Source organism: Vipera berus (assembly GCF_964194415.1).
Source record: "Vipera berus genome assembly, chromosome: 7".
Lineage (NCBI taxonomy): Eukaryota > Metazoa > Chordata > Lepidosauria > Squamata > Viperidae > Vipera > Vipera berus.
In genome coordinates, this window is record NC_138209.1 from 40,937,903 (window position 1) to 41,039,629 (window position 101,727).

Below are 101,727 nucleotides of genomic sequence, written 5' to 3' on the forward strand. Positions count from 1 at the left end.
CATTCCTTGTTCAAACCTAGGTGCTTTACCTTTTTCTCGTTTGCATGCTATTTTTACAAGATGCGATTACTGGAACGCAACCCAAGGGCAAAAATGCTTCACCACAGGCAATGCGCATGCTCTCCTCCTTCCGGTCTCTTTCTTTCGTTATTTTGGGCATGCTCGCAGCCCGACTGGCAGATTAGATCAGAGCACAGCTTGCGTGGCGGCGGCAATGCGCGCTTCGAGGCCAGCTGTGGCCTCAGCGCGCGCTCCCGCGAGCACTGTTACACGTGGCAGTTCTCTGAGCGCTCCCGGGTAGGGAGAGCCTGGAGGCAGCCGGCTCGTCGCGCGGCTTTCTGACAAGCGCCTGCAGGACCGGCTTAGAGCAGGGCGAGGTAGCGAATTGAAAGCTGGAGACGGCCAGGTAAGGGGAACGACCTTCGGCGAATGTTGGGGGGCAAGAGAAATGAGAAGCTGTGGGGACGTGTAGTCTTTGAACGCAGTCTGTATTTATTAGGTAGAGCCGGCAGAGATGATAGCATCCCTTTGAACCAAGGAGCATCAAGGGCTGGAAAAACTTGAATTTGCATAGAAGAGGAGAAAGAGAAGATTTTTTTATCTCAGCGCAAGAGATATAGAGATTCTTCTTCGTTATCAAATTGGGGAACTTTCTCCTGGGGAACTTTGCAAACGCAGTACCTGATCCACATCTGGCCAATCTGTCTAGCTTTAGGAGGACTGGCTGGATTTGCTTTAAGGGTGTCCAGTGATTTAGTATGCAACCTGCTTAGTTATCTTGAAGCTGTACTGATTCTAAATATGGTTAATTATTTTAGAAAGTTAGACTCAAACAATTAAAAAGCCCATCCAAGGCTCATTCCCCCAGCTTGGGTGCAACTAGCCCTAATTTTATTGCAAGACTGAAGGATTTGTAACATCTTCAAAAACTGTGAAAAATGGGCTAATTGCATGCCATGCAAGGTTTTTATACTTAAAACGTTGAAATAGTAATTTTGAAAGGGGTTTCTGTAAATACTATATAATAAAGATATTTGCATTGCTTTCTGAATTGTGATTAAACTTCACAACACACACAAGCTACTTGAATCCACATTGTGTTGGGGGGGAGTGAACCTGCCATATTGTATAATAAGAAGAATGGGGAAATAGTCTTTTGTTGTTGTTGTTTTTGATATATGTGTTGCAGTGGTGGCATGTATCTCTTATCCTTAACTTGCAATCCAGTTGTCACCCATTAACTATGATGGGTTGAGTAGATTTTGAGTAAGCTCTTATGTCTGACATTGAAAACAAATCATAGAGATGCTTCATCATACATTAAAGAATATATGGAATGATCGCAACATATTATCTCAGCTATAGGAATATGGGAACTTGACATTGCAATACTACTTTAACTGCTACCATTATAGCAGCATTTACTTTTTCTGTTGATTTAATTTAGTGATTTTTTAAATTTTATATCTTCTTTGGTTTTTAATAGTTTAGTACATAAAATGTGTATGTTTACTATTAGTTATAATTCTTTTCATCATTAATGTGGGAACCTTAAACATATAGTCTGATACTCCCAATCAAATCTTGGTTGGCGCTATGGACCATGCTCCAGGTTCACAGTCTCCAATTTCATACCAATATTTCCTGACTGCAGTAATTATTATTTGCGGGGTGTTTGGATTGGGCAAACTGTCACAAATCATAGATCACTTCCAAACTAGACTTGGGGACTATGACTTCAACTGGATTTTTCTTTTAAGTTAGATCCTAACAGAAAGGATCTGAAACAGAAAGTAGATTGAAGTCATTTAAAGCACAGTTATGTTTGTATTTGGTTTGTATTTGGTTTGTGTAGGATGTTCTGACGTGGCACATTTTTTTCCTGTCTCAACTGTGCAGGAAGTTATTTTATTAGCTCAGAATATTAACTGTAACTGCCTCGAATGGAATTCTTTATAATGACAATCAGCACAGCTTTAATATCAAGCAGTTAAATGCACCTGTTGAGATGACTAGAGCTCTTAACTGCCACGTTTCTATCCACGAAAGAAAAAGGAAGTATGTGAGGGGAATCACCAGCAGCAAACTGATCCTTACATGGCATGTATTTAATTAACTAGTGCCACCTCATCAAAAATAGTTTTTTTCATTTTATGTGCATGGCACTTGAAAAAAACACAATTTTATGTCTTCAAAATATGAAAAGAAATAGCAGGAAAACTGATTAATGATATAGATCAGATGTACATGTTGGCATTCATAAGTTAGAATACTGCTGATTGGCTATTATCTCAGTGTCTACAGTTCTAGTAAGCAATAAGTTGTAAGTAAGTAGTCATGGATACCTTTCTTTCTCTATAAATGTCATTGTAATCAACAAAGCTTATGCTTTGTGTTTGTGTGTGTGTATAAACCATGTTTGTTCTTATGATGTACAAAATATACAGTACAATTTGTTTGATTTTTGTATACCTTTAATGCATTTATGCATATTTCTGCATAAAATCATTTCCAGAAATTTGATAACTTTTTAGTACATCCAATTATTGCAAACCACAAATGTACCAATGTACACAGATGTACCAATTTGCTAGACATGCTGATGTAGTGGTCTGTCAGAGAAGAGAGTGTGAGCCTTTCCTTAGTAATTTTGCACATATCGATTAATAGTAAGGAAATAAAGATTTGTAATTATTATAACTGAACCTGATTACAGGTCTACTATAGTTTTTTCTCACACTTTGTCATAATTATTTTCTAGGGTTTTTTCCCCCTCCTGTTTCAATTTGGCAGTGAAAAGCTGAGAAGTGACTGGGAGGGACTTGCTCATGGTCACTCACACCTGGTCACCTCCTAATTGTCCCACTGCAACACACTCTATGTAGGGCTGTCCTTAGAGAGTGTAGGAAAGGTTCAGTTGGTCCAGAATGCAGTGGTATGGCTGCACCTCATTATGCCCTGTAACCAGGGCTTTTTTTCTCATAGAATGCTCAGAACGGAGTTCCGGCACCTTTTTTGGATGGAACCTTGTAGGATAGGCAAGGTGGGTTGTATGACATGTATGAGTTCCGGCACCTTTTTCTTTTACAAAAAAAGCACTGCCTGTAACACTTACTTTGTGAGATGAACTGGCTTCCATTAGACTCCTGGATCTGATTCAAGGTGCCACTTATCACCTTTAAAGCCTTACATGGCACAGGGCCAGGGGTTTTTTTGAAGGACAGATGTTCTTTCAAGAACATCTGCCTGCCCCACATGCTCCCACAGAGAGACATGCTCCAGGCTTCTTTTAAATCTTGTTATCTTCTGGAACCTAGGAAGCGTGCCTTTTCTGCAGTTGCCTCTGTTCTCTGGAATTAAACATAACATTCTGTATGATAGGCCCCAATTTTGTTGACTTTAGAAAAACCATTGAGACTTAGCTTTTCCTGTGGAGTCCTCTTGATTTATTTTGGTGCTTGGTGGTAGTTTATGTTTTGTATTTTATATTTTTATATTACATAGCTTTTAATGTTACTAGTAGATATGTGTACTGGTTTTGTTTGTTTTTTGTTGTTGTATGACACCCAAAGTAACATTGTTTGATTTGGATAGTGTTATAAATCTAATAAACAGAAAAAAACCATATTGCACATAAATTTGGGAACTTTTATGAATTGGAAACAACCCTCTTTCAAAGAGCACGTTTCTAAATTTGAGTCCAATTATTCTTTTCATCTGTAATTGCCACTTTAAATAACATACTCATCAATTATAAAAATGTTAACCCAATCAAATCATACATGTTTCTTCTAATGAATAAGTAATGGGATGCAAGCAAATAGCATTTTCTTGAAAGTAGTGGGCCATAGAACTGCAGAAGTTGACATTTTGGTTCTACAATAGGAAAAATACACCTGTGAAACGTATCCATGTCAGAGACTATTTATTTAAAAGATTTATATGCCCCCCCTTCTTAAGCCAGTCTGGGTTACTTACAACGTAGGGCAGGGGTGTCAAACTCAATTTCATTGAGGGCCGCATCAGCATTGCAGTTGCCCTCAAGGGGCCGGGTGGGCATGGCCAGGGTGGGTGTGGCCTACTGGGTGGGCGTGGTTAGAGTGCGTATGGCCTACTGGGGGTGGGCGTGGCCAGCTCTACATCACTCGCATCAAGGGTGCCTATGGGGGCCTGGGCAGGAGTGGGACAGATATGAGGGTCTCTGGCAGGAGGAGGGTCTGTGGGCCAGGGCCAAGGCAGTGGCGGCCGTTCCTTCACTGTTTCCAGGATGGCTTCGTGGGCCGCATGAAACCACTTCGCGGGCCGGATCCGGCCCCCGGGCCTTGTGTTTGACATGTCTGACGTAGGGCCTTCGCTTATATATGAGTTGAAGTAATGCTACCTTTGACTTGGCACAAAACTCATAACATTTGTTTTCTCCTTTGCCAATTCTTACAGTTCTATTTTTTGTTTTATTCCAAGGCTTGGCTGGACATTATTTTGCATCATTCATTGCTCAGGCAAAATGATTGCTTTGTTCTTCTGGCTTTGATGCTATCCTTTTCCAGTATATCAGCAGGCAGCAGGGAAAACACCTACCAGTGAGACCTCTGCAGCAGGATCTGAGAAATTCTCATTTTTGGTTTTGTCTTCTCTGGGCTGCTTTATCTGCCCTTTCATCTAACTGTATTTGGGCATTTTCCAAATTAAAAGAATATGAAATGCAGAAATATGGAAATATGCTCTGTACCAATAACCTGATAGAGAACCTTATAGAGAACAGAGGCAGACCCCTTCACAGTTAGTGAGCTAGCTAGTTCTTGTAGAGCAGGAGCTGCTAAGCAATTTGGGGTCCCCCCCAAGGACATTGGGAAGACTTATTTAGGGGCTGCCCAACTCTAGGCATTCATATTTTAAAAGCAGGAAACATTAAAATTAGGGATGAAATCGATAAATACCAGGAAAGGGCCAAATAAGCATTCACTTTAAATAAGATTGGGATGCTTTGCTTTCTTGTTGCTGCATATCAGCCATGAGAACTTTAAGGTGTCTGAACTCCCAAGCCAGCATTCTGGGAATTGGTTGGAAGCCTGTAGAGATGTTGTGGTCAAAAACAGCAGCTGTAAAAAGAACTTGATTGGAAGGACAGAAGCTGGAAGAGAATGAATAAGGTGGAGGCTGACTTATAACCAGAGAGTGAAGAGGGCAAGCCTACACCTCCCAGTACTCCCCAAAATACTGCCAATTACTCCCACACCAGGTCACCTGACTGCTTCCAAAGTAATGGCGAGCAATGTAATATGTTTTATTCATCTTGTAGTTGTCTTGTGATTATATTGGAATAAGGTGGAAAATGCTATTAGAGTGGAACAGCTAATAATGTTTAATCTCTTTCTCATTCATGGAGTGGGAATGAGATAATATTAAGTGAACAGAGTAAAAAAAATGATGTCATAGCATGATAGTACTGTGATAAGGGCAAGTAGTGACTGGGTCAATGTCTTTGGGAAGCTTCTTTGGTGTTTAAATACTTATTTGTTGCCACATACTGCTGTATTGTGGCAGGTGAGGGCCACCTTGGGGAATTCTTGCCTTCTTGGAAAACAGATGCATTTCAGTTACTGTTGGTGGAGAGAAAGAGGGAGAAAATTTAATTCCTATTCCTTCACTGTTTACCCTCCCTCATAAGAAAATGTATATCTCCAGGCACCAAAAAGATGTCTGCTCCTGCACTTTATCCAGAAAAAGTAGATTTTGAAGAGAACTTCCATGAAATTCTGGGGGGAAAATCGTACTTTATAAAAGGAATTCAATATGATCCAGTTTGCGTGCCAAAACCATAAATGTATGTCTGTATCCTTGATATAGAAGAACTATCATGTTCTTTGTCCAGATCAAAATCATCATTCTTAAGAGAATTATCAGACTATGGACCACTTCCTTCAGTCTGATGTTAAAAAGCTGATTCTGTTTCTTGCTATTGTAATATAATAATAATAATAATACGGTAATAATAATAATAATAATAATAATAATAATAATAATAATAATAATAATAATAATAATAAACAATAACAACAATAATAATAATAATAATAATAATAATAAATCAGTTCACATTTTTATTGTTGAAAATTATAATTTTCCTATTTATAAAATAAATTAAATTAAAAATAAATAAAATAAATAAAATTATTTATTTCCTATTTATTTTTATAAGGAAAGGAAAAATACTGCTGAAATGAATCACCAAGGATATGTTGCAGCACCTCCATATTCCCAGGCCCAGCCAGGAATGGGAGGATTTTCTTCTGGCTTTGGACAAACAGTTTCTTCTCCTCTGCATGGACACTATAATGATCCAAATCCAGCACCTTTTGCATCTCAGTCAGGTATAGTTACTTCATGTTTATTTATGGTCTGCTGTATTCTGGTTCTTTCTAAAAATAATGGGTTGTATTTTCCAGATTCTCAGCCAGGACAGTGTTTGAGGGGAATGCTGGATGTAATGAGTTGGTAAAACTAACTAAAATTAGAACAAATAAAGATTTATCATGATTTGTGGACTCAGATTGTATGTGATTCAGCATTTAAACCCTGGGAAAGTACCAGTACTTATGGACTTCTTTCACTGAGGTCTTTGTCGCTTTTTAGTATGGTTATAAAATTAACTTTTAAAATGCTTATTGCTTTCTCTTCTTTCCTGATACTGATATAAATGGAAGACACTGAATAATTTGGAATTTATTTGTAATTTAGTTTATTAATGTATTTCTTTGACATAGATTATTTACGCTTTGATTTTTATGATGTACTCCTTTAAATGTAATGGTTTTCCATTGTTATCAATATGTCTACTTTTGCTTTAGGTATATTGAAAACAAATGTGCCTTTTGGAGTTCCTCCTGTCATGGGATCTCAACCTCAGAGCCTCCACTCACCTAAGCAGAGTAATTTCCAGAATGGACCTAGCACTGCAGCAGCTCAACAGCCACACAGGTGATTTAAAACAAAGAATAAAGCATTAGGATTATTCACAAAGCTGCTTTTTCAAGAGGCGCTGGATTTCTTGTTCATCTCTGAAGACATTTCACTTTTCATCCAAGAAACTTCTTCAATTCTAAGAAAACAAGAAAGTTCAGTTGCCTCTTGAAAAGGCACCTTTGGGACAACCATTACCTGGATGACCTTTGGGACAACTATTACCTGGATGATCTCCATAGACATTAGGAATATTCTTTATGCTTTTGAGGATTGTGCAGACCCTTGGGTGAAATTCTTTGCTCATGTGACTTGAAGCAGGTTCAGAAGCTCCAGGATAGTTCTTTGGTAGGGTTTTGGCTTATGCCAGCTGTCTCTCCAGAAATATCTTTCGTGCAAACACATATATACTCAGAAAATTTGGGGGCAGGTGGGTGGCAGAGTAGGGCACACTAAGCCTTCAAATGGCTTGTGGTTTTGTGTCTTTGCACTGTAGACCCTTTTAAAAATATGGAATTGTATGATATATTCATTTCTGAAAGCATTTTGTTAATATTTGTCAGGAACTTGTTTTGTAAATCCAGTAGGCCATGTTCAGTCCATGAATATGATGTAAACAGCATCTGCCTTCCTTTGGCAGTACAATCTTGCACAATTTTACATACTCCTTGGTCTGGCAGAAGCTGTATTTCTCTCATATGTTGTATAAGCAGCATAGAAATATAACACTGGAAGGAATCAACCTATGCTCAGTGCAGAATTCCAACTTAAAGCAGCACCCCAAAAGGTAATCCATCCCAGGTTCGACATATAGAGGAATCTTTCTTCTCCCTGAACAATTGGTTCTACTATAAATCTGCTCTAATTGTTATAAAGTTTTTCCCTAATATTCATCTGGAATCTGCTTAAGACCATTATTCCAAATTCAGGAACAACAGAGTATAGGTTTTTGGCTTATATTGTATGATATGGCTTCCTCTATTAGAAGACTACTGTCATATTTGTTCTAGTACTTCACTTCTCAAGGCTAAATATTTTCAATATTTTCTTATTGGATTTATTGTCTAACTTTTTATTATCTTATTGCTGTTTTAAGAGTTTACACCAGTTTATATCAGTCTTAAAGTATGCTGACCCAAATGGAACAGAATACCTCAAGTAATATCTGACCAATGAGAACACAATGGAACCAATACTTTCTGTCATTTGGAAACATATTGGGTATCATTAAAATTGTATATGCTACAACTTTGATTTTACAAACTTTAATGCAATGAAATTTATTTTTTTATTTTTATTCCATTTATATCCCGCCCTTCTCCGAAGACTCAGGGCGGCTTACAAGCTTAGCAGTAGCCTTCATTCTATGTATATAACAGTCATACTGTATTAGAATTTATGTTGTATGTGTAATATTATTATGTATCTGACATAATATGTATGGTGAACTCACTATACATACAACATTTATGCCAATTGATAATGACAATGTAATGCAAATAATGTAATTGGCATTACTATAATGACTTACCCGTTGATTTACTGGGCTTTGGGGAAAAATCAGAGACTCTCCTCCCCAATTAGTTTACTAAAATGAGATTTTTATTATATTGCATAGTCTTTTTGAAAAATAAATCATTTTTGTACTAAGTTCTAAAATATAGGTAAAGAACTGCCTCTATAAATTAGATTAACCAAAAGGAAAAGCCTAATTCTTTTACTATTGTATCAAGCAGTTATTTTAATTAGAACCCAAGGCCTAATTTAATCCATATGTTTTGAGCAGCCATAATGCAAAACATATTCTGTGGACAAAGAATCACCTTTCACCTTTATGTCCAACTTAAAAGATCAAAGCTGAAGGTCTGTGAGCCATGGGATGAGATTTAACCTTTTCCATTCCTTTTTGATTCTGGTCACTAAATGAGCAGTGTATGCAGGAATTAATAATGTCATATTTTGTAGAAGTTAAGTTACTTATACAGGACTTTGAGAAATCATTTTTGAATAAGGGCAAATTATTCAAATTGAGCTGTCTACCAATTGAGATCATTCTTCTTTGATCCTATTAAGTTTTACTTTGTTTAAGTCAGTTTTAAAGGGAAAAATAAGCTTAGTATATATATTGTATTTCATTATTGATCATTTCATCTATTTTTGTTTCAAGATTTTAAGAGAAAGGGAGAGAAAATTCTCTTTGTTAAAAGAACTTAATAAAACATGTCTGCTAATATGGATAAAAAGAGAGAAGGAAAGATTTTTAGATTTCAGTCATACTTTTTAGGAAGTAAAATCCATGCTGAGCTCAGTATTTTTCATGATTACTCAAATAGTGGACTTCAGCATGATGCAAAGTTACAGTGTGATTGTTTGGTCTTAGCTTAGCAAATTCTATAAATCCTGTCATTGTGGTTTCTAAAACCATAGCTTAGGGCTTAGTCCAATCTCAAACCAGCCAAATTGTGCCTGATTTGTGTGAAATAGTTCTCATTTTGCACAGTCTACTGTCTTCTGTATACACAGGGCTATATGTATTGCCAGTATAAATTAGAAAAAAAATTGCAGAGGAAAATGATGATCAAAAGTGGAGCAGAAAGAATAAGGGAAAAAAAACCTTAAATACAGAATTATTCATAATGTTTATAGCACGTGGTTGTGTTACAGAGGAAATACTTTTTGAAAACTGAGATCATTTGCATTAGATTGGATTTAATCTAAGTTGTTTGCAAAGCACTCATTCCATGTTGAGATTTTGCAATGTGAAAAGAGGTCAATTTCCAAGTATTCTCTTCTCCGCTGTTTAGGTTGGAAATAAATTTTGGTAAGACTGCTTCTACCTATTCAGTCTCCTAATAAAAATACTTCTAATCATCTCAGTTCTTATGTATTGTATTTGTAAAGCATAATGTCACAATGGAAGCTTTTTTGTAGAAGAGAAATTTCAACAATGATTCTAACAATTGACAGTGCCTGTGTAATGATAAACTGCATTTTCTTATCCTGAGAATGAGCCTTCGTGAACTTAGGACTTACACCCTACTGCTGCTGAGCAGTCATGAAGAAAAGATTGGAAACTTTGACATTTGATTAGCTGCAGCTTAGTATTATTTTAAAAAACTGGTTAATGCCAATTAGTGCTTTATTGAAACAAGCCTGCTATAGCTTAAGTTTTTTTCCAGTAAGCCACAGTGAAAGCTAACCATAGTTTATATGGGTTTAGTCATCATAATGATAAACTGTTATTAGTAGAAGTGGAAGAAAACCTCTTATTTTGAAGGTTCCTAAAAAATATAAATAAAGGACAAATAATATGTCTGAGGGTGGCTCACCTAGAACTGTTCCCCTATAAATAATAATTAATCATGAAGCTGATGTACAGCATGTGATGAGTAAACCTGCCACAGACAAAGCCTCTTAGTTTCCTAGACATTTTATGTTTGGCATTTTCTCTGCAGAGTCTTCAGGAATGACTCATGTGCATCTTGGCTTATGTGATTTATGAGCAAAATAATATGCTGTATGGTGATTTCTTGAGTTTCTGTAATGTTATTTTTTTTGTTTTCAGATTGCCAGGTCCTCCAGCTTCTTATCCTTCCTACCATCACTCTTTACAGTCTGGTCCAAATAGGCCCTCTCTTCCTGCAGTACAGCTGACAAATCAGCTTAGCAACATGCAGATAAGTAGTTACGGTATGTATTGCATAATCCACGAAATGTTTTTTTTGATTCAATATAAAAACAAAAAGGAGGAAAAATAAAGGCAGCATTAAAAAGAAGAAAGTCAAAATAAAATAAAACTTTAAAAAGAAAATTATACATTACATATATTCATTCATATTTATACATATATAAAAGTTCTATATTAGCATTTCAGTGCATGATAACCATATTTCATTATGAGCATCTATAATCTATCTATCCCCCTAAGTGATTCCTTTATAAATTGCTAAAACACCAACTGTGCAAATCACTGGATAGTTACTGAGAGATTAGAATTTTAACTATGCGTTTATTTTAATTTGAACTGGATTTAAATAATGCTTAACATAGAAACACTAACTTAAATTCCATGGAATTCCATAGAGACTCAATGGTTAGATTCAGATTGAATTATAGTTAATAGGAAATATAGCTAATTCAGTCTGGATCTAACCATTGGACCCAATTGTTGCAAGCGGAGTTTTGCTTATATTAAGGCCTTTCAATTAGAGATTCCTGCACCATCACAAAAAGTAATAGAGCCAGGGGATGGGATGGAAGTATAATAGCGTGTGGAATTTGTGATCAGGAGCCTGGAAACGCGCATTTTACATTGCACAGATTTTACATGAACTGGATATATATAGTACATGCCATCTAAAGGTGGTATAAAAATTCTTAGTGAGACAAACCATATAGTATGGTTAAGTCAGTATAGTTTTTCTGGGATTATAACTTTTCCTGTGTTAGGAACACTTAAAAGAATAAGGATGATCTATTGTACTAGTCATTTAAACATATTTTTGGTGAAGGCAAACATTTGAAAGCTTATTGTATGCTTCCAAATAATATCAATTCTCAGTACTAATGGGATGTGTTAATATAAATAAATGAATAAACACCTGGATTGTGGCTTTTAAAGTTACCTTCATAATCTTACATTGATACAAGATTCTTAATGCAAATTTTACCCATTGTAAATCTATTTTAAGCAGTTTTGTTAAAATCATGGTTATTTATTAATTGGATAGAATGATGTACATTTCTACAAACTCGATAAAGTTAATAATACTAGAAAAATATCTCCTCTCTGTTTTGTTTCATGTGTAAAGATGCAAACAATGATTGGTTTATACAAACCCTGCCTTAATAAATCTGACCTTATAGAAGAGAATGCAAGAATGGCAATCATGTGCGCAATAATGACTGCCATATTTGCTCACATATATTGTACACAATTTGATGTGTGAAAATCAGCTTATCCTAGAGTTCCTGTATATTAAGATATGGTTTCTGGAATATTATACATGCCATGGGACACATATGGGTTCAGCAAAGGATCCTCATAGTTTATGCTCTGTTTTCTATAGTTAGTAAAAGTATTGATTGAAAATCTTTGTAGCTGCCTTCTTTCATCTGTATCATAGTATTTAAATATTCCAAAGTATGCTTCTTTTTACCATGAAATGGAATGAAATATTTACTTCTAGGAATGTGATCTAAGTAATTTATGTAAATTTATGTAAATTTTATTTATTAAATTTCTATAATAAATTTAGGTAAATGTCTTTATAGCTCTGCTTGTAGGGTAATTTTGGTTTAAAATCTAACAATTAATGGATTGGATTGAGTCTTAATCATGTCTGGAACAGATTAACTATTGAAAATAAAATAGTCACAATTGAATAGCTTGCTTCTCTGGATCTGTTTTGATGAATCTAGACTAAGGATGAAAAAAACCCCAGAATAAAGCAGTGGGAAACCACTTCTTTATTTTTGTCAACAGTACTATATAAATATGTCCATGAAATCACCAGGATTTTAGTTTGACTGGAGGTGCACTGTCCCTCTGTGCGTATTTTAAATATAATTAAACATGGATGTAATTCATTACAATTTTAAAGTAATACATAATGGTTAACAAAAATATCCATGTAAATGTCTACAGTGCTAAATTACTCAGATTGACTGCATGACAATTTTGAATTTTAGATGTGTTCTTCATAATTGTATTCTTGCATAGGTCCCAGTAATGCTCAGAATCCACCTTCTTCTGGACCTTTGGGCCTACCTTCACCTTTACAAGGTCCACCACTTCAGCCACATCAAGTGGCTTTGCCAACAAGTCCTACTGTTTCTCCACCAAATAACTTGAATAGTCACTGCTCTCCATCTTTACCTCCTTCAATGGCCAGGCAGGAGGGGTTTCCTGGTCCAAATCCATTGAACACCAACTTGCCACAGCAATTTGCAGGTGAACCCCCTGGGTATCCCTCTCAGTATGGTAAGTGTGGATGCCTTTAGTACATTCTATTTCATTTATTTATTAGTCAACTTCTACACCGTCCATCTCACCTAAGTGACATAAGATTAGCAGGCTACAATTTCTGATAGAGAAGGGAGTAGCATCTAGTGAGAAATGAGAGAAGCATCTAATACTGTAATTTAGAATAGACAAGGTTTAAATGTGGGTTTTTTTCTGTCCACAGATTTTTTTTTGCTGTACATGGCATAATGAACAGAAATTGCCTTTGTGTGACCTGTAGAGCTAACTCTAGACCTAACACATTGACTAGACTGCACTATAGATCAAACTTTCATTGTTACAAAACATCCTTATTGCTGTTTTACTTAAGATGTGTTCCTCTTAACTTGGCCTCCTTGAAACATTGGGATCCATTATGAGTTCTGAATCCAGAGACAAAATGCTTGAGTGGTGCAAAATAGGACATGATTTTTTCCACCCTTTTATAAGCCTAGCAGAAGAGAAATAAAAATAGATATATGTATCCAAGGTCTAACTCAGGGCTTTTCAACCTTTTCACCCATTGTACCACTTTTAGGATATGGCAACATCTGAGTACCACCAGTCACCTAGCAAGGTGTCAAAAACTTGATGACCCCCCCCCAAAAGGAAAAAAGTGATGAAGTACAGGTAGTCCTCAACCTAAAACAGTTTGCTTAGTGACTGTTTGCAGTTACAGTGGCACTGAAAAAGTGCCCTCCAAGCCACAGCCGAGCAAGACACCTGCCTTCCTGCCCGGATGCACTCTTCCTCCTGTCCGAGGTTTTCATTGTTGTGAGCATTTCTGCTGAGGATCAGCAGCGGGGGTGGGGTTGGGGGGTGTTTGGCTTTTATCCCCCCCATCTGCTGGGTGGCTGCAGGAGGTTTGGGTCACTTCACATGACCTGGGATCCACTGTGACCATCATAAATATGAATCAGTTGCGAAGCATCTGAATGTAAATCACAAGACCCTGGATATCCTGCAACATTCCAGTTGATCAGTGCCTCTTCTGGGCTCAGCAGAAGCACTGGGATCAGCGCCAAGTTCCAGCTGGAGCCTGGTGCTGATCCTGGCACTTCCACTGAGCCCTGACAGCCCTGAAGAAGCGCTGAACTTGGCACTTCCACTGAGCCCTGAGAGCCTTGTGCGGTGCTGCCACTGGTTCAGCTCATTCCCCTCCCCCGCTACCACTTTTCTAGGATGGCCGCGTACCACCTGCCAGGTGCCAATGTACCACAGGTGGTACCCGTACCACTGGTTGAAAAGCCCTGGCCTAACTGGATCATCAAAGAATGTGTAGAACTTTTTAAATTGGGTCTGTGAGATGGATATGTTATCTGTAAATAATGTATGCTGTCTTGAGTGCCACCATTTACACGCGTTATCAGTTACTGTGTTTGATTTTTTAAGTCTACATGACCCACCTAGAGTTGCTTTTGCAAGATGAACCCCATATAAATTGGTTAAAATAATAATTTTAATAATATTACAGTAGAAATAATTGTTAAGGAGATAGCAATTGGCCAGTTACCAGAACACTGCTGATCATACACTAAGAAAATGACCTTTGTTTGCTGGATTATCTAAAATCAGATGTCCATAGGATGAATAGCTTAGTCAGCAGGACTATCCTATGTTTTCATGTTTGGATAACATTTACTCCTCAGTGTTTTTAAAGAAAAGAATAGAAATATTGGAAAGCATTTACATCTGTTAAACCATTCTCTCCTTTGTTTTTCTCCATTTTCCATGAAATATTCCCAAGAGATATTTATTTATAGACATCTTCCTTTATCCTTCCCTATCATATAAGACAGAAAATAGCTATGTCTTTTTTGAAGTATAGATTTTAAACAGGGATTAGTTTTTTAAATTCTTTTTTAAAAAAAAACCTTTAATAAAAATCAAAACAGATAGAAAACACAGGTTATAAAACAAAGTTGTAAACATTGGTGAGATTATTACATTCCCCCCCCTTTTTTGCAGGAAATTATGGTCCTCCAGTGGCAGGGGCACAGCTGTCTTATCCAGGTGGTCTTCCCTCCGGTCCAGCACAATTAGCTGGACCATCTCAGCAAAGAAAACTTGATCCAGATTCCATTCCAAGCCCAGTGAGTAAGAATTTCCTCCTTTTGGTTCCCTGGATGTGGCATGCAAGCTGTATCATGTCCGAAACCTTCTGAGCCTGAAATTTTCATAAGTGCTTAGAGCAGGGGTGTCAAACTGCTGGCCCACAGGCCGGATGCATCATAGCAAAACCGCGGTCACCCCATTGCCGGCAACTGCAAAAAAAAGTCATGATATGTCGCAACACGTCATGTGACATTACGAGTTTGACACCCCCGGCTTAGAGTAAAAACAAAGTAGCTAAAAACAAAATTCCATATTATTTTGAATATTCTGCTCAACCAGCTCTTGTTTCCTTGTTTTTTTTTATCCTAGGACCACAGGTGTAATTTGAGTGCTGATACTTATCAACTGACCAACTATAGTTTAAAAAGCACAGGGGGGTAATTTAATAAATAAATAATAATTCAAACAGGCAGACTACAAAAACATTGCTAAATATTTCTGGAAATTGGTTGGTATAATTCCCATTTACTTTCAGGACCTAAGAATGAAAAACAAAGAGGCTGTTGGCATGCTCCCACTCACTTAAAATGTTCAGATGGAATGTTTGAATTAAGCTAGGCTCAGAGTACCGTAATTTTCTTTGTTTATTTCATTCTAAACTTGGAAATGTAATTATTATCCTTTTTTAAAAAAAAGAAAGTTTCAACTTACCTCTTTCAATTTGTGTTAAACATTTTTTTGTGTCATTTAACTGCTCCTTTCATTTTGTTATTGTAATTTCGTGATTAGATGCAGAAAATCTGTAACATTGTCCATACTTTGTAGGGCTGAGGAGAACAACAAAAATTACTCTTGAATATATGCTTGAATGTTACTATCATGGGTGGAGGACGGGAGGGAGTTCAAATCAATTACTGTATTATTATAATACTTAAAGACATTTCTGAAGTATAAGGTTCTTCATTTTTTGAAATGCCATTGTAAGATTTCTTCCAAGCAGCATCAAAACCTATTGCTTTCTTGATCTATAAAACGTGTCTTGATTTTTGAACTGTGGTAACATGTCTGTAAACATTAATTTTAAAACAAATTAAAGTCTGTCTCCAATTCTTACATTGTTTATTTATTTTATCTTTTAGATTCAAGTAATTGAAAATGATAAAGTTTCCAGAGGAAGTCAGACCTATGCTACCAATATCAGAGGTCAAGTCCCTCCTCTGGTTACAACAGATTGTCTGATCCAAGATCAAGGTAAATAGACAAAATCAGTGAACTTGAACTACAATTTGTATTGATTTGAATGTTCATATTTAATTTACGTATCTAATATTTGTTAAATTGATCTAGAAGTCAAAATGACAGGAATACATTGTATTAAAGTTTTTTTATCGGTGAACTCATGTAATTCTGCCACCCTGAAGTTAATGTAGCTTCTTCTGGAAATAACTTGTGTAGTTGCATAGTAACTTGGTTAAAACTAAGCCTTAGTGGGAAAGAAATTCATTTTTTACATTCTGTTAGGGATTTAATATTTTTGCAACTGATTCCAAATTTCTTGGTACAAAATGTAATTTTTTCTTGATTGCTTCTGTTGTGGAAAGGAGATCTTGGGCAATTCTTCATCTCTATGAGTGTTCAAATCTTCTCTGTGGGACTGAAACATTTCCATAGCTTATTGGGAGAAATTGTACCAAGCTTGGAAAGGAGGGGAAACCACACTGAAAGAATATATGAATTTTTACTTATGTAATTCTGAGTTTCACCCTGTTAGGATTCTTTTTTTTTGCAGAGAAGCACTAGAGATTTGAATGAAAAGAGATGATCCTAAGTGGATTTATCATTAGGTTGAATTTTGAATTCTTTGTGAAGGAATATTCTCTGATTTTAAAGTCAAAATGTATCTATTTTTATCATTTAACACTATCACTATTTGGAATTATTCAGGTAATTGCAGTCCTCGTTATATTCGATGTACCTCTTATTGCTTTCCTTCAACTTCAGACCTAGCAAAACAGGCTCAAATTCCATTAGCTGCTATCATCAAGCCTTTTGCCAATATTCCAGTAAATGAAGTAAGTGAGAAAATACATTTGGTTACAAATTACAATTTTTGGTGATTTTACACGTAGGGAATATGCATCTGTTTATAACTAAGCATTGTTACAGTAATGACTCAATAAAATCAGTTGTCAAGTCCAGTGATTGTTCAATTATCATGGAGCATTCGCAGGAGATTGTGAAAATCTCATGAATTCTCCCATTACCACTGTGAAGTTAGTTCAATCCTATTCAGGATTTCATCCTACTGATTGTGTGAATAGAATCCTTTAATGTAAAGCTTTACATCTATAACTTTTATTTTATAATTTTTATGTATATTTCAAGAACTGATAAAACTGAGAGCTATCTTTTTGATTAAATCACTAAAGCAAAGGAATGAACATGCACAATAGTTACATTTTTTATGCATAGCTCTTGGTTCTTTTGTATAATCTGATCAATTTAGCATGTACAGTTTAAAGATCTGTTTTACCAACCATTAATATTTTATTTAACTGATTAATATTCAACATGAATCTTACATATGTGACATACTACAATACATTTATCATTTGTAGTAAAACTTATATTTTTAAAATGGTATGGGAATTCTATATCTTTACTCCAAGATACAGAATTTTTAAGTTTTGTAAATTCCATTTTTAATATATTGGAGAATGCATAAGTATTTAGGTAATTACAGATGTTCACAAAGATTTTGATGAGATTTTGTTTTATTTGTTCAGTCTGAATGGATACTCATCTTACCTAAGTGATTCTGGGTGGCTCACAGCTACTAAAAACAACAATCAAAGCAAGTTAAAGATGTAAAAATCATCAATATCTGCATTGTACAAAAATGATCATGACCAGTGGCAAAATCCATCATTGTATCTCACAATATTGTAAAAACTGTAAAATGCTAGATCCCCAGGCACAGCTACAGAGCCATGTGTTCCTAAAGGCAGGGAGGGTTGGGGCCAATCTAAGGCCAGGGCCTGATATGTTACGTGAGCACTAGGGAAGAAAAGGCTCGCTTCTCACTGTTTCATAGACAGGATTCATAACACGCTTCTCCTGGCAATCTTGATGGAATGGGTAGCTATAAATGGAGAAAGTGATCGTTCAAAAAAATCAGTTTCACATCATTTAGAGCCATATATTATCAGCATCTTGAACTGAACCAGGAAGCGTACTGACAGACAATGCAGCATGAGAACAAAGGTGTAATATGCACCGATTAAAGAGTACACGTAATGCCAACACTGCCACATTTTATGCTAGTTACAGCTTTTGGATGTTCACTAAGGTCAACACCATGTAGGGTGCATTACATTAATTCAAGAGTTGACCAGGATATGAGTGACTATGAGCAGGGCCTCCTAATCCAGGAATGGGCACAACTAGCACACAACACATACTTGTGCAGAGGTTCTCCCAGCCACAGCAGTAATATGCTGTCTGAGCAAGAGTTGTGAGTCCAGGAAAACCCTGATTGCATATGCTATTCCATGAATTTCCATGGAGACAGTTAGGATTTTTTGGCAGAAATCCTTTACATTCACATTTCTTGTGAGTTTAGGTATATACATACATAATCCACAATTGGTCTTCTCTAAACAATCATTTCACTGTTATGTGAAATTTATTCCAAAAGTTTATATATTTTGGGATTATTATGGAAGTAGTTGTCACAATTTACAAAAGATAAATTCATTAAAAACTCATTAGCATTGAGTAACAGTTAAAACATCCTCACATTCAAAAGAAATTGAGAAGGAATATTTTACTGAAATATTAAGATTTTTTTGTGTATACAAAAATCAGTGAATACCATGCTCTTTCTCTTACAAACTAATGATAAATATTTGAACATAGGTTGGAGTAGGCAAGCTAAACAGAAATAATTTTTAGCACAAGATGTTATGGCAACCATCAGAGTTGCCACACATAAAGATAGATAACTGTGTAGTTTGGAGAAATGTTGGTAAATATTTTGACCCTAGGAAATGTCATCTATGATATTGCTTGTTTCCATCCAAGGATATAAAAGTCTAAGGACCCCGATGTTTTTATAAGCGTATGAAGAAAAAAAAATCAGGAACAGATTAGTTCTGGATATTTTGGATAAGATTTTGTTCCAGATGTTACTTATGCAGATGACTTCAGTCTTTAGGGGGCTATGCAGAAGATAATAAATTTAATCAATAGTCAGATTCAAGAGAAGAGAGCCTTAATTGGACAACTCCGCCCATAGTAAGGTCATCCAAAGGAACCTATTGAGAAAATACAGATGGAAAACCCAAGTAGGAAAAGGTTTGGTACCAAGCCTCAAGATAATAATAATAAGTAAGTAAGTAAGTTGGAAGGGACCTTGGAGGTCATCTAGTCCAACCCCCTGCTCAGGCAGGAAACCCTATACCATTTCAGGCAAATGGCTGTCCAGTCTCCTCTTACAAACTTCCAGTGTTGGAGCATTCACCACTTCTGGAGGCAGGTTGTTCCACTGGTTAGTTGTTCTAACTGTCAGGAAGTTTCTCCTTAGTTCTAGGTTGCTTCTCTATTTGCTGTGAAAAGGACTCTTACTTCCAAGAGTTCAGGTATCTTGGGATCCCATAAATGGATGTGGAATGACTCCAGAACCAACCACAGTGGAGCTTATTTTAGAAATTAACTTTCTCAAAAACTGTAGTTAAGCAAAGATATTTTTGGGCTTGGAGTAGCACAAGGTTTATTCCATAAACTGACAGAGGTCTTGTTTTCTTTAAAATAAATTTCTTTTTAAAGAAGAATTTTTCAGGAGGATCAAACACCAACTGAAACCTTGGTGCTGACATTTAGTAATGCCAGTGATATACTGTTGTGACTGCTGATGGCAGCAAGTATAAAAAAGGCAGAGTTTTTCTTCGAGATCATGAAGGAATGTTGACACCAATAGTTCACAGTTTCAGTAGTCAGAGATCCAGATATATAATATGCCCAAACTCTTAGAGAGTATGTCTAAGGAGAATCTCAGTCATCCAAGTCATAGTTGTCCCAAATATGCTTTTTCATGAGGCAACTGGACTTTCTTGTTTTTCTTTGAAGACGTTTCGCTTCTCATCCAAGAAGCTTCTTCAGCTCCAACCAGATGGTGGGGAATGGAAGGATTTATACTCCTTGCAGACAGCTGATCATTTGCATTCTTCTAGGAAGTTGTTGAGGCCATCTGGAGGTGGTCAGGGTCACCTGAATGGTGCAAATGAGCGTGGAGCCTTAGAACTGTTGAAAGGACTGTGTTATAGACTGGAGATAGATGTCATATCCCCCCCTTCTGTTGAGAGAAGACTGTTCAGTTTTGACCTAGATGGCCTTTTTGACCCCTCTTTCAAACCAGTGGTCCTCTCTGTCCAAAATGTGGACTGTCTGTGCTGTCTTCGAAAGAGTGGCCTTTGTCTTTTAAATGCAGATGGACTGCTGAATCCGATGTCTTAGAGTATATTGCAGCATGTGAACAATTCTCAAAGTATCTTAATGGACTGGAATAGTAGCCACAATATACAGACCACACTTTCCAGGTAACATTGCAGAAGTTTGGACTATGCAGTAATAAAATGTAGAGCTGTATAATGATTAAAAACAACCTTCTCAGTTAATACCATCCAGGCAAAACATTCAACCTTAGAACAGTAGCTTTCAGACTGGCTTCTGGTGGTCCTCAGAGTCCACCAAATGTTAGAATGGGAGTCTCCCTACATTGATTGCTCAGTGCCTGCTCAGTATCTTAGCTGCTTTTCTTCCTATTCATCACCAATCAGCTGGCTAAATCAGGGCTTATTTATTTATCCAGTACCAACCACAATTGTTAAATAAATGTGTTTTTTCTAAGAAACATTAAAAAGGCCTTTTTAATTAAGTGAAATGATATGGAAGGCATGCACAAATAATTGTCATTTAATATAGTAATATTATTTGCTAGAAGGAAAAAAGAATTTCAATGCTTTTAAAGATCAACATGTAGGGTGGAGATCTTAGTTTAATTGGAGAGTCCCACATTTGTTAAAGTTTTATTTAGTAGTTTATGATTGTGGAAAGTTTGAAAAACACTGCTTTAGAAGTGGAAAGGTACTAAGCATAAAAATATTGTAGGTTTTACCATGTTTCTAATAGATTTCTTCAGTGTATACACACATTTTTGCTTCTTATCCAGGACTATAAACAATGTTCAACTTTATACACATTAGTTGGCTGTCACATGCATACATCTTGCCTACCACACTCAATCTATTACTGTTTCTTTGAAGAGAGGAGATTTATGGTATCACAGGGACTAACTCTCTATACTAACAGAGTTGCTATTCCAGCTGAAATGCAACAAGAAGTACTAAAAAATCATTTAGGCAGCTCCAAATGTACAGAATGGGCAAAAATACCACTTTTTGGCCATAGATGAGTCAAAATCTTGAACAGATTATAATAGGTTTTGTTTTTCCCCACAAAAATAACTTTCTCATCAGAAGAAAAATGTGATAATTACAACAATGCCAGCTAGAACCTGGAAGATAATTAGAGTGGATGTTTTTGATATAGAAGGTTATAATTATTTAGTTGTCATGGGCTGTATTTTTCATGTATCTATAGACTGCAAGTATGAGTAGATTTAAAAAACCAGAACTCTAGGCAATCAACAAAAATTAAAACAATGGAATTATAAAAATAAATATTTAAATGATAAGTGGATGAGATCATTCTGAAGGATAGAAGACATTTGTGCCTAATCCACAAGAACTTCTAGAGAAGGGTTGTGAGATAAGCTAACCATCAGACAAAAATTCCAAGATTCAGTGATACCTCTACCCCCTAGAACAGTTATTGTTCTCAATGAATTCTAGAACAGAATGATCTGAAATTCTACACATTGTAGAAACTAGTTTCTGTATATTATTTATTAGGTCAGAAGGCTGCTCAAATACTGTTAGGGATACTGGCTGGGAATCTGTACTGCAGCATTATAGAAACCATTAATATTTATTTATTTATTTTGGTTACATGCAATTTGTGTCTTAAACAAAGGAAAGTAAGAGCTGAGAAATAAAGGCTTCTACTAGGAAAAGCAGACTTAGGATTGGATGCAATTTATATATGTCACTGTAAATCAACTAGATGTTGCTTAACTAGAAACCATAGGGTATAAAGAATAGGGAGTGACTGAAAAAATAAATAAAGCTATCCATTGTAGAATGTATTGTAGAGTCCTGGTAGCCAGTGAACACACCTTTTCTGTATTGGTTGACTGCACTATTCAAGTTTACCCTCTGATGCAATAAACCTCACGTGGGACAATGGCTTTAGGATACATGCATACCCTGGGATAAATAAGTGAGCACTCTATTCTCCAAAACAGAAGGTTTCAAAGCAGTTATCATAATTCTTTGTTACTAGAACCCACTTAAAAAGGAATTGTCAACAGGATAACGGCTGATTAGATTAAACATATTATACCAGGGGTCTTCAAACTTGGCCCTTTTATGACTTGTGGACTTCAACTCCCAGAATTCAGCATGCCTGGCTGAGGAATTCTTGGAGTTGAAGTCCACATGTCATAAAAGGGCCAAGTTTGAAGAGCCCTGTATTATAGCAACAGAGCCGTGGAATAGTAATCAAAACCTTTAGTACTTAGCAGCTGCACTGATTCTCAGTTGTGACATGTTCAAGGCAAAATGCAAATTACTAGTTTTATTGGACATACAAAGCAAACATAAGACAGTAAAGAACACATTAAGAGATACAAGTGATCTAACAATCATCATTATAAAGTCATGCATTCAGGTATACAGAGAGTCTCCCCTGAATTGGGTAGAAATAATATGTAGAATTCTAGGGAGAAATTGAAGTTTGTAACTTTATATTTCATTCTTTTATCCATGTCAATTTCTTCTCTATTTTGACAATTCAAGTTGTTTTTCTTTTCTGTGATTTGTGAGGAATATTCATAAGTCCCTTTCCCCTTTCTGCTCCCCATTTCTCTTTCTTTTCCCCCTTTTTCTTTCCCCTTTCCTTTTCCCCTTTTGTCTTCCCTTCCCTTCCCTTCCCTTTCCGCATTATAATTGTTTGACAGAATATATTTTTAGCAAACTATTGCTTTAGCAACAGATCATGGAAACAAAAAGCAACAGCTAACGTGGCTGTCCAAGCACTTTGCACATTGGTTTTTGGAATGTATTAATAATGGCCAGGGTTGAATAAACTAGATGATCTTTGTTTAACATTTAATACTGCTTGTTATTATTATCTTGGATAGATGCTATCTTTTTATAGATATAGAAGTCTCCCTGTCTTCTCCCTCTCTTTTTCATCTTTGCAGTGCCTAGAAGAAATTAGGTTATTTCTATAGTAAATTAAGGGACGCGGTGGCTCAGTGAGTTAGGACGCTGAGCTTGCCGATCAGAAGGTCGGCAGTTTGGCGGGTCGAATCCCGAGTGCCGCGTAGCAGAGTGAGCGCCTGTTACTCGTCCCAGCTTCTGCCAACCTAGCAGTTCGAAAGCACGTAAAAATGCAAGTAGAAAAATAGGGACCACTACGGTGGGAAGGTAACAGTTCCGTGCGCCTTTGGCGTCTAGTCATGCCGGCCACATGACCACGGAGACGTCCTCGGACAAGCGCTGGCTCTTCGGCTTTGAAACGGAGATGAGCACCGGCCCCTAGAGTTGGAAACGACTAGCACGCATGTGCGGGGGAAACTTTACCTTTACCTATAGTAAATTAATTTTGTAATTCTCAAATAGTTCCTAAAAATTACTAATATCGATTGTAGAAAATTTAAGCAGATGTTTGGTTTTTAAAAACTTCTTTAAAAATATGGCTATAGTAAGAATACAGTTGTAGTTGGAGGTGTGCAGCCACTTTGTAACTTTAACTTTTTTGAATGTGAACTGGCAGGGAACTGACAAGCTTCCCACTAAAAAATGAAAGGTTAAATACATGGAATAGAAATACATAGTTTTAAATGGGTTATGTTTGGTTCTAAATATGTTAGACAATGGGAGGTTTTTTTGATTGGCAAGATTTGGTTGGCAAGAATTAAGATTAATGAGAATTATAATAGTTAATTGAGAAGCATTTTGAGATAGTTTCTGTGTCAGGGCTTTTCAACCTTTTCACCCATTGTACCACATTTAGGATATGGCAGCATCCGAGTACCACCAGTTGCCTAGCCAGATGTCAAAAACTTGACCAAAAAAAAAGGAAAAAAGTGATGAAGTACAGGTAGTCCTCGACTTACAACAGTTCACTTAGTGACTGTTCGAAGTTACAGTTGCACTGAAAAAAGTGCCCCCCAAGCCACAGCCGAGCGAGACACCTGCCTTCCTGCCCAGTGGTGCTCTTCCTCCTGTCCGAGGTTTTCATTGTTGTGAGCATTTCTGTTGAGGATTGGCAGTGAGGGTGGGGTGGGGGGGTGTTTGGTTTTTATTCGCCCCATCTGCTAGGCGGTTGCAGCAGGTTTTGGGCACTTCACATGACCCTGGGACATTGTGACCGTCATAAATATGAATCAGTTGCCAAGCATCTGAATGTAAATCACAAGACCCTGGAGATGCTGCAACATTCCAGCTGATTGGCGGTTCTTCAGGGCTCAACAGAAGTGCCAGGATCAGCGCTGAGCTCCAGCAGGAGCCTGGCGCTGATCCTGGTTCTTCCGCTGAGCCCTGACAGCCCTGCAACTCCAGCCATCTCTCGCTCAGGCTTGTGTGATGCTGCCACTGGTTCAGCTCATTCCCCTCCCCCGCTACCACTTTTCTAGGATGGTCGCGTACCACCTGCCAGGTGCCAATGTACCACAGGTGGTACCCGTACCACTGGTTGAAAAGCCCTGTTCTATGTAACTGGGAGAAGTTGACAGATCACTGTTATTATGAGTTAGTTGATACAGTGAGGGATACCAGGCAAAACATAGGCTCAATATTATGCTGTCAATTCCTACTTCCACTTGGTGGATCCAACCTTGTATCCTGTATCCTTTTTGTCAAGTTGCTGGTGACCTTAGCCTTAGATTTTTGATCAACAATGCAGACTTCTGGTGGAGGTATGACAAACTGAAATTGGCTCTTCAAAAGCGGAGCCAATGGCCTCAGCCAAGACCATGGAACTGGTAAGCAGACTGGTTCCTGGGAACAACTCTGGAAAGGGAGAGAATAGGAATTCACACACACATGTGCTCGGATGGTGCTAGCCATGAGGAGATGCAAGACGATAGTTTTCCTCAAGTTTGAGCACTGGAAAAAATGAAATTAGCCATCTTGCAACTCTGGCAAGCACTTTTAAAGGACACTAACTGTCCAACAGACACTTAATTTGGATAGTCTGTAACAGGCATTTCATGGATCCAGATAGTTTGCTGTGGGGAATTTCCAAGTGACTTGGCAAGAAATTCTATTGATTGCCTCGTAGCAACTGTCAAGAGGCGAGAACTTGGCTTATCTCTGTGGAAATGGAGCAGCATTCTGTTCTCTAGTTGCCAAAATTCAGTAATCATAATCGTTATGAATTTAAAAACATGGCACAGTGTAAACTTTGACTTTAAGGGACATAATGCAATTTTTAAATAGCGTTCATTGAGTTTGAGTTAAATTGAAGCCTTTGATTTTCAAAAAAATCATGACAGCGCTGTTGTTTAATAAAAGAAGAGCTTTTAAGCGCATTCCAAGTCATGCTAGATTGCCTAAATCTTTTTTTGAAATGAAGGACGACCTGGAATTGAGAGATATTTGGCGTGAGAGGCATTTGCAGGAGAAGGATTATACTTTTTATTCTGATAGACACCAATCTTTTTCGAGGATTGATTTTATTTTGTTGACTAATGATTTTTTTTTGAGAACTAAAAAGGTGAAGATTTGTGCAAGAACTATTTCCGACCACAGTCCAGTTTGGTTGGAGATTGATAAGGAGAAAAGAGACAGGCGCTCATGGCGTGTAAATGAGAATTTGTTTAGAAATCAGAGAAATGTGGAAGAATGCAAACAGCGGATGAAGGATTTTTTTGAGATTAATATGAATAAGGGTACCTCTATGGATATGGTTTGGGATGCTAGCAAGGCATATATGAGAGGGGTGTTGATATATATGAATAATAGACATAGACGTGCAGTGGAAACTAGAAGGAAAGAACTGGAGAATGAAATAAAGGAAAAAGAAAAGGCTTTGATTCTGAATCCAGAGGATGTGAAGGTTAAGGAGGCTATTAGACTGCTAAGAGGACAATTTGATAAATTAATGGCAGATCAAGTGGCAACCAATCTGCGGTTTGCTAAGCATAATACTTTTTGCAACGCTAATAAGCCAGGCAGATGGTTAGCTTATAGATTGAGGAAAAAACAAAGGGCCTCTAATATAGATAAGATTGAGTATAAAGGAAGGGTTGTGTTTCAACAGAATCTTATTAAGGATGCTTTTGTGGATTTTTATTCGAAATTATATACTAAAGAGGAAATTAATGTAAAAGATATTGATATATATTTGGAGAATGCTAGCATCCCAGTTCTTACGCAAGTACAAAAAGAGGGGATTAATCAACTGATTACAGAAGAAGAAATTCTTACAGCAATTAAGGAATTGAAGTTGGATAAAGCGCCAGGTACGGATGGCTTGACTGCAGCCTATTATAAAAATTTACAATTTGAGATGATAAAGCCGTTAAAGGAACTGTTTCAGACAATTCAGAGGGAGGGAAAGGTGCCACCGTCTTGGAGAACAGCTTTTATCTCTTTGATTCCGAAGGAAGACCAGGATGCTACTCAAGTTAAAAATTACAGACCGATATCGCTTTTGAACACAGATTATAAGATATTTGCTAAGGTTTTGGCTAATAGACTGATGAGGGTTCTGCAACAGGTGATTCATGGGGATCAAACGGGGTTTATTAGTGGTAGGCAAATGAAAAATAATGTGAGACATATAGTTGATGTTTTAGAGTTTTTGGAAAGGCACAACCAGATCTCTGCAGCGCTAATTTTTTTAGATGCTGAAAAGGCCTTTGATCAATTGAATTGGCAATTTTTGTTGAAAGTTTTAGATAAAATGGATTTTGGGGAAAACTTCTTACAGCCGATTAGGGCATTATATCAAAAACAAACTGCCCGAATCATAGTTAACAATAGCCTGACAGCAGCATGTAACATTGAGAAGGGCACAAGGCAGGGGTGTCCGTTATCGCCCTTGTTATTTGTGTTAACATTAGAGATATTATTGGTTAAGATTCGGAGTTCGGGAAAAATTAAGGGGATACAAGTTGGGGATCAGGATTATAGATTGAGAGCATTTGCAGATGATCTGGTTGTTACAGTGACCCAGCCAGAGCACTCTGTTGTGGACCTGATGGAGATAATAACACAATATGGGAAGGTTTCTGGATTTAAGGTAAATACACAGAAAACTAAAATTTTGGCTAAAAATATGACAGTTTCACAGAAGGCTCTCTTAGAAGGATTAACTGGATTTGAGATTGTTAAGAGGGTTAAATATTTGGGGGTGATTTTGTCGCCCTCTAATACAAAGCTATATAAAAATAATTATGAAAAACTATGGGGGAAAATTCAAAAAGAATTGGAGAGTTGGCAAAAATTGCAATTGTCTTTGTTGGGACGGATTGCAGCAGTGAAAATGAATGTCCTGCCCAAATTTTTATTTTTGTTTCAAATGATACCGATTCTTAAGAAAGATTCTAATTTGGAGGAATGGCAGCGTGGTATCAATAAATTTGTGTGGGCAGGGAAAAAACCACGAGTTAAACTTAAGATTATGCAGGATACTCGTGAGAGAGGTGGTCTTAAACTGCCTAATTTTAAATTATACTATGAAGCTGCTGCATTAGTAGGAATAAGTGATTGGATTAATTTGACGCAAGGGAGGTTATTAAATCTTGAGGGCCATGATTTGTGGTTTGGCTGGCATGCATATTTGTTGTATGATAAGAAGGTAGACAATGTGTTTAGGGTGCATATTTTAAGACAGGCATTGCTGAGAGTTTGGAAGAAGTATAGGCATAAGTTGAGTTGCAAGATACCATTGTGGGCAATTCCAAAACACGCAATAGAAAATATTCATGCTGGCTTCAAACATGATGTGACTACGTACAAGGAGATTTTAACTTTGGAAAGAAATGTTTGGTGTTTGAAATCATATAGCCTCTTGCGAGAAGAGAAGGTTGTTCAAAATTGGTTTCAATATATTCAGCTACGGGCCAGGTGGAAAGAAGACCAGAAAAATGGTTTTACAATGACTGATGAAAATTTGATAAAGCAAGTTAGAAATCAGGGATCAGCACATATCAAACGGATATATCTTGCATTGATAGAGATTGATTCAGAGACAGAGCTTGTTAAGGATTGTATGATAAAATGGGCCCAAAACATCCAAGAAGTTATCACAATGGACATGTGGGAAAAGATTTGGGTGAGGAACGTAAAATTTACTCAAGCTCAAAATCTAAGAGAGAACTTTTATAAAATGTTTTATAGATGGCATTTAGATCCTAAAAAGCTTGCAAGTATGTATCCGAATTACCAGCCTAAATGTTGGAGGTGTGGTGATGAAGATGCAACATATTTTCACATATGGTGGACATGTAAGAAGGTTAAGGCTTTTTGGATAAAAGTCTGGTGGAATATGCAGAAGATTTTTAAACAGAGGATAAAGTTTTGTCCGCAGCTTTTTTTGTTGGGAATAATTGCAGACGCTACAGTTGTGGACACTAAGTTGATGTTGAACCTAATTACGGCAGCAAGACTTTTGATAGGCCAATATTGGAAGAAAGAGGAATTGCCGACCATAGAAGAGTGGACTTTAAAGGTTTCCGACCTGGCAGAGATGGCGAAGATTTCGGCCTATTTGAAAGATCATTCGCAAGAACGCTATATTATGGAATGGAGAAAATGGATTGAGTTTATCCAGAACAAGTATAGGGTTAAGAAGTTTTATGTAGCATTCGAATAAGTCTTCTTTCGTTTTTTTTTTCTTTTTTCTTTTAGTTTTTTATATATAGTTAATATTGTTAAGGTGTGTCTTATCCTATATAAGCTAGAGAGTAATGGATTTTAGATTTTATAGTGGGTAGTATATGGATGCTTATGATTGCCTTTTTATAGATATATACCTTGTATTTAGCTCTGGGAAGTCGGGGGGGGGGAGGGGGGGATGGAGGGAGGGGAGGAGGGAGGGAGGTTGGGGGGAGGTAGGGGGGGAGTAGGGAGGGGGAAGGTGGGTTTTTTAAAGGAAAATTGTATTTTAAAACTTTTTCAATAAAAATAAAAAAATAAAAGAAGAACTCTCTTAATTATTTTATATACTGTATATACATTACAATTTTAATTTAACTCTCACTACTTCAATAGTTTGGCTTAAAAAGCCATTTTAATGAATTGTTATAAAACTTAAATTGATTCTGTGGAAATGATACCTTTTTTAAAACCAGCAATTTTTAAGAAAATTGATTCCCTCCCCCATGTTATGGTAGGATTGAGCATTTCGCAAGGCTCACACAGTCCCTAGCATGCCTTGATTAAGTGTCCTCCATTAAGTGTCCTCTTGCCATGGAAATTTATAATGTGTATGAACTAACCATTTGTCTGAAATGATATAAGGTGTCCTGCTTGAGCAGGGTGTTGGACTAGAAAACCTCCAAGGTCCCTTCCAACGCTGTTATTCTGTTACATTACTAAATTGGCATTATTAATAAAAATAATTGTATTTACATTTCCAGTGAGGGCAAAATATATTGCATCTGCTCTCTTTTGCTGGGCAGAAAATGCAGGTTCGTAACCTGTCACTGTCAGGTTCCCAATTGGAGCTTGGCAGTAAATCACAGATTTTCCATCACTTCAGATTTAACTTGTCAGCTTCATGTGGATAAATCTTAATCAACTTCCATAAATCATATTGTTGACCTCTTTTTAATAATAAGGAACAAAGGAGAATATGATTGTAGACTTTTAAAGCTTTGTAGTCTCAAAGTGGCATTAGAATGATTTTGAGAATGGATCAATGAAGCATGTAAAACTTTCTCCTTGGAAATTAGCCAATATGGTGCATTCAACAGAAACCAAATACTTATTTTCCAGGGCTCACAAGAGCAGTTTATAAAAGAAGAAATGCTCAGATACATCAGATACTAGCTCTATGTATAGTCTTCTAAATGTCAGTAATCCAAATGTCAGTTCAGTGCTAAGTGAAAGCTATGAAAGGCAGATTAGCATGAAAAAAGCACTTTATAGTCAATGATTTTCATGACCTTCTAAACCGCTGTTCTGATATTGTGGCAATTTACCATATGTTTTGCAGATTAGCAATTTACCATATGTTTTGCAGATTAGTTGGTTATTTGTTTCTTTCCAGTTCCTTTGTTCTAATTGCTTCTGCTCCCTCACATTTTGGTGATCCATTGTCTAGTAGAGACTTTAGATTACCATGATGGGTTCTGATTTCATATTTGTGTTTATATCATTGGTTAATCCTGACTACTGACCTTCCCTTGATAAACAGCACCACCCTACTTCCATATAACAATCAACACTTCAAAGCTAAGGAAAGTCATTGGTATTCTAATCTGAGCACACCCGGCTTAGTTACCACAGTTATTAGAATGGGTGGGACTCTGAATATGTCATGCTTTAGCTGCAGGAGGCTGGAACTAGAACTAGTATTGAAATTAATGAATCCCTATAAGAAGTCATGGGAAGTGAAGGATAATTGTTGAAAATGAACTTTATTATTTATTTATTACATTTCTATGTTGCCTATCTTCTCTACAAGGTGATACCTGAACTTGTATAAATGTGCTGTAGGCAATTTGTAGAATTCTTTGGCCATCTTTCATGATTTGCAGAGAGGAGATCTAGAAAAGACTAAAATGGGCAATGTAGTCTTTTAGAATTTCAGAGGTCAGATAATCCATGCAAGGCTGGGCTTTTATTTTTAAGTATAGATTAAGGTTAATTGTGGTTGTGTTTTAGTTTTATCTGTTTCATGCCACAAATTTTGGTAACTAAATTGCCAGTGCCAAAATAATTCTTGGTCATAGAATATACTGTGCATTAGCACAGTGATAGAGACCAGCCTTGTAATGTAAGAGTATTGCTATTTACTACAACCAAGTAAGTTCTTTGCTTTGTCACAAGATAAAGCAGCCATTAATTAATTACCGGTAAGTCTATTATTTGGCTCTGTTATATAGAACCTGCTGAATTCAGAATTTGAATTTGGAATTTTACTCCAAAAATCTTAAAAAATAATGCCTTGTTCATCTATCATTTATCTATCTGTCTATTATCTATCTAATTTTTATGCTGTGCATCCCCTTGCTGACTTTGGGTGGATTACATATTTAGGCAGACTACTATGATTGGCCCACTGCTGAAAGTGATTGTCAATACATTCATATTCAGAGGTGTATTTTGTTCCTCTAGCATTAATTTGTAGCAATTAATAGCAGATATTACCATCAAAGTAGTGTTAACTGGTAATGGAATGTATAAAGGTTTAATCTGAGTTAATAGCTAATGTCTTGATTGATTTGACTTTGATGTGTGGCTTTAGGATAACCTGTTTTTTTTACCTGCCTGATTTTATGATATGTCAGTAAATATCATGCTCCTTGACAACTGCAAATACATTGACTGCCCTGGTTTGTACCTTGTTACCTGTTGAATGATACAAATGCAGAGAGCGAACATATACTATTCATAGGAAGACATTTATTTAACAGTATATAACATTATCACTGGTCTTAATGCACACACATACACGCACATATAGATACATACTGTGCATGTCGTATATATTGTATATAATATGCATATATATTATATTGTGCTACATATAGTACCTGATTCCTGATACAATTTTCACAAATCTCATTTGATTTGCTTAATACATATCACACTAATAGGATATTTATTCTGTTTATTCAACAACTGCAAAGCCACAGTAGAGAATATATCTTAAATTCCAATAATCTGCTAACATAACTATCAAAAGAATGATATTTGATAAATAATGCATCTAAAATCAGCTCAGTTCCTGCTCTGCCAAGAGTCAAACACTACTTTTTCACCCCAGAGTTAACAAAATATTTGCTTCCACTAGATCATTCTAATTAATGTGTCAACGTTTTAAATGATACACTAAATAACTTCATGAAACACCAACATCACCCACACTTTCTCTCTAACAACGGTCTAGAGAAATCACAACATGGCCAATAGAAAATATGGGATAACAACATTATATATCAGCATTTAATTGCTAGTTGCTTTGTTAGTATTTTTGGTCAACATTAGGAACAATTTTGAATTAATTGATATTCATTCTGAATGTGTTTTTCATTTATTAACCTCAGCTCATTATTTTATTATAAGACAAAGGAATAACATTTGTTTGGTCTTTCTCAGTCTCACTGGATTTATATTTTAGCATTTACTGCATTTGTTCTGGTACTGCAGTCAGCACAAATCTGTTGCTTATTATGAGTATTGTATGATATCTCTTTGGGGCAGACTGACCTCTACAGATAGCATGGAGCACAAAGAAGATTTTGCTCAGCTGACTCATTGTCTTTTCTAATTGTAGGCAATTATAGATGAAATAATACTCGAATGAACTTTTCAGTTTTATTTTTGATAAATGGAATAAAATATTGCATATAATCTAATGTTAGATCAGGTAAATAAAAAACAAGATCTGTGTTGTTTTTACTTTGAAATGAATAAATAAGCATGTTTAGAAAATGAATGGCCATAAATATAAATAAGTGATATTGCTGGAAAAATGATAGTAAACAGTGCTAATTTAAAATTATAGAGGAATTAGAATTTTTTTTAGAAAGGAATGACATTCAGGCTATAAGAATTTTCTCTAACAACCATGGTAACATTTTTGAAGAATGTGAATTTGATATGAATAGGAGAATACCAGAGAAAGCAGTGTGCAACAACATGCATTTCCTTTGAAATTTATTCTTCTTGGGATAAAAAGATGATTTTGGTAGTTTTTGGCATTTTAAGTAATTTGTATATACAAACCAAATAAAATAGTTGATGAAGTAATTCTGATCATGGTAATGTAAGAGGTCCTCCCCCAAAGTATTAGTTTTAATTATATTTCAGTTGTAATATTTATTTGCAATAACTGTATTTAAATTCAGTACTGTTTACAGTTAAAAAGGCAAGACCATTCTTAAAAATATTCAATGTAAGACATTTCCATCTCTTATAAAAATCATTAGAAAAATCTGTTTTGTTTTGATTTTATTCAACTTTTATTCAACTCTCTAATGGCACATTAGATACAAGCAAGCAAATTAATATACCGTATCTGCAGCCTGTTCAACCAATGACTTTTATGAGCATTTCTTTTGAACTTGCTGATTTGAAGAAATAATTCTTGGAAGATAAATTGCTCACAAGTTATTTTTCTTAACATAGCCATGTTTTAATGCAAAATAATTTCATTGAAAGAAAAGGTAGATTAAATAATATAATGTTCATAAATTAAAGCAAATAAATAATTGTGTTAATGACACCGCCATTTAATATGCTATGACCAAACTACTGGCTTATTGGACACAATTCAGCTCAAACAGTTCAGTTTCATGTATTTTTATTCAAAATAATTGTTGCTGAATTTAGAAGACTTTACTCAATTTTATAATTATTAACATTATATCTCCTGCTTTAAGAAAATAGTTGCTGCTGCATCAGTTATCTATTGTGGTCACCTCCGTTGGTGCTCTTATCCTTACACTAGGTAGGATAAGAGAGACACATCCCCTCATACAGAAATGTGTTGCATGTCTAAATTGAGGGGGAAAAAAGAATTTTAATAATCCACCTCTTGACTGATTAGCATAAAGATGGTTAGCAGAATATTCAGCCTCCCCTCCTTTTCTATAGGAGATAAATCAATCACATGGATGATGAGATTTAAAAATATTTTTAAAAGAAGAGAAAGTGTAAAAAACATGTTATAATTCAAATTATTTAAATGCAAAGTTTCAGTGTAGAAGAAGATAATTATACGGTTGTCTAGTTTATGATAATGCAAGAAATGCAAGACTGCCTTGCCTTGACACTCTTTGTGGTATAAGATGGAAAAAAGGAGAAAAATTATCAGACTTTCTAGATTATATTGTTATATATTTTTATTCATTTCTTTAGAAACAAAAGACTTCCTGAAGCAAATGTTCTTCGATTATTTTTCCAGCTTCTTGGACTTCCCAAAAGTTAATCAGGGGTTCAAGGGACATAGGAAAACCTTGTTCTTTTCTAGGTTTTCCCTTATCTTCTGCCTGCAAAAGGCCACATTTTTTTTATCTCTAATAAGAGTTCAGGCTTGACTCTGTATGTGAGCAAGAATCTTTTCTTGTTCACAGGGAAGTGACTTGTGGGCCTGAAAGTGTAATCTCCATATTGCATGCTAACTACATTCAATATACTGGTATTCAGTGAAAATGTTGATTTGTCAAATATCAAAGAATTGGGTTTCACGTGGTGTGATCCTTTGCATAATGACTTTATTGTACAAATGATACAAATCCTTGTGATACCTTTTTCTTCAGTTAGAATTACCTAGAATCATAGGGCTGGAAGGGACCTTGGAGGTCTTCTAGTCCAACACCTTAATCAAAGCAGGAGATCTTATTTCATCCTGGACAAATGGCTGTCCAATCTGTGATGGAGTACTAATAACTCCAGGTGGCAAGCTCTTCCATTGATTAATTGTTCTTACTGTCAGAAAAATTCTCCTTAGTTCCAGATTAGATCTCCCCTTAATGAAGTTCTACCCATTGCTTCTTGCCCTACCCTCAGATGCTTTGGAGAATAACTTGACCCCTCTTCTCTGTAACTACCCCTCAAGTATTGGTAGACAGTTATCCTGTCACCCCTATTCCATCTCTTCGTTAAGCTAGACATACCTAATTCTCTTAACCATTCCTCATATGATTTAGCCTCCAGATCTTTTATTATCCTTGTTACTCTTCTCTGCACCAAAAAAGATGTTGAGACTCAAGAAAGAGTACAGAGAAGAGCAACAAAGATGATTAGAAGAGCAACAAAGATTATCGCGCATGCCCAAGATGGCGGACGTGCTCGGCTGAGCTCCGCGAGCTCCAGCTGCTAGGCGTCCCTTGGGAGCCCCTTACAAGCCCTGAGGCCTTCTGAGATGGGGATTGGGGGTTTGTGGTAAGTGGCAGAGAGGCAACGAGGAGGCTGACGAAGCCGGCAGTGACCTGTTTGGACTCCTGTTCTTTGAGCTACCCGGCTGCTGGCCCTGCTGTCCTCCGGCTGTTTTCTCTCGCTGTTCACCTTTTCCGGACTGTCCGTGGCTGCTCGTGTCCGGCGTCGGCGTTTCCTGCTGTTTTGGGCCGTCTGGGCCGCTTTGGCGTTCTCGGGCTGGCTCTGGTCGGCGAGGAGGACGCCCGTCGGCGAGGAGGATGCCCGTGAGTCTGTCCGGGTGGCAGCGATGATGGCGGCGACGGCGTGGGCGTCAGCTTGGCTTCGGCGCTGGTTGCGGCCCGTGCGGTGGTTTTTCGGGTTGTGCTCGGCGGCGGCAGCGGCGGCGGCCCGAGTCTGACGGCGATGGCGGCATGCTCTGGACGCTCTTGGTGTTTAACAGCTGACGGGACGCTTCTGGGGCCTGCTTTCGGGCCGCTTCCGTTGTCACCGGCGTTTCTGGGACTGTTGCCCCGTTTACGGGGGCCGGCTGCTGGCTTTGGTGCTTTTTGGGCTTTTGGCCCCTTTCGCCGGCGGTGGGACTCCCATGTTGCCCCAGGCCGCCTTGGGCTGCTTTTGGCGGCGGTGTCGCCCTCGGGCCGTTTTGGCGGCGGAGAGGGCGACTATTATTCATCTTGGCGGCGATGGTGGTCTCTATCCTTGCTTCGGGCCGCCTTCTGCGGCGATGGCGTCTTCGGGCCGTTTTGGCAGTGAAGAAGACGACCGTGGGTCATCTTAATGGAGCAAGAACGACAGGGGGTTCCTGCACCGCCTTTGGACTGCTTCTGCAGCGACGACGGCGACTTAGATCATCCTTACTATCCTGGCCTGCCTATCCTTTGCCTTAGACATTTATACTTATCATCTTCCTGCCTACTCCCCCCTCTCCCCTTGGATTTTGGACACACCTGGGTACCGGCCACGGTGGGAGAGTGGCTTGACTTTTCCATCTGCAGCCCCATAGAGGTGGGAGCTCTATGGGGTTTGCCTACCCAGAGGATATCTGGTCCACCCCCAGGAACAGAGTTGCAACCCGTCGTGAGAGGGCGGGGGGCGGCCTGTCTCTGGGGGCACCCAACTGAGTGGCAGTGAAGTTGGGTGGGGATCCAGATATCTGTCTCTATGTTTTGATCCTCCCATGGACATAACTAATGGGATGCCTATCCTGGACTTGCTAGACCCATGCGACAATACACTAGCACGGACTTGTACGCCCTCAGGGGTGCCCCCCTCTCCTGGGTGCGACCCGCCTCCTTAAACACTCTTAACCTCAATGACGGGCCCGAGTTTTGGGGCCCGGAGAGATGGCTGGGCAGGGGCAGGGGCCGTCTACACAAATTTAATAAGAGGCCTCTGATTACTTTTTTATCTAAATTTTTTACGGGGTTAGGGAGAGGGGTGGGAGATAGGGGTTGTCTGGCTATGGGGGGTGGCCAATCAACCATGGCTCAGGCCAGACTTGGGTCCGACCGCGTGGGGGGAGAACGGGGTGTGGTTGTCTCCGGGGCTCATGAGCGGGTCGTGGGATTACCGATTCCCACGACGGGGAATGGCAGCAGGTGGATAGACAGAGGGCCGTATCGTTACCGGGAGGGCCGTCTCCGCTATTTGCAAGCGGTGAGGCGCTCCGACCCTCTGCCTCTTCCCCGAGGTTCCGGGAGCGAGGATGTGCAGCCTCCTGAGCTCCGGCTGGTGTACCTGAATGCCAGGTCCGTGGTTAACAAAGCTCCCCTCGTTAGGGATTTAGTTGAGGGTGAGCACGCGGACCTGGCTTGCATCACGGAGACTTGGTTGGGCCCAGAGGGTGGGGTCCCTTTGGTTGACCTCTTCCCACCAGGCTTCCGGGTGCTACATCGGCCACGAGCTCATGGTAGGGGTGGGGGTGTGGCGGTGACTATTAGGGAGACCTTATGTCCGTGGGAGACCACCGTTCCTCAGATAGTCGGGTGTGAGTCTCTCTTTGTGAGATTTGGTTCTGGGGTGCAGTTGGGCTTGCTGCTGGTGTACATTTCGCCTAGTTGCGCAGCGGCAGCCCTGCCCGAGCTGCTCGATATCCTCTCGGGGTTGGTGGTTGAGTTTCCCAAACTTATAGTTTTGGGAGACTTCAATCTACCATCCCTGGGAGGCTCATCTGAGCTAGCTCGGGAGTTCATGGCTTCCATGACGGCCATGGACCTGACGCAAGTAATTTCTGAACCAACTCATGAGGGAGGCCACACCCTTGACCTGATTTTTTTATCTGGACGGTGGTTGGATGATCTTGGTGGGGGCTCTCCATTTATTATGCCCCTGTCATGGACCGATCATCATCTCCTGCGGATGGTCTTCCGTTTTGCCACCCCCCGCCGTGGGGGTATGGAGCCAATTAGATGGTACCGCCCCAGACGCTTAATGGATCCTGATAGATTCCAAGCGGCGCTGGGGTCCCCACCTGCCTCCATTGCTCACAACTCGGCGGATGCCTTAGTGGAAGCCTGGGAAAGGGCAGCCACTGAGGCACTTGACCGGGTTGTACCCTTGTGGCCCCTGACCAGGTGCAGATCCCAACGAGCTCCATGGTTTTCCACGGAGCTCCGGGAGATGAAGCGTCGGAAACGGGGCCTAGAGAGCTGCTGGAGGTCTAGCCGATCTGAATCCGACCGGTTGCGGTTAAGAACCCATATTAGGTCTTATCTCGCAGCGATGAGGGTGGCGAGGTGTAATTACTTCTCTACCCTCATCGCGTCCGCAGATAATCGCCCGGCCGCCCTGTTTAGGGTGACTCGCTCCCTTCTTAATCAGGAGGTGAGGGAGGATCCCTTGCAGGGTCGTGCCGAGGAATTCAGTCAACATCTGTCGGATACAATCGCTCGGATTCGGACCGGTTTGGACTCCAGCTGGGCAGAGTCTGGCGATCAGGACACGGGCGGTCTTGTCAATGTTATCTGGGAGGAGTTTGATTCTGTGACCCCTGATGAAGTGGACAGGATTATGGGGAGGCTGAGCTCCACCACATGTTTATTGGATCCGTGCCCTTCCTGGCTGGTTTATGCAGCTAGGGAGAGGACACGAGGCTGGCTCCAGGCGGTTATATCTGCTTCTTTGAGTGAGGGTTATTTCCCCACCGTCTTGAAGGAGGCGGTGGTGAGACCTCTCCTCAAGAAGCCTGCCTTGGACCCAGCTGTATTGAACAACTTTCGTCCAGTCTCCAACCTTCGCTTTCTTGCGAAGGTTGTTGAGAGTGTGGTGGCTCATCAGCTCCCTCTGGTCCTGGATGAAGCGGATTATCTGGACCCTTACCAATCGGGTTTCAGGCCCGGGTACAGCACAGAGACAGCATTGGTTGCTCTGGTGAATGATCTCTGGAGGGCTCGGGATAGAGGATATTCCTCTGTCCTAGTCCTATTAGACCTCTCGGCGGCTTTCGATACCATCGACCATGGTATCTTGCTGCGGCGTCTCAGGGGATTGGGAGTGGGAGGCACAGTTCTTCAGTGGTTCTCCTCCTATCTCCTGGGACATTCGCAGTCGGTGTTGGCAGGGGGGCAGAGATCGGCCCCTAGGTCTCTCGTTTGTGGAGTTCCTCAGGGGTCGGTTCTCTCGCCTCTCCTGTTCAACATCTACATGAAACCGCTGGGTGAGATCATTCGTGGTTTTGGAGTTGGGTATCATCAATATGCCGATGATACCCAACTTTTCATTTCGACCCCAAACCACCCCAGTGATGCCCTCGCTGTGATGTCCCGCTGCCTGGAGGCGGTTCGGGTCTGGATGGGGAGGAACAGAGTTCAACTCAACCCTGACAAGACTGAGTGGCTGTACATTCCGGCATCCCGGGACATTCAAAATGTTCCATCGCTTTCTATGGGGGGTGAGTTCTTACCCCCCGTGGATAGGGCTCGCAACTTGGGAGTCCTCCTAGATTCACGACTTACCCTGGAAGACCATATAGTAGCCGTGACTAGGGGGGCTTTCGCCCAGGTTCGCCTGGTGCGCCAGTTGCGGCCCTATCTGGACCGGGATGCCCTGTGTACGGTCACTCATGCGCTCGTGACCTCTCGCCTAGACTATTGTAATGCTCTCTACATGGGGCTTCCCTTGAAGACCACTCGGAGGCTCCAACTGGTACAGAATGCGGCTGCGAGAGTTGTCTTGGGAGTTTCCCGGTACTCCCATGTTACACCTTTGCTCCGCGAGCTGCATTGGTTACCAGTTGTCTTTTGGGTGAGGTTCAAGGTCTTGGTTATGATCTTTAAGTCCTTACATGGCATGGGTCCGGGATACCTCGAGGACCACCTGCTGCCGGCGTCAACTCCCCTCCGCCCTGTGCGTGCCCACAGAGAGGGCCTCCTCAGGGTGCCTCCGGTCAGGGAATGTCGACTGGTGGCCCCCAGGGGGAGGGCCTTCTCTGTGGGTGCCCCGGCACTATGGAACCAACTGCCGGTTGAGCTCCGGATGGCATCGGACCTCCGATCCTTCCGTCGCGGGTTGAAGACCCACTTGTTTGAGTTAGCTGGTCTGGCCTGAAGGGGAATATGGGTTTTTTAATTGGTTTTATTATTTTACTATTGCTGTATTTTAATTGGGCATGGTTTAATTCTCTTTTAATTTTTGTACAGTTATTTATATATGCCCTGTGAACTGCCCTGAGTCCCTAGGGAGAAGGGCGGTATAGAAATCCAATAAATGAAATGAAATGAATGAAATGATTAGGGGACTGGAGGCTAAAACATATAAGGAACAGTTGCTGGAATTGGGTATGTCTAGTTTAATGAAGAGAAGGACGAGGGGGGACATGATAGCAGTGTTCCAATATCTCAGGAGTTGTCACAAAGAAGAGGGAGTCAAGCTATTTTCCAAAGCACTCGAAGGCAGGACAAGAAGCAAAGAGAGAAGCAACCTAGAACTAAGGAGAAATTTCCTAAATTTCTCACATTAGTAGATCTATCATCACTGTGTCTTTTTTCTTGTTTCTTACATATTGTAAGGACCTTTTCTGGCATTTGTTGCAAGTCTTAGTTGATTCTGAGCCTTAGCCTTTCTGATTCCATCCCAGCAATTTCGGGCTATTTGCTTATATTCTGCTTTAATTATATATTCCTGTTTTCATTTTTATACATTATTCATTTTTGTCAGAGAGCTCTGGTATCTTTTGTTTATCTTTCTCTGTGGTATTGTATTTGTTTAGGTCTTCAGTATTTCATTTTTCAGAGGTTGTCATGGATCCTGAACTATTTTTTCTTCTTAGTTTGTTAAAATCTAAGACACTGATCTAACTTTGTTCAGTCATTTATGCCTGCATTATGGTGAATTCTAGTATGACATAGTCACTCTCCCACAAAGTTCCTCCAACTTCCACTCCCTCAACCACTTCATCCCTATTAATTAGGATTTCTGTTAAGATATTTCTGAATAATGAACATTCTCTTTCACAAATTAATCTATTGAAATATGATTTTACTGTTCCTTGTGCATGTAATGTATTAAAAATTATACTGACAAAATATTTAGGAGCTGTTGTGACACAGTGGTTAGAATGCTAATTGTAGGCTAACTCTGCCCACTTCCAGGAGTCAATCCTGTCCAGCTCAAGGTCAACTCAGCCTTCCATTCTTCTGAGGATGGAAAAATGGTAAAATGAGGACCCATATTTGTGGAGGCAATATGCTGACATTTGTAAACTGTTCAGAAAGTGCAGTAAAGCACTATGAAGTGGTATATAAGTCTTAAGTGCTGTGGATATTGCTATTTATATATTCAAAAGTACATTGCACCTTCTTAGTAAAAACCTTGTCGTTACTATGGTACTTATTTCCGAATAAATGTTGTCACTTTTATACTACGCAATTATATACAATTAGTTGCTCTAATTTATGTTTACAGTAGATAGATTCAGCCCAAAATTAAGTGCTTTCAAATCCCATTCATTTTAGTGGGAAAGATTTGTACTGAACTCTCCCATAAGAAAAGCTTGAGTGATATATGATTTGTGTTAGTTAAGGATAATGTAAGTGTTTTTAAAGCTATTTTAAAGCTACTTTTACATTGTGAAGTATTGATGCATGCAGTTATATTACATATTGATTCAATTAATCAACAAGAGCAGTACTGTAAATTACAAAACATTAAAAGTACTATGCGGAAGAAAGCATGCGGGATTCAAATTCATTAAGAAAACTGGTAGTTTAAAAGCTCTCTCATATTAATATGAAACCAGTGACCCTTCAGGTGTAACTATCTATAGCCAGGATACTGACCTATTCAATTTGCATTACCATTTTTTTTAAAAAAATCTCTGCAGACACCACTTTATCTGGTAAACCATGGGGAAAATGGACCAATTCGATGCAATCGATGCAAAGCTTACATGTGCCCTTTTATGCAGTTCACTGAGGGAGGAAGAAAATATCAGTGTGGATTTTGTAGCTGTGTGAATGATGGTAAGTAGCATTGGTTTTCTGGTTGTCATTTTTGAAATTATAGAAAACTCATTCCCCAAAGAAATTTTAAAATAGAACACTTTTCTTTCACTCTATTCCAAATGGAAATAGTGTTTCTTAAAAAATGTGTCAATTGTATGGAAATCTCATCTAGCGTCGATGAATTTGTGTATCTCAGTTCTGTTTCCAGAGGTAATGCTGAAGAGCAAGTTCAGTTGTCTTTTGAATAAAGCTATGGCTTGCAAATTATGACTGTTTCTGATTTTTGCAATTGTCTTTAAAATGGAGCATCCCTGACCAAAGAACTACTTTTGCATTTATTATTTCTTCAAATGTAGGCTGGATAATTTATTTCAGGGATTCTTAATTTGGATTCATGAACTGAGTACAGGGTTGGATATGATGACATAATTGGCCCTTTCCAACTCTGTGGTTCCAGAGAATGAAGGAAAGATCAATTAAAAAAGACCAAAGGAAATGAAGATTAGATGTGCATGTTAATCTTCTACTCAAGAAAGGGCCATTGGAAAACTCTGCTGAACCTTTGTCAGTTTCTGCCCTATTCCCTTCTCAGCGTCTTTTTATTTCTATTCCAATAAGAAAATACACATTACAGTCAAATCTTATGCCAAATTTTCCAAAAGTGTATGTATACTTGTGGATTACCACAAGACATGTAGGTATAAAATTGCAATCCTGAAGTAAGAATCTGTATCCTGCCAGGCTGAATTGGTATTTTGCTTGAACATTTCACTTCATATTAACTGAAATTTTGAATTTGTCCATTGAAAAGATTCCAGCATTGCCTGATTAAAGGTAGACTTCTCAAGGTCTTGTATTAATCTGGCAGTTGAAAATGTGCAATAGACTCACTCAGTCTTTGCTCTAGGAATTATGTGGAAATATTTCATATTGAAAAAGACAAAACACAAAACAGCTTGTCTGTTGTTTTCTATGAGATTAGAACAACCTTTAAAGATAAGCTAGAAATGTTTATAGCTGCTTCTATATACAAGCAGAATGTTCCATTTTGACATGCATAGAAAAGATTCAAAGGCTTTCCCTAAGATATATAGATACTCGTACTGGGTATGCTCAACAAAGAACAGCAAGAACAGTTACTTTTTTTTAGAAAAGTACTTGAATTTTTCTATAAGATCACTTCTGTAAAATAATAGTTGTGAATTTTATACTCTGTGTACATTTCATTAAATAGGTAAGCAGAGAAGGAAAGGTATTATTATAATTAAATCAAACTATTTTCTATATAGATTTAAATACATTTTTGAACCATTTAGAAAAATAAATATTAAGGACTTTGCCTCACTTTATATCAGAGGACTACTATGGTTAAAACATCAATTAATTTTACTATGACTGGAGTTGCTTTGAACAGTAGATGCCATGCCATATTTGTCCAAGTACAACTGCATGTGACTCATAAATACAAGTTCCTGAGCTTTTGGCTAAGTCCCAAGGCTTTGCCAGAATGCCTTTTTCAAGATGCTTGCATTTAGTTGGATTTCCTCAGCTGGATCAAAGTGCCACAGAGCTTTCCCTAATACAGTAATCTTTTCAGCTGTGAAACATGAACCTTAAAAGACTTATGCCAACTCTTATTTGCCTCAAAGCTTAATCTCTGGAAAGAAAGGGGAGGCAGTTGGCTGCTGGGACTGTTTATTCAGCAGAAAGTTCTCACAAATGTATATAACAGTGAGCTATCAAACATTTAGACTGATGTTGCCATTTACAACCAGAGTTGTTTGCATGCCTGCAATATTCTTTTTGTTATGCTGTTTTTTGCACTCAGATTTTCATCATAAGCAGGAGAACAAGCCTTTTCATTTTCTCCGATCTTGTGGAGAAAATGGTGGCCATAGTAAAATAATAGTGAGTTTAGTTCCTCCCACTTAACAGCTAACGAGAGAGATACAAGTGATACATTTGTACTCCAAAGTATGATTCTGACTTAAATCTGAAACTTTGTGCAAAGTATTTGCTGGGTTCATAACAGAAAGACAGAGTGTGCACTAATGTGTATTTTATGAATGTTGAAGGAGGTCAGATGGTTCTAAGTCAGACATGTCAAACACAAGGCCCGGGGGGGGGCAGATCCGGCCCGCGAAGTAGTTTCATGCAGCCCACGAAGCCATCCTGGAAACAGTGAGGGAACAGCCCTCACTGCCTTGGCCCTGGCCCAGAGACCCTCCTTCTGCCAGAGACCCTCAGATCTGTCCCACTCCTGCCCAGGCCCCCATAGGCACCCTTGATGCGAACGATGTAGAGCTGACCATGCCCACCCAGTAGGCCATACACACTCTAGCCACACCCACCCAGTAGGCCACACCCACCCAGGTCATACCCACCCGGCCCCCTGAAGGCAACTGCAATGCTGATGCGGCCCTCAATGAAATTGAGTTTGACACCTCTGTTCTAAGTGAACAGTGAGATCTGAGAGCCACTGCATTTTCACAGCCATTATTTATCTGTGTTATTTACACATATGAAATAATACAGTGTAAGACGAATTGTTCCACTATATTTTTTGCATCTTGGCGGGTGTGCTGATTTTTTTTTTCAGTTGCTGTCTACTGCCAGGAAGCTGCTTTTCCTCAAGGACAGATCTAAGGAATGCCCTTTTTCTTTTCAAATCTTTAAACTCTAATTGCACCAGATAAGCAAAAATGTAGAGGCAGCCCCTTTTTGCTTTTCCCACAGTGAACAAAAATCTCTTGGGTTCTTTTGAGGTGCAGGATCAGTCCTTTTCCAATACCTTTATTGACAATTCTAGCTCTCCCCAGTTCTTTTCTTCTTCCCTCCTTTTGCCCTTATTCTAAAGGGAATGCAATTATGCTGACATGGTCAGCAAGAAACTTCATGTAAGTAGTCAGAGGAAAAACAATATAAAATGAAGTAACATCAAAGATATGGGTTTGCTTGTGTAATGTGTACCTCAGTGGACAGAGAGCATATTGACAGACTGAAACTCTCAAATCCTAAAACTATAAGTTGTGTGATTAGGTTGACAGAAAGAATATGGATGAGACAAGTAAAAGAAATTTCTTTAAGGGGGATATATTTGGTTGGAAATGTGAACTTCTATTAGAAGAGGTTTCATCATCGCCAACAACTGTTGTAAAGCAAAACCAATACAAAGAATTCCATCCCTTGCAACACTGCTCCTTTCATGTAAAATCTATTGCTTGTCAGGTATTATCACTTTCAGAAGAATATTTCAAGATTTTATGTGGTTATTTCTGTTGAACTAAAAGAGAAAGTAATCCCCCCTCTTTTTTTAGTTCCTCCATTTTATTTTCAACATCTGGATCACATTGGTAGAAGAATAGACCACTATGAAAGACCAGAGCTATCACTTGGATCGTATGAATATGTTGCTACTTTAGATTATTGCAAGGTAAGTCTGATTCAGCATGGAAAAAAATGTGACATGTGCTAAATCAGGGAGATTTACAGATAATATCTGTAGAAAGAGTGCAGCCTTACTTCTTTCTTTAAATTAAAATCTACACCCAGAGCAATATAAAATACAATCCAAATAAAAATAAATAAGGTAAATTATGTTAATATAATACAATTTTCCTATTTTTCCCCTAAGAAATTTCTTTTGAGGAAAAAGTCCATATTTTTTAGTTTTTTACAGCTGTATAATTAATCTGCTCATGTTACATGCTTAATATGATTGCCAAATTGGTTCTTTTAGGGTTTTTTTGTATTTGCACAGAACATTATTATAAATTGACTCACTTTACAGAGCACCCGAAGTCTCATAAAATAAACCTAATTGGGCTTAAAACTAACCAGGTTTATCCATTTTTTTATTGAATATAGCCACTATACCTGTAACCTGATAACCTGGTAAGCTCAGTTCCCCCATTGATTTGTCTTAGAATCTCTGATGTTTCAAAGCACATCTGTAAAGGGTCTGGTTCTTCATTTTGACCACATGAGTCAAAAAGTTAATATGAGCAAACTGTGTGATGTGGCTGCTAAGAGTCAAATGCTATGTTGGGTGCTGTAAAAAGGGCCATATGATCAAGATCAATGTAAATGATTGTTCCGCTCTGCTCAGCATTCAGTTCTGGGCACCTCAGTTCAGATAAGACTGTGTCTAGTTGGAGAAAGTATAGAGTAGGGCTACTAAGATAGTGAAGAATCTAGAAAAAAGCCATTGAAATGCCAGTTCGAAAGTATATGGCAATAGCTATATTGTTTGATAGTGCCACCTCACACTGATGTGAAGATTTGAATTTTTAGAATGATTTCAAAGAGGGGTGGCATTGCCTCCCCCTGAAGTTTTATAATCCTGTGACAGTGTCTACTCAGCCTTAGCCTTAGACTAAAACCAACCCAGCCCATTAGGAAGAGATATAGAATAAGAGACAATAGATATAGAATAAGAGACAATATAGAATTATCAGTCAGTGGAACAGGCTGCCATATGAAGTGGAATGTTATCATTTGCTAGAAGTCTTCAAATAAATTCTGGATAGTTTTCTGTTAGAGATGCAGTAATGAATCCTCCCCTGAGCAAGGAGTGGATCAGATGACCTTTAAATTCTCCTCAACCTATCATTTTACAGTCTCTGTGTTGAATTTGCATGAATTTCTAGATAATCCTCATGGATAAAGCTTTGTAGGATTGTTTTTTTGTCCAGTTTGTAAAAGTGTTCATAGTTGAGCTGAATGACCAATTGTCCATACTTCTTTTATAACTGATATTTCATGTTAAAAGCTCTCACTAGTGTAGAGCATTTATAATTTGAAGGAAGTTATTTGAATACTGCACCTCAATATCTGAGGTGTTTATTGATGACAAAAATATAGAACTATTAATCATGATGATAAATAGGTAGAATTTAATATACAGATAGGTGCTTTATAATAGTGTTTGGGAATTGGTTAGAAAAGCTTTTAAAAATTCAGACCTTGTAAATTTCTGCAGTTCCCTTATTTCTCTGAGTGATGTGCTGACATCATTTTCTCTACAACTGAAAGGAGAAGAAACATCATTATTGTTAACATAATGGCTTATGTTGCAATTACTTGGAGTTGCATTCTTATTGCCTTGTTGTTTATTTTCAGCAATTAACCTATGAATGTAAAGACAAGCTTTATGAATTACTTAGGGCACAGGAAGTAGTTTTCATAAAGCATTCTACTCCTGCTAAGAGTTCAGGATCATTATTTAAAAGAGGAAATAAGGGAGTCTTTTCTAACTTTATATTTGACTTCCCAGAATAATCTCTGTTGGATTGGAGCAAAGGGAATGTTGTTTATCATTTTTATGTTTGTGGAGCAAAGATGACCTATGATTGCTTGCAGTGGATAGCTGATATCCTCAAGAGTTTCTCATAAATTGTCTTAATGCTGAGTGTTTTCTTCAGAGAAGACTTGACAAGCACATTTTTGCCTGCTTAAACTTTTGATTAATATTATTAGTACTTTAAGTTCATAAGGTACTTCATCATCCTGCTCTCAGAATGAAGTAAAATTGTAGAAGATGAGAACATTTCACAACTCCAGAATGTAGGGAACATTTATACATGCACATATAGAACATACAAAAGTGAATAAATATATGAGAACATGCCACATGTAGGAGGAGGAATAGGAGATTTTATCATAAATGTATTTCCTTACCCTTTAGTCCCTTGTGCCTTGTAATTTAAACAAGGTGATATTAGGGAAGTGCAAAAGGAATGCAGTGAAAATTATATCCCTTTTAAGTAATCATGTATTCTATATCCCCATGTTACACATCATAGAGTTTATATTTTTTCACCTTGCACCATCATCTTGATGAAAATATCTTTTTCTTCTGCATTAGTCACCTGGCAGTCAAAGGATATGCCTGACTTTTAATGATGCCATAGTGCAGTTTGAAATGTTATGTGGTTAGATCATATTTTCATGCACTAGCTGCGTAATTATAAATTTCATGCCAAAGAAGAGTGTGAATAATAAATAAAAGGTAGATTATTGGTGGAAAATTAGTCCAACATATAGAACTTGGCTCTTATAATTTTGCAATACCTTCACTGAAATGAATCTTAATATCAGAAGAGAGTGAGCCTTAAATTAGCTATAAATACTATATGTAATAGTAATAGTAGTAGTAGTATAATAATAGTAATAGTAGTAATATAGCATTTGAAGTATTTCATGGTTTGAGAATGTTGGAAAAATAATCTCATTTGTCCTATTACTGTTGCTTTTTCTCCCCTTCTTCATAGAACAACAAGCCTTCTCAGCCACCAGCCTATATTTTTATGATTGATGTGTCATACAATAACATAAAAAGTGGTCTTGTTAAGCTCATTTGTGAAGAACTAAAAACTGTACTGAACAGACTTCCAAAGTAAGAAAAAAGTGTAATAAATATTCAGCAAAATTAATAATATTTTAAATTTAGAAACAACTAAGGAGTAAAGGTCTTGATCAATGAATTATCTGTTTGCTTTCCTTCTGCATTCATTTTTGTAATGATGCACATCATGTTGTCATCTTCAATCCCCTGCCCTCAGTTTCAAGATATTTGATATAATAAAAAACCCAAAATTGCTACATGTTTATAATTTGTTTGGTTTCCATCTCCCTCCCTCCCTCTTTCTCTCTCTTTGTTAAGCCAACTTAACAGGCTCAAGCTCGCCTTTGCCAAATCCAAAAAGCAAAGTAGCCTTGCAGCTGAATACAGCTTGGGTGGGAAGCCAACAGGAAAGTCCAGATCTAAAAGCAAATAACTTCCATATTATAAGCAAGAAAGCTGCATGTCCCTCCCCATAAAGCCATGAGGGGTTCGAGTCTGAATTAAGGAAATTTTACTACTGCTTTGTCAGTCAGAACATTATTTAGAAGATAGTAGGATAAGTGGGTTGAAGAAAGAAGTGCCTTGGGACTATTATAACAGTGATCCAGAATAGTTCCTAGAAGTACCAATGTTCATCTCTTTGGTGTCCACCAGGCTACTTATCTAATCTAACTTGTTTTTTTAAAGGTAGTTTTAATTAAAACAAAATAATTAAAAATACTTCTGAGGTATACATGATTTATATAATTACCTTTAGAAATAAAAACATTGGGTATCTGTAACCCAATGCTTGCTTTAAAGTAAGTCAGTGTTCCCCATAGCTGATTTATTCTTTCTAACTCAGACCCAGATTCTACCTCATATATCTGTCTAGAAATGAATTCACTGAAAGATCCTATGCATATGTGTGGATGTAGTCTTTTATCTAATATGTTCAGTTAAAATCTAAATGTTTGGGTAAGATGAAATAACAGTGTGAAGAACTTCCTGCAACTGTGTTTTCCAAAACTATTTCTTTTCAAGAGAGGAGCAAGATGTTTCAGCAATTCGGGTTGGATTTGTCACTTATAATAAAATCCTTCACTTCTTCAATGTAAAAAGTACTCTTGCACAACCTCAAATGATGGTAGTCACTGACGTCAGTGAAGTGTTTGTACCTTTGTTGGATGGCTTCCTTGTCAACTTCCAAGAATCACAATCTGTTATAAATAAGTAAGCATATATTTTATACATTTTCCTCATATTAATATCTAAGTAGGGATTATATTTGTAAAAAATGCACTAGTTTTGAAAAGACTGATAATGGAAAAATGGATGTTAAAATTTATCATTAATTGAAGATAAATCCCATAATAGACAAGCTAGATTTTTATTATGGAAGTTGTAGTTTGAGAGCATAAGACTGGGGAAGGACTGTTTCTTTTGTCTAGTCCAATCTTTTGAACAATGAATTTTTTTTCCTTTCTCTAGCTTGCTGGACCAGATTCCTGAGATGTTTGGAGATACAAATGAGAGTGAGACAGTGTTTGCTCCTGTGATTCAAGCAGGCATGGAAGCACTCAAGGTTAGACCTCACTAAGTTATGAAAAGCTCTCCTTGAAAAATATTGATCATCATAATAGCTCCTGCAGTTTTCTGTCAGTAGAATTTTTTTTTACTATACCTGGAAGCAGCTTCATGCATGCTATTTTTCGTAATAGAAGTAAAAAAGTAAACATAAGTAAATGTTTAACAATTATTTGAAAAGGGGTAAAATCTCAGTTGAGCACAGTTTCATCCCTGTAGTGCAGGGGTGTCAAACTGCCAGCCCATGGGCTGGATGCATCACGCCAAAACCACACCCACCCCATTGCCGGCAATGGGGAAAAAAGTCACGACACGTCACGACACGTCATGTGACGCTGTGAGTTTGATACCTGTGCTGTAGTGCATCCCTGTAGTATTTCTTGATGACAATACAGGAATTCCAGTCACGATAATTATTCAGGTTTCTTTCAACTATTCAGTCTAGCCTACAATCCTGATATTTTTGGGTGGTCTTCCATTGAGGTACCAACCAGGATTGATCCTCGTTAGCTTTTCAAAATTAGTCAAAGCTGGCTAGGCGTTGCCACATAGCTGGACAAACTACTCTAGAAAATCATAATAGTTTCACTTACGCATATACATTAGCATTCTCAGCATTCCAGTGCATACCTTTTATACTATTGTGTGTATTTCTGGTTGTGACACCTCAAAAAGTATAATGGAGCTGAAGAAGATGATGAAAAGGGTTGGAGTAATTTCCCTAAGAGGAAAGCTTGTAAAATTTGGAACTTTTTAGTCTAAGAAAGAAGCAAATAAGAGGGAACTTGACTGAGTGTACAAAAATTACGCAGGATATGGATAAAGTGACAAGGAGAAGCTATTTTCCTTTCTCAAAATACTAGAATCAGAGATCAGCCAATGAAATCCTGAAAAAATCAGGAGTGACATAAGGAAATCTTTTTTACCCAGTGTGTAATTAAACCTTGGAATTTGTTACTGTGAAACATGATGCTATCTACAAACTTAGCTGGCTTCAAAAAACGGGGTGGACCAATTCATAGAACTCATGGGATCATTAGCATTAGTCTTGATGACACCTTGACCACCTCTGAAGGCCATCTGCTGGGAGACTACTGGGTTTCCTTGTGCAGTTGATTGGCCACTGTAAAAACAGACTGCTGGACTTAATGGGATTTTAGGTCCAGTCCAACGGGGCATTACTTATCTTCTTATAATTCCCACACAAAATCTATAAAATATTCCATCTATCATTCTCTTCAGTTACATTCCACATTATCTCATCACTTTTATTTTTAACGCCATTTATATGCAGGAGGTCTCTTGTTTAGCTCTCTTCACCCATTTTGAAAACATTTTTATTCCTTTCACAACAGTGCTAAACTTCCTTTGCCCCTTTTAATGTGATCCATTTCTTGCTGTCTTTCACTGAAATATGTTCCACTGTCACTCTTTGAATACACATTATATGTTTTTCCCATGCTCATTTGCAGCAGTAGTCCCCTTATATTTTCTCATCTACAGACTCTGTCACCTAATTGTTCTACCAAGCACTAGATTTCCTACTACCCATTGGAGTAATTTTTTGCACCACTCTAGGTAAAAGGTAAAGGTTCCCCCGCACATGCGTGCTAGTTGTTTCCGACTCTAGGGGCCGGTGCTCATCTCTGTTTCAAAGCCGAAGAGCCAGCGCTTGTCCGAGGACGTCTCCGTGGTCATGTGGCCGGCATGACTAGACGCCAAAGGTGCACGGAATGCTGTTACCACTATAATTTTTTATTTTACACTTCCAAACAGTTTCCATATCATCTACATTCTAAAATTAAATTATCTCACTTCTTTTTATGGCTATTTTTTCTGAATAAGTGTAGCTTATTTTCAGAATAGAAATATATTCAGCATATTATTTTCATAAGTATGCTTTCCCTATAAAGGCTCCAGATTAGTCTTTGCAGTCTCAAAGCTGGAAAGGATTTCTGAAGAACTGATCAAGACATTGTTCAGGTAGATGGAGCAGTGATGTGATAAGTAGCATCCCCTATGTCTAAAAATAAGTATGTGGTTTATTTGTTGTCCAGATTGGAATCTAATTATGCAAATAAAAATTCTAGTTCCCTCTTAATTAGAATGTATGTATTTATTTCTGTTTGCATATCTGGACATATTGTTTATTTTGTATTAAAAACAGATAAATATTAAATGTAATCAGTTGTGACTAAAAGAAATGAACAAGAGTACTGGAAGCTTATATACAAGAACATTAAAACCAAATTCCATACCCTGAATACATCATAACTTCAAAGGGGATCCATCTGGAATGGTGTGTGTGTGTGTGTGTGTGTGTATTTACCATGAAAGTGATATCAGTGGTTCAGCAGACTTCTAGTCTCTCGATTTATTTTCCTTTGTTTTTTTGCTCACAATGCCAACTGTGAACAAATTCAGTTACACATGCTTTGCTACATAAATCAAATGATCACAGCATTTTTGTATTTCACCATCTTCCCAGGAAGAGGAAATTGATATTTGAATAATAATAAAGTGTGTTTGAAAAAGTATGGTGGTGGAAAGAAAAAATACAATTTAAACTGTCAATAAAGTGCATGGTTCACTATTTCAGTGTGAATGTTTTGGGTGCTAATTCATCTAAAATATGGTAAAACAATTATGAAAACTTAGTATTGTTAGTGCTAACTTCACTTGATTCCCAATAATTATCTAGTATGCAATTTGCTTATGAAGGCCAGCTAATGAATAATGTACTTTGAAAAATGGCAGTCACACTCAATAGAATGTAATTATGATTAAGGCAAAAAAATGAATAATGTACTTTGAAAGATGGCAGTCACACTCAGTAGAATGTAATTATGATTAAGGCAAAAAAATGACATAATTTTTTGGATTTTTCATATTAAACAATCAGCATCTCAGTCCTTGATAAGATTCAGTGGACACTTATATAAAAATACAGATTTCTTTAAGAATAGGCTTCTTCATTGCTCTGGATAACATGAAAGAGCCAAGTAAACCCCAATCATCAGTGATGGATATGTCTACTGTATATATTTCGGGTATTTTAGGAAGGTATCTCTGAAGTAAAATAAATGTGAATTTATTTTGCTTCTTTATTTAATCCAAGTGTGGTAATCTGTAGAGAGAGTCACCGTTAACATTGGTGAAGGAACTCAAGAGCTATTAACGGATAAAAGAGACTGCACAAGAAATCTTAGCCCTGGGAAAGTAGGAAGTATAGAAACTGGTTTAAAGTCTGTAATTCTGAGTAGTATATGAGAGGACAGAGGAAGAACTGGGAAGGCTTTCAAGATTCTGTTTGTTACACTTCTGTACACTAGAGCCCCACTCGCTCTTGTGAGTTCTCTTCCCTGACCTGGCCTGTAAAGCCACTCATAAGGTATAGCTTTAGTGCAGTTGAATAAACTTTGTTATTATAGTGATGTACTTCAGCAAATTTCATTATAAAAATGTTTAAACTTGTACATCCACTCTAATAGTTTTTAGATAAACCCATACTGTTTTTCCAGGCTCATGTAAATACTGTGTTTTATACTGAATCAATAAAGGAAAATATTTGTAATTTGGGATTGAAATGAGGGGTCCTTGGTGCTCTCTGAGCTTGGTTGTTTTCTTGCAGACATTTCATTACCCAAACTAGGTAATATCATCAGTGCATTCTAAGGTACTCAAGTTTAACTGCCTTAAACTTAGCATTGGGACAGTCTTGACCTTCCTGGTGTGCCATCATCATCATCATCATCATCATCATCATAACAATGATGATGATGATGATGATGATGATGATGATGATGATGATGATGGAAGGGACCTTGGAGATCATCTAGTCCAACCCCCTGCTCAGGCAGGAAACCCTATACCATTTCAGACAAACGGCTGTCCAGTCTCTTAAAAACTTCCAGTGTTGAAGCATTCACCGCTTCTGGAGGCAGGTTGTTCCAATGGTTAATTGTTTTAACTCTCAGGAAGTTTCTCCTTAGTTCCAGGTTGCTTCTCTCCTTGATTAGTTTCCATCCATTGCTTCTTGTCCTGCCTTCAGGCCCTTTGGAGAATAGCTTGAGTCTCGCCTCTTTGTGGCAGCCCCTGAGATATTGAAACACTGCTATCATGTCCCCCCTCGTCCTTCTCTTCATTAAACTAGACATATTCAATTCCAGCAACCGTTCCTTATATGTTTTAGCCTCCAGTCCCCTAATCATCTTTGTTGCTCTTCTCTGTACTCTTTCTAGAGTCTCGACATCTTTTTTACATCGTGGTGACCAAAACTGGATGCGGTATTCCAAGTGTGGCCTTAACAAGGCATTGTAAAGTGGTATTAATACTTCACGTGATCTTGATTCTATCTCTCTGTTAATGCAGCCTAGCACTGTGTTGGCTTTTTTGGCAGCTGCAACACACTGCTGGCTTATATTTAAGTGATTGTCCACTAGGACTCCAAGATCCCTCTCACAGTTACTACTATTGAGCAAGGTCCCACCCATACTATGCCTGTACTTTTGGTTTTTCTTGCCTAAATGTAGAACCTTACTTTTTTCACCATTGAATTTCATTTTGTTAGATAGCACTCAGTGTTCAAGTCTGTCCAGATTCTCCTCCTATCTTAAGCCTATCTTCTGGAGTGTTGGCTGTTCCTCCCAGCTTGGTGCCGTTTGCAAATTAAAACACAGACACATGTATCTACACACAGATGCACAGAAAGAGAAAGTTTTAATTGCATCCATGACCCAGATACTACTATGTTCATTTTTTGTGAATACAAGGGTTCCTTTTCTTTTCTTTTCTTTTCTTTTCTTTTCTTTTCTTTTCTTTTCTTTTTTTCTTTTCTTTTCTTGTGGTAGTAGAGGTGAAGCTTTAGGGTATCAAATGAAGTTTAAACTCCAAACAAATGGACTGTTTAGTTTATAAAGTTGCTGAGAGTTTTTACTGGAGTCACAGAACTGTATAAGGCTCTATCTCAGAAGTTTATATCTGCAGGAGAATAAAGGTCTTTTTTTTTGCTTTTTTTTCTATTTTTGTTACAGGCAGCAGAGTGCGCTGGAAAACTGTTTATCTTCCACTCTTCATTGCCAACTGCAGAGGCACCAGGGAAGCTGAAGAACAGAGACGACAGGAAATTGGTCAATACAGAAAAAGAGAAGGTATTCATTAAGAAGGGAATTATTCTACATCTTGCTGCATAAAAGAGTAAAGATGTTTGCTGCATTTCATTTTTGCCAAGTTCACCTGTGGTCTTTATTTTCCAACCAAAATCATACAAATTGAATTTAAGCATAATATAATCAGTTTAATTCTCAGTATAGCAGTTGCAATCAAGATGCTTTCACTATTGAATTCTGTCCAATAGCACTGTCACAAACTCCAAGGGAAGCTCTCAAGGTATGCAATTCATCCAGTTAACAATGATGACAAACTAAAAATAGCTCTGGATAAAAGATGCATAGCAGTAGTTAGACTGTAGTAATGAATATAAAGCTTAACAACTGTGATATGAGCCTCCAGCATTGTTAATATTTTTAACTCTGTTTTAGGGTGTATTGCTGTCAAGTATATATACATTACGTTTCGTTGTTTTTCTACTAGTTCTCATTAGTTTGGTCAAATAAAATTAGTTGTAGAAATTATTTCAAAAGAAAAGAAGAAAATTTTGGAGAAATTCCTATGGTGGTGGTGGGCTTTTTTCATTTAGGTGGGAATATTAGTAAGGTAAAGGTAAAGGTTCCCCCGCACATGCGTGCTAGTCGTTTCCGACTCTAGGGGCCGGTGCTCATCTCCGTTTCAAAGCCGAAGAGCCAGCGCTTGTCCGAGGACGTCTTCCGTGGTCATGTGGCCGGCATGACTAGACGCCAAAGGCGCACGGAATGCTGTTACCTTCCCACCGTAGTGGTCCCTATTTTTCTACTTGCATTTTTACGTGCTTTCGAACTGCTAGGTGGGCAGAAACTGGGATGAGTAACAGGCGCTCACTCTGCTACGCGGCACTCGGGATTCGACCCGCCAAACTGCCGACCTTCCGATCGACAAGTTCAGCGTCCTAACCCACTGAGCCACCGCGTCCCTTGTGGGAATATTAGAGTAGGCTAAAATGCAGATGAGTAACTTGTGGTTCAGCATGCCATATTAATTCAATCATTGGTCAACATTTTATGAACCAGGCTAGATAGATACAGAGAGACAGAGACATAATTGATTAGTCTTATAACTATATCTAAAATATAAAGTCTATTTTTGGATAAAATAGCTAAAAGAAAATACAATAACATATCTGGCTAAATACATAGAATTAATGTTCAAGTAAATACATTGCCTTTACATTATACCATAACCTTCAATATAACCATAACCTTCACTGCTTTGTCTATCAGCTTTTCAGTTCTGCTAACAACATATATGTTAAGAGTCTAAGAGGAGATAGAAGAATTTCTGATTCAGGTTCTAGTGCGCTATTCATTGAAGTAGGAATTTTAAATATCTAAGTCCAAAAGTAGCATACAATTGACGATCAAATAAAACATGAAAACATATACAGATCCTCTCATGATATGGTAAATGAGGGAAACTCCCATATTAGGCCATGGATTCCAACAATTCAACTCTTGCACCAGAATAGGCCCTTCTTGGGAATTGCCTCTAACTCATTGACTGGCATTATTTGCTTGGAAAGTGTTCCCCCCCCCCCAACCAACCAGTTTAAAGATCTATTTTTTTTACCAATATCTCCATGTCTGTTTGGATAGCTAAGATTCTCTTTTTAAAAATTTCCTTTGCTTGGGAGGCAGAAGAAAGTAAATATTGGGTGGAAAACCCCTACTGTAAAATGAGTGACATAAAGGGTTGGATCATTTGCCTAAGTGAACTATCTCAGTTAAACATTATTGGCCTCTTTTGTAGTAAACTGGATTTGGGCAAGGGCTAATTGTTTACTGATACTAAAAATTCTCTGGGAGAAAAGTTCTTCATCAAGAAGGCAATAAGGATTTTACTGGGGAGGGGGGACTTTAGGAGAGCTTTCAGCTTCCCCTGGGCTTAGCCAGCAGCAGCTTCTGCTCACAGAAGAGTTTCAGTTGCATTTGAGTGTCACAAAATGTTTGTTTCAATTGGTTAACTTGTGTCTGTCATATATACAGGTAGTTTTCACTTAACATCCACTCATTTCAGCAAAGAAAGTTACAATGGCACTGAATGAGGGAGACTTAGGAGACTGGTCCTCTTTGCTGCACCCGTCACAGCATCCTTGCAGTCATCAGATCGCAATTCAGGTTCTTGGTAACCAGCTCACAATTACAATAGTACAGCATCTCACAGTCATGTAACTGCCATTTGTGACCTTCACTGCCAGCTTCTGACAAGCAAAGTTAATAAGAAAGCTGGCAGGAGGTTGCAAATGGCAATTGTGTGATTGCAGGATACTGTGACTGTATGGGATTCGCTTTATGACAGCAACTGGGACTGCCCAAATTGCAATCGTAAATCATCGCAGTCACATAACATTGTACTTTATGATCTCATTGCTTAGCAACAAAGTTCCTGGTTCAAATTACTACTGGTAAGGGAAGACTACCTATTCCAGTCAATGAAATATTTGTGTGCAAACTGTATAAATTCTTCTTAATATATTTATATATTTGATTAGTACAAGAAAACCTGCAGCTGCTTTTTTGGCTAATGCCTATGCTTGCTAAAATTGTTTAGTTCTTAAAACTATATTTCAATTGCATACATGTTTTTGTTTCCCTCCTTATTCATTGCAACATCTTGTTCTTTTGTTTGCTGGTTACTTAGAATGCTTCATTCTTTTATATTCTTTTATGTTCTCCAGACGCTGTTCCAGGCCCAGACAAATATTTATGAGGCTTTGACCAAAGACTGTGTTGCCAACGGCTGCTGTGTAAATCTGTTTCTTTTCCCGAACCAGTATGCAGATATCGCTTCCATGGGCTTTGTGACTTTTCATACTGGAGGAACATTGTACAAGTACAACAATTTTCAGGTAACTGACAAAAGCTTCTTCTTTTGTCTCAGTAGTTTGCAACCTGAGGTCAGTAATTCACTTGGACAATATTGTAGATGGTGTCAACCATCCCGTTGGCATATGCAGCAAAAGAAACTCATGGGATATTATTTTACCAAGAATATAACTTTACTGATAGATCCATACAGGCCTAGAAGAAGTGAAGCTAGCTTTGAGGTTTTCATATGAAAAACAGCATAGTTAATTTCCCCTTTTACCCATTTCGGCCACCCATTTTACATTGTCTACTAATCCAACACGTTCTTTTCATTTTGGGAAAACAGTCTGCACTTTCGGAAGGTTCCCATCGCAGAACCTTGAAGTATCATGATCATCTCAGGCTGCAAACGGCTCACATAAATTCCTCACCTCCCTCCCAGCTCCCAAAGCATTCCAAGCACTCTCCTCCCCCCTCCCTTCGTTTCTGTTGTCACATTGTGAGGAGAGGTGCCTTAGGAGTCAGCCTTGACAGATGGTTTATGTAACAGTTCTAAAAATAAAATAAAAAAATTAAATGGCCAAAAAATTATTCTTTCTTGGAATCTCATTAGATTTTGCCAGATTTTCAAGATTTCAATTCATTTTAACTGTATGTATATATGTATGTACGAGTGAATGTATTATGTAGATAAATGTATGTACATAGTATGTACATAGTAGATAAAAGAGTCATAAGCACTATTGTGTCACCTGATGACAATTTGCCAACAGCAAGCTTATGTGGCAGTCCCAAAAGCAGTGATCTATACATAGGAAATCAGGTTCTAATTTTGATAAATGCACTATGAATTCTCTGTTCAAAATTGCAGCTTATGCTACTTCTACCTTCAATAGGCACAGAAATATGCTGGGGACATCCCAAGATTCTTCTTAAAATATTATTCTGGAAAGCTTCTCGGTGGATAATAGCCTTCATATCCCACTCCCAATCTCAGCCCATACACTTTGCACTGCATTTTTTTTAACTGCAGGGGATAACGTCCATCCAATTAACAGAGCTAAATTCATTAACTACATGTAGATTTAAAGACAGATTCAAGTATGGTTATATTCAAAGTATATTATAGCACCTGGGTTATCTAACAAAACTGTAATAATTCTGGCACCAGGATGTTAATTTGAAAAGGCAAGGGTTTAGGGCCAATAGAATGTAAGTCTTGTAAGATAAAATGTTCTTTCTATGAAGGGATTCCCCCCTACACACACACACACACACACACACACACACACACACAAATGCCTAACAATTTCTTGTGAATTTCCTCTATATGAAGATGCTGAAGAATTATTTAACTTCCAGAAGTCCTCAACACTGACTATTTTAGCTAACTCTTATGGGACATACAGATTAGCAATACCAGGAGAGCAACTCACCTGCAGTAGGATAAACATAATGTGGTATTTGGCCATTGGAAGATATTATGATAAGACCTCTGAAAATGTGATACAGTGATTAAGCTGTTGAACAAAGACCAAGGAGATAAAGGTCCAGGTTCATCTGCAGTCAGAGGATCAGGGTTGAAAATTTGACAGAATATAGTCCCTGCCCAAACTATTTCACAATGATGTGTGGAAAAATATGAGAAATTTCAAGCACTTATAGGAACAAATAAAGAAGAATGTAATACATATTTCTTTAAGTAGTAAGTGAGTAAAAACTTTGTCTAGCGATTGGAACTAAAATTTTAATCTGATTTTCTTTTCCATTCCAAATAGGATAAAGAAATATATGGATTATATCCCTCTCTGATTATTAGTGCTAGACTCCTAAAGGAACCATTTATGTTTAGTGGCATTTCTGTTCTTTTCCTGACGTTAAATAATTATAAACCACCCTGTTCTTTTTGCATTCCTATACGTTCCCTAGGTTTATGATTATAATGCACAAGATAATCTTGTAATATTATGAAAATCTTAACGATTATTTTGTTAAACTGGGAATATAATATGTAATAACTTCTAACATAAAATACCTGCTTACTCTAATGTTGACTTGTTTTTTAAATGATAAAGATAACCTATTTTCTAAATATCTGTTTTCATCAATCTATTTTAAGAGTGGGTTTTCTTTACTAATAATTGTATTTTTTTATGTATAACAAGCAGTTTGATTTTTCTCTTAATCTGCATGACCTTGTGAGAATGTAAAAGGCCTGCAAGCATCCACTAATTAAATTCTTTATTTAGGAGTGATTTAGTGCTATTAATTACTAACAGTTTATATCCAGAAACAAGTTATGTTGCGCTGCTGCCATCCAGTGGTAGACATTATTTAGTCAAGTTTTTCCCAATCTCTTGTTTTTGTTTAGATACAGTCTGATAGCCATCAATTTCTGAATGACCTGAGGAAGGATATAGAAAAAAAAGTGGGTTTTGATGCTATTATGAGAGTTCGAACTAGCACAGGTAATGATTACTACAGAAGTTTTATTTGTTTGTTTTACATACTTTAAGAGATAGATTTAATATGTGTTTTATTTCCTGGAATAAAATGTGAAGCATTGGAAATTAGTAAACCTCGATGTAAAATCTGTCAAATCTTTCCAAATGCATTCTGGATTTATCTTGGTTTTTAGATGAGAAACCACCCAGGTTTCTTCCTGAAACATTCAATTACATAGCATAGAATAAATCCATCATTGTTGGTATAATTATAGTGGATCATTTGGAAAAAAATGTCATGATCATCAGTCTTAATTTCAAACAACTTTTCTTTTTGAAAGTAAATTGCTGTTTCTGTTAGGAATAATGGGACTTTTTGCTGTTTTCAGGTTAATGTTTCTTATGAGTAAGGTGACTGTAGCATTTATTCTATAACAAATCAGCTTCTCACGTTAAAGAGGATGCAGATTGGTACTAAGAATGGCACTGGGTGGGTAAGCAGGGGAATATGTCCTTTGAAGCTATCAGCTATCTTGCCTATTGCAAAAAGAATGCTGGTAGCTTTTATTAACTGTACAACTTACTCTTTTCTAATCATCACTTAGGTTTTAGAGCAACAGAGTTCCTGGGAGCTATTTACATGAACAATACCACAGATGTTGAATTGGCAGCAATAGATTGTGACAAAGCTGTGACTGTGGAGTTCAAGCATGATGATAAATTGAGTGAAGATGGTGGGGCTTTAATCCAAGTAAGAAGTTCCTAGGTCACATGCTTCTTTGGTCTGTTTCTGGATGACCTTTACTGTACATCGCTATGCATAATTGGCATATACAGGAAGTATTGCGCAACCTGTGGTGCCATATGACTTCCCTAACATATAAGCAGTAAATTACATTTACTGTAATTGACGTATGCCAAATGCAGCACTGGAATTTTCATTGGATCACTTTGTGTTGCTGACCACAGTTGACACAACTAGCTGTTTTGTTCATGCAGTGCTGTTCTGTTTTCCTGGTAGAATGTATGCTGACGTTTAGCTGTTTATGCCAAGACTATGAATCTTTATCACAATAGAGAAGCTCCTATCCATCTTTAGTCAACTCCTGCTTCAGATGTTGTCTTAGCTTATTTCTTAGTATCTTCACAATACTTTGCAATATTTGCTGCTTCAGCTGTTGTCATAACAGGGGAATACAGCAGAATTGAAAGCAACTGTAAGTGGGGCTTTTTTACGTCCTGATATGTTATAGTTATGGTTTTATGGGCTTTTTGATTTTAGAAATGATGGAGACAACCCTTACTTTAAAATATAAGTAACCTGTAAACCTTCATTTGTAGTGAAGATTTATTTGTCATGACTGCATTCCTGCAGATTATAAGGGATTTCCAAAGTTATCTCAACATTTTGCTACTATTATAGTTATTCACATACCTTGAAGTATCAGAAATCCTCATGTAAGGGTGGTAAACAGTTATTCTTGGCAAAGAAAGCCCCATTCCTTAGCAAAATATGCCCTTATTTCAAGCTCCAACATACCAAAGTGATTAGTGCCTTTCCTGGGAATAAAGGAAAGAGTCAGGTACGCTCAATGAATGTAACTGGGTGTAAGTCATGAAAAACCTATAATAATTTTAAAAGAGACATTTAATTTTGTAAGTCAGGGAAAACTGCTACACTGCAAAAAATCAATGAATAAATAGTGCAATTCATGGGCTTTAGTTATATAATTTTGAGTATAAGGTACATGTGAATTAGAAAATAGTTAAGACCTTGGCATGTCAAACTGTAGGGGTTGGGAGGACCTCTGTGAAGTACCTTGGAAGTCAGTTTAAGCCATGCTATTTTAAAATGGTTCTTGGTCCAACTCATTCATTCATTCATTGGCATCCTTCAGTCTCGAGAGACTATGGTATTGTGCTCTGGAAAGAGGTCCTAAAGCAGCATCTAGTGTGGCTAACAAGGCCAATTTGAGAGTGGCAGTCCCTTCCGCACTGAGGGCAGATACAATCTGTCTCCTGTCCAGCCCCCAGGTTTCGCTGGTTGTGGGACTGCCTCTTTGCCTCAGCCTGCTGCACAAGTGTCCAACTAATTATAATATATTATGATCTGGACTTGTATTAAAAAAGAGAGAGTAAAATTCCACCTGAAGTTTTCTACTTGTAATACAGTGCCAACTTAGGTTTTAACCCTGTGTGTGCCATTCAGAGTTGCAATAGTGAGATAAGTGGCTGCATAAATTGATATCATAAATATAATAAATAAATAAATTGCACCTTTTGAGAGTGCCCCAAATTACTGTTTTAAAAACAAATTGAAATACCTTTGTAGAAAATGCAAGTAACTTAACCATTTTAAGTTATCTATCATCTTGACTTTGTCATTGCAGTGTGCAGTCCTTTACACATCCATGACTGGTCAAAGAAGACTGCGCATACATAACGTTGGACTCAGCTGTAGTTCCCAGTTAGCTGATATCTACAAGAGCTGTGAGACTGATGCATTAGTAAATTTCTTTGCAAAATCAGGTCAGTTTATAATATGCGATTTGAGAGTGAGGAGGGAGGCTGGAAACTGACGGCAGGCATTTAAAATCTGATAAAACACATGGTATTAAAAACCAGAAATAATCAATTCTTGTCTTAGATATATAAGAAATAGGCACTAGACAGTGATGTAAACTGGCAATAGTTGCTGAATGCTTTTTATATATTTAATTTAAATTCCTGGATAAATCACAAGTTCATACTTCAGAATTTCTGTGTATCATTGTAATATTAGTAGAGCACAATTGTTAGGTCACTATGATAGCATTGGAACAAGAGTATAGGCCACGGGTCGGCAACCCGTGGCTCCGGAGCCGCATGCGGCTCTTTGAGCCGTCTCCTGCGGCTCCCAGCCGCCCGGTGCGTGCGCACCTCTTCGAATGGGCAGTGGTGCGCGCGCACCTCTCCAAATGGAGAGTGGCACCGCCCGTTCCGAGAGGTGCGCGCGCACCTTTCCGAAGGGCGGAGGTGCGCGTGCACCTCTCCAAGCCGCCGCCGTCCCGTCCGGAGACCTGCCGCGTTCATCAAACATTGACGAACACGGCAGCTATGCAAACGGGATGGCTGCGGTTTGGAGAGTGCGCGCGCACCTCTCCAAGCCACCGCCATCCCGTCCGGAGACCTGCCGCGTTTGTCAAACATTGACGGACACGGCAGCTGTGCAAATGGGATGGCGGCGGTTTGGAGAGTGCGCGCGCACTCGCCAAACCGCCGCCATCCCGTCCGGAGACCTGCCGCGTTCGTCAAACATTGACGAATACGGCAGCTGTGCAAACAGGATGGCGGCGGTTTGGAGAGTGCGCGCGCACCTCTCCCAAGCCGCCGCTGTCCGGAGACCTGCCGACGGATGGCGGCGGCTTGGGAGAGGTGCGCACGCACTCGCCAAACCGCCGCCATCCCGTTTGCACAGCTGCCGCATTCGTCTATGTTTGACGAACGCGGCAGGTCTCCGGACGGGATGGCGGCGGCTTGGGAGAGGTGCGCGTGCACTCTCCAAACCGCCGCCATCCCGTTTGCACAGCTGCCGCGTTCGTCAATGTTTGACGAACACGGCAGGTCTCCAGACGGGACGGCACGCACCTCTCCAAAGGGGAGACCCGTCGCCGCGCAGGTGCCTCCCATTTTGCGCATGCGCAAAATGTTTTTTGCGCATGCGCGTGAGTGGACGCACGCGCGTGCACTTTTTGCGGCTCCCACTTTTTTGTTTGTGTGATGGAACCGGTTCTGAGTGGCTCTTTTCCTTTTTCCGGTTGCCGACCCCTGGTATAGGCCATTTCTTGTTGTGGTTGACCATGGATGCAAGGTGAATAATTTTCACAAAATTTATAATTTAAACCTAACATACACACAAAGTTTTATACTATGTTTCGAAAGAGTAGATTAGATGAAACTTTTTTAATACCTAAAATACGAATTTTCTTCTGTGAAAAGATATAATGGTTAACATAACATATTTTTATCACTTTTTTATATAATGATAGCTTATAAAGCCATTCTCAGCCAGCCCTTGAAGACTGTCCGTGAGATCCTGGTGAATCAAACAGCTCGCATGTTGGCATGTTACAGAAAGAACTGTGCTACTCCATCTACAGTGAGCCAGGTATTTTATATTTCCAGCTACAGATGTTTTATTTGGACATTATTTGGATATTATTTTAACATGTAAGCAAAAAACATGTGGTATCAAATTCAGAAATATTGCATCTCCATAGAGTTTCATATGGCAAATTTTATTTTTTCCCTTAAGTAGACTTAAGTGCTTGTGAACATTAGTGAGCCTTCTGCCACATTCCCTATAGTTAAATTCGTCTAGAGACTGAAAGTTGACATGCTGCAGAAGTCCACTATAGAATATAAACTAAGAATCTGGTGCTAAAAGTTTCAGAGTGATGCTATCAAGTCTTGTCTCGGTAAATAGAGAGGCTGTTGGGGTCTGGATGGGGGAAAATGGGCTCAGGCTTTCCTCTACCAAGACCAAGTATTGGTAGATCCTTGGATCTTTTAGTTCTGAGATTTTTCATCTTTGGTCTTAAATGGGATAGTTATGTTGGGATGTGTCTACAAAGGAGGAAGTGATGTGATGGACCCTTCTTCTCAGGAAGAAGAGAGCACATTTCTGGGAGGGGGTTGAGACAAGAGACAGCACAATCCAGAGCTGGACTGTGAGAAGAGAAAGATTTAGCATAACCACCCTCTAGATTATCCATTAGCTTAGGGTAGCATTGGTGTAGTCTGGCAAGTTTCTGTTTACATGGTATTGTGATTCAGTGTCAGCCTGTGGTTCCAGCAGCTCAGTCGGATGATTCTGAAGAGGAGGAGGAGGGGTTTGGAGAGCCTTTGGTGTCAGAGGAAGGTTCTGATGCACTGCAGAACTCTCAGCCTGGCCCCTCCCATCTTGTTCCTCCTCAGACTCAGCTGTGTGAGCATGAGGGATTGGAAGAAGATGATCCACAGCTGGCTCTGTTCAGAGATGCTAGGAGCAGGAGGCAATCTAGCAGAACAGAACAGAGGAAAGCAATGTGGCAACTTGGGAGAAGGCAATGAGAAGCCACGCCTTGGGACTGATGATAAAAGGGGAATGTATGGGAGGTGCTGGTTGCTGAAGGCAACCGTTTGAAGATCTTCTGCTAGAGTCCTGGTCTGTTATTCTTGTTTAACTCTTGTTTAACCTTTTGGTTTAAGTCTTGTTTGAACTTTTCGTTTAACTTTTGTTTGAACTCTTTGTAAATAAATTTAGTTGTTTTTTTCCAGCATGTTGATTATAAAAAGGGGTTGTCCCCGACATTCAAACAGGGCCGGTCGTAGGCTGGAACAGAACAGCTATAAGCAAATAAAGAACTTTATTTTGGCTGGATTGCATTATGTCATTTGGGGGGCTTGGCCCAACAATAGCATTCCCCCATTTGGAAGAAGTGTGCAATATGGGGATTTTCCTGGACTTTGAGATCCCGCTTGAGGAGCAGGCAGCATTGGAATTTAGCAAAATCTCTGCACAAATCCAACTTAGCTGCTGGTTATTCCCATTCCTGCATTGAAAAGCTCTTCTTACAGTCACTTATATCTTAGTCACATGTGAAAGGACTATCACAACATGGTCTACATGGGATTACCTTTGAAGGCTACTTAGAAGCTACAGTTGGTCCTGAATGCAGCAAAATGAGCAGTGATGGGCAGGCCTTGCTATGTCCATGTATCACATCTGATTTGTAAGCTGCACTGGTTACCAGTATGCTTCTGGTTGCAGTTCAAGCTGCTGGTTATTACTTATAAATCTTACATGGCATAGGGCCTGAGAGATCCTCTGTCTCCTGTTCTGTGTAATCAAATAGAATTGGCTTGCTTCAGATCCCATCAACTAAGCAATATCATCTATCGGGGCTTAAGAAACAGGCCCTCAACACCCGCTCTCTGTGACAGCATCCCTCCCAGAGATTCAGTCAGTCCCACTCCCTCACCTTCAAGCCCCCAAAACATGGCTCTTCTGGCAGGTTGCCTGGTTGGCCATTCTAAGTTGGGGGTGATGTGGAAGATTATACTTTACAATGTTCCCTTGAGGCACTGTACTTTATGTATACTGGTCCTCAGTTAATGACCACTTATACAGCAACAGTTTGAAGTTACAACTACTGGTCCTCAAAGTTCCAGCCATCCCAGCAACCCCACAGTTATGTGATGGAGTTCTGGGTGCTTGGCAGTTGGTTCACACTTATGATGGTTGCAGTGTACTGTGGTGATGTGATTGTAAGTTGTAATATTCTTTGCCAGCTTTCCAGCAAAGTTAATAGGAAAACCAGCAGGGAAGGTTGCAACTTGTTTTGGTAAGACTTCCCTTCGCACAAATCATGATCTTCACTTCACAATAGCAACAGTGATCTCAGGGATTGACATTAATAAACTATGCAGTCATATGATGTTGTGTTCTATATAATATCAAAAAATATTGCTTAGTGATAGAAATGTTAGTCCCAATTGCTGTTGTAACTTGAGAACTACTGTACCTGCATATTATATTTTTCTGTTGAGTGGCTTAAAAATTGGATGGATGGATGGACGGATGGATGGATGGTTAAATAAAGCAGCAAGTTGAAGGCAATACAGACTTTCTCAGTGTAAATACAGCCAGATAAAATTGTAATACAAAAATTTCTCATGGCACTGTTCCAGTTATTGATTTTAAAATATGGATGATTTGTGCTCTGTGGATTTTTTTTTCAGTTCAAAGAACAAAAAGTTTAAAATCCAAGTCAAGATTGTAAGATTTTGTGCTTTGTTTCCTCCAAATGTTAACTGATTTACACTGTTTTCTTATGCTGATTTTTAAGTAAGCTTACAAAGACATAAATTGCAATCTGAAATAAACATCTTTCCTCGCTTACATTTTCACTCAATTATTTTTGTGGCCAGGGCTGTAAATTGTGCAATATAAACCACCATACAAAAATAACACTTGCATAAAGCCTAATTAATCAGTGACGAAGCACTGCAAAGAGTTCAGAGTTAAAGCTTTACTTTCCAGATTTAGCTAGCACCTTTTATGGACAGGGTTAGCCCAGGCTGATTATGAGGAAATATCTAAATATTGTATTTATCGTTCCTATATGTGCTACACCAGTTGTGCTGCGTTTTCATTGAATTTTGTAGCAACTGCTTGCTTAAAATCTTGGCCTTCAACAGTCTTGCATCTCTGTATGTGCAGGATAGGTTAATCTCTAAATGTCATTGTGTTATAAATAATGCAACACAGTTTTTAACTACATGCAATTTAGTATATAAATCTCAGAAGAATTTTTTGCTTTGTATGGTATATGGCTGACAGAGCATATTATCAATTCATTTTCCTATAACTGAACTGCAATTCTGAGATGTATTTCTGTATTTCTAAAAAAAATACAATTTTTGAAAATTAGGCTTTTGTTCAGGCTCAAATCACTTGATAAATTTATCCTTTTCTAATTACCAAAATCCGATCATAAGAGCAGTTTCACTATAACATGATTGGAAAAGCTAGATTAAGTTCTAAGTCATGCGATCCCTGATTTGTACTGTATGCACATGATACCAACAAGCAGATGTCACCTTTATATTATAGGTACAAAAAATAAGAATCTTTAGGCAGGGAGGAAAATTCAGAAATTGAATATATTCTCAGAGGTTTTCATATTTATTTTAATTATTGAATATACTTTTTATCATAACACTGTTTTATGGACTGAAATATAAACAGAGTTGTGGCATTTGAAGAGAGGAAAACCATTTAAATTATTTATAGAAGTCTGTCAGACAAAAGCAGTTGATTGTGGATCTAATCAGATGTAAATCCTGCTGGAGAAAACTTGGAGTATATGGATGACAAGACATTCTAGCTGATGCCTTCTCTTCTTTTTCAGCTTATCCTTCCTGATTCAATGAAGGTACTTCCTGTCTACATAAATAGCCTTCTGAAAAGCTGTGTGCTGTTGGGCAAGTCAGAGATTCCCACGGATGAAAGAACTTTTCATAGACAGCTGGTCATGTCAATGGATGTTGCTGGCACCCAACTTTTATTCTACCCACAGCTTTTGCCAATTGTAAGTGTTTTGCTATCAGCAGAATTGGGCAATGTCATAAGGCAGCTTCTGCGACATGGAGAATATGCTAGGCTAGGGCACAAGACTGCCTCTAGAGTAGTCTTGCTGATGCTACTCAGTCCATCTGGTCTGAGTTAATGGTTCTACCATTATAATTCCTTCAGACCCCAGAGATTGGGAAAAGCCAATATAAGTATGATAGTGTCATGGCACTGATGAAGCACAGTTCATCTTCCTCAACCACACTTCTCTCTGTAACAACTTGTAGCTATTACCAATAGACAAGTAGTTGGTGACCCTCCCACCCCCTAGCACTGGCAAAACCAGCCAGACAATAGTAAGTTGTGTAATATTGTCTGGCAAAGAAAAGTCAGAGCAACTTTTCCATTTGTTCCCTGGCATAAACCTGAAAGTGCAGGTAGATTTCCATCCAAGAATAAATTATTTTGCAAAATGTGTTAAGCTTAAGATTAACTTTTGTGCCTAAAGTATTACTCTTCATATATACAGCATAATATCTAGAATTGCCAATGTAGGAATATTCATCTGGCCACTATGGTCATAATGTGGATTTTGTGGACTTTAATGTGGATTTTCCAACAAAGCCGGAACCACTGTGATTATACACGAGCGAGCTTGTCATGAATAGGCCACACCCACATTCCACAATTTGACCGTTATTATTACCATATAAGTGTATGTACTGACTCCCTTATCATTTGGCCCTTGCTCTGATGATGTCAACAGCTTGTTGACGAAAGCTCAGCAATAAAGAAGAATTTTTTCTTATATCCTGGAGTTCATCGTTTTTATTTTTACTGATTTCAAATGTCTATACTTGGGATTCCAGTTTTTAAATTTATTACACACACACACACACACAGGATAAACATACATTTAGAAAGGTATCTACAAAGAGTTTAAAAAGCTGTTAATTGTTCCATATCTTACGTTGATCTTAATCTGTGTATCTGAGTGTAGTCTGTGGGCTGCTGGTGATCTCCTCAACCCTCCTTTGGTTGTGTCTCATTGCCCTGACTCTCATCACAGTATTAATTATGTGGCTTCTATGTCTATATATGTCTTCAGGTTGTTGGCAACTATCTGGACAAGTCTATACAGTGTAACTGGTTTGCCATTGCCCGCTTCCTAGGGCTGAAAGATAGTAACTGGCCTAAAATCATCCAACCAGTTCTGTGTGTAAGACAGGATTAGAACTCACGGTTTCCCACTTTTGACCCTTGTGCCTTAAACCACTACATCAAACTGAGTCTCATAGTTATTCAGATTTTTTTTTAAAAAATGCAATGAATCTAAGAACTTAAATGTTATCCTACAGCACTCCATGGATGTAAATAAAGACACAATTCCTTCTGCTGTTCGCTGCTCAGAAGAACGGCTCTCTGAAGGAGGAATATTCCTATTGGCAAATTCTCTACATATGTTTCTATGGCTTGGAGTAAGTGCCCCACCAGATCTTATCCAAGGGATATTTAATGTGCCTTCCATTGCACATGTCAGCACTGAAGCTGTGAGTATATTGTTATTTATTTGAGAAACAGCTGTTGAATGCTTGTTTTTTAATACTTCATTTCCAAGCGTCAAGTGTCAGATGACATGATATGAACAATGCAGCCTTGAAATCACTGCTCCTTTATAAAGATGAGAATGCAGATGTGTAGAAATAGGCACAGAAAAAATGGGTAGGTTACTATACTTACATTATTTCACAAGTCTGTTGATTTCCCAAAACAATGCCTGAAACCAGTCCAAATTGCAAAGATGCAGCATGCCAGAACTGACTAATGTATAGGCAGGTTTTCAGAAAGAAGCACACAAATTACAATTGAAAGTAATGTGAATTGAATGTGTATCATTCAATTTTTTTAAAAGTTTTATAGAATCGCAAGGGCTGGAAGGGATCTGAAAGATTGCCTAGTCCAGGGGTAGGCAACCTCGGCTCTTTTATGACTCATGGACTTCAACTCCCAGAATTCCTGAGCCAGCCATGTCCTGTCACCTGCTTATTGCAAGAGCTGCTGAAACATTTTAGACAGATAGCTAACCAGCCTCTCTCTGAATATTCCAGCAAAGGAAGCATATCACTTCATAAGGTTGACATCTATTAATGTGAGGAAATTACTTATAGTTAACCTGAAACAAATTCCCTGTATATTTCAAATAGTTGCATCCTAGGCAAAGGGAACCAAGCCATTCAGGTCTGTGTGTGACTCTTTAGGTATCTGAAGACCGCTATCATATCTTCTCTGAGCCTTCTTTCTGCATGATAAACAATTCTTTAACCATGTTCATAGGACTTGGTTTCCAGTTCCTTCATTATCTTGGTAGCCTTCCACTGAACTTGCTTTTTAAATCACTTTTATTGTTTTATCATGCCACTGAACTTGCTTCTGTTTGTTAACATCTACCTTGTATTTGCCTTTTTATCTGGCCTGGCACATTGATGTAATAATGCCTTTATTAATGGCTGTGTCAAATTGTATGTGAATATTATCCTATTAACCAATAGCTCCTAGATTGCCTCCAGATTTGCTAAATATTGTTCAATTATCATTGCTTTTGATGGTTCAATAGGAACATTGAATAGTTGTTTTGATGAAATTCTATTTTAGCTTCTAAATCTTCTTTGAAATTTATTTCATCTTTGACCATGAATAAAATCTTTATCAATAATTTTGATGAAATTGCCAATGAAATTACATTCACAGAGAATTTTAAGGAAAATTTTCCTGTACCAAATAATTTGCTTGTTTCCATTGTACAAGTCAGCAACTTTTAACCTTTCAAATCCATTGCAAGTATCCATAAGGCACAGTACTTTTGTTTTGCCAGAATAGCAATTTTCATGTGTGCTAATTCTGTTATGTGTATTCATTACGTATAGACACATCTTCCAGAACTGGATAATCCCTATTCTTCAAAACTAAGATCCATAATAGATCAGCTCCAAAGCAGAACACCTTATTCCATGAAGGTAAAAGATTACTTAAAAAGTTACTCTCTGATTGCCTAATTCCCTCCTTTGAGAACATTTTAAGAACCTTAACTTTTCTTGCTGTTTAATTAAGCTGAGAAATAACTCAAAGCAGCATCTGTACATTTTGTTCATTCTTAAACTTTTTTTTTTTAAGATTCTGATTGTGAAGCAACGAGAGCAGGCAGAGACGGTTTTCAAGCAGTTCTTGATTGAAGACAAGAACATGTATGGAGGAGCTTCTTATGTAGACTTCCTATGTTGTGTTCATAAAGAAATATGTCAGCTTCTCAACTAATGAATTTTGATGTTGGTTCTATGCATTTGTTCAGAACCTATTCAAGAATAGCCAACTACCACCACAATGTGCTTAATATTGCTACCTTATTGTACAGTTTCTAATTTTGTAGATTAGTGCTTTGTTTCATAATAATGTAGCCATCTATAATTATGTAAACTAGGCAAATATTTGCTCAGGTATACCTCCTATGGGAGAGCCTTTATCCTTCTTTAAAAGGAAGTTTTGTAATGGCAAGGTTTGAAATCCGGGAATCTATATAAAACATGCAGTTCTCATTTCACAAATTTTAATAAACTGCAAAGCATTAAGCCCTGTTACATATGATTTGTATTACTCATATAATTTTTGGTCCTTTTTACTGTACATTTTGACCTAATAGCTTTTTTCTCGTGCTTTTTATTATTTTATTATTTTTCATGCTGTGGTGTTGTGGCATAGCTTTCAAAATAGTGGAGTATACAGCCCCAGCAAAACATCCAAAGATTGGGGCCACTGGAAATTGTGGCTCTCCAGATATAACTGGCCTATTTGTGCCTCCCAATAACCTGTTGATTTTGTAAATATTTTTAAAACTAATTATTTCTTGCGATGATAAAGAAAATGAGGAACGAAGGCAGTCAGTTGGTGGGGGGGGGTTAGGTCTTTTACATGCAGTTTGTATTTAGGGCAAATTGACCATGTAGTGTTGACCATGTCCAAGTGTAGCCTCAACATATTCACAAGGCCTTTCTGCCAAAACTTTAACTACTCCAGACTCCTGTTACTGTACATTAGTCAAAACAACTGAATTGTAACACTTTCTCTATGAGACAGTATTAAGGAATTTTGGATACTTTTGTTTAGGATGTAGCAAAATTTAAAGCCTTGCAAAAAGCAAAGTAGCAATTGCTATTACTGGAATTTACCTAAAGAATGACTGTTGGGAGTAAATTAACACTTAAACATTTAAACCTGTTCAATACACTAACTTCCCAGACCTAGAAAATGTACTACTACTTGAAAAACACTATTGTTAACTTTATTCCTAAAATAAAAGTTCCTTATTTGACTAAAACTGCATGTTTATATATAACTCTCTTAACTGCTTTAGAATTATTAGCCCATTGTCTATATGTTTTTTTCAGGTTTTACACTGTCATATTGAGAATCACATGATCTGGGGATTAATGGCTGGGTTCACACTTTACTAAAGCCATTTCATAGTATTTGACTTAAAACCATTTGTTTAGTGATTGTTGCAAGTTACGACACTGAAAAAAGTGACTTGTGTTTTTTACACTTACACACAACCGTTACATCATCCTCCTGGTCATGTGATCAAAATTCAAATGCTTAGCAACTGACGTTTATTACTGTTGCCGTGTGCAGGGGTTATGTGATCACCTTTTGCAACCTTCTGACAGTCAATGGGGAAGCCACAATCACTGAACAATAACTTAACTTATTCCCTTAACAACTGTGGCAAGAAAGGTTGTTAAAGAGGCAGAACTCACTTAACAGCTATCTTATTTAGCGATGGAAATTTTGGGTTTAATTGTAGTCATCAGTCAAGGATTACCTGGTAGTCCCATATGCAGTTGGTTGGGTATCTATCAGGATGGGCTTTCAATCAATCATGACTAAAATTCTGGTTTATTTTAAAGGATTTTAAATTTTTTGTCTATCTCACATTTGGTTTGTGGTTTTTCACCATACGTTTCTTGGACAACAAGCAATATAGCATTACAATATCCATTTCAAGAGAAATGTACTTTACTTAAAAGTCCCCCTTTTAAAAAACTATTTTCTGTTAACATGTTACTGAAATACACACACACACACACACGAACAAAATATTAATAATTGTTTCTAATATATATTTGAGATTTCCCTTAGTAGGAGCACCTATTTTCTATTACTGGAACCTAAGTTGTAATATAATTCAGTCACATGAAAAGTAACAGAAAGAGCAATATTTGTCCTAGAAATATTTCAGTGTTTATAAACAATGATTAATATCAAATTAAGTTTTTTTTTTAAAAAAACCCACAATATTGAAAAATACAAAACATTATTATTATTATTATTATTATTATTATTATTATTATTATTATTATTATTATTATTATTATTATTATTATTATTATTTATTTAAACTTGTATACCGCCCTATTCCCCTAGGACTCAGGGCGGTTTACAGGGAAAAATTAAAAATACATAACATACAAAGTTAAAATCGATTAAAACTAAGATTAAATTAAGTCCCTGAATTTAAACTAAAACCCCATTAATAAATAATTAAAACCCCTCAGTCTGGGCCAGACAGCTCAAAAAACCAGGTTTTCAAGTCCCTGCGAAATGAGCGAAGGTCGGGGGCAGTCCTAAGCTCCGTGGGAAGTTGGTTCCAAAGGGCCGGCGCACCCACAGAGAACGCCCTTCCCCTGGGAATAACCCGCCGGCATTCCTTGACCGGCGGTACCCTAAGAAGGCCCTCCCTGTGGGAGCGCACAGGACGATGGGAAGTTGATGCCGGCAGCAGGTGTTCCCTTAGGTAATCCGGACCCAAGCCATTTAGAGCTTTATAGGTCATTACCAGCACCTTGAATCTCACCCGCAGGGCAACCGGAAGCCAATGCAGCTCACGGAGAAGATTGTTTATAATTAAAAATAAAGCCATCATGTGGAAATCATTTTTGATAGTAAATGTACTTGATAGAAAATACACTAATAATGTTACCTACTCAGGTAATGAAACAGCTGCAACAAAACAAAGTCAGAGAATTCCACTGTAAATGTGCTTTATTGTAAGATCTGGATTATTATACAAGACTGGTTCATAATAGGTACAAAAATATTTTGCTGAGCAGCTCTAGAGTGAGCTGCTAATAATATTGCAAACTAAGACTGTATTTTTTAAAACAAAAACTCAGTGGGATAAAGGCAGGGAAAAAGATGAAGATTCTCACTGTTCAGCGAGGGGGGAAGCCACCCCGGTGAGTACCTCCCCGTCCCCCTCTGAATCCACCTCTTTCCCCCCTGAAATTAGTCCGGTTTCTCTCTCTGCCTCTTTCTCCACGACCAGCTGAAGTCCCACCTCTTCCTCCACCCCTTGGTGCACCACCTCCTCGATCTTTTGGTGGTGGTGATTTTGGTCTGAGTCTCTCAATCTCTTCTGTACAACCAGTCAGGTGGGAGTTGGGAGCTGTGAAATATGATGTATAGGTTTCGGCATTGAAGTTACTATTTGTGAGTGTGGGTCCAACAGTTAGCCAGCCTAAGGGGAGGGAAGGGGACAAAAGGGAAGAGTGAGCCGCACACAAAACTGTACCCCTTAATCCTTTCCTGATTGATTCTTTAATGCTACTTTAATGTCACAGTAGGAGTAGAAACAACTATTCCCATAAAATAAGAGCAAGTAGAATTAGCAATAAAACATTACATGATATAGCTGAATGTCATTTTTGAAAACCACAGATGCTTAAAATTAATTCAATAGGACAGTATTTCAATGTTATGAGACATTCCCCTCTTTAGCTTGCTAGTAAGACATTTTAAAACACATAATCACTCTAAATTATTAATAAAATTATTAAAAATCACGTATCATACCCAGAAGTGATACATATATTTCTGCCTTTCATGTTTATTTCAACTTATATGTCAGTTTCATACCTGTATTTCTGCCTTAACATCTAAATACTGTAATATACAAATGGGAAATTATTTTTGTTTGGAGTTCTCAATTAAACAGCTCTGCGGTGGCTAGTTTTAAAGATGTATTCTATGACTGGAATGCCTGAACTGCTACTATATGAAATGACACAGTTGAGTATAGAGCAATATTCGAGATGCATGAACATTTGGAACACTCAGCAACCATTCTGAGCAAAAAACCATTTGTGCCTACCAGCTGAATGCCTATATCTTCATTATGTTTGCAGTCATTTAATAAGAAAATGGGCTTGGGATCAAGAACTTAAGGTGTCCTTTATGCTTAACTGGACCACTATACTGCATTGGAAGCCATAACTACTTCTCTAAAATCTACATTTTTCTAAAACACACAGATTAATTTTATTTATAAAGTTTTTGAAATGATTTAGTACAAAGCAAGACTAAGAATAACCTGGACGGATGGTGCTATCTCGTCCAAAAAGATGAAGCCTCCTTCTTCCAAGACAAAAATGTTCAATAATGTGAAATATTTCCACAGGTTTTTCTATGTTACCAATTTCTGGCTCTTCTGTGATAATTAAATCAATGTCAACATTAGCATGGATAAAATCCCCATCTGTACTACGGCGGACAGTTCCTTTAATGCCCATAAGGCAATGTTCCTAAAGAGAAAACAAAAACATATATTTCTTTTATAGCAAAAGTATATCAAAAAGGATGGGAGGAATAGGGGAAATTAAAAGAGAATGTGACTTTTTAGTTATGTAATTCATCAAAAATCACCATGGACAAAAAGTTCTATGGCTTTCTTAAGGTAAAGGTAAAGGTTCCCCCGCACATGCGTGCTAGTCGTTTCCGACTCTAGGGGCCGGTGCTCATCTCCGTTTCAAAGCCGAAGAGCCAGCGCTTGTCCGAGGACGTCTCCGTGGTCATGTGGCCGGCATGACTAGACGCCAAAGGCGCACGGAACGCTGTTACCTTCCCACCGGAGTGGTCCCTATTTTTCTACTTGCATTTTTTACGTGCTTTCGAACTGCTAGGTTGGCAGAAGCTGGGACGAGTAACAGGCGCTCACTCTGTTACGCGGCACTCGGGATTCGACCCGCCAAACTGCCGACCTTCCGATCGACAAGCTCAGCATCCTAACCCACTGAGCCACCGCGTCCCTTTTATGGCTTTCTTACATCTCCATAAAATATTAAAACAATTATCATTAAGCAGCAGTAAGAACATGGAAATCCCTATCTGAAAAGTGTCACCCCCAGGAAAATGTTCTGAAATAAAAATATTTGCTATAAAATCAGTAATGCCACCCTCCAAGATAAGAAAAGAAAGAAGTCTACAGTGAGTACTTCATTACATTGATTTTATTAGTTATGTATTTTGCCTTTTCTCCAAAGCTCAAGAAAGTACATTCAGCACTTCTACAATTTTTCCCCACAACCACAAACCTATGTGGTAGGTTAGGAGAAGATTGACCCAAAGTAATGCTTGTTTTACCATCCAAATTATTGCCCTGAGTAGAGTTAAATGCTACGATAATTTTTATTGATCAAATTATTCACATCTGTGTCAAAGAACGCATCGTACTATTCAACCCATACTCAGCATTGTGTGTATGTGTCTACATAACTTTCAGCATAGTATACATTATCTCTTAACATCTCCAGAAGCAATAGAAAACACACTAAACCTGCAAAATGTTTTATGAGCTACTTCAAACCCATCTGGTTCAATACAGTTCCATGCAGATTTGCAAATAGGCTTTGAAATTATAATAAATACTTTCTTACAAACTATTTTCAAAGCCCTGCATATTCCTAGTATATACTCATGAATCACAAGTAAAGGGAAGTAAACATTCAGAGTCTAAAACATCCCCAGAAGTATCACTGTGTTTTATGGAACACAATATGGATACAACATGGAGTTTGAACAAACTGGTTTTAATGCCTCCCCTTCCCCCACCCCCAAAAAGAAAAGAAACAGACAATGACATTTTATATCTTCTTTTTAAAGATCGTATTGGAAGGCCTCTATGTGGGAAGTCTACCCAGTTACCCTTGGGGCAGATAGATTTATCTGGTTTCAGAAGAATGATAGCCAAAAGGGCAATTTCCCACAAACTATTAAATGCTGCTTTACTGAAGCCACCAGATGGTTTTTTACAAAATTATAAGTAAAGATGAATAATCATTTCCAGAACTCTCCCAAAAGCTCTGTAAGTTCCAAATTCTGAAAAACCAGGGAAGATGTCCCTTCAGATATAGAAAACAGTTCACTTTTACCATCTCTGACAAGCAACACTACTTGGATTAGGCAAGATACTGTCTTAAGCCCAACTTTCTCTCACCTGGCAACTTCCAGATGGATTGAACTTCAATTCCCATAATCCCTAAACATCATGGTAACACATCTGGAATCACCAGTTGCAGAATGTTGATATGTCAGTGCTAATATTTCTAGGCCTTGATTTTAAAAAAAGACTCAAAGCCACTGTGGAAGTAACTGATTAAGGAAAAAAAAAAAGAATACAGCACACAAATTTCTAGTGGTTACTTTTTCTTTTCTTTTGAGACTTGCAGTCTCCAAAAAATCCATAAAAATAACAAATAATTTTAAGACATAATCATTATTCATGATTATTTTATTTATTTATTATTTATTTTAATTCCATTTATATCCTGCCCTTCTCCGAAGACTCAGGGCGGCTTACAAGCTTAGCAGTAGCCTTCATTCTATGTATATGCCTGCTTATTAGGGCTTTCACACATCCCCCAAGCGGCATTATTACAAAGTCAGCTTAATTGCCCCCAACAATCTGGGTCCTCATTTTACCTACCTCGGAAGGATGGAAGGCTGAGTCAACCTTGAGCCTGGTGGGATGCGAACCTGCACTAATTGCAGGCAGCTGGTGTTACTTAAGGAGGCATTAGCCCACTGCTCCACCAAGGATTATGGAATATTTTTCTTATTTCTATGAGAATCAGGATATATTTAAAAATGTTTGTTTAGTGACACAGTATTTACTATTACTAAAAATGATACTGAGTATTTCAGGAACCTAATTTTTCTTTTTCTCCTAGGAAAGAGGTATTTTAGGAGGCAGTTTGGAATAGTCTTGAGGAAGATGCTCAAATAGCCCTCTGAAACTATTTTCTAGGGCAGTGTGGTTGTGGTTCATCACTTACTGAAGTCTTTTCACAATCATGGTCCATAGCCCACTTGCCATCTCAGTCCTGCCTCCTCACAAGTGCTGACATTTAGCCACTGAGAGCCTGCAGGCTACTTGCCTCAGCCATGAATCCACGCAATGAATCTTTACATTGTCCAAATAATTCTATAAATCTCATTAGCACTAGCATTCAGAAAACTGACAAAAGTAAACAAGTCTCAAATGAAGTTACCAGCTGCAAGACCATATGTCTTCTGCCAGGTGGAATTGTGATTTCACACAAGCAGTCAAAAAAAAGTGCAAATAGGAAATAAGATGAACATCTACAGTTGGGATTTCATTAGGGTACAAATCAATTCACTCTTCTCTCCAGCTTATTAATGCTCAGGCATTTTGCACTAAACATTCCTGACCAGCAGGTTCATGTTTATGAATTATTATTTTTATTTTTATTTATTTTAATTCCATTTATATCCCGCCCTTCTCCGAAGACTCAGGGCGGCTTACAAGCTTAGCAGTAGCCTTCATTCTATGTATATGCCTGCTTATTAGGGCTTTCATACACCCCCCAAGCGGCATTATTACAAAGTCAGCTTAATTGCCCCCAACAATCTGGGTCTTCATTTTACCTACCTCGGAAGGATGGAAGGCTGAGTCAACCTTGAGCCTGGTGGGACTCGAACCTGCACTAATTGCAGGCAGCTGGTGTTACTTAAGGAGGCATTATATTATTATATTATATTATTATATTATATTATAGCACAAGGTACATATAAATTTTAAATAGTAAATAATTTAAATACTGACAAATAGTTAATTTTGTATTAAATGTTCTGATAAAAAAGTAGTTTGAAAATGCTTTAGAAATAGACAGAGTAAAAAGACATACACAAATATAGGTAGCCCTTATTTAACGACTATTTGATCAGCAACCATTTGACGTTATGTCAGCACTGAACAAATGCTACGTATGTCCAGTCTACGTATAGCCAGTGCAACACCCCCATGGCCACAGGATCAAAATTTGAGCATTCAGCTGCCTGCCTGCAGTTAATAACTGCAGGAGCGCTTCCTCCACCCACCTCTCTCCCCACCATCTCTGCCCTTTTGGCCACCCTGCACATTGACACTCCTCGGCAGCACTGGCAGTGCCAGCAGTGCTTGGTCTGAAGTAGAGGCTCTGGGTCTTTAGCAGTCTGTCAGCCAGCCACTGCTGTCCTGGGTAGCCATCGCCAAAAAAGGCAGGGAGAGGGAAGCTGGGTGGGAGGAGTTTGAGAGGAGCTTGAGAGTTTGCACTGAAATGTTGATTAAGTGACTAGGGAAAGACTGCATACATGTGAGGACCAGTAAGAAGTCACTTTTTTCAGCACTGTTGTAACTTCAAACATTCAGTAAAGGACTACCTGTATTTATTTTATGGTCCATGGTAAGATAAAGCGTGAGGAAGATTTCATGAAATTCTGTCAAACATAGGGAAATATCTCAAAATCTGCTCTCCTTACAAAACAATTGCTCAAACAATAAATACAGTCGTCAAAGCAATAGTTAAGGGTCCAAATATTGCCGAAGTACTGAATGAAGAAGTTAACACACAGCCCCATGCTATTCTGGAAAAAATCAGAAGAATTCTCCCTTACCTTCATTTAATTTAAATCTCAACATAGAATATGAAAGCTCAAACACTGAACTCCCAACTACAGCAACTGTTCAGCAGAAAGAAAGCTATAAAAGGTATTCTACACCTCTTCCATCCTCTCCCTGAAAGGTGAAAAAAGCCTAATTTTTTCCACGATGCTTTGATTTGCATTTTCAATAAAATAAGTGAATAAGTGTATCCCAGAACTTTCAAAAATTTCATGTTGTAGACTGAAGTTCAATACTGCATTCACTCAATCATGTCTTTCATTTGTAAATGCATTCTTAAGTAGTAAGTGAAGCCACTTGTTCTGCAAGTATTTTCATAAAACTAAAATTACCATCAACAGCAACAGAGCACTTAAAAAGCATCCACCGACATAGTGCAGGGAGAAGACAAAGAGAAATTCAAAGATGTACTGTACCTTTGTTCTTTGAAAAACAGCTTTGGGGTCTAGAGTCTTGGTCTTCCCAGGATTATTTTTATTTGTTTTAATCCAACATATATCTTCACATCTTCTGTATCCCCATTTGCGCAAACACTAGCACAGTTCAACAAAACAGAATTTTTGTACAATACAGCAAAGCACGAGAACAATGTGTTGGAGCCAAATTTAGACAAAGATAACAAGGCTGCTGAAAACAAATTCCTTCTTTTCGTTTTTCACTCACTAATCTTTCCTAAAGACACTGTTGGCGGATCCTATTGAATGGGATAGTGCGTCACTAATTTATCTCTGAGCTCAATATGAGATCTCCTTTTTCCTAATCTATAGTCTATCCTACTCAGTAGGAACTGTAATTGTCTTTTACAGGACTGAAATATAAGTACAGGGAAAATGAAGCTCCACTACTGCTAACCAACTAAGGTTTAACTCTGGATATAATCCAATTTATTAATTCAATTTTTTTAAAAGAAAAACCTGATTTCTTCTGTAGTTTTCCTAGAGACCAGATTACTAAACTTCAAACAATTAACAATTTTCAAGCAATGCCTCCATTACAGTATGTATTTATTTGAATCCTTCAACATTTTTAAATATGTTGCATATCACTTCATGAGTGATTTATATATTATTAACTATGGCATTAAACATACTGATGGCACAATTTTATGTATGTATGTATGTATGTATGTATGCATATATGTATGTATGTACACTCTGTGCACAATTATTAGGCAAGTGGGCATTTTGGCCATATCATCATTTTTATGCATATTTTCCACCTCAGACGGCAGCAACGTGGAGATGGGATACTGATAGGGGCTGGTATTATTAAAGATGAGCTAGTTGGACTTTTTCAGGTTGAAGATGGACTCAAAATCAACTCCCAAACCTACTGTCAGTTTTTAAAAGGCACTATTTTCAAGCAGTGGTACAGGAAAAAGTCTGCATCTTTCAAGAAGACCATGATTTTTATTCAGAACAATGCTCCATCACATGCATTGAAATACTCCACTGCGAGGCTAAGCCAGTAAAGGCCTTAAAGGTGAAAGTATAATGACATGGCCTCCTTCCTCATCTGACCAAAACCCTATTGAGAACTTGGGGGCCCTTTTTTAATAGTATTCTGTCCCAGCCTACATACATCCTTAGTTACTTCACAAGGCAACCCCTCTTTTAACAGTAAACTGGAAAAATAAACCCTTTTTTATTTGAGTTACAGACATTGTCCACAAACAAAATGGAGCATGAGCCAAAACAGAAAATAACTCACTGGTAAAATAAACAGACCATCATCTCTTGACACAGAAGTTCCTTGCAAACAGTTGCATCCAGCAACCAGCCCTGCCCACACATTCCCTTTTTGTTACGCAGCCCCCAAGGCATGGCTTCTCACTGCTTTCTCCTTCTCCCCTGGAGTCACCCCATTGCCTCCCTCTGATTTACTCATGTGACCTGTCTACGTTTACCTGCATCTCTGAGGTCTTCCAGCTGTGCTTCCTCTGAGTCTGACTCAGCCTCCCAGCACAGCTGGCTTTCAGCTTCATCACGAGTGGAGGGGCCAGGTTCTTCCTCACTTTGTAAGTCTTGTAACTCATCAGACCCTTCCTCCGACTCTGATGGCTCCCCAGGCCCCTCCTCCTCCTCCTCCGATTCCCCGGACTCAGCTGCCAGGATCACAGGCTGGCACAGAATCACAACAAATGGGAGATTTATGATGAAGGAAAACAGTACACCTCTCTGAACAGTGTCTGGGAGGCTGTAGTTGCTGCTGCACAAAACGTTGATCATCAACAGATCAAGAAACTGACAGACTCCATGAATGGAAGGCTTATGACTGTTATTGAAAAGAAGGGTGACTATATTGGTCACTGATTTTTTTTTAAATGTCAGGAATGTTTATTTGTATATTTCGAATTGTTTATTATTCTCACTTTAACAGATGCAAATAAATGAGTGAGATGGTCAAATTTTCATTTTTCATTTAGTTGCATGATAATTCTGCACACTAATAGTTGTCCAATAATTGTGCACACATAGATATCCTCCTGTCTTGAGGTTTGAGGTTTATTAGCATTTTGGATTGACCGAGAACACTGTAGTTGTTCAATAAGAAAATTAATCCTCCAAAATATAACTTCCCTAATAAATATGCTCACAGTGTATAGAGAATGGTCGATGGCTCAGCAGTTAAGATACTGGGCTTGCCGAAAAGCCCAGGTTTGAGACCTGTGCATCATATGATGGGGTGAGCACCTGTCCTCATCCTAGCTCCTGCCAACTGGTTCGAAAGCATGCAAATGCAAGTAGATAAATAAGTACCTTCGGTGGGAAGGTAACAGCATTCCATGACATTATGTTGACCACATGACTGCAGAAATATCTTCAGACAGCATTGGCTCAACTGTCCTTCAAATGGAGATGAGCCCCACCCACTATAGTCAGCAATAATTAGTGGAGTAAAATCCACAGGGACAAAAATGGACCCTACAAATATATGTAGAATTTGGCTTTCAAAACTTCCTGTAGTTGATTCTTAGTCAGAGACTCTAGACAGTTATTTTTGTATATGCTGGCCTTATCTGAATGCTTCACTGAATAAGTTGCTATTAGACATAGAAGTACATCATCTTACCACCCGGCCAAGATCCAGACCCTCACCAGAACCACACCAAAGAAAGACAAATGATCGTGGGGCAGCAATTTCTTCAATGTCCAACTTCATAATCTGCAAAAGGTAGAAAACATGTAATGTTTTAAGCAAAAACATTTGCACAGCAGAGTGTAGCAAACACTATGCACTTGTGGGAAAGCACTAGGAAGAAATTATATAATAAATAAATGAACTTTCTTAAATAATACACCAGTTTTTTCCTACATTTTTAGAATTGTCAGAGTGTCAAAAATAAAGGCAAAGAAAATACAACCATGTACACATTCATGTTTGATATCAGTAATGCATAAACAGCTCTAGATATAGAGGCAAAGATGCAGAAATAATTTCTTTATAATTTATTTCTGTATTACTTCTGTAATTTATTTATTTATTTATTTATTTATTTATTTAATTAAATTTTTATACCGCCCTTCTCCCGAAGGACTCAGGGCGGTGAACAGGGCATATCTTAAAACTACAAAAGTACAAAAGTTAAAAAAGAATTAAATTATTGCCCACAATAGATTAGTGGTTTTAATATAAATTCAGAGATTTAATATAAAAAATTCATGATTGAAGGCTACAAGGTTGTTTTTATTATGAAGTTCAACCAATACTTCAAATGCAGAAGTTTGCTTCTTTCCTATTATCTTGATTACAACACACAGACCAATTTATCTGGCACATGTTATTTAGCAAACCTTGATTTTTTAAAAAAGTGTCCTTATGATTACTACCAAAGATTCAAAGTTTGTTTACATATTTTGTTCTAAGAACAGTAAGTAAAGGATTCTAATGGCTCATATTATTTTTATGCAACAATTCTTATTTTATTGCCTCATAACTGCATATTGTATAAATTATTTCTAATCTACCAATTAGAAATAGATTATGATAGACAGTAGCCTACTGCAGCTTCAATTTTAAAGTTAGGTAAATGTTAACATGACAGAATTACTACTAATGCATGGTTTTAAAAATGAAGGTATTGCTCATCTTTCATATTTTAAAAGGGTGAGGAAAGAACATTTACAGGAAATCTGAAAAGCAGCTAGACAAAAAGGCATTTCAAAAGCCAACTTATGTAAAACAATAACAAACAAAACAGTCTTAATGTTTTCTGTAGCAAACTCACATCATCCCATGTCCAGCATTTCTCATTAGCAGTAATGCCAGTCTCCCTATAGTATTCTTCCAATGGTGGTTCTAAAAGTATCACATCAAACTTAGACTTGAGTTCACGAAGATCAAAAGCTTCCAGTTCAGCTTGTAAATACCTACCAAACAAATGAAAAATACATTGTTATGATTTGATTAGTTTTCTAGGTTGACAATTTCTTAATGTCTATTCTCCAACTGTAATATTTAAAACAAGTTGTGCAAGTTTCCTAGATTGAGATATATTACTTATACATGCAACACACTCTGAAAACAGTACTTTATACACAAAAGCAGTTTTCTTGCTTTGGAAAGCATTTCACATTTGTAAAATAATTAGCAAACAAAATGCTGATCACTGCTTAGCTTAGTACTCAAACTGAATGTTGAAAGCTAATCTGGCTACCATTACCATATTAAAATTTTAAAATACTGCTATAAAATTACCATTCTAATTAAATAAAAATTAATTTGGGATAAGCGACTTCTAAAATAAGCACAAGTTAAATTTTAAAACCCACTTTCCACCTTTTTTCCAAAATTAATTTAAATGGGCTGTATCAAATAATTCAGCGGTCTATCCCATCAGTTGAACAGATTCTTCCTGCTTCATATCTGCCCCACCACCTTTAACAATATTTTCTGAAGTAGTTGGGAGCTTTCAAAACAAATAAGAACCAAGTATGAGAGATGCACAAGAAGAATTCTAACTTTGGAAATGCCAGCCTTGCTGTTTAATATGGGAGGCAGTTCAATGGCTTTTTTTCCTTTCTTCAAAAAAGTTGTTTAGACTATGTTAGGCAACCTGTGGGATAACAGATATTCTTGAATTACATTTCCCCATCTATTAGCATTGCTCCTAAAGAATGATGGAGTGCCACAAGTTATCTATTCCTGATTTCTTAAAAGGGAGCCTTTACACCAAAAAAAATTTCTTATATCCATTGTTGTAGTAAACATATCTTATTTACACATTTCAAACTTAAGGATAATGGACTGTAGATATTTGCAAAAAGGAAAAAGAAAAAGAAAATCTGAGAAAATGGTCAAAAGCACACCAAAGAAAATGGATCAATAATTTTGTAGTTTATATACACAACCCAAGAATAAAACATTCCCACTGTCAACAGGTGTTCACAGAAAAATCTTAATTTGCAGTCAACTAAAAATAAGCATGTCTAGACAAAATTATCCAATTTATTCAAAGTATTTACATTGGAGGGGTGTTAGATTTAGATATCAGCTCATCTTTCAGCCTGATAAGTTCCCGGAGTTTTGGATATTCTTCAAATCTATCTGCTAAACCTAAAAGAAAAACACATAAATGTTATACTACAGAAATAACTTTCAAGCACGTTTCACAAAATAGACATCTTTACATATTTGAACTAGGCCACAGCTATGCTTGTTTCTTTTCATTATGATTTGAGCTCAGCACAATTTAATCAAATACACAATAAAAATATTTTTCCGGAGTCTTAGCCATTTCAGTGCATGTCTTCCAAAGCCGTATATTATTTAATTTGAATGTGCTTAAATTACTATGAAACACAATGCGTACACAATGTACATAAAATAAAATTCTTAGTTTTCAGAATTTAACTTGCTTGAATGCAAGTTAATGTCTTGCTTCTGGATTTTGAAGGAGTAATAAGAGCTCTTACTTCTTTGAAACTATTTATGGCATAACTGGTATTATTTTGGCTGGGTACAACTCAAAACAACTGTTGATACCTCCAATTTGCTACTTAACTGTGACTGTTTACTGTCTTTTTATTTTTTATATATAATTTTTATTAAGAATTTTGATTATAACAGCTAATACAAATTGTTTACTATATTTTAAGAGATAGCTACTTCAATGAAAATGATTACAGGTAATCCTCAATTTATGACCAAAATTGAGTACACAATATCAGCCAAATGTCATGATGGCTATAAAGTGGGTCATGTGACCAGACCCAATTTTACAAGTTTACAACCTTTGTTGGAGAGAAGCCTATTAATCAAATGTTGCAGTTGTAAAACTAACAACATGTTTATTAAGACCCATTGTCCACTATTTTTACCAGAAACAGGAAGTAAAATGTGGTCACATGACATATGTTGGAAATGGCCATAAATGTAGGCCAGTAACCAAGCATCCCAAATATGGTCATGTGACCATGGAAGTGGATACCAGAACTTCAAATTTGGATTGTATGTAGCTTTTTCAGGATCCATCATAACTTCGTATAGCCACTAAGTGACTGGTTGTAAATTAAGGACTACCGAACCTGAAATATAATTCTTATTTTCTGCTCACAACAGGAGTTTTAAATTTCACACTGATGCTTCCATATTAAATATGAGAAAACTTAAGAAATTGTTTGTCTTTTTTTTAGAAAAAGAAACAAAGCATCCAATGGCCACTATATTACAGGAACAGACCTTTCTTTTAAAACTAGGAAATCTTTGATCATGCAATCGATAATCACTACCTCTATTAAAATCCAATTATTACTCATATTTGTCTCAACATAATGCCCAAAGTTGTCTAAACATAATGCCCAACTCCACTGTTACTTTTCATCTGATAGTTCAAATATATTTATTAGAAAACTGAAAACTTGTACTATTCTAAAAATAATAAATAAAACCTCTGCCTGTACATAGAAATTTTCTATTATAAATTTCTGTGACATACCCACATCTCTGATGAAATTTTGAGGTCTGTGTCCAGTGTCCACAAAATGCTGACAGTAATCATTATGAGGATTTAAACTCTGTGTCCCCTAAAGAAAGAAAATCACCTCAGAATAAACATTAGCAAAATAAGGCACATCACTGATACACTGATTTGATATTATTACCTGCATATGGAAACAGTTGTCCATGTCTCCTAGACTCTTAGCTATTACTACAGACTGCTGATATAATAATTTATTTTAATAAAGACCGCTGGGACTATATATTCCATTTCTCTCTTTTTCAACAAAGAATGCATTGCTTATATATTCAAAATAATGTATTTTTCTTTAGCACATAATGCCCCAAATGAAGAAAAAGCTATTTTTGGTTGAGATGTTTTCTCTGCTTTCTACCAAACCATAATTTGGTACAGCAGATGCTCCTGTATTGATGGCAACTTTAAAATATTGTTCAAGTTGATTACATTGAAATAGATGAATAAAATGCCTGTGATCTTTTGTTGATCTTAAAAGCATATTCAAATCCTAAATTTGTGTAACCAGAGATCTCAATAATAACATCCAAGTGGAAGGTAGAAAATTAAAACTCAAGTATTTGTAAATTTATTTTCAGCCCTTTTCAGTCATATAATAACTAAAGACCTCTGAATTTAAAAATAAGATATCAAATGCAAATAACAAAATACAAATCAGTAAATATAAAAACATAATACATTTAAAAATCATAACAGCTATTTACCTTAAGAAAAGTACTGGAATCTTTGTAAATTTCTTCTTCATATGGTAGATTCTCTTCATCTTGTTGAAGCTCCACTTCATCCTTTGGAATAAAGCACATTTTATGTGTGTGTAGAAACAGGGTGTTTCTCTTCTCATTAGCATTCCACTTCTTAGTGAAGAAAGAAGAGGGCTCTCTATGAATGCTGCCTTCCTGAAACAGCAGATCATGAGTAGTCCCAGTGTAAGTCTGGGAAAGCAGTCGGTGAACCAATTACATTTTCCCAAAAACACTGTTTAAACAAGAAAAATAAAATTGAAAATGATTTTAAAACCCAAATGTTTTAAAATCATATACCTTTTCTGTTGGATGAATCACTCTATCAGAGATATGTCTTTTGAAACCGGTTAAGGATGCGTGTAACTATTGCCACTGAAGGACTTACTTATTTAGATTTATCCCCTGCCCTTTCTTTAGGAGCTCAAGGCAGCATGTGTAGCACCCCATCCTATTTTTCCATACAATTCCTCCTCAGTGCTGAGTAAGAATAATAGGTCTAAAGTTTTCTGGTTAACTTTTGTAGCTGAGAGTGGGCTTCCCTAGTGACAATAGCCACAATACTACACTGGATTTCATGGGCAGTACGTCAGAAGGCAAGCAAATCTTTCTAACCCTTCAAGTATTATAGTAGATTACATCTTCTTGTGATTTTCTTTGGTTCCATAGCTGTTGGGTGTTTGTTTTTTCTTCATAGTTCTATTACAGGTTGTCCTCGACTCATGTCCACGATTGAGCCCAAAATTTCTGTTGAGATATTTGTTAAATGAGTTTTGACTCATTTTATGACCTGTCTTGCCAGAGTTGTTAAGTGAATCACTGTAGTTGTTAAGTTAATAACATGGTTCTTATGTGACTCTGGCTTCCACAATGATTTTGCTTGTCAGAAGGCTGCAAAAGGTGATCACATGACCATGGGACACTACAGCCATCATAAATATGAATCCATTGCCAAGCATCTGAATTCTGATCATGTGACCATAGGGATGCTGCAGTGGTCCTACAGGTGAAAAACAATCATAAATCATTTTTTCCAGGGCTTTTGTAACTTTGAATGGTCACTAAATGAGCTATTGTAAGTCAAGGACTACCTGTATTTAAATCACATAGAATCTCTATTGTGAGTGGGGTGTTAATTTTTTTTCTAAAGAGAAAACAAACAAAAATGCTTTTAAATATTTACAATCAAACCTTTTAATGTAAATGTTAAAGATTCTGGCATGCAAAATGATTCTTATTAGAAAGATTCAAAACATATATTTCTATTTTAGAAAGAGGTGGTCTTTTTTAAAAAAAAAAGTTACACTCTTACTTTATATTCCTCTATTTCTTCTTCATCAGCCTCTCCTTCATCAGGACATCTACGTTTAGAATTTGGAGCAGATGTATCATAAGCAGCCCTAGAAACATGAATATTGAAAGTATGTTAGTATAAAACAAATTTCATAAGATGCTGTGAAAAGTTAATTTAAGCAAATTAATTTTTAATTAATTTAAAAGTTAATTTAAAGGTGTTGTATCACCTTTAGCACCATCTTTTTATAAAAATATTACAGGCAAACTCTGCCCACAGCCTGGAGTTTGACCCTGACAAGGCTCAAGGTTGAGGTTGACTTAGACTTCCATCCTTCCAAGGTTGGTAAAATGAAGATCCAGATTGTTGGGGGCAATATGCAAATAATGTTTCTACATTGTAAACCAGCCAGGGAGTGCTGTAAAGCACCATGGAGTGGTATGTAAGCTTAAATGCTATTGCTATAAAAAGAATTCTTTGGAGATTCAGTAGCCTTTTAGCAAATAAAAAAGGATTGAAATAAGGCAGTCCCTTCAAAGAACTCTGTGTTGAAAAAGGTTCTCCCTTCTGAGAATTCAAGATAACTGACTGGCATTCAGGAGTGGAAATCATAATTATGAAAAGAAATGAAAACATTCTTTATTTCATTTCTCAACTTTGGCTAGATACAATTTAAATTCATTTCCTTTTATATATGAATTTTCAACATGTGCATAATCTTTTCTTCTGTGTTGTTATATATTAACTATTGTAATTCTCTTCTCTTCTAGTTGCATGTCTAATGATACAATGGTGTTCCTACATAAAACCTTATCACAGATATATTAAATAGGTAAATACATAAAATAAGTCTACAGCGGCCCAAGGCCCTCTGGGAACCAAGCTGCGAGAGCAGAGGGCTACCGTCCAAAGCTTTATTTGCGTGTGCTGTGGTAGCTAGACTGCATGTGCAAAACCATCCACTGCTGCCACTGCCAGTCCATGGACCTGGAATGATTGGGGATCACTGGTCTATATAAAATTCAGACTACTATGTATTACCAAACTATAAATTTACCAAATAAAATAAATACTCAAATTCTAGGATAGAATCTGTTTTCAAATATTTGATTGGAAATTGAAAACTTAATTTGGGTTAAAATAATAACAAGCAAAATTAACTAAAATTTCTTAGCAGGAACATCAATTTTTTCTGTGATGTTTGCATCATAAAATGTAGAGTAATAAATCACTAAATGCAAACCTGCATGTTTCTCTTGTTTCAGCAATTTCTCTTTGCTCATCCTTGCTATTTAGTACTGCACCAATACTATCAGCATTTTCAGCTCCCAACTAAAATATGGGGGGGAGAAAAGAGAAAAGAAGATGATTACAGAGGAAATATTATATTAACCATTAGTATTATATTATAAATTGTATAATAAATCAGTAACTTTTGTGTGTGTGTGTTTGTGTGTGTGTGTGTGTGTGTGTATGCATGCATGCATGCATGTATGTGTATATATATACAGGGCTTTTTTTCTCATAGAACACTCAGAACGGCATTCTGGCACCTTTTTTGCAAAAAAAAAAAACTTTTGCACAAGCTGTGCTGCTATTGGCTTTCAAAAGCCTATTGCAGGGGTAGGCAACCTTGGCTCTTATGACTCGTGGACTTCAACTCCCAGAATTCCTAAGTCAGCTATGCTATTGGCTTTTGAAAGCCAATAGGAATTGCTGCTGAGCGCGCCAAAAGACCTGGCTGTTCTGTTCCAGCCTACGACCACCCCTGTTTGAATGTCAGGCACAACCCCTTTTTATAGTCAACAGGCTGAAAAAAACCTAACCAAATTTATTTACAAAGAAATCAAAAGTTCAAATAAGAGTTAAACCAAATGTTCAAACAAGAGTTAAACAGGAATAACAGACCAGGACTCTAGCAGAAGATCTTCAAACGGTTGCCTTCAGCAACCAGCACCTCCCACACCTTCCCCTTTTATCAGCAGTCCCAAGGTGTGGCTTCTCACTGCCTTCTCCTCCTCTCACCGAGTTGCCTCATTGCCTTTCTCTGTTCTGCTCTGCTGGATTGCCTCCTGCTCCTAGCATCCCTGAATAGATCCAGCTGTGAATCATCTACGTCCAATGCCTCTTGCTCACACGGCTGAGTCTGATGAGGAACATGATGGGAGGGGCCAGGCTGAGAGTCCTGCAGTGCATCAGAGCCTCTGACACCAAAGGAAGTTATTTTTATTAGGAAGAATTAATTTATCACATGCTAGATCTTTGGGGACTTAGTACCACCAGCACAGAGCATTTGCTTTTCTGAAACTTCATTCAAATTCAATTTCTGATAGGGGCATTTGGAAAAAAAAGTTATTTATTAAATTTATATGCTATCTCACCAGGATGACTCTGAAGTCAACTGTGAATGTATGCACAGTGGGGCCATTAAGCCCATTTTCCCCACTTTATCAAAAAGGAGACTATGATTTACTTTATCAAATCCCTTTAAATTAACTTCAGCGCTTACTTTTGCTAGCAACCCTGGCTCTCAATTATTATAATGAGAGGCTATTGTATTGTGAAAAAAAGGAAAAATCCGTGTTGAATTGTTTTAACACACTGCATTTAAAAGTTGATATCTCCAAAAAGAAAAACAAAAAAAAACCTCACAAGAAAAATAACAGAAGGAAAAGTCCAAGAAACAGAAATGGTTCATCCAATGGAAAAGTGAATCATACATTAGCATTTATTGTTATAGAAATGGCTAGTTTATAATGTTATAGAAAAGTAAAAAGTTGAGGTTCAATGTTAATGCTTCCTTCTACTCCTGCAACAGAGGAAGTCAGAAGTCAGTGCCTTTTCTCTTTCCCTTCTCCCCCTCACTTTCCCCTTTTTCTCTCACCCTTCGCTCGCAAAAGCCCCCCCACTGACTCACACTTTGCTCACAAAGGCCTCCAGTTGTTCTCACTCACTCCTCCATCTCTTTCAAAGGGACCTCATTCAGTCTCTCTCCCCCACTCACTCCGTCTCTTTCAAAGGCCTCTTGCTTGCTCGCTCACTTACTGCCCCGTTGCTTCCAAACGCCATTTGCTCGTTCACTCACTCACTTACCGCCCCGTTGCTTCTAAATGCTTCCAAATGCCATTTGCTCATTCACTCACTCACTGCCCCGTCACTTCTAAATGCTTCCAAATGCCACTTGCTCGCTCACTTACTGCGTTTGGAAGCGACGGGGCAGTAAGTGAACGAGTGCCAGGGCCAGAGGCCATCAGCTGTTTGGCGCTGGAGACGCCGGGCGGCCTGACGCAGCGCTCCGTGGCTGGGGCATCTTCAGTTGGTGTCAGGGACGGTGCCGGAGGCCGTCAGCTGTTCAGCGCTGGAGACCGCTGCCATGAGGAACACAACTTTGGGTCGGGGTTCAGAGCAGCTCCATATGGGGGTTCAGCATGGGCTGCGGTGTGGCAACTGCATGGAGGGGAATCCCCACGGTGGCTGTGGAGAGGGGAATCCCCGCGGCCTGTGGCTCCAAGCCACAGGGGCGGGGGTGCAAAGGACAGGCGGCGACGCCATAGCAAGAGGGGGTTCTTACACACACCGGCATTGCTCCCAGTGACAGCACCTCTGAGTTCTGGCACCTTTTTTTTAGAAAAAAAGCAGTGTGTGTGTGTGTGTGTGTGTGTGTGTATACACATACACACACACACACACACACACACACACACAGAGATACATATGCACACATATTTCCTATCCCCTTTCCTCAAATAGCTAATGCACAAATGTTATTTCACAAATCTTAGTTGCCTGGGTATCTAGACTACCTTTATTCATGCACATTATTAATAGAAGATTAACCCTTTGCCTGTTTTAGGAATAAAAAGGACCAGTGAAATATTTGCTGACCATAAATTTAGGGAATACACAAAGGAGACAATAAAATCTTTTCCTGATTCTGCTGTTAGAGTACTTGATTTATATGCCAGCTGTTCAAGTTATTTCCCCCCCCCCAATATATAGCAGTAAAAGCAAGCTGACTGTGTGGCAATGACACATATTTCTTCACAACAAAATGAGCCTGCTACGTGTTTTTTTTTGCATGCATAGAACCTGCTTCTACTGCATGTTTAGCTCTGAATAAAAAATGCTGAAAACAAAGAACTGTTTCTACTCTCCTATTCTATTGTTTTCTATGCTGAATGCATGTAATTGAATGTCCTATATAGGTATTCCATTTGTTTAGTAACTATTCAAAGTTACAACAGCACTGGAAAAAGTGACTTATGACCATTTTTCACACTTATGACTATTGCAGCACCCCATGATCACATGATCAAATTTCAGACTCTTGGCAACTGGTTCATATTTATGAAGGTTGCAGTGCGCCCTGGGGGTTACCTTTTGCAACCTTTTGACAAGCAAAGTCAATGGCGAAGTCAGTTCACTTAACAACTGCGGCAAGAAAAGTCATAAACGGGGCAAAATTTACTTAATTTACTACCTACTTAGCAACTAGGTACATCATTCATCATACAAACACAATCACTCTTACTGTATTTTTTTTAAAATTACTTATTAGGTTTACAATAGCCTCATAACATCCTCGCAGTATGCAAAACTAGAACGGGCATTTCTTGAGAGAGAGAAAAAAAGCTGTAAGTCTTCGTACTCCACTGGGGATCAACTTAGTGCTTTGCCTCCATCCTTCTCCATGCGGCAAAGCAGTATCGGAAATGACTCCAATCCACGCAGCCCCAGTAGGTTTTTACATCACAACTGTGTACTAAAGACCCCCGAGAGACATTTTCCCCGCCTTCCTTTTTAAGCCTGAACCACGGGACGCAAAAGAGCGGCCTCCCGAAGGTCGGAAGTTTTCTCGTAAGGATGATCTCCCGGTCACCGGGTACCTGCTGAGCCAAAAGCTGCCGGCGTAGTTTCTGCCGCTCCCTGATCTCCTGCAAGCGGCTGTTCATCCTCCTCCTCCTCCGGCAAAGTCGTAAACTGAGAAGTCGCCGCCTCTCCAGCGCCTTCTTCGCGCGACACTTCCCGAACCGCTGACCGGAAACAGAGTGGGAATTAAGAAGCGTCATAAACGAGCAATGTCGTCGTTTCTGAACTTCTGGCGGAAGGCTGGAAGTTCTGCTTCCGCGCGCTTGAGCAAGAGTAGGAATGCTTCCTAGAGAAGTATGTACATGTTGCAAATCATTTTTACAAATTAAATGACCATGAACAATATTTTATTTTTTTAAAACAGCATGCGTTCTTCCTTTTCCAAGACGAGGGTGGGCTATATTGTAGCATAGGCTAATACTGTATTCACTGCGGGTGATAAAATCAGCCTCCGAAATCATTCTTTTTTAAAAAAAAAAAAAGATTTGGCGCTAAATATCTGGTAATGTTAAATAATTATTTAAACATGGAAGGGAGGGGGGACCGATCGCACATTCTTAACATAGAAATGTACCGATGTTTTGTGCACAAAAGTTGCATTCTGTCTAAGTTTACTTCTGACAGTTGAGGCATTAGTATTGCTACGTCATTCAGTTTGCAGTGAATAAAATTTTCATTTACAGTTTGCAATATTTAGGGAAAAGTATAAAATCAGAATAAGCATATTTTGAAAAAAAGAATTATTTTTTCTATAGTGATACATCTCTGCATGATACATCTCTGCATAATTTATTGAAGTTTTAACAGATTTAAGCAACTTTGTGCAAGAAAAAAAATTACATTTTTGGAGGTCCTAAAAATAGATATTACCTTAAGCTTTTCAGTCAATCAATCAGAATAGAGCTGGAAGGGATCTTGGAGGTCTTCCAGTGCAGTGCCCCCCAACGTTTTGAGCACCAGGGACTGGTTCCATGGAGACAAGTTTTTCCGTGGACTGCAGGGCGTCCGGTTTTGCGTGCTGCCTGCATCCCACAGATGGGGCTTTGCTTGTTCGCATGGCCCAGTTTCTGGCGTGCTGCGGACCGGTGCCAGTCCACGGACCAGGGTTTGGGGACCCCTGTTCTAGTCCTACCCCCTGTTCAAGCAGGAGACCGTATACAATGTATGTCAAAATTGATTGTGTCACATGATGTATCATGACATATTGTGACTTTTTTGCCTTTGCGGACCCTTGGTGTGGCCTGTACGTGATGCACCCGGCCTGTGGGCTGCCAGTTTGACAACCTGTCCTATACCATTTCAGACAAGTGATTGTCCAGTCTCTTAAAAACCTCCAGTGATGAAGCATCTACAGCTTCTGAAGGCAAGCTGTTCCACTGATTAATGGTCCTCACTGTTAGGAAGTTTCTCCTTAATTCCAGGTTGCTTCTCTCATTGATTAGTTTGTCAAGGTAAAAATCACCTTTGTAGAGGGCGAAGGACCGTGCTTCAGAGAATGCATGATGTGCATGCAGGAAGGCAATAAAACACGACGCATAATCTTACTAAATACCTTTTAATTACAAAAATATAAAAACTAAATATATATTATAAAGAGAGCTAGCTAACTACATCCTAACATAACAGACAGTAACAGCAAAGTGAAACACAATAAAGAAATAACTGTGGGAACCTTTTCTAGACATGCGCACTAAACAGACTGAAACCATAACATAACTAGTCATATGGGATTCACTATGGTTACCAGATAAGTTATCACAACAGGTGCAGAGAGCAGGGGAAATGTACAGTTAGAAATGAACTTTTCTGACGAACAAAAAAAAAAGTGCAGTGACATTCCCCTTCTTTCGTCAGCAAAGTGAAGACTCAAGTAAGGCACATCTTCTCACGCAGATACTCATGCTGGGCTGTAGGAAGTGGTTTGTTCAGCATGTCAGCAATTTGATCACGTGTAGGCACATACTGTAATGTCACAAAACCTTGTTTAACCAGTTGCCTTATGTTTTGATATCGGATGTCAATGTGTCTGGACCTTGAACCTGTAAAACATGTTTCAGAAATATAAACCACAGATTCATTATCTTCCATCACTGTGATCGGTCGAATCGGATGTGTCCAGATATCTGCGACTAAAGCATCAAACCAGGTTAAAGAATTGCATGCATCAGACACACAAGCATACTCAGCTTCTGTAGAGGAACAAGAAATAAAATTCTGTTTACGCACATGCCAGTAAACAGGGCAACCATTTAAGAACATCATGTAACCTGATGTACTTTTCCGTGACTTCTTATCACTCGCCCAATCTGAATCTGCATAACAACATAACTCTGCATAGTCAGTGTGTGTTGGTTCCAACAACAACTTCATGTCTTTGGTGTGTTTTAGATACCTCAATAACTTTTTAACACATGTCCAATGAAACTGTTTTGCCTTGCCTACATGTCGTGATAGAAGATTAACATTAAGTGCAATGTCGGGTCTAGTCCAACTACTAATATACAGCAGCGACCCAATGACTGAGCGATATAGTGTTTGATCTTCGAACTCAGGACTTGGTTCATGTGCCAAAATGTGAAAGTCAGTTTGCATGGGTATACTCACAGGCTTAGCGTCCTCCATGTTGCAGTGATGTAACAGTTGTTCAATCTTCTCTTCTTGTGTGAGACTAAACCCCTTCTGAGTCTTGGCAATTTGAACACCTAAATAAGTGTTAATACACCCTAAAGACTTCAATGTGAAAAACTTTTGTAAAGCTTTAGCAAAAACCTCACTCATCTGCTTATTTGGACCAATATAAACAATATCATCGACATAAACAAGAATTATCTCATACCTATTACCGGATCTTTTAGTAAACACGCATTCATCTGTTTCGGACTTAATAAAGCCCATTGAATTTAGTTTGTCAGAAAGACATAAGTACCACATTAAACCAGACTGTTTCAGACCATAAAGACTTTTTTTTTTATTGAAAAGTTTTAACATACAATTTTTTCTTTAAAAAAAATCCCCCCTCCCTTCTCCCTCCCCCCCTACCTCTCCCCCCTCCCCCCCTCCCCCCCCCCGACTTCCCAGAGCTAAATACAAGGTATATATAAAAAAAACAATCATAAACAACCATATACTAACAACCATCAACTCTAAAATCCATCACTCTCTAGCTTATATAGGATAAAACAAACCTTAGTAATATTAAATATATATAGAAAACAAAAATAGAAAAAGAAGAAAAGAAAGAAGACTTATTCAAATGCTACATGAAACTTCTTAACCCTATACTTGTTCTGGATAAACTCAATCCATTTTCTCCATTCCATAATATAGCGTTCTTGCGAGTGATCTTTCAAATAGGCCGAAATCTTCGCCATCTCAGCCAGGTCGGAAACCTTTAAAGTCCACTCTTCTATAGTCGGCAGTTCCTCTTTCTTCCAGTACTGACCTATCAAGAGTCTTGCTGCCGTAATTAAATTCAACATCAACTTAGTGTCCACAACTGTAGCATCTATAATTATTCCCAACAAAAAAAGTTGCGGACAAAACTTTATCCTCTGTTTAAAAATCTTCTGCATGTTCCACCAGACTTTTATCCAAAAGGCCTTAACCTTTTTACAAGTCCACCATATATGAAAATATGTTGCGTCTTCATCACCGCACCTCCAACATTTAGGCTGATAATTCGGATACATACTTGCAAGCTTTTTAGGATCTAAATGCCATCTATAAAACATTTTGTAAAAATTCTCTCTTAGATTTTGAGCTTGTGTAAATTTTACATTCCTCACCCAGATCTTTTCCCACGTGTCCATTGTGATAACTTCCTGGATATTTTGGGCCCATTTTATCATACAATCCTTAACAAGTTCTGTTTCTGAATCAATCTCTATCAACGCAAGATATATCCGTTTAATATGTGCTGGTCCCTGATTTCTGATTTGCTTTATCAAATTTTCATCAGTCATTGTAAAACCATTTTTCTGGTCTTCTTTCCACCTGGCCCGTAACTGAGTATATTGAAACCAATTTTGAACAACCTTCTCTTCTCACAAGAGGCTATATGATTTCAAACACCAAACATTTCTTTCCAAGCTTAGGATCTCCTTGTACGTAGTCACATCATGTTTGAAACCAGCATGTATATTTTCTATTGCGTGTTTTGGAATTGCCCACAGTGGTATCTTACAATCTAACTTATGTCTATACTTCTTCCAAACTCTCAACAATGCCTGTCTTAAAATATGCACTTTAAACACATTGTCTACCTTCTTGTCATACAACAGATATGCATGCCAGCCAAACAACAAATCGTGGCCCTCAAGATTTAATAATCTCTCTTGTGTCAAATTAATCCAATCACTTATTCCTGCTAATGCAGCAGCTTCATAATATAGTTTAAAATTAGGCATTTTAAGACCACCTCTCTCATGAGTATCCTGCATAATCTTAAGTTTAACTCGTGGCCTTTTCCCTGCCCAGACAAATTTATTTTATTTTTATTTTTTTATTGCATTTATATCCCGCCCTTCTCCGAAGACTCAGGGCGGCTTACAAGCTTAGCAGTAGCCTTCATTCTATGTATATGCCTGCTTATTAGGGTTTTCACACACACCCCAGCGGCATTATTACAAAGTCAGCTTATTGCCCCCAACAATCTGGGTCCTCATTTTACCTACCTCGGAAGGATGGAAGGCTGAGTCAACCTTGAGCCTGGTGGGATGCGAACCTGCACTAATTGCAGGCAGCTGGTGTTGCCTGCAATTGATACCTCGCTGCCATTCCTCCAAATTAGAATCTTTCTTAAGAATCGGTATCATTTGAAATAAAAATAAAAATTTAGGCAGGACATTCATTTTCACTGCTGCAATCCGTCCCAACAAAGACAATTGCAATTTTTCCCAACTCTCCAATTCTTTTTGAATTTTCCCCCATAATTTTTCATAATTATTTTTATATAACTTTGTATTAGAGGGCGACAAAAGCACCCCCAAATATTTAACCCTTTTAACAATCTCAAATCCAGTTAATCCTTCTAAGAGAGCCTTTTGCGAAACTGTCATATTTTTGGCCAAAATTTTGGTTTTCTGTATATTAACTTTAAATCCAGAAACCTTCCCATATTGTGTTATTATCTCCATCAGGTCCACAACAGAGTTCTCTGGCTGGGTCACTGTAACAACCAGATCATCTGCAAATGCTCTCAATCTATAATCCTGATCTCTAATTTGTATCCCCTTAATTTTTTCCGAATTCCGTATTTTAACCAATAATATCTCTAATGTTAACACAAATAACAAGGGCGATAACAGACACCCTTGCCTTGTGCCCTTCTCAATATTACATGCTTCTGTCAGACTATTATTAACTATAATTCGGGCAGTTTGTTTTTGATATAATGCCCTAATCGGTTGTAAAAAATTTTCCCCAAAATCCATTTTATCTAAAACTTTCATCAAAAATTGCCAATTCAATTGATCAAAAGCTTTTTCAGCATCTAGAAAAATTAGCACCGCAGGGATCTGGTTGTTCCTTTCCAAAAACTCTAACACATCAACTATATGCCTCACATTATTTTTCATTTGTCTACCACTAATAAACCCCGTTTGGTCCCCATGAATCACCTGTTGCAGAACCCTCATCAGTCTATTAGCCAAAACCTTAGCAAATATCTTGTAATCTGTATTTAATAGCGATATCGGTCTATAATTTTTAACTTGAGTAACATCTTGGTCTTCCTTCGGAATCAAAGAAATAAAAGCTGTTCTCCAAGACGGTGGCACCTTTCCCCCCCTCTGGATTGTCTGGAACAGTTCCTTTAACGGTTTGATCATCTCTAATTGTAAATTTTTGTAGTAAGCCGCAGACAAACCATCCGTACCTGGTGCTTTATCCACCTTCAATTCCTTAATTGCTGTAAAAATTTCTTCTTCTGTAATTAATTGGTTAATCTCCTCTTTTTGTATTTGCGTAAGAACCGGGATGCTAGCATTCTCCAAATATATATCAATGTCTTTTTCATTAATCTTCTCCTTAGCATATAATTTAGAATAAAAATCCACAAAAGCATCCTTGATAAGATCCTGTTGAAACACAACCCTTCCTTTATACTCAATTTTGTCTATATTAGAAGCCCTTTGTTTTTTTCTCAGTCTATAAGCTAACCATCTACCTGGTTTATTAGCGTTGCAAAAAGTATTATGCCTGGCAAACCGCAAATTGGTTGCCACTTGGTCAGCCATTAATTTATCAAATTGTCCTCTTAACAGTTTAATAGCCTCCTTAGTCTTCACATCCTCTGAATTCAAAATCAAAGCCTTTTCTTTTTCCTTTATTTCATTCTCCAGTTCTTTCCTCCTAGCTTCCACAGCACGTCTATGTTTATTATTCATATATATCAACACCCCTCTCATATAGGCCTTGCTAGCATCCCAAACCATGTCCATATAGGTGCCCTTATCCATATTAATTTCAAAAAAATCCTTCATCCGCTGTTTACATTCTTCCACATTTCTCTGATTTCTAAACAAATTCTCGTTTACGCGCCATGAGCGCCTGTCTCTATTCTCCTTATCAATCTCTAGCCAAACTGGACTATGATCAGAGATAGTTCTTGCACAAATCTTCACCTTTTTGGTCCTTAAAAAAAATCATTAGTCAACAAAATAAAATCAATCCTGGAAAAAGATTGATGTCTGTCAGAATAAAAAGTATAATCCTTTTCCTGCAAATGTCTCTCGCGCCAGATATCTCGCAGTTCCAAGTCATCCTTCATTTCAAAAAAAGATTTAGGCAGTCTAGCATGACTTGGGACGCGCTTAAAAGCTCCAGCCTTGTCCATCTGTACATCCAAAACACCATTCCAATCCCCCATAAAAATAAAAGATTTATAATCCAACTGGGTAAGCTTTGTATGAAGTAAGCTAAAAAAGTCAGCTTGTTGTTGATTAGGAGCATATAATCCAACTAAAAGCGTCTTTTTACCTTCTAGCAGCAGCTCTATCATAACGTATCTTCCATGCTTATCTGCTTCAATTAAGTCTGCTGTTAAAGCACTTTTAACATAAACAACCACTCCATTTTTCTTATTCATTGCAGAAGCAACAAATTGCGTGCCCAACCTTGAGTTCGATAAATACTTTTGATCCGCAACCCTAATATGCGTTTCTTGCAAACATATAACATCTATCTTATATTGTTTTAAATATTGAAAAACTTTCTTCCTCTTCTGTGGTGAATTTAGTCCATTAACGTTCCAAGTTAAAAATTTAGTTGCCATGCAGATCATCCCAAAGCTCTTGGAGCACTGCTTTGATAGGGCTATCTTTTTTAGGCCGTGCTCCTCCCACTGCTTGGCTGTAAGTGCGTTGTGGAAGTACCATAGACTTCTGCTGATCTTGTTCTTTTAATTTTTTTGATCGTTTTAAAGCAGCACGCGTCACCCTCTGCTCTCTAGGATCATCCAAAGAAGTTGTAGCTTGATCTCCTCCAGCACCGTTCTCCTCTGTCTGTCCATCTTCAGCCTCTTGATGTTCTCCTTCTCCCGATCCCTTTGCAGCTTCCAGAAGTGTTAATGGGGTTGCTTTTAAAACTTTATTGTAAAAATCACGCGCTTGCATCACAGTAACCAGACGGTACCTTTTACCTTCATGCATCACCATCAACCCAACTGGAATCTCCCATCTGAACCTTATATCTCGTTGCTTGAGCTCTTGCACAAGAAATGTAAAATCCTTCCTTCTCCTTAAAATCTTTGGAGGAATTTCTTTTAGAACCAAGACTTCTTGATCAGCAATCACAACTTTAGCATCATAGGCAGCTTGTGTAACTTCATCTCTAATTTCCCTTTTTGCAAAATAAACCACCACATCTCTAGGCAACTTTTTGGAGGGATTCCCTTTGTGGTCCTCTTGGAACGTCTCGGGCCAACCGTCCATTCTTCTTCCGTGTCGTCCTCG

General features: G+C 38.0%; 2 protein-coding genes across 2 annotated transcripts; one reads left to right on the forward strand and one right to left on the reverse strand.

The window, feature by feature from the left end:
• Nucleotides 1-234: 234 nt before the first annotated feature.
• On the forward strand, nt 235-73,243 carry SEC24D (SEC24 homolog D, COPII coat complex component). Its single transcript, XM_081332776.1, has 23 exons — nt 235-406; nt 6,200-6,371; nt 6,849-6,978; nt 10,526-10,650; nt 12,683-12,943; nt 14,933-15,057; nt 16,159-16,270; nt 16,964-17,091; nt 41,579-41,717; nt 45,017-45,132; nt 47,972-48,096; nt 49,069-49,257; nt 49,516-49,609; nt 54,645-54,761; nt 57,440-57,610; nt 59,941-60,037; nt 60,619-60,764; nt 62,404-62,542; nt 64,042-64,160; nt 67,948-68,127; nt 69,467-69,658; nt 71,033-71,122; nt 71,280-73,243. The coding sequence occupies exons 2-23, from the start codon at nt 6,221-6,223 to the stop codon at nt 71,418-71,420; spliced, it is 3,087 nt and encodes a 1,028-aa protein (XP_081188902.1). The 5' UTR covers nt 235-406; nt 6,200-6,220; the 3' UTR covers nt 71,421-73,243.
• Nucleotides 73,244-74,183: 940 nt separating this feature from the next.
• METTL14 (methyltransferase 14, N6-adenosine-methyltransferase non-catalytic subunit) lies at nt 74,184-93,916 on the reverse strand. Its single transcript, XM_081332245.1, has 11 exons — nt 93,793-93,916; nt 90,150-90,238; nt 88,925-89,012; nt 87,577-87,657; nt 86,834-86,921; nt 85,362-85,452; nt 84,125-84,266; nt 82,969-83,061; nt 80,313-80,429; nt 75,529-75,739; nt 74,184-74,676 (listed from the first exon to the last, which is right to left on the reverse strand). The coding sequence occupies exons 1-11, from the start codon at nt 93,856-93,858 to the stop codon at nt 74,372-74,374; spliced, it is 1,371 nt and encodes a 456-aa protein (XP_081188371.1). The 5' UTR covers nt 93,859-93,916; the 3' UTR covers nt 74,184-74,371.
• Between the last annotated feature and the right edge of the window lie 7,811 nt (nt 93,917-101,727).

Bases quoted from the DNA above. Each gene is read 5' to 3' on its own strand.
- METTL14 (XM_081332245.1), bottom strand. From the start codon at position 93,858: ATGAACAGCCGCTTGCAGGAGATCAGGGAGCGGCAGAAACTACGCCGG. The intron at 89,013-90,149 runs GTTTGCATTTAG...TCATGTTTCTAG, and splicing joins GAAACAAGAGAAACATGCAG to GGCTGCTTATGATACATCTG. The intron at 86,922-87,576 runs GTAAATAGCTGT...TTCTTTCTTTAG, and splicing joins ATTCCAGTACTTTTCTTAAG to GGGACACAGAGTTTAAATCC.
- SEC24D (XM_081332776.1), top strand. From the start codon at position 6,221: ATGAATCACCAAGGATATGTTGCAGCACCTCCATATTCCCAGGCCCAG. The intron at 16,271-16,963 runs GTAAATAGACAA...GGAATTATTCAG, and splicing joins TTGTCTGATCCAAGATCAAG to GTAATTGCAGTCCTCGTTAT. The intron at 60,038-60,618 runs GTAATGATTACT...ATCATCACTTAG, and splicing joins GAGAGTTCGAACTAGCACAG to GTTTTAGAGCAACAGAGTTC.